Source organism: Salvelinus sp. IW2-2015, linkage group LG1 (genome assembly GCF_002910315.2).
Source record: "Salvelinus sp. IW2-2015 linkage group LG1, ASM291031v2, whole genome shotgun sequence".
NCBI lineage: Eukaryota > Metazoa > Chordata > Actinopteri > Salmoniformes > Salmonidae > Salvelinus > Salvelinus sp. IW2-2015.
In genome coordinates, this window is record NC_036838.1 from 8,675,463 (window position 1) to 8,819,641 (window position 144,179).

General features: G+C 42.1%; 3 protein-coding genes and 1 pseudogene across 5 annotated transcripts; 2 read left to right on the plus strand and 2 right to left on the minus strand.

Moving 5' to 3' along the window:
- Positions 1 to 3,320: 3,320 nt before the first annotated feature.
- On the minus strand, positions 3,321 to 4,444 carry LOC111965194 (microtubule-associated proteins 1A/1B light chain 3C-like). The gene is made up of 4 exons (XM_023989265.2): positions 4,307 to 4,444; positions 4,168 to 4,223; positions 3,972 to 4,078; positions 3,321 to 3,712 (listed from the first exon to the last, which is right to left on the minus strand). Exons 1-4 carry the CDS (start codon positions 4,365 to 4,367, stop codon positions 3,505 to 3,507), a joined length of 432 nt encoding a protein of 143 aa, XP_023845033.1. The 5' UTR covers positions 4,368 to 4,444; the 3' UTR covers positions 3,321 to 3,504.
- Positions 4,445 to 5,195: 751 nt separating this feature from the next.
- Positions 5,196 to 88,657, plus strand: strn (striatin, calmodulin binding protein). Of its 3 annotated transcripts, none has more exons than XM_023982588.2 (18): positions 5,197 to 5,568; positions 41,280 to 41,383; positions 46,984 to 47,072; positions 50,472 to 50,553; positions 69,639 to 69,809; positions 70,267 to 70,402; positions 72,797 to 72,956; positions 75,668 to 75,778; positions 77,512 to 77,655; positions 77,952 to 78,088; positions 81,093 to 81,268; positions 81,727 to 81,774; positions 82,041 to 82,162; positions 82,511 to 82,678; positions 83,774 to 83,914; positions 84,349 to 84,450; positions 84,629 to 84,715; positions 85,019 to 88,657. In XM_023982588.2, the coding sequence occupies exons 1-18, from the start codon at positions 5,356 to 5,358 to the stop codon at positions 85,186 to 85,188; spliced, it is 2,361 nt and encodes a 786-aa protein (XP_023838356.1). In that variant the 5' UTR covers positions 5,197 to 5,355; the 3' UTR covers positions 85,189 to 88,657. The 3 variants fall into 3 exon arrangements, with proteins under 3 accessions (XP_070292961.1, XP_023838356.1, XP_023838363.1); XM_023982595.2 differs by having other exon boundaries at positions 46,984 to 47,060; XM_070436860.1 differs by lacking the exon at positions 75,668 to 75,778 and having other exon boundaries at positions 5,196 to 5,568.
- A 9,952-nt stretch (positions 88,658 to 98,609) lies between these two features.
- LOC111965268 (opsin-5-like) lies at positions 98,610 to 105,556 on the minus strand (annotated as a pseudogene).
- Positions 105,557 to 124,760: 19,204 nt separating this feature from the next.
- Positions 124,761 to 134,399, plus strand: LOC111960558 (catalase). The gene is made up of 11 exons (XM_023982608.2): positions 124,761 to 124,934; positions 126,208 to 126,379; positions 126,929 to 127,039; positions 127,779 to 127,909; positions 128,107 to 128,211; positions 128,523 to 128,648; positions 128,854 to 129,045; positions 129,543 to 129,965; positions 131,372 to 131,479; positions 133,048 to 133,125; positions 133,626 to 134,399. Exons 1-11 carry the CDS (start codon positions 124,869 to 124,871, stop codon positions 133,686 to 133,688), a joined length of 1,575 nt encoding a protein of 524 aa, XP_023838376.1. The 5' UTR covers positions 124,761 to 124,868; the 3' UTR covers positions 133,689 to 134,399.
- Positions 134,400 to 144,179: the final 9,780 nt, after the last annotated feature.

Genomic DNA, 144,179 nt, shown 5'->3' on the forward strand with positions numbered 1-144,179 from the left:
TTGTGATGAACAGTGTGTGCGTGAGTGTTTTCTTWGTCCCCTAATGAACCAATGTAATTTGGTAATGTACAAAAGCACCACTTGAATCAAAAATGACAATTATAATATAGTGTGGTCCTGATTGCAGAGAATCAAGTGGTCCTCTCACTTTCTCTCTCCATGGCCCCCCTCCTGCTCTCCCTCTCTACATCTGTCCACCAGGGTTCTCTCTTTCTCTCTCTCAAACATCCATCCACCAGGGTTCTCTCTCTCTCAAATATCTTACCCCGTTTCCTCTCTCTTCGCCTCCTTCTCAACACGCATTGGAGGAGAAGGTCAGAGGGAAAGAACCCTGGATCCTCTCCTGCAACGCATTTTGAGAGGAAGGCCAGGAGAGAGGACACGAGGAAAGACAATCGTAYTGTCTGTCTCTCCAACTACTGTATATTTTGAATGCTCCTCTTTGAGTTCTTTCAGATTATATTCCACAGAGCTTTGTCTCTATTTTTTAACCACCGTTAACACTTGGTAGCATCCATGGCTGAATGTCACAACGAGATGTTTTAATGTTGCAAAGAAAAGCCATTCAATACAGTCACGGGCATAACTAAGGAAAATGAAAACATCCTGCTCCCCAGTCAGAATGAGATGGTCGATATCGTTGGGACGTAATTGGTTAGTCGCATTACGGTTAATGGACCATAAAACTTTATGCTGCCTATCCAATGTCCTGGACTTCGACAATGCAGCACTGGGAGGAGTGTTCTCCACAAAGTCTTCAAAGGTGAAAGAAATAATGTAATGTAGTCTGATTCACGTGTGAAAGCCAACATGGCTGTACATTTAGAAAAATAAGATGACATTCTTTACACATTTTGGGACTAAATATCAGGTGCGCTGCAGTGCTGACTGATATTGGACTTCTTTAACCGTCACAACAGCTCTATGGATCTTGGGCTCCCCCTTGTGGTCAGTGATATAGTCACTTACAATTCTCCATGCAGAAGCACATCTGTTTCTGCATTGTAGGGCAGCCCTTGAAGTGACTCTTTTCATCAACTGTATGCAAGAATTTCCTCTGTGTTGTCATAGGAATTCAGCATTCTCTGTGTTGACGTCTCCGACCCCCATTGTCCAGAGGTTACATCATGTAGGTCTGATATCGGATTGGAGGTTAACTTTACAGTAATACTATTGGTCAACAACTCCGATTTTGGATCCTAACAACTCAGATGCTTAGAAAAGGGTCTTAGATTCATTGTTCTTTCTCTTTTTTGTTCCTGATCTGCTGTGGTGAGATACTATTTCTTTCTCTGGACACCCAATGGACTTTTGGGGCATAGTTTTTCAGGGTGATTTCTCGCTCTCTCTTTCTGACCATGCTTAGGATAATGCCTTGTAATACTTTGTAACTTAAGCTTTATGCCTTGTACGTGAATCCATTCCCACATACAATGCTTGAAATCAATATTCACTAATATCCAGAAAGTAATACAAATGTACCTGAAATAAGCAGCTGGGGAAAAGAATACCGTTATTCTACAAGGAAAATGAACTTGTTTATGTCACTATGATCCCCCGAGGACCATTTTGGAAATGTGTTTCAAGTGATAGGCCTATACTCTGGGATCAAATGGATGTATTATTTAACCCCCCAAAAATGCAATTCAATACTCTTAGAGCTGCAGGAGTGACTTAGAAATAGGGGCTAGGGGTTGATTTGGAATTCAGAAAGTGATTCACATTTCTCTGGGTTAACCCAGCTCCCTGCCCTGTCAGGGAACATGTCCAGTCCCAAGTTKCAACAATTAGGCTGAGATTACACAGGCAGCCCAACTCTGATCTTTTTCCACAAATTGGTCTTTTGACCAATCATTTCAGCTCTTTTGCCAATAGGACAAAATATCCAAATTTGGATGCTTAAGTAAATGCAGCCTTAAGCACTGCATACAGACTTGTGCTTAGTCTGGAATTCCTCATTTTATTCCACATGATAGAAAGTAGATTGACAATTTTAATATTCTATGCATTCTACACATCTCAATAGGACCTCAGTGCATCATATTAACCACACATTGATTTGGAACTTTGGTGTTTCAGTAGTATTGCTCATACTTGATTGCCATATGGCCCTATTGTCACTGAGTCAGTCTACATTGRGCCCCTTTCCCCTATTTGTAACCCTAAGACTAAAACCACAAAAACTAAATTAGGATGCATGGTCTACTTGTTCTTTGGCTTGATTACATCCAGGAAGTCACGTCAAGGCATTTCATGTTCCTGACAAAAAGTGGTCCCTTAAGCTCAAAAGGACCTCAGTGAGTCAGTGAAGGTGCTACAGGATCCACGCCACAATGAACATTAACACCAAGTCTTCCTGTTTGAAATACATCAGTCCAGTCAAATATGCTAGGTTAAGATACACTACCAAAATTGTTTTCTAGAAGTTGGAATGGTTCTCTTACCAGTATGTCTTGCAGCCTATTAACTCATGAACTTCAGCCTTAAAAGACCCAAAATCAAACCATACAGATTTAAGATTAACAATGCCACTTTCAGGAGGATTGTTCCTAGCTGGGAAGTTCCCCTTTGAATGCAGTCCTGACACTTCAATCTTCAGACCTTGGTTCAAATACTGYGTGTTGTCTAGCCTGCCTGGAGTGGCAGGTAGAATAGCCCCAAAACCACAACCCTCTATTGGTTCATTAAGCCAAGCAAGTTTGGTCAAGCACAGATTTCAAATAGTACTTAGAGGTCTGATCCCCATATGGCAAAAAAGGGACCCATATTGGATTGAATATGAAAAGTTATGCGTTAACACTGGCAACCTAATTCTGATMTTTCTTCTGGTCTTTTGACCAATCAGATATGTACAAGTACTTTGAGGTAGTATAGGAGTCGATTTGCGCAACCTGTCAACAGGTCCTTCCTTTAACTGATGTCTCAGAGTTCCTATTGAAGGCAATGTCCAAGTCTACAATTCAAAAATATAAAAAATGAGCATTTGAGTGACAAGAATATTTGTTGTTGCGGAAATCGCTGCGCAACGTCGTGTTTACTGAAGTGCTAAATTTGCCCAATTTCAGTTTGTGACCAAATAGAGAATTCARTGTACCATCTAACCCGCTGTGAAATCACTTTAAGAACCAAATATTTAACTTCAGCTGTTTGAAGCTGGCTTACATACAAAAAAAAACCTCAGGAATAGCGCACAGAACAGATCTACCGCTTAGACATGCTTTGAACGAGAATGACAAACCTACAACTTTKTCTTTGCGAATTTGATTGGTCACCCAAAGTTACATATTTCCGCTTAAATTAATCCGACCAAAGTCATGTAATTCAGAGCATGATCCTCAATAAAGGTTGAAACATTTATTACCTTAAAAACAATACAAAAACATTTCCATAGTAATATTAAATATCCATATATAAATTGCATTTCATATCTATACACGAAGTTCAGTTATTGGGCCTGCCAAAAGCTGAGGCCTCACATTATCCAATCCTGTAATTTAGATCTTCTCAAACATTTCCAGCAATTGGCACCAACTCTTCATGGATTTCAACACAATTCCCAAACATTTCTTGAGAAGCATATGTCATGTAGAGAAATCCATCGTCATCTTTGTGGTCCTTGTAGACTTGCGCCATGGTAAGAGACATGCTGGCCAGGCCACTATTATTGATGAGCAGGTAGAAMGCTTGACTCTGCATCAGCGACATTCGATTTCTGAAACGAGAACGTGCAGCAAGTATTGACAAGTAWTCAAATGTAGAAATTCTCATGAACAAACGCAAGTCATTATGAGTCATTAAAAAAAGTGACAGTCGCGCGGCACTCGTGGCTGATTCAGATCAGGTGATACCAAGTTTGAAATTACGCACGAGTTCAACCAAAAACTTAACACATGATGATTTAGGTCAATTTCAGTCATGATAATCCACGCTTAACAAGTTAAACATTCACAGCAAAACACATCGAGACAAACCTTATTATGGTGACAAACTGAGTCATGGAAAGTTCTTGGGGGACCAAGAATTTCGTTTTATCAAGAGGCGGCAARTACTTCTCCCGTTGATACCTTTCAATTATAACCTGTGTGTGGTTGGAAAGGTCACTTTTAGAAGGTGCAAATTCAATGGAATTTCAGGGTAGAATAATGTTTTAGAAATAAGYGAACTTACAGGAATTTTAGTTGGAAACTTCGTTCGGATCCCCGCGACCTCCTGTTTTCTCGTGGCTGTTTGGGATGGAAAACGTGGTTGAGATTATAAAAGCAAAGCATAGCCTACCACATGCAAATCATTACATAAAATTAATCACCAAAGCTTTTTCTCTGCTTGAAGGACTTGGGKTGCTGTGGTTTCTCAAATGGCGGCATCATGTGGGCAAGTSACTCCTCTCTTCAATTCCTGCTGTCTGATCTAGGCTATAAGATTTGACCAAGCTGATCAGCCAACAGAAATTAAATAGTGTGGTTGCAGTGACGTATCACATGATTACCATGGGGCTGTGTCAGCACGCATCATATGGCTAATGAATTGACCGTGCATTAATGACTCGGAAGTGTGTAAAACCAATCCAAATGCTTAAGATCTAATAAAATACCTGAATGTAATGTTTCATTTAATATATGCTTGAAAATAACAATACATTTTGAATTAGTAAACATTATATAGAGGTAATTTGGTAATTCAAATATCTTACACACAAATCATACATAGAGGCCTTATAATATTCTCACACTAAAGTACGCCCTATCATGTGTAGGCAATATTTAGTTTAATGTATTTTCTTGGATTTCAGGCCATGAAATTTAGTCAGGGGGTCGTGGATGATAGGCGTGTGAGTGTGCTATGTAAACAACTGGATGAATGGCTCTATGGAATGCATAGATAAATTAATGGAATTTGCTATAATATATGAAATATGGCTACCACAGATACACTTCTGTAGCATACATTATGACATTTCCAATTTCAGATACAAACAACTAAAGAAAAAGACAGTAAAAGAGAACAGGCGCATTTTAGTGTGAAAAATGCAGCTCTATCTTCTTTGAACTTCAAATTCCATCATGCGTAGGATACGGCAGTTGTCAACACCACGCGCATTTATTTCCGATTGGCTTATTCCAGTGTGAATCGTTGAAATCGACCAATGGGTAAAGAAAACTCTGGATGTGGGTGGGAGCTCAGTGTGAACGTCACCAATTGACAGCTGGCTGCTCAGACATGAGTGTGCCTGCCCAGTAGAGAGAGCTGTAGGTAGCTATTTCCTTTCATATCACAGGGGCGGCTAAAGGAAAACCCATTCGTCTGAGCACGTTCGTGCCAGTTTGCGCGAACCGAATCCACACACCTGGCCTGGGCATGGACGAACAGGCAGGGCCCGGCGTATTCTTTAACAACAACAACTCGGGTTTGCCTGGCGCTGGCAAAGGACCGCATCAGCCTGGCGACGGCGACGGAGAGGCGGCCAGGGCTCATTACAACATTCCGGGGATATTGCACTTTCTGCAACACGAATGGGCCCGCTTCGAGGTGGATAGAGCGCAATGGGAGGTGGAGCGAGCCGAATTGCAGGTAAACCACGTCAAAATGTCCCGCTTATTTTTGGTGGGGTTTTACGGTGTTGAGTCCGGTCTAGGAAGATTGACATTTGTGTCAGGAAGCCTACTCGCGCGCTATGGTCTATTGTGGCGTGAACTACTCGAGCTACGTAGCTACTAGAGTAGTCTTGGTCGGATGACATTAGTCACTATAGCACAGGGTTTCCCAAACTCGGCCCTGGRCCCCCCCTGTGTGCACGTTTTGGTTTCTACCACACCACAACACTACACAGCTTATTCAAATAACCAACACATCAAGCTTTGGTTAAATSKAATCAGTTGTATAGTGSTAGGGCAAAACACAAAACGGGGGACCTTGCTATAGCAGAGCACTGCCTSTATTGTACTGTACACAACTTTTAATTTCCAAGTGTAGCCTACTGTGTGCAAATTATTCACTACCATTGTTTTTAAATGATAGAACGCTATCCAAATGTGGTCAGGCAGACCCAAGGACCTGTCTGTCCTCGATGAATACCTACGTCTTGGAATGCAGAGAAACATTGCACGATGCATTCCAAAGATATACATCCCATTCTCAATAATATTGGTTGTGTCGAAATGTCAAGCACAAGTGTATTGAACAAGTAACTCATTAGGCCTACACACACTTCATGTTATTGAAAGCTGAGTTCACCTGTGAAGTGCAATGGCATGTCCAGTTTAAGTCGGTTGAACAATTAACAGTTATTCTTATGAACAGCACAGTTGACTCATGCACTCAGTAGGTAGTGACATAGGTTTTTGTGCCTTATGACTCATCTTAAATCTATCAGAGGTAAGGCTATTAGCATATTGTGTAGGCCTTGAGTGAGTTGTAGCTCCCAAATATATATTTGGGAGTAGATTGAAATAAATTCATTAGGCCCAAATCTATGGATTTCACAAGACCGGGAATACAGATACCTTAAAAACAAAGTAGGGGTGTCAGTATCTGGTGTGTCCACCATTTGCCTCATGCAGTGCGAAAGATCTCCTTGCTTAGAGTTGATCARGCTGTTGATTGTGGCCAGTGGAATGTTGTCCCACTCCTCTTCAGTGGCTGTGYGAAGTTTATGAATATTGGTGGGAACTGGAACACGCTGTTGTACACGTCGATCCAGAGCATCCCAAACATTCTCAAAATGGGTGACATGGTGAGTATGCAGGCTATGGAAGAACTGGGWCATTTTCAGATTCAAGGAATTGTATACAGATCCTTGCGAAATGGGGCCGTGCATTATCATGCTAAAACWCAAGGTGATGGMGGTGGATGAATGGCACAATAATGGGCCTCGTCACACCATTGATAAAATGCAATTGTGTTCGTTGTCTGTAGCTTATGCCTGCCAATACCATAACCCCACCCCACTCTGTTGTGAGACCTGTCGGACGTACTGCCAAATTCTCTTAAACAACATTGGAAGAGAAATGAATGTTCAATTCTCTGGCAACAGCTCTGGTGGACATTCCTGCAGCCACCATGCCAATTGCATACTCCCTCAACTTGAGACATCTGTGGCATTGTGTTGTGACAAAACTGCACATTTTAGACTGGCCTTTCGTTGTCCCCAGCACAAGGTGCACCTTTTTAATGATCATGCTGTTTAATCAGCTTCTTGATATGCCACACTTGTTATCTTGGCAAAGGAGAAATGCTCACTAACAGGGATGTAGTGAGCAACATTTTAGAGAAATAAGCTTTTAGTGCATATGGAACATTTCTGGGATCTTGTTTTTCAGCTCATGAAACAAGGGACCAACACTTCACATGTTGCGTTTTTATATTTTTGTTCAGTGTACATGAGTGCCTCCGAACATTGCTAACAAAGGACAGTGCCAAGTGCTAGCCTAGGCAACCGATAGTGCATGGGTGCTACGTTAGATCTGCACAATCATCAAGGCTTGATGTGCATTCCCGTTAATACAATCGTGTCCCCGTAGACCGGATTGTACATGAAGCATCATCTATTCAGGCCGCAAAGACATCATTTTCCTACTTAACTAGCTTTAATGGTGKGGATAAATGTGGTAKATATGCATACTTTCTTTATGAAACACAATTTTCCACCAACCTTTTTGGATTTTTGGAAAATTTAGGATGTACACTGTTTTCAGCCAAGGGTGTGCAACATCCAGAATTGTCTGAAAATRGTGGCGTAAAATTGTTTCATAAAGAAAGTATGCTTATTTTCCCCCAAATTCTGTCTTCTCGCCATTAAAGCTAGACGACAGTGCATGGGCACTAGATCTGTACAATGGGCTGCCTAGGCTAGCTAAAATAGGCATATTTTTTTCATTTTTAAAGGGCAATGCTTGATCAGATTTGAAATGAATGATGTGTAACTGGACGTGGCATTTGTGCATAATCTACTTTGAAAATGTCCTGCCTCAATCAAAGCAGACTTTCATTTCTTATTATGCCTGGACGAAGGAGATCTAGGCCTAGATGTCGAAGTTACCCTCCTGATTCCGGAGTAGGTTTTGTTTAAGTTTTCTTCCCCATTTACTTCTAGTGCTTATCAGTAGTAGAGGGAGCTCATTGGCAAGTGACAAATGAGTGTCAGAACCGCTCCACTGGCAATGAGCAGAAACCAATTTCATATCTTAATGCATTTGTTCTGCTGCCGTGCTACTATATATTGTAGTAGCGACCCTGCATTCCGTTAAAGTCTTAGCTGAGCAAATGTAAAAATCGAATTGACCGGATATACAGTGCCTTCAGAAAGTATTTACACCCCTTGACCTTTCCCACATGTTGTTGTTACAGCCTGAATTTAAAATGGAATAAATTGAGTTTGTGTGCCACTGATCTACACACAAAACCCCACAATGTCAAAGTGGAATTTTGTTTTCAAAATAATTAATACAAAATTCAAAGCTGAAATGTCTTGAGTCAATAAGTATTATGGCAAGCCTAAATACATTCAGGACAAAACATTTGCTTAACAAGTACCATAAGTTGCATGGACTCACTCTTTGTGCAATAATGTACTGAACAAAATGTACACGCAACATGCAGCAATTTCAAAGATTTTGCTGAGTTACAGTTTAATATAAGGAAATCAGTAATTTGAAATAAATAAATGATTGACTGGTCAGGGGCGCAGCATAGGCCCACCCACTGGGGAGCCAGGCCTAGCCAATCAGAATTWGTTTTCCCCCACAAAAGGGCTTTATTACAGACAGACTCCTCAGCACCAAATGCTCACCAACAGGAATGTAAACAAATTTGTGCACAACATTTGAGAGAAATAAGCTTTTAGTTTGTATGGAACATTTCTGGGATCGTGTTTTTCCGCTCATGAAACATGGGACCAGCACTTTTACATGTTTTTGTTCAGTGTAGTTCTTAACAATTTTTGAATGATTATTCAATCTCTGGTTTTACCCCACACTTGCAATTCTATGTAAGGTCCCTCAATTGAGTACTGCATTTCAAGCACAGATTCAACCACAAAGACCAGGGAGCTTTTCCAATACCTCACAAAGAACACCTATTGGTAGATGGGTAAAAAAAAAAGAAAAAAAAGCAGACACTAAATATCTCTTTCAGCAAGGGGAAGATATGAATTACACTTTGGATGGTGTATCAATACACCCAGTCACTACAAAGATACARGTGTACTTCCTAACTCCGTTGCTGGAGAGGAAGGAAACCGAGTAGGGATTTCACCATGAGGCCAATGGTGACTTTAAAACAGTTAGAGTTTAATGGTTGTGATAGGTGAAAACTGAGAATGGATCAACAACATTGTAGTTACTGCACAGTACTAACCTAAATGACAAAGTAAAAGAAGGAAGTCAGTGCAGAATAAAAAATATTCCACAACATGTGTCCTGTTTGCAATAAAGCACTAAAGTAATACTGCAAGACATTAACTTTATGTTTGGGGCAAACACAACACATCACTGCGTACCACTCGTCATATTTTCAAGCATGGTGTTGGCTGCATCATGTTATGGGTATGCTCATCATCTGAAGGACTAGGGTGTTTTTTTTGGATAAAAATAAACAATCGAGCTAAGCACAAAATCCTAGAGGCAAACCTGTTTGTCTGCTTTCCAACAGACAACGAAAGAGACATTTACCTTTCAGCAGGACAATAACCTAAAACACAATGCCAAATGTACACTGAATGTTCCTGAGTGGCCTAGATACAGTTTTGACTTAAATCAGCTTGAAAATCTATGGCAAGACTTGATCAACAACCAATAATCAGCAACCAACTTGACAGAGCAAGAGTTAAAAAATAATAATGGGAAAATATTGTAAAATCCAGGTGTGCAAAGCTCTTAGAATACTTAAATAAAATACTAATAAATCCTGACTGTTCATTAATCTTTTTAAATGTTCTTTCACATTGACATTACAGTATTTTGTGCAGACTGTTAAAAACAAAAAACAATGAAATTAGTCCCAATTTGTAACACAGCTAAATGTGGGAAAAGTCAAGGGGTGTGACTGTAGGGTTTCACTCTGCAACGAAAKATTTTTCCTTCTGGAATCTACTGGAGAAAGATGTAATTGAGCAGATGGAGATGTTTCTGAACCTTCGTTAAGGCCCTACTCAACAAGCTGACCTGGAAGTGCCTGCGTTAAAACAACATGTTGGTGGGGAATGCCYACCACAGAGCGCTCAACATTGACGGCACAGAGCTTTAAAAATGTTTTTTAACGTTAGTTAGTCACTAGTATGTGAACACCGGTGGTCACCCCACTCCCTGTTTCCATGTCCTTGTGCAGGAGTGTTGTGACACACCAACCTGGTCTCAGAGCATTTCGTATTATTCTGTAAGTAATCTGAGACACTATATTTAGTATGATATGTTACGTTTTGTATGGTTTTGTATTAATTTGTGGATGTCCAGCACCTTTTGTATGAAACACTACATGACCAAAAGAGCATTAGTGAGGTCGGGCACTGATGTTAGGCCATTAGGCCTGACTTGCAGTCGGCGTTCCAATTCATCCAAAAGGAGTTTGATGGGATTGAGGTCAGGGCTCTGTGCAGGCCAGTCAAGTTCTTCTAGACYGATCTCGACAACCCATTTCTGTATGGACCTCACTTTGGGCATGCGGGCATTGTCATACTGAAACAGGAAAATGCCTTCCCCAAACTGTTGCCACAAAGTTGGAAGCACAGAATCGTCTAGAATGTCATTGTATGCTGTAGCACTAAGATTTCCCTTCACTGGAACTGAGGCCTAGCCTGAACCATGAAAAACAGCCCCAGACCATTATTCCTCATCCGCCAAACTTTACAGTCGACACTATGCATTGGGGCAGGTAGCATTCTCCTGGTGTCCACCAAACCTWGATTCATCCGTCRGACTGCCAGATGGTGAAGCGTGATTCATCACTCCAGAGAACGTTTACAYTGCTCCAGAGTCCAATGGCGGCGAGCTTCACACCACTCCAGCCAACGCTTGGCATTGTGCATGGTATTCTCAGGTTTGTGTGTGGCTGCTCGGCCATGGAAACGAAAAGTTATTGTGCTGGCGTTGCTTCCAGAGCCAGTTTGGAACTCTGTAGTGAGTGTTGCACCCGAGAACAGACAATTCTTACGCTCTTCAGCAATCGGCGGTCCCGTTCTGTGAGCTTGTGTGGCCTACCACTTCGCGGCTGAGCCATTGTTGTTCCTAGATGTTTCCACTTCACAATAGCAACACTTACAGGGGCAGCTCTAGCAGGGCAGAAATATGACAGACTTACTTGTTGGAAAGGTGCCATCCTATGACAGTGCCATGTTGAAAGTCACTGAGCTCTTCAGTAAGGCCATTCTACTGCCAATGTTTGTCTATGGAGATTGCATGGCTGTGTGTTCGATTTTATACACCTGTCAGCAATGGGTGTAGCTGAAATAGCCAAAGCTGCTAATTTGAAGGGGTGTCCACATACACTATATATACACAAAAGTATCTCTGGGCTGGGTCATATTCGAAATGGCTGCCTTTGTGACCATTGCTGTCGGAGTTGGACGATAACATTGGACGATCACTGACAGGCACTGGCCTAGCATTTTGACCCCGAASTACTGCTRTTGCACAACACTGGGAATCCATGACATCACATTGAGTGTGTTAAAGAATCACTATGAGCCTCTCTCTGCCTCTGCTCCTCCTTTGCCCCAGAGGATGTCTGGCATCATCACCACTTTTCCTTCCCTCCTTCCCCGCACTATAAATACGTTGCAGAGTAGGCGAAGACGGGAGTGGGTGCAGAAAGAAACAACCAATGGGAGAAAGAACCGACCAATGCTCACCAGCCCCTGTTGGGAGATCTCAGTTTTTTTCTTGCTTTTTTTTTCTGCATAACCCACACTTAATGTAAGTGCTGGGTCTCTGAGGAAACAGTACATGGGCCTGTTCAGCCTATTTCTTTGCCTTGGCTTGCACTAGGGAGCCATCCCCCCCATCTGAGCTGCCTGTCAGTGTTTGGTATTCAACTCCCTCAGACATTTGAATAATAGTCATTTTTATTCCTTGTTCAGAGACATTTGTCGTCGAGAGGGCGGCACAGAGGCGGCCCGCGTCGTTGGGATCTTTCGGATCTCACGGCTTGTCGGCTTCCGCGTGTTCTCCAACGACCCATAACAAACAGTATGAGTTTTGGTTTCAAGTGACTCATGCCACAGAGCTGACACGGCGGATGTCGTGGCTCCCTGCCCCGTCGTTAAAACGGAGCCYGATGTTTTTCACAGGAGCAAGCTCCAGGCTGAATCTCAGGTAGCTACTACCCAGTGCTGGTGAGGTGTGGGAGGGCGCCATGCAGTCAGGCATTTCAAACACACAAGTTCTCGAAATGCTGTCTCCCCAGCATTTTTTTGTGTACATACTCCGCCACACTGACTAGTATACTTGTCGATGTGTTATGCATACTCAAGATACTATTACTTCCTGGCCTTTTCTGGGTCATCACATTTAGTCATTTCCCCACAAGTGTTTATTCCAATGACTCCCTTCGACCGCCCTGGTACAGTATGTCCATTCGAGAATGTGGGAGTGTGAGAAAGTCCTCTCTGAAGGAGAGAGTGTGCGTCTCCAATGGCACTCCGTTCCCTATTTAGTGCACTACTTTTGACCAGATAGCTATGGCACCCTATTCCTTGTAAAGGGAATAGGGTGCCATTTGGAAGGTAKCCAGAGAGCGTTCTCTCAGGCAGTTGGGTTTACAGTAGCCCGGCACCTCCAGTCTATGAGTAACCGTGTCTGGTATTCTAACGAGAGGCCCACCTGCTAGCCCTATGAACACCATCACTGTGTTTTACAGGTGTTTATATCGGAAGGTTCTGTCTGGCACAGTGGACAACACTGCAGTATTCATACTTCGTTTTTCTGTTGTTATTTCTTTGCATTTTCTTCCACAATGCATTGGCCTTTAGATGATTTAGAGATTGCACTTCATGAGTTGTTTCACAACATGAATAACTTTTTACTTCAGTATCACTTCATTTTTGTCTTTGGACATTCAGTTCTATATACTGTACACAACACARTGCCAAAGCCAATGCTGGACCTCCCTCAKTGCGTGGATACTCAATAAGATAGAGATGTTTATTCAGTAAACAAACACCGGYAAGAGGTCACGGGCCAATAGTTAGAAAAGGCGACATCAAACCAACAACTCGGAAATCTCAATTAGAACTCTGCATAATGTAAATGTTTTACTAAATAACACCTTTTTATACTTTAATGATTTGCATACCACCATGCTTTCCGTGTGTGGGCCATCATATCATGACACTTAAATTATGCAAAGTTATGTAAATTGGGATAGGCTATGGGGGGTAATAAGGCTGCAGGCTACTATTTAAAGTATCACTGCTTTGGCGTGTAATTCCAATGCCCTTTATCTTTAAGTATTCTTTTTCAGACTATTTTCATCTCACTAATTAAATGATATCGTCAAGAGACCGATGTGCAATAGCCTTTGCTGTGTGTAGACAGTATGCCTAGGATTATGCGTAACTGACTGCATGTCAAGGCAAAATCTGGACCTTGCTGTCATTGCAGGGCATACGTCAAATTCCAGATTGCTGTTTTTATGGCTTCCCATCATTATCCCATGTAATGAGGTAGTTTATGATAAGACCAGACTATTATCGTTCTGCTGTCTGAGGTGTGTTTTATTTGCTCAGACTTTGCACATTTGCACATCCACCATGTTTTGATGACATGACACAAATCGGTATACTCGCCATATGTTCAGGAGATCAATTGACACCCAGGCAGCAATTTTCCCACTCTGGGGAGAAGGCGTGGAGTCCATCAGACTGGGGATAGTGCATCTATAAGCAGTCTCTCTGACCTCTGGATCGATGGGGGAGATTTGAGACCGAGTGCCCCAGAGCCTGACAGTCTACTCCAGTGGAACTCGTCTAGCAGCTCCAGAAACACTTGGCCCTGCCACAACATTTGTCAGGCATAAATAAATCTCATAAACCAATTTTAGAATTTGGAAATATATATCTTCCWGCAATTTGTATCGTAAAAGTGTTACAGTACGGATGGTACCTCACCTCCAAAGCATGACAGAATATAAATAATCTACATTTAGCTAGGTTTCCATTCATTTGGCGACAGATTTTCCATGTGAATATTCTAAGATCTGCATTTTCCCAGCAGAGGTGGTTTTCCATCAAACTGACTTGTTGTGGATAGAAGGCTGGGAGTTATGTAGTGCACATAAAAAGCTTTTTCTACGCTTAAGTTTTCATGTACCGAATATTATTATTTATTTATTTTACTCTGCCGATGCTTTTGTTACAAGAACGTATTTGATAAATAGCAAACTTTCCCAAGCTGTTTTTGGTGCATGCTCTCTAGACCAATGGTTGTCAACCTGTACTGCAGGTTGGCACACATATGTGTGTATATATWTTTTTTYCAAAAATAATAACAGTTGGGAGTATTAATGGTATTATAAGCAATTTTACATTACTTTTCACAATGCTAATTRTTTATAATAATAATAGTCCTTTAATTTGTTACATTCACTGCTATAATTGACTAAGTTTGACCAGCAAGATATTTTGTTTTAAAATGTAACTCTGCAAATTGTGGTCCTCGAGCTTTTAACAGTGATTTGGTGGTCCCCGGAWCGGTAAAAGRTTGGGGACCACTGCTCTAGACAATAGTTCGCTGGTAAAGTGGACAGGGTATGTTGTATGATGAGACATGGATAAGATCATTTATTTTATTTTATAATAGTCAGCCAAGCACCGATCATCATATCTTCAGCCTACAAATATTACCCTGGATCTATTTGAAATTTGCATTCATTTCATCACTGTGCACGAAACCACCATGTGAAGTTCATCATGACTCCTATTTCGTCTGTGCATAGTAACTTTACCTCTACCTACATGTACATATTACCTCAACTAACCTATGCCCCTGCACATTGACTCTGTTCCGATGCCCCCTGTATATAGCCTCGCTACTGTTATTTTAATGTTGCTCTTTAATTATTTATTTTCCTCTTTTTTTTATTTTTTTAAATTATTTTTTTTACTTCAGTTCATTTTAGTAAATACTTTCTAAACATGTATTTTTCTTATCTTCATTGTTGGTTAAGGGCTGGTAAGTAAGCATTTCACTGTAAGGTCTATTCGGCACATGTGACAAATACAATTTGATTTGATCTGCCTAATAAACTATTCATGCTTTTCCACGTCATGGTGGGAGGACAACACAACTTACCCTCTTGTGGCTCCAAGTTCACTTCGACATGATGGTTATTAAATCAATATTCACTCATAAAACGCTTCCAATGCAATTGTCGCATAATCTATTTCACTGGCCAAAAAAGTATCATGTGACTTGGGATGGTTGACAACCAGGCGGGCTGCAGTGTTCTGGAGTTGATTTATGCGTCAGCTAATTCATCCAAGTTAATATGGTTGGATGGAAACCTGGTTATTGTCWAACATTTATTGGTGGGTAGGTTTCTAGCATGCAGGTGAGCTGGACAGGTGAGCTTTTGAGATGTGTTTTTTTTATATATATATTTTTTTAACCATTAAAATAATCCCTCTTGCTATTCTGGGAGAGTGCTGGTGGCTTGTTTTGAACCCTTTCTTTGAAGATATGCCAACACCAAAAAGTCTTTTCAGAATTGTACAGGAGCGCCTTGGAATTTGTTTAGCTTTTCTTGGTCCACTTGCTGTTCTAATGGAGTATCTGTGGCCGAATGTCTCACATCACCTTCGTGTCTTCGCTGTAGCGGTGACAATGTCAGGTATAATATTACTGCAGCAGTGCGATCACGGAAGAGCCCTGCCAGCAGTTAGTGTCACATTCCCCATAGATAAGTCTCCTGACATTGGAGATGGAGGGAGTGCGGGCTRCCTTACGTGTCTGGACAGGTGAGCKAATGTCGCGGTGAATGCACACTGCTCTTGTCATGTGGAAATCACAGCAGACTCCCACGTGTCATTTCACAATTGCCATTAGCAATACCACCCAGTCTGTGGCAGTAATGCTGCTGACTGGGGTWTTCAGGTTTATACCCCATGATGCATTGTCTAAATAATGTAACTTATATTTTAGAAATTTAGCAGAGTGACTTAAAGTAGTGAGTGCATACTTTTTCGTACTGGTCCCCCGTRGGAATCGAACCCACAACCCCGGCGTTGCAAGCGCCATGCCCTACCATCTGAGCCACACAGGACCACTTGTTGGGGCTAATCTTGGGTGGATGCGTGGGATTGAGACGACGCATGCTTCTTAAGCAATGATGCATCACACGAGCACTCTCTCGCTTATGCAACACAGGCCAAAGCAAAGCCCAGGTTTATACCTCTTCCCTTTGACGTCATTCAGATGCTCCCTTGTAAGGGATGGTATGCACACCTGCTTGTTTTGCCATGTAATGCAAACAGCCGAGCCAAATGCACCACACCCTGGGTCACGCCTAAGCACCATAAGCACATTACTATTATCGTCAACAACAGGAGGTGCCTGGCAGACAACGCTCTGGAGAGTGGCACTGGGGCGTCCATCTTACAATGTGTACCGGGCCCGTGAGTGTGTAAGAGTGACTTTGGGTTTGTGCAAGAGCAGATGTGAGTTCTGGCATCCCTGTGCATTGTCAACCTGATGTATGCCTAATGATGAATCACATATGAATTACAGTCCAACTGATTTACCATGTAAGTATAGTACTGTTTCTGTCCCACAGTTTTTGACCACTATAATCAGTTGATTCTTATAACCTGGATCATGTGATGATGGCAGCAGCGATGACACATTAGTGATGGATGCGATTGGACTGGTGACCTGATTTCAAGATTCAGTTAGATAGCCCTCCGAGAACTAACTGGTTGCTCCACTTAGCCAAGTGCTCCAGCTCAGTAGCCGTGTTGGACACAAAATCATGCATACAGGTCCTGGATCTTTCTGGGGGGCTTGCTGTTGCTTTAAGAAAGGGCTTTGGGAAGAGTGGGTTTTTTTCCTCTGAGAGGAAAACCCTACCACCTCTGCAGTACATAGCAAGGACAACTAACGTGGTAGAAGAAAAGGATGTGGAAGCAAGAGAGAGACTAAAAGAGACTTCACTTCAMGTGGAGGAGTCAGTTCTTACTAGTCGGCACTGTTAACTGCTTTCTGGCCCTTGTGATATTATCCACGGGTTACAACTCATGGCAGTTGTCATCTGTTCCTCAAGCATGTGGACCAGATGACAACAGGCTGAGAGCGAGGCATAGAGAGAGAACATGGGAGGAGGGTGAGAAGTCGTCAGGCTCGCACCACAGAGCGAGATGTAAGAAAGGGCCCTGTGGCGTTCTCCAGACAGAAAGTACTTCCTTCCTACTCCCTTCTTCGTGCCCCTCAGGGGAAACCGAAAACCAAAAGGGGATTATGAATCCTGTAATTTACATTTTGATGTAAACAAGAGGACTAAAAACAAAACACCCGCGGCTTTCTTAGTCTCCCAAAAAATCAGTTTGTCAAAGCCCCTGGTTGGTCCTTCTCCTTTGGAATTGTTTTGATAAATTTTTGTTTCTGATCTTTTAAAGTGTCTACTGGTTTTATAAAGAAAATATTGACATAATTTCTAGAGACTGTCAAGCTATATAAAATGGATGTGGGTGTATTGAATTAACCATACCATTAAACACAAATGTTTCCTTTTGAGTTAAGTAATCACACAGGCGTATGCGTGCTCTATCCTCCAGATGCTCTTCAATGTCGGTTGCCAGATTAAAAGGAATCTGAGCAGACAATGTGTGTGTGTGTGTGTGTGTGCCTCAGGGACACCACCTACTCTTGTGGTCCGCAGTCTCCACACACAGCATTGGTGTTTACACTCTGTGTGTGTGTGTCCTTAGTTCAGACAGAGTGTGTCAGGGGACTGCTCCAGCCGTTTCGGTATTCATCTGAATTAAGGTTCAGCACTGGAGAGAGACCGTGCCGACGTTAATACCGCTTTGGCAAAGCCTGCTGTTAGCTGTCATGTTTCTTGTTTTGTRTTGGGGAAGTCTCAGTGCTCTCTCAACCTTTTCTAGCAGGCTACCTATAGAGGGATTTTCACACTACGGAGTCAAACTGCACAGAGCTGACCTGGTTATGTATCCAGCGTTGTTGCTGTAACCGTGCTTAAGAGAACAATGTGAAAATAAAATACCCGAGCCGGCACGGTTGGCTTTGGATCGTCACAATGGTGTGAAAAGGGCATTACAGCCATCAAGGGACAGGGGATACATAAATTAGTAACGCTGCAACGTTGATGAGCTCTTCATCTTSGCACTCCTTTGTAAATAAAACAACTGCATTGTCATTAAAAGACTGACTATTGTGAGCGCTGCGTGTAACAAATCCGGTATCAGGATAAATAAAAAGCAAGGTCTGCTAACTTTCTTTAATTATGTTTAATTAACGCAAACAATAAATKGCAAATGCAATTTTCGTATATATGGGTTCGCTGTATCACCGCACAGGGTAAAACAGAGAACTGGCAGGAAGTACGTAAACAGCTGTTCTTATACCGTGATGACGTAGTTCCAACGCGTCTGTTGGCCTATCACAGTAGAGGCTGAGCGCGGTTTAAAACTTTGCTCAGCCTATGCTGGCACTCGGACTTGTCCAAGTCCCTTAGTGCTCTCCTCTGTCCGCATCTGGTTGTTGGGTAGATTAAATCCGTCTTGTGTCTCCCCCGATTCTACACTCAAACAGTCCCTTATTTGGTATTGATCAGTGCCCTAACCTCCCTGGTTGGCCTAGAGATATGCACCCCTCCCCTCTCCAGATTGACCACAGCTTTTATGGCCTGTCACTCTGTTGATCAGTCTTTACACACATCTGCATTGTTTGTGTGTGTGTGTGTGTGTGTGTGTAACAAAACAATATTCATCTTCATACAATATGGTAGCAGGCTATAGTGCATAAACATAAATCCTAACACTATTCAAATCCAATGTACCAGTAATCACTTTGGAGATGTTTTGACGGTAACGACAAGCCCTAGATTTACATACAGTAGGAGTTTGGGATCGAGTCTTTGTCTTGCAGACCGACCGATATACAGATCACACGGAGTCGTCATTTAGGATGCCGGGTGATTTGTAGATCAGTCAGGCTGCAGTTGCCAAATGCACTTTAACTACTCCCTGAGAGTGCACTGTTAAGAGCCCGACTCCGCAAGGATCCTTGGCCGTTACTCCTCTCCCAGTTGGCCTTGTCGGCTCCAATTGCTGCCGCGTGGCACAGAAATGGSCCGCAGGATGCTCTTATCCAGGTTATTAAACAAAATGAATTGAGACACTTTTGCGCTGTGGCTTGTCAATGAGCGTCCGCTTCGTTAAGSTGTGCTGAAGGACCGACCAGAGAAGAGAATTCAGGATCGCCTTGTGCCAGGGAGGTGAAATACAGTAATAGTAAAACCTTGTTCAGGTCCGGTATGTATCAAGCATCTCGGAGGTAGGAGTGCTGATTTAGGATCAGTTTTGCCTTATTAGACCACAATGAATAAGGTTGCATGGATGGGGGCAGCTGATYCTAGATCAGCACTCCCATGCTGAGGTGCTTGATACATACGGCCCCTGGTATCTTAAAGCTGTTGGGTTTTGTTTGTTAGTCATCTAAATACAGCCACTCGTGAGTGACCGCTTTGTGTTTGCCTTACRGCACATTTTATCTGTCAAAGCTGTGTGGTTTGTTTGTGTGTGTGTGTGTGTGTACACCACACACTCTCTTCTAATCCCTAACCCCGTTGCTCCCCGCTACTGTATTGTGACATGGAGGGCAATACTGATTTGGCCGTGCCCTCTATGTATATTCTCACACAGGCCCACGTCCTGTCAGTCATATTGTCACATTCAGTATTCCGCAAAGACCTTTAGGTCGTTGAAATGGAGCATTGTTTTGAATTGAGCTATAGCTTGACAACTCCATAGTCATTATGTMGTATTCTAGTACTTCCAGATGAGTTTAGCCTCTTACTAAGCCGTGAAACCAAGTGTTACATTATACTAATGATATATCAGTCAACATAATGGCGGCGTCTTTGCTTGAACTAAGCAGCTCTGAAACCTTTTTTAAGGATGAAATACATTTGGTGGCTCGTGTGCTGGAATCGTGGACGGTGTATGGACCGTGTGCATAAATGTGGCACAATAAGTTAAACGCAACAGTTTCATTGGCCTCTGCTGTGTGACTGACAATAGAGAAGCTTTTTGGACTCTGCAATGCCTCGCCATTGATTGGCTGATGTTTTTGGCGGGATAATCAGACTGCTTCCACAGACACTACCGCTTTGTTTTAGTTCAACACAACCTGTGCAAGACTTCACTGTAGAGCTAACCCCGGCTGGCTGGCTGTGATCAGCTAACCACTCTAACCACAACTTTCATCTTCTCGTTCTTACTCACTTAACCACCTCGTAACGGCCGCCGGGTAGCTCAATGCCCGTGCTGTTGCCCCGTAATCCTTGGGAGTTGACTCCTGTCAGCCGCCGCGAATCAAAGGTACAACGGGCGCTTTGTGCCTATGTGAGCCACTATGTAACGCTGGTTAAGCTCGCACGCATACCGTCRTCCACAGCCACTTCCTGTGTTWGCMWWGCKAGCTMGCWWKGCWATGTTGCGTTCATTCTGTGAGTCCTGGCTGCTCTCTCAGGCAGAAAGACCCGAGAGAGCAGTTTTTGGTGCCTCACTCCATCTGGGTCAGCAGTGTATAATCTCAATTTGGGCCAGGTATAGCCTAGTGTATGAATGCATTATGGAGTCTGTTAGAACCAGAATGTACTAATTGCTCTGATTCTTCTGCCATGAGCTGCTGAGGTTACTGAACATAGAGGAAAATGAAGTCCCACTCAATACACGGCAGTCCTTCAACAGTTAATTTTGGGTGTTGTTGTTCAGTGTAACTGTTGAATAATTGTCTGACAGTTAGTGTGTTGGATTTCCTCCTCCCTACTACTGCACCATATGTTGTAACACCTTACACTCTTTGTAGGAGCCTAAATCATATTTCCTCAAACTCTGTCTGCTCTTTTGTATTGTAGGTAATGAATGTCCTTAACATTGATTTATTTTGGAAATGCCAAAGACACCAATTTGAAGGCATAGCTTTTAAAAGCCTTACAGGATAGGCTATATCAGCTACCTATACTAGTAGTGTGTGTGTGTGTGTGTGTGTGTGTGTTTTCATGCATTTCAGGCATACACTCCACTGAGCTTCTCGAGCATCAAGGAAAAAAACAGAACGTACTGTTTTAACAAGCATTCAGTTCCTTATGTCAGCATAGCAGCTCCTTTTCCCAAGGGCCTTGCTGTTTTCGCCCATCAAAGGGGGAGTATTTGAGTACACGTGTTTACAAGTGCGGCTGGGCCCAATTTAATGCTAATATGGCGGTGCCTGCAGAGCTGGGGGAACTGGCCAGGGAGCGGGGGCTTTAGTCCCGCAAACATCATGGTCCCGCTGAGCCAGACCTTACGTCATGTCTCAGGCATTTATAACCCCCCCCTTTTTCATTCCTCCCCACCTCAAAACCCTTTCCCCTGCAGCTTACTGGAACAGAGAGGATCGGCAATGAAAGACCCTGACTTATATGTGATTGGGGCTACACACAAACCCCCCCCCCCCCCCTCTACCCAAGCCCAACTCCACCCCCCCTGACATTGCCTCCATGCTCCAGCCACAGCTTAGTGGAGCAGCGACTGTGTACAATTTACAGACCTTCCCTGCTGTCTAAATTCTCTAGTTACTGTATACTTGTGCACTTCTCCCCATGCATTTGAAAGCATTGGTTTGGCGTCAGCATGGGCTGAKTTTCCACTGTATTTATTCTACCTTTTTTWAAATCCATGAAGGGAAGTAAGAAAATGCGCACTTGGGCAGAAGTGTAGAGGATTGGGACACAACCGACTTGCATGTAATGGGGTTACACATTTTCTACACTGTCATGATGATTGGTTCCCACTCGTCAGATGGTCCTTCTGTTCYGTGCAATGCTGTACTGCACATCACAGGACTAACTTGCAGGGTTTTTCTCAAGCCTCTCTCGTGTGTGTAAGGCAGAGGGAACAAGCGACGCSTGAGCTAGTCATAGTGTAGTCAGTTCATTCCTTCCTTTCACTTATCTACTTGCCTCCAACTCAGATAGTCCACTCAATAAAACTCTACAGCCAAAGAACGTCAGCAAACGAAAAGCTGCCTGGATTTACTTAGTTTGTTCAGTGAGCGGCTTGTAAGTTGTGCATATTTACATGTAGGCCTAGTCTTTGCTCTATATACTCTTTCCGAACTCAAACACACACAATCTGCAAGGGCTCCCCTCCCCTCTTCTCCCTGCCCCGGGCTCCGAGAGTTTCGCTGTTCTAATTAGATGTTGCCCTCAGAAGTGTTCTCATGTCAGCGCTCACCCCAGGGCTGCTGCGTCACTCCGCTGTTCCTGCCATTCCAGAAGCCTAGCTCTTACTCTCTCTCCGAGCTGAACGCAAAAGGCCTCGTTGAGTTTACTCTCCACTCCTCCCTTCCTCCTATCTATTAGTAGCAGTTACTGTGGAGCTGGGGAATTTGGGTTCATCACAATGCCAGTGCTGTGGGTATCCAACTGAAGGTAGTCCCCTCAGGCACGTGTTTGTGTGAGTGAGTAAGCAAGCAAGTAAGAGAGTGAAAGATTATTTGTTAGAGCCAGGAGATTTTTTTTCTCCCCCCGGAGGGTTTCTCTGTTTCCTTTGACGCGCCAACATTTTAGCATAGAGATTCTTTGCATCACTCCGGTGTAACCACGGCTGGTTTACGGGAATGCAGACCATCCACACTGTCTAGAGCAGAGAGCAGCGATCAGGATCTAGGACAATGGATCTAGTCAGGCAGATCTCGCAAAACACATCTGTGATTACAAAACAAACCTGTAGAGGAAATACTGAAGACGTGCATTCCCTCCCTAGTATGAAAGATTGAAATAGTCGATGTGTTCTTTGTACATTTTGAGTTACCAGAGCTGATAGCTGTTTGGTGTCGGTGTGTTCAGGTTTCCACGGTTACCTAGATTTTGCATTTCTATCAAAGGACTCATAAGTACAAGCATGAAGGTCATAGGAGCATATCGAATTGGGTGTCAAACGAAAGCTAAGAGTCTCAATATTTTTGCGGAAATAAAGCCATTGATACATTTTATCTTAAACAGACATATGTAAAGGATTTGATTTCTGGGTAAACAGATGGAAAAGGGGATCTTATAAAACATCTACCAGGAAAAAGTATCAGAAATACATCGAAACACAATGTTGATGTGAAGACCTCTGCCAACTAATAACAACACTTATTAATTTGTTTTGGAGAAATTGTTTACCTTCTGTAAGTTTAAGAAATATTGCCCAGTGTCTTGTCATTCTGTTACCAAAACCCCACATATCTTTAAGATATTTTCTAATTTCTCTCCCTCATGAGGGAGGATGATGAAAGTTCACAAAAGTGACAAGTAATGGTAGACCTACCAATTAATTATATTGATTTTACTGATATCAATTTTGTTCATGAATTATTAGGTGACTAAATCTCGTAATTCCATTACCAAATTGGTAACAGACTTAACAAAAAATCTGTATCTGAATTACCTCACCTGAGTTSTCGACAATGGGAAATCATAATAGTATTTTTTTTTACTGTTTATGTTCAGTTTGTTTTTACACTCTTGGTTTCACCACTAGAAAAACAATCTGAGTCTGGACAACCCCTCCCCCCTCTCTCTCTGCTTCCCTTTCTCAYTCTCCAGTTACTGTCACCACTCCCGGCTCTCACTGACACCGACCTAAGAGCCCACTCTTTCCATTTACTGTAACAAACATCCTCACCCACTGAGCACCGGCCGACACCGGATGTCCATGGATGTTGAAATTTGATCAGTCCTCCCTGGCCTTGATGTTAACTTCCACAGACTGACTGGACTGGATCAAATCTGAAGCTATCATAGATGTATGTTTCACAAGTTTTGATAGTACAGTACTGAGTATTAGTGATGTGGGGGAAAAATTGATACATTTCACAATCGGGATATTGTGACGATATATCATTTTGAAAATGTGCTAGTTTTCTGTACCTGCACCAAAACGCCAGTATTTCTCCAACATAGACAATTTGTTTTCTCATCGCTCGCTCTTGTCCCTCTGCAGCAGGCTTCTGGTGAACAATATGTTTGGAACGCAATAAAATCACAGTATGGAATCGTTATACATATAGAATCGTGAGAATCACAATACATTTTGGCACCAAAGTATTGTGAGGTCCTTGCCCTACTGAGAACAGAACAGTGAGTAGAGGACAATAGAGTACGGTATATTGTACTGTAGGACTTGGAATTGCCAGGGACCTCACGATACGATCACAATACTTCAGTGCCAATATACAGTTGAAGTCGGAAGTTTACATACACTTAGGTTGGAGTCATTAAAACTCGTTTTTCAACCCCTCCACAAATTTCTTGTTAACAAACTAGTTTTGGCAAGTCGGGTTAGGACATCTAGTTTGTGCATGACACAAGTAATTTTTCCAACAATTGTTTACGGACAGATTTTCACTTATAATTCACTATCACAATTCCAGGGGGTCAGAAGTTTACATACACTAAGTTGACTGTGCCTTTAAACAGCTTGGAAAATTCCAGAAAATTATGTCATGGCTTTAGAAGCTTCTGATAGGCTAATTGACATCATTTGAGTCAATTGGAGGTGTACCTGTGGATGTATTTTAAGGCCTACCTTCAAACTCAGTGCCTCTTTGCTTGACATCATGGGCAAATCAAAGAAATCAGCCAAGACCTCAGAAAATAAATTGTAGACCTCCACAAGTCTGGTTCATCCTTGGGAGCAATTTCCAAATGCCTGAAGGTACCACATTTATCTGTACAAACAATAGTACGCAAGTATAAACACCAGGACCACGCAGCCGTCATACCGCTCAGGAAGGAGATGCATTCTGTCTCCAGAATGAATGTACTTTGGTGCAAAAAGTGCAAATCAATCCCAGAACAACAGCAAAGGACCTTGTGATGATGCTGAGGGAAACAGGTACAAAAGCCCCGTATCCACAGTAAAACAAGTCCTATATTGACATAACCTGAAAGGCCGCTCAGCAAGGAAGAAGCCACTGCTCCAAAACCGCCATAAAAAGCCAGACTACGGTTTGCAACTGCACATGGGACAAAGATCGTACTTTTGGAGAAATGTCCTCTGGTCTATGAACAAAAATGGAACTGTTTGGCCATAATGTCCATGTTATGTTTGGGAGAAAAAGGGGAGGCTTGCAAGCTGAAGAACACCATCCCAACCGTGAAGCACAGGGTGGCAGCATCATGTTGTGGGGGTACTTTGCTGCAGGAGGGACTGGTGCACTTCACAAAATAGATCTCACCATAGGGAGGAAAATTGTGGCTATATTGAAGCAACATCTCAAGACATCATCAGGAAGTTAAAGCTGGTCGCAAATGGGTCTTCCCAAATGGAGAATGACCCCAAGCATACTTCCAAAGTTGTGGCAAAATGGCTTAAGGACAAACAAAGTCAAGTATTGGAGGGTCATCACAAAGCCCTGACATCAATACTATAGAAGATTGTGGGCTGAACTGAAAAAGCGTGTGCAAGCAAGGAGGCCTACAAACCTGACTCAGTTACACCAGCTCTGTCAGGAGTAATGGCCAAAATTCACTCGACTTATTGTGGGAAGCTTAAGTAAGGCTACAAGAAACGTTTGACCCAAGTTAAACATTTAAAGGCAATGCTACCAAATACTAATGAGTGTATGTAAACATCTGACCCAATTGAATGTGATGTTAGAAATACAGAGCTGAAATAAATCATTCTCTCTACTATTATTCTGACATTTCACATTCTTAAAATAATGTGGTGATCCTAACTGACCTAAGACAGGGAACTTTTACTAGGATTAAATGTCAGGAATTGTGAAAAACTGAGTTTAAATGTATTTGGCTAAGGTGTATGTAAACTTCCGACTTCAACTGATACTCACAATTCTTTGTGTATTGTGATTCGATACTGTGATTTTTATTGCGTTCCAAACATATTGCTTACCATTGTCTGCTGCAGAGGGACAAGAGGGAGCCATGAGAATTCGTTTTAATCAGTCATGGAAGTAAGTGCTGAAAAGAAATTGGCTCCCTATTTAAAAAGATGGTTAACAAGCAATAAAGGAAAAAGTGTTAGTGCAGATACATCAAAGTAGCGCAAAAAAAAAGTGTGATGTTGTCAAAAAGATACAATATCATCAAATAATATCCCAATATGTAACTATCCATTTTTTTTATACTATTATACTGAACTCTACCCTACTCTGCTGTGCTGCTCTGTGATGTCCAAACTTGTGAAGCAAGAGAATGACATTCATATACATAATGCATTTCTGTGTAGTACAGTTCAGGGACCCATGATGYMATTTCGTTACCGTGTAAATCCACTTCACTTAATGTAGTTCAATAACCAAAGTTATTATTATTTATTTTTTTTRACTCAAGGTGCCATGTCATTCGGAGCAGATATTTAAGAGTTYTTGGAAAACGTGGTCGCATACAAAACTGAGGGAGATTTTRCCCTAATTCCATTAACAAAGTTTGCGTCTGCACAGTTCTTCCACTAAATTAGTTTTTTTTAATTCTTCAGTTTAAATTGTTAAAAGTAGTCAATTTGTATGGAGTTGTATGATTGGTTAACCTTTTGAAATCAATGGTTTTCGTTTGGCATACATTTTAAAGTGGAAAAAACTGAGTCAAAGCGTATTTCCCTTACCATGGAATGTCCCTAAGGTTACTGGTYCTCAGCTCACTGCCAAATGGTTTAACTAAATTTATAGTTTGGACTGAACACACGTAGGCCTATAGATATGACTTTGTATACAGACTGTACGAATTCAGCCATGGTCATTTTGGCATAAGCTTTTTGCACCTGCTGCAATACTTAAACTGAATGTGATGTCTTTTCCTCAGAGTTAGAGCCGGTGCTCTGAGTAAGCTACTGTTTGTCATGCACCGTTCCCTCTCTTGCTCAGCACATCCTCTAGTTCTCTCTTCTCTTCCCTCCGTCCCCACTCTCTTGATGATTCATCCCTGTGCTGCTCCAGATTTTGACGAGGGGACATTTCCCCCTCAAGGAATCTGTTGCTGCTCACTTTATATCCTGAAAATCCCTGACTTTCTGGGATAGTAATGTGGCAGAGGGGTTACTCATTGCCACCAGTTTGAAGTTTGGTTGCAGAATAATTGAGGTTTGGATGACATATGTGGTATTAGGCAAACTGGATTATTGGGCTGCCTTGTACTGCCTCAGCACCTGATTCAACCTGAAGGGGCTAGTCTTGCACTCCACACACAGGAGGTGGGGCTGACATGTTGGTTATAACAGGTTACGACAGGTGCTCAGCTGGAAATTACCCCGGGGATATTTCGTAACCTATACGACAGCAGAAATGTCATGATTCTCCTGAGATTCACTCTGCATGTCTGGTGATATTCATAAGAGGGTCACTAGTCGGTGCCCATTTACTCTGTGTCCTCCGTCATCAACTATGCATCCAGCGCCAATCCAAGATCTACTATGCTTTGGGCTATTTCCCAATGCATGTAGGTCAGCTTTTAGACACCATACACATGTTCACAAATTTCCTTATGAGGAATAACGCAGAAATWAACGCGTCAAGTAAAAACTGGAACACTGCTCTGTAAAGTCGGAACAGTCTGTCTTTTCATTTAAATGTAATGTTGTCAGAAGGCACAAAGACGCTGTTGGAAGGATATGAATCGGAGACTGTCAGTCAAATGTTTGCTACTTCCGTCCCTTCATGTAGAGCAGCAACTCCTAAAGACAAGACCAAGGGAATTTTTAACAAGTGGGTTACCCAGTTTTCCTGCATGTAGGCGAAGGCACCTCCACATGAAGGCCTGCCAACATACAATTTTTTCTTTTAGGACCAGACATAGCCTGTACAAGTCCCCTGGGGCGAAGAGAGATTTTTCAGGAATACATTTTCCTACTTTTAAGAGCATAGCTATATGCTTTTACTCATGGGTGTGGGGAGTTGTGCCCCTTTCTGTCCAATGTGGTAATTTCTGGACAATATATCTCTCCATTTAGGGGACCCTCTTGGTAGAGCACCCCCAGAGGCAAAAGTTTAATATAACACTTTTTAGGAGCAGTAAACCTAGGTTTCTTAATTTAAGTCTAATGTATTAATCAAGAAGAAGAAGGCCTTAGGATGGATTTTTCTCTAGTCACTTGAAAATAACTAGAATACTAAGGCCTCAACAAATGGGCTTCCTGAATCCATACAGAGCAGGAGCATGTGCCCAAGGATTTAATGTTCTGGGTTACTGTTTTCTAGCAAAGTCGTCTAACTAGATCAGTGACTCAACTATGACATAATGAGATATTTTTGAATCTGTCGCTGTATCGAGTTGTTCCTAGTGCAGGGGTGATGGAGAGACGGTGGCTCATCATTGGAAGACCTGCTCTCTGCCCGTCTGCCTTGTGCCTCTGCCTCGACCAAAAAACCTTGTCAGTTGCCTTGGTAACCTTGCACATTAGACTGCCAGAGAGGCAGGCTTAGCATCATCATGTGGGTGAAGTTAAAATTTGGGCCCTTTTTCTATTAGTGGACGAAGCATCGTACACAGAGAACGTTAGGAACACCTGCTCTTTCCATGACAGACTCTCCAGGTGAAAGCTATGATCCCTTATTGATGTCACTTGTTAAATACACTTCAATCMGTGTAGATGAAGGGAAGGAGACCGGTTAATAAAGGATTTTTAAGCCTTTAGACAATTGAGAGATGGATTGTGTATGTGTGCCATTCAGAGGGTGAATGGGCAAGATAAAAGATGTAAGGGCCTTTGAACGGGGTATGGTAGTTGGTGCCAGGCGCACCGGTTTGAGTGTGTCAAGAACTGCAACACTGATGGGTTTTTCACTCAACAGTTTCCCCGTGTGTATCAAGAATGGTCTACCACCCAAAGGAAATCCAGCCATTTTGACAACTGTGGGAAGCATTGGAATCAACATGGGCCAGCATTCCTGTGGAACGCTTTTGACATCTTGTAGGCTCCGTGCCCTGACGCATTTAGGCTGTTCTGAGGGCAAAAGGGGGTGCAACTCAATATTAGGAAGGTGTTCCTAATGKTTTGTACACTATATAAACATTGTATAAGAACATTTCTATATACTGGGGATGATCAGAATTATTAGCTGTGCTATGTTTCTGAGCAGCTATGGCTACTGGCAAGAAGCTGTAACATCACAAGACTCACTAACTGCATAATGACTATAGGATATTGTTTTATTTCTCACAATAGTTGCTTAATACAATGTTGAAAGAGCTCAGTTTGCCTGAAAGTAATGTGCCAATCATTACTGTTTTTTTCTACATAATTTGGAATTCTCTATTCCTAGATAGTCTTTGGGTGACTAGTACAGTTTGCCCCCCGAAAAATCATTCACTTAGCATTTTTCAGTCGAAGCACGTAATCGTTTGGCAATGCACTTTGACAACAGATCAGTGTGCTCAAAGGCACAGCAGATTCCTTCTAGTTAAACCACTGCTGGATAATCAGGGCCCGAGCTTAGAATTAAGAAAAAGTCTGCGCAAACGCACACATTTGCACTAGCACACACAAACATGTATGCATGCACACACACGCACACGTGCAGGCTTGCTTTCTCTCACTCACATAGTCAAAACACGTCATTTTCCCGTACACAAACAAATTCGAGAAGCCAAGTATAAGAAAAAGGGGGGAAGATTATGACAAAATTAGCCTTAAGATAAGTCCTACTGTGACATCACTCCAGAGGCCTCTGCTGGGGTCAACATCCTATCTAAATGCACTAACCGCTGTGGCCCATGCAGGCGTTCACTGAGCTGTTGGCCCTCGCGTATAGCATCAAACCATGCTGGGGTGAACAAAACGTGAAAGCTCCTGTCTTGAGCGATGATGGTCCGGGAAGAATGATGCACTATTGTTAGAGGCGATGACAGTAACTCCTCCTACTGACTTCAACTGGGTTCCTAACTACATAATAATTCATTAGAATTGATTGGATTTATATAGTGCTTCTCCAGAGCTGAAAGCACTTTACATAGAAAGGGTGGAAACTCCCATCATCCACCACACAGAAAATCAATGAGTTTAGTTGAAACGGTGACTTGAAATGAGAGCGGGTAATGCAGCGAAGTTAGCGGTTACGTGGAGGGGCTAACGCTCTGTCTTGAGGAGTTGTTTAACAAGGGAAATTGACAGTGACTGCTTGGAGAGAGGAAAAGCAGGGCATTGCTGCATTCTTGGCCGTGTCCATGGGGCTAAGGAGGGTGGGTGGTGGGTAGGGGTGGCATTCCCCGCTGCGGTTTGTGTTTGGATGCGAGTGAGCTGGCCGCATCATACCGCTCCATTTGGAAACTGTGGGTGTCTCGCAAACAAAAACTGGCAGCAAGAGAGATGAGCTTAAGGCAATGGAAGATGAGTGTACTCTTAAGCGGAGAGGAAACTGGAGAAGAGAAGCGTAGGAGCAGATATTGGGGAAAGGGAGCAAGGCATATGGGGAAAATGTTGTTTCTACAAAAGCTGAATTGCAATGCCTACGGCAGGTACAGTACGTTTACCCACCGGTACACCTCAGTATGTCATGTTGACACAACATCGTCACTTTTATAATGTGTTATTGGCCCATATGCGCCAACCAATCCAGCCTCTCCTTACTATCTGGTGGCTCAGTTGGTAGAGCATGTTGCTTGCAATGCCAGGATTATGGGTTTGATTCCCGGGGCCACCAATATGTCAATTGTATGCACACATGACTAAGTTGCTTTGGATGAAAGCTTCTGCTAAATGGCATTTTACTACAATGTGTTCACTGGCGCAGAATTGCATCACTTGAGCATTGGCGCTTAAGTCCCTTTTTAGCCGCCATATTAAGATCATTGACGTTTTTTTTCTTCTCCYACAGCTAAGCTAGTATCGTATGTCACATCAGTCAGTGAACACCATTTTGACATGTCACTTTTGAAGTTAAATTGGATCAACAGACTGAGAATTTTAAGACTTCTCTCATTAACGAGTCACGAGTGCGCAGTCAGAGCACGTCCTCGACGAGGGGAGCCAGCCCGGGTTTTAGATATGTGGAATCCCCCCTCCTCCTTTTCCCAGGTGGCTTGTGCTATCTGGGATGCCTAGAATCAGGCCAGAAGTCTTAAAGCAAGAGATGGAGAGGCTGAAAGACTGCAAAAGATCAAGAGAAAGAGATCGAGGGAGAGAGTTGGGGAAAGAGACAGAGGGCTGACATGAGATACGCGGAGATTGGGAGAGACCGAGTGAGCGAGGCGGATAGAGAAAGATAGAAACGGAATGGCTAAAGAGTGAGACAGAGAGGGAAAGCGAGTGGGAGAGGGCGGGATCCAGAGACACACTAGGAGACCGAGAGAGAGCTATTGGGAAAGAGTGGTAGAGACAAAGAGGAAGGCTCAGTCTGGCTTGACACTGACCAGGGCAGACATTTATCACCTAATTAACAAGAGTCTCGTCTGCATTCTCACCACCATGCCAGCAAAGACAGGGGTATGGGGGGACTCAGCCACGCAGGCTAAAAATACACTAGCCTCAGTGCTTTAGAGGCATGACCCTGGCACAAATATAGCCTGGTCCCAAATCAGTTTGTTCCAAGTTGGCTAGACAGCACAAACAAATATCTGGGATCAGGCTAGTGTGAACAGGGCTCTGCTCAGGATATGATTCATGGCATGTTGCATCATAACATTGAGTTCAAGGTAAAATGAAGTTAGATTAAATCAAATAAAAGTTTGTTTGTCACATGCGCCGACTACAACAGGTGTAGTAGACCTTACCGAGAAATGCTTACTTACAAGCCCTTAACTATATTTCTGGAACTGCATTGTTGGTTAAGAAAATATTTAAATAAACTAAAGTTTAAAAAAATAATAATAARAAGAAAAATCGAATAAAGTAACACAAGAAAATTACATAACGAGGCTATGTACAAGGGGTACCGGTACCGAGTCAATGTGCGGGGGTACAGGTTAGTCGAGGTAATTTGTAGCTGTAGGTAGGGATAAAGCGATTATGGATAGATAATAAACAGCGGGAAGCAGCAGTGTCAATGTAAATAGTCCGGGTGGCCGTTTTTGATGAATTGTTCAGCTGTCTTATGGCTTGGGGGTAGAAGCTGTGTCGTGGAAATTCGTTGAGAACTCAATGAGCGGATTTGAGCCGCAGCATTTTATAGCAAATGTTCATGACAAACATATGTATGGAATGGGTCACAAGGTTAGGACTCATATGATAGATACTAATAATTAAAGACTGTAGAAACCAGGATCTGGCCTCCAAAACAAAGTTCCTCTCATAATTATCCATACTGGAGCCATCTCCACCCGGGTACCTCAGTACAGAAACACCAACTCATGCTATGGACTGTGGTCTTGTTAGGTTTATCACCCAAGGCAGTGTAAATCTTCTGTCAGCATTAAGCCCCCAGAGGCCCATTCTCAGTAGAACACACACAGATTAGTGTTCTAAGAACCCCATATTCTATTCCATAGAACAACCATTTGATGCAATTACAGTATTATAACAATCTTGCAATTTTGCTCTCACAGCTGTTAACCTTTCTGGACTACCCATCCAGGATCCGGGATCATTGTCATCAGAAACGCTGACTAGCATAGCCTAGCCTAGCGCCACAGGGATATAATATAATTTCATGAAATCACAAGTCCAATACAGCAAATGAAAGATTAACATCTTGTGAATCCAGCCAACATGTCYGATTTTTAAAATGTTTTACAGCGAAAACACAACATATATTTATGTTAGCTCACCACAATATCCAAAAACACACCGCCATTTTTTCACAGAAACGATAGCTTTCACAAAACCCACAAATAGAGATAAAATGAATCACTAACCTTTGAACAACTTCATCAGATGACAGTCTTATGACATCATGTTATACAATACATTTATGTTTTGTTCGAAAATGTGCATATTTATAGCTACAAATCGTGGTTTTACATTGCCGCCATGGTCACAAATGGCACCAAAATGCAACCGCTGTGTTAGATTAAAAAAAATAACTTTAGTAAAAAGCACAGCATGCAATAATCTGAGACRGCGCTCAGCCATTCTCCGCCATGTTGGAGTCAACAGAAATACGAAATTACATCATAAATATTCCCTTTGATGATCTTTCATCAGAATGCAGTGCCAGGAATCCTAGTTCCACAATAAATCGTTTTTTTGTTTTATAATGTCCATTACTTCTGTCGAATTAGCAACTTTGGCTAGCATGTGTAGTTCACGTGTCCATAGAACTTTACGCTAATGAACGAAAACTTCAAAAAGTGATATTACAAATCGAATAAACTGGTCAAACTCAGTTGAGAATCAATCTTCAGGATGTTTTTCTCATATATATCCAATAACGTCCCAGACGGAGCATTTCTTCATATCTATATAACCGATAGCAAGGAAGGACATCACRTGCGTAGTGTGCGTGGCCAAGAACTGGCAATATGCCTGACCTGTCACTCCAAAGGCTCTCATTCGGTCCCACATCAGGCTAGACGCTTCATTCCACGTTCTACTGCCTGTTGACATCTAGTGGAAGGCATATGAAGTGCATACAGATCCATAAATATAAGGCAATTGAATAGGCGATGTCTTTCACAGCGACCCATTTCAGAATTTTCACTTCCTGTTTGGAAGTTTGCCTGCCATATGAGTTCTGTTTTACTCACAGATATAATTCAAACAGTTTTAGAAACTTCAGAATGTTTTCTATCCAATAGTAATAATAATATGCATATCATATGATCTAGGACAGAGTACGAGGCTGTTTAATTTGGGCACCAATTCATCCCAAAGTGAAAATGTCGCCCCCTATCCCTAAGAAGTTTTAAGGAGCGTTTTGGACCTAGACTTGGTGCTCCGGTACCGCTTGCCGTGCAGTAGCAGAAAGAACAGTCTGTGACTTGGGTGACTGGAGTCTTTGACAATTTTTTGGGGCCTTCCTCTGACACCGCCTAGTATATACAGTGGGGCAAAAAAGTATTTAGTCAGCCACCAATTGTGCAAGTTCTCCCACTTAAAAAGATGAGAGAGGCCTGTAATTCCTCATAGGTACACTTCAACTATGACAGACAAAATGAGAAAAAAAAATCCAGAAAATCACATTGTAGGATTTTTAATGAATTTATTTGCAAATTATGGTGGAAAATAAGTATGTTCTGCAAATGTGAATGTTCTGAGTCCTGCGGCCTTGTGAATGTTGAATGTTTAAAGGTCCTGCTCACATTGGCTACGGAGAGCGTGATCACACAGTCGTCCGGAACATTTTGTGCTCTCATGCATGCTTCAGTGTTACTTGCATTTAACTCGTCTTGTAGGCTAGTGTGACTGGGCAGCTCGTGGCTGGGTTTCCCTTAGTAGTACGCAATAGTTTGCAAGCCCTGCCATATCCGATGAGCATCAGAGCCAATATAGTAGGATTCAATCTTAGTCCTCTATTGACGGTTTGATGGTTCATCTGTGGGCATAGGGGGATGTCTTATAAACGTCCGGATTAGTGTCCCGSACATTGAAAGCGGCAGCATTAGCCTTTAACTCGGTGCGGATGTTGCCTGTAATCCATAGCTTCTGGTTGGTATGGTCACTGTGTGGACGACGTTGGCTATGCACTTATCGATGAAGCCGTTGACTGAGGTAGTATACTCCTCAATGCCATTGGATGAATCTCGGAACATATTCCAGTYTGTGCTAGAAAAATWGTCGTGTAGTATAGAATCCGCGTCATCTGACCTCTTCTGTATTGAGTGAGGCACTGGTATTTAGGTCTTGATTACTAAACATCGGTTTGTTGTGTGCACACCCACACACCGGCTATATTTGCCCTGTTAACTGAAAGTGTACCCGGCCACCCGAGCCTCGACCAACTAGAAGGCGGAGACAGTACTGGTGCATAAAAGCTGGGACTGAGAAACAGCTTCTATCTCCAGGCCATCAGACTATTAAACACTCACCACTAGCCGACCTCCGCCCAGTACTCTGCCCCGAACCTTAGTCATTGTTTCTAGCCGGCTACCGCCCGGTTACTCTACCCTGCACCTTAGAGACTGCTACCCTATGTACATAGTCATTGAAGACTGGTCACTTGCATAATGTTTACATACTGTTTTACCCACAGTGCATTCGAAAAGTATTCAGACCCCTGGACTTTTTCCACAGCCGTATTCTAAAATGTATAAAACAATATATATCCTCATCAATCTACACACAATACCCCGTAATGACGAAGCAAAAATAGGTTTTTGCAAAATTTTTACAAATAAACATACCTTATTTACATAAGTATTCAGACCCTTTGCTATGAGACTCGAAATTGAGCTCCGGTGCATCCTGTGTCTWTTGATCATCTTTGATGTTTCTACAACTTGATTGGAGTCCACCAATGGTAAATTCAATTGATTGGACATGATTTGGAAAGGCACACACCTGTCTATATAAGGTCCCACAGTTGACGGTGCATGTCAGACAAAAGAACCAAGCCATGAGGTTGAAGGAATTGTTCGTAGAGCTCCRAGACAGGATTATGTCGAGGCACAGAGCTGGGTACGGGTTTGAAGGTTCAGCATTGAAGGTAACGAAGAACACAGTGGGTTCCATCATTCTTAAATGGAATACGTTTGGAACCACCAAGACTTCCTAGAGCTGGCTGCCCGGGCCAAACTGAGAAATCTGGGGAGAAGGGCCTTGGTCAAGGAGGTGACCAATCACCCGATGGTCACTCTGACAGAGCTCCAGAGTTCCTCTGTGGAGATGGGAGAACCTTCCAGAAGGACAACCATCTCTGCAGCACTCCACCAATCAGGCCTTCATGGTAGAGTCGCCAGGCGGAAGCAACTCCYCGGTAAAAGGCAGATGACTGCCTGCTTGGAGTTTGCCAAAAGGCACCTAAAGACTCTCAGACCGTGAGAAACAAGATTCTCTGGTCTGATGAAACTAAGATTGAACTCTTTGGCCTGAATGCAAAGCGTCAAGTCTGGAGGAAACCTGGCACCATCCCTACGGTGTAGCATGGGGGTGGCAGCATCATGGTGTGGGGATGTTTTTCAGGGACTGGGAGACTAGTCAGGATYGAGGAAAAGATGAATGAAGCAAAGTGCAGAGATCCTTCATGAACACCTGCAGAGTGCTCAGGACCTCAGACTGGGGCGAAGGTTCACTTTCCAACAGGACAACAACCCTAAGCACACAGCCAAGATAATGCAGGAGTGGCTTTGGGCCAAGTCTCTGAATGTCCTCGAGTGGCCCAGCAAGAGCCCGGAATTGAACTCGATCGAACATTTCTGGAGAGACCTGAAAATAGCTGTGCAGCGTCGCTCCCCATCCAACCTGACAGAACTTGAAATGATCTGCAGAGAAGAATGGGAGAACTCCCCAAATACAGGTATGCCAAGCTTGTAGCGTCATACCCAAGAAGACTCAAGGCTGTAATCGCTGCCAAAGGTGCTTCAACAAAGTACTGAGTGAAGGGTCTGAGTACTTATGTAAATGTGATATTTCAGTGTTTTTATTTGTAATAAATTTGCAAAAATTTCAAGAAACCTGTTTTTGCTTTGTCTTCATGGGGTATTGTGTGTAGATTGATGGGGGGAAAACGATTTAATCCATTTTAGAATAAGGGTGTAACGTTAAAAAAAAAGTAAACTTTCCGAATGCACAGTATATACTGTATTCTAGTCATGACTCATCCTGTATAACTGCTGCTGTACACACCTTGTTCTATTCATGTTCTTACACACCATTACATGTACAGCATATACAGTACCAGTCAAACATTTGGACACACCTAGTCATTCCACGGTTTTTCTTTATTTTTACTATTTTCTACATTGTAGAATAATAGTGGACACATTAAAACTATGAAATAACACATATGGAATCACATAGTAACCAAAAAAGTGTTAAACAAATCAAAATACATTTCTTCAAAGATTCTTCAAAGTTCTTCAGAGATTCTTCAAAGTTGCCACCCTTTACCTTGATGATAGCGTTGCACACTCTTGGCATTCCCTCTGCCAGCTTCAGGAGGTAGTCACCTGGAATGCATTTAAATTAACAGGTGTGCCTTGTTAAAAGTACATTTGTGGAATTTCTTTCCTTAATGCGTTTGAGCCAATCAGTTGTGTTGTGACAAGGTAGGGGTGGTATACAGAAGATGATCTTTTACCGAATAGGGCTAAGTCTATGTTATGGCAAGAACAGCTCAAATAAACAGARAAATGACAGTCCATCATTACTTTAAGACATGAATGTCAGTCAATCCGGAAATATTTCAAGAACTTTGAAAGTTTCTCCCAGTGCAGTCGCGAAAACTATCTAGCGCTATGATAAAACTGGCTCTCATGAGGACCACCACAAGACCCAGAGTTAACTTTGCTGCAGAGGATAAGTTCATCAGAGTTAACAGAAATTGCAGCCCAAATAAGTGCTTCACAGAGTTCAAGTGACAGACACATCTCAACATCAACTGTTCAGAGGAGACTACGTGAATCAGGCATTCATGGTCGAATTGCAGCAAAGAAACTACTACTAAAGGACACCAATAAGAAGAGACTTGCTTGGGCCAAGAAACACGAGCAATGGACATTAGACCGGTCTGTTGAGTCCAAATTTTAGATTTTTGGTTCCAACCTCCGTGTCTTTGAAACGCAGAGGTGGTGAACGGATGGTCTCCGCATGTGTGGTTCCCACCGTGAAGTATGGAGGAGGTGTGATGGTGTGCTTTGCTGGTGATACTCAGTGATTTATTTGGAATTCAAGGCACACCTAACTAGCATGGCTACCACAGCATTCTGCAGAGATACGCCATCCCATCTGGGGTGTGCTTAGTTGGACTATGATTTATTTTTCAGCAGGACAATGACTCAACACACCTGTGTAAGGGCTATTTGACGAAGGAGAGTGATGGAGTGCTGCATCAGATGACCTGGCCTCCACAATCAGCTGACCTCAACCCAATTGGGATGAGTTGCACTGCAGAGTGAAGCAGCCAACAAGTGCTCAGCATATGTGGGAACTCCTTGAAGACTGTTGGAAAAGCATTCCAGGTGAAGCTGGTTGAGAGAATGCCAAGAGTGTGCAAAGCTGTCATCAAAGCAAAGGGTGGTTACTTTGAAAAATCTCAAATATATTTGAGATGTTTAACACTTTTTTGGTTTCTACATGATTCTATATGTGTTATTTCATYGTTTTGATGTCTTCACTATTATTCTACAGTGTAGAAAATAGTAAAAATAAAGGAAAACCCTTGAATGAGCAGCTGTCCTAAAACTTTTGACCGGTATTGTATGTTTTGGAAAATCTCTTTATAAAATAGGTTAAAGTTATGTATAGTAACCCTAGGTAGTAAAATAGTTTTTTWWAAATGGCTACTTCTCAGAAAGTGTTAAACTGTCAAGAGGAGTAAAACAAGTGTCCAAACTTTTGACTGGTACTATACATAAACAAAACTGATAATACCCAATCCCTAAAAATAAAGAAATTAAGAAATATATCAGAATGAGCAATGTCAGATGGGACAATAAACAAACAAATGTCACGCTCGTCGTAACGTGGAAGAGAGGAGGACCAAGGCACAGCGTGAAATGAATACATACTTGATTTATTTAACGAAGACGAAAATGAAGAACACTTGACAAACTATACAAAACAATAAACGACGAACGTGAAGCTAATGAAAACTAGTGCTGACACAAACACTACACATAGACAATAACCCACACCCACAATACAAAACAGGCTACCTAAATATGGTTCCCAATCAGAGACAACGCAAAACACCTGCCTCTGATTGAGAACCATATCAGGCCAAACACAGAAATAGACAAACCAGACAAACAACATAGAATGCCCACATAGATCACACCCTGACCAACCAAAACATAAAACATACAAAGCAAACTCTGGTCAGGRCGTGACAACAAATCTGTGTTTTCGACCAATAAACGTCTGATTTGAATGTACAGCGTAACATATTTGAGTTAGGCGAACTCATATTAGTTAAGCTAAAATCAGATTAGTTCATTGATCTGAGCATATGTTTTAGTACACAAGTTTGCTAAATTTGTTCCATTAGCTGAATGTGATTCTTGGTACTGATTTGTGGCATGTTAACTCATGTTGAGTAAGTTTAAATCAAATCAGGCCATTGATGGCCTTTACTGGGTACACAAGTTTGGTAGGCTTATATTTAGACTTCGCTAGTTAAYGTTTGTAGCTAGTGTTCAGAGAATTTACTCCTAGTAGTCCAGCCTGAGAACAAAGTTGCAAAACTCAAGACCATTCAACCCCACAAAGGCCTAATTTTAAAGTTTAGTTTAAATGTTTTTGTTACACAAAATACATAAATTATGAGCTCTACATGGCTTAGAAGAACGCATGGTCCTGACCTGGTTTGAGTTTTTGGACCAAAGGCGGCTTGTTTTGGCTGAAGTGCTTGGTATGTCAGTGCATTCCGGTGTTCATGGGTTACGTGGGGCTTGAAAGCCCTGCGGTTCTCTACAAACCAACAGGAATGTGTGGGGAGTCAAGTAGATGGCAATTTCGGAGATGAATAGCACAGATACCATGGTCAACCCTTGCCATCAGCAACTGGGTAACTGGAATTCACTGTAAATGTTGGGGAGTGGAAAGGTCATTCTGATTTTGGTTTGGAGTGAGGGTTTTACGAGACAGGGTTTGATCAGTGTGTGTAGTATACTGTGTGTGTGTAGTATACTGTGTGTGTGTGGTATACTGTGTGTTTAGTATACTGTGTATGTCCGTGTAGTATACTATGCATGTAGTGTACTGTGTGTGTGTAGTATACTGTGTGTAGTATACTGTGTGTGTGTGTAGTAGTACACTGTGTTTTGTAGCCTATTATATACAGTCTGACTTCAACTGAAGTGTTAAATAGGCCTATTATTCTAATTAGACTAATTTTCTACTAATTCAAAATTACTACTAATTAATTACCTTAAGTATTTAAAGCAACTTTCATTTTGTTGTACAATATACAGAGAAGAAAATAGGCTGTTTTGGGGGGGTGTGCGAGCGTGGGTGGAGGTATCTTATTTTACTGGTTTAGCAAAATGGCTCAGTATCGCGATACGGCCCGATGCTAGTCCTAGAAATCCGTGTGTCTGTATGCGACTCACGTGTGTGTGTGTGTGTGTGTGTGTGTGTGTGTGTGTGTGTGTGTGTGTGTGTGTGTGTGTTATTGGGGAGGAAACGATTCCTTTTTGTGTTTATCCTTAATCGGATTAGTTGCAAATTAGAGTGCTGTCCCTGTGTGGCCTGGCACAATTAGCCCATTCACCCCAGTGACAGATCCGGGATCAGTTCTGCCTATCTTAACCTTAACTATTACGAGGTGATAAACAAGATTGGTCCGGATCTGTCCTTTTTAAATGCAACTTTCACAAACACCCACTCAGTGAGTACATCAGTCAACCATAGCGTTATGTCACGAATCAGCGACCAGCTACGATGCCTGGAAGCAGTTAAAATAATCCAGATCAAAACAAACAACAGGAAATGTATCGCAGTTGAGTAGCCTATGACTTGTGTTCGTCCCAAATGGCACCCTATTCCGTATATAGTGCACTTAAGCCCTATGGGGCTTTTGGTCAAAAGTAGTACACTATAAGGAATAGGGTGCCATTTGTGTCAGACTGTTGAGATTGTGGACATTGTCAGCTTTAAAGCCACAATCAGCACAACTAAATGAGCACCTAGCTAAATATTGTGCAGGTATTTCTCTTCTTTTGCTGGCCTTTGTTTCACCCTGCTCCTATGGACCTTTGTTAGATGTGTGTCCTCTTTATTTGTACTGATGGCTTACGTACCTTCTTCTTTTGTCTCTCCTGGTCTAATGTTCACCTTGAGTTAAACACCTACAGTCACTGCTGCTACTGCTGCTGCACCACTACTGGTACTACTGTATTACAACTACTCCTCTACTACTGCTGTACTACTCCTCTACTACTGTACTACTCCTCTACTACTGTACTACTCCTCTACTACTGTACTACTAACATTACCATTGCAATCACTACTACTTGCACTGCCATAAGATAGCTCAGCTGAAGGAAACACACATTTTTCTTCAGGAAATTGACCTTTTCGCTCTTCTTTCCTCCAGGCCCAGATAGCCTTCCTGCAGGGCGAGAGAAAGGGCCAGGAGAACCTGAAGAAGGACCTGGTCAGGAGGATCAAGATGCTGGAGTAYGCCCTCAAACAGGAGAGGTGAGGACCACATTACACTAAACTACAACACACCTTCAGTCTTTACGCTAGGGATGGGCAACTCGGGGGGGCTTTGGTCCTAGGGGGGGCTGAGTMAGTGTCTGCTGGTTGATTTTTGTCTTTTGCCCACACTTGTACCCTTTTCACACTATCATGCCGAACCGTACTATGCTGGCTTGAGTATTTCCCTTACACATTGTCCTGTGCAGTACTGTTCCAGAACTGMGGTGGATGYGTAACCAGGCCAGCGCAGTACAGGTCAACTTGGCTCAATTCAGCTCAGTAGTGCCAGTTTCCCAGGTCTAAATCAGATGAAAACCAGCAGACACTCAGAAGGCCTCCAGAACTGGAGTCACCCATGCTGTCCCGAATATGTCAACATAGCTATACGTCACACACTGCATGCCAAACAAAACTGTAGGTGCTTTGTCATTTTCTAAGCATGTAGCAGCGGTACGCTAGCTATGATCCAATAAATTTTTATAGACCTAAAAGCTGAAGGGGGACTCAACTCTCACTCAATATTTTTCTCCACAACAGCAGGCTGTTATACTGTAAATTGATGTCTTACTGGAGGGAAATCCAACACGGTGGTTTCTCAGGACCAGGATAGAAAAACACTGCCCCAGTAGCGCGCACACACACACACACACACACACACACACACACTGTGGAAATATTAGCATTGAGACATTACTATTTTATCCCATCACATACTGTGTCTTCAGAAAGTATTCAAACCCCTTGACTTTTTCAACATGTTGTGTTAAAATTGATTAAATTGAGACTGGGAACAATGAATAGAGCCAAATACAGGGAAACCATTGAACCTGCTTCAGAGTGCAAATGACCTTAGACTGAGGTGAAGATTTACTTTCCAACCCGACAATGACCCCAAACATACAGCCAAAGCAACGCTGGAATGGCTTCAGAACCAAGAATGTGAAAGTCCTTGAGTGGACCAGCCGTTGCCCTGACTTGAATCCCATTTTAAAAACTGTGGAAAGACTTGAAGATTGCTGTTCACCACTGCTCCCCATCTAATCTAACAGATCTTGACAAAATCTGCAAGGAAGAATRGGAGAAAATCCCCAAATCCAGATTAGCTTTGCACATACAGACTCAAGACGACTCAAAGTTGCTGCCAAAGGTGTTTCTACAAAGTATTGACTCGGGTGTGAATACTTATTTAAATGAGATATTTCTATATTTTATTTTCAATACATTTCTAAAAGCATGTTTTCAYTTGTCACTTTGGGCTATTGTGTTGTAGCTGGGGGAGAGAAATTATGTTTAATCAATTTTGAATTCAGGCTGTAACTAACTCAACAAAATGTGGAATAAGTCAAGGGGTATGAATACTTTATGAAGGCACTGTATGTACACACACACACAAACACACACTCACGCCCTGTGGTGCCATATCGTAACCTCTTGTCCCCTACACAGGATTATGTCCCATGTTAAAGACGCACACATACATTGTGGGGAAACGCAGCACCGAGGCGGCGCCGTGTCCCCTATAAGAACATTCCCACAGTCATGTGCTGCTCACACCTTATCATGGGTAATGCAGCATGGCGTCACACCCCTATTCCACCATATAATTGCATGTAGCACATCTAGAATAATTTAATAGGATCTTTCTCTGCTACACACTAATAGGCGACCTGTGGATTAGACTAGACTGACTACATGGGAGACTCTGACTGGTCATGTGGTTTGGATGGCTAAAACCTAGCCTGGAATCCAAACTCTCGTATGCTCCGTTTCATTTTGAATTCCAGGCTAGGATGGAATCACTGGTGAAACAGTATGCCAGTTTGGAGTCCAGTCTTTACAATGTGAAACGGAGCATACAAGTTTGGATTCCAAGCTTTAGCCATCCCAACCATGTGTCCAGTCTCCTATTATCAGTTTGGATTCCAGGCTAGCTAGAGCCTCACTCTGAGTCTTAAACCTACAGAGTCTGGTAGGGTGGATGAAGGAATGAAGAGAACCTGAACGACATGGTCTTTCTGAGAACCTCCGCCACTCGCCGCCATGTGATTATAGCCTCGGAACAAAATGTTCCCGGCAACTCCACGTCACTCAGCCACCGTTTTCTTTCTCACGTTCACGGTCTTATTCTCTCTTGCACTCTTATTCTCTCTTGGTCTCCTTTGCCCTCTTGTTCTCATTCTGTTTCTCTTTGTCGTCACTCTTTCTGTCCTTATCTCACTCTCTCTCTCCTTGTCCATCCTTTCCCCTCTCTGACCCTGCCCGTCTCCCATCTGTTTCACTTTCTCTGCCCTCTTTTCCTCGCCTTTCTGTTCTCCATCTCTTCCCTTTTGCACACTTTCCTTTTCTCTCCCTCGCTCCCACTCTCTCTCTTTCTCTCCCTCACTCCCACTCTCTCTCCCTCTTTTTCTCTCGCTCGCTCCCACTCAATTGAGCATGAGTCATTCTGCATCGTTCTGCGTTCCTACTGGTATTATATGTTTCTGTTTTTGCGTTTCCATGTAGGAGAAACCTTGAGCATCCAACCTACAGTTTATTTCAAATCAAACGGTCTGTCCGTTGATATTGGAACGCTAACATTTCATTGTGCATCTGTATCAGTTTGCACCTACTGTGCGTAGGAAAGCTAACATTGCTTTGTGTATCTTTAATCAGTTTGCCCCTACTGTGCGTAGTTGGCATTTATTGATTTATGCCGAAGTACTTCTTCAGTTGTGTCATTTCCTTCATCTGCATTCTACACTAAAATGAAAGAACTAGAGTTAAAAAATGATGACTAGTTTGAGAGAAGCATCCACAATATTACGTTCACCCGTGTAGAAATCAGTGCAGATGAAGGAGAGGAGATGAGTCGAGGAAACTACATTAGACTACTATTTTTGCAGTCTTGCCAACTCCTATGGTCACTGTCATGTCAAATGATGGGAGTTGGCAAGACTGCACAAACAGATCTGGGACAGGGCTATAACTCCTGGACTGTGGCAAAGTCAAGGACTGCGTCCCAAATGGCACCCTATTCCCTACATTGTGCATTACTTTTGACCAGAATCCTAAGGGCCCTGGTCAAAAGTAGTACACTAGGGATTAGGGGGCCTTTTAGGATGCAGGCAAGGTCACCCCCATGGTTAGCAAGAAGGGTTTATTTTTAGTTGTCCCCCACAATGAAATCGGGGAGGGGACTGTGGATGTGTGTCCGTCTGTTAGTCACATGCGATATCTCAGACAGCACTAACCCGATTTTGATGAAACGGGTAATGATCCATCACCCCRTTTGACCTAAAGTCATGCAATTCAGTACATTGGTCCCTCCTCACAAGGAACAAATTTGCCTCAGGGAACCATAAGGTCCGCCATGACGGATGTTCCGCCATTTTGAATTTTGTGAAAAACACTTAACGCTACTCTTCTGGCACCGAATGACCGATCTGTAGGAAACTTGATATGTGGCATCTATGGACAAAGGCTTCTCAATGCATAGAATATATTTTTTGTAYAGCTTAGGTTGTTATGAGTGTACTGATAAGTAGACAACTGTGAGGGAAAAAACTTGATCGGCRTTGTGCCTGTTGTTCACACGCGTATCTGCCCTGTCATTGGCTAGAATGGTCCCACCTGATCTTGCCTCTTCCCGACTGCCTTCTATTCTGAGTACCAGTCTCTTTAGCTAACATTCCACTTCATGCCACTCCTTGTCATTGCCAAAGAGACTGCCCTTTCGGTGATCTCTATGTTCAATATGCGCTKGATTTAAAGCGGAGTTGCTCGTTGGTTGGTGTTCACGCCACATGTTTCCATGACAACATGTGGAGCCTCAAATAGTCAAAAAGAAACATTTAGCTGTTAGCTGGGCAAGTTGTTRTATAAGACGTTTTCTGGTTTGAATTGCAGTCTTTGGCACATGACATGAGGTACAGAGAGTGGATTAGCTTATGAGACTGGTACACCGGCTAACTGCCTTCCATTTTTTTTTAAAGACATTTATTTTYATTGTTAGAGTGACCACTTACGTATCTGGTCAATATAATGGATAATCTGTGGTCACACAAGATAACTGTAAAAAAACAGAGACGCAACATCGCGAGAGCTCTGGGAAGGCTTGCGAACCAGACTAGGTAGACCAGGTCGGGGTTTGAGAAGTCAATGACTTTGAAATCTAAAGGCACAACCTAGATTTGAGCCAATGTCTTAACTATTTGAACATGTTATTATACTAACTTCGTGAAAGTGACAAACTGACAAGTTTTTTTTTATTTGAGTCAAAAACGACTATATGGAAGGAGTGCGTTTTATTTGACGGCCTGCACATGCGCAGTTCGGCGCGAGATGACCGTTAGACCCGATGACGTGTTTCTGCGGCTGAGCTTAGCTAGCCAACGTCGCCATGACATCGTCTGCAAGTGTGATCGGGGATTTCTATACTGTATTTGACTACTTTTTGGGGAGTGCTCTTGTTTTGGATGACCTCTGGTGCTCTCCGGGGTGAAGTTTCTCCTAGGTAAAGATCTAGGCTAATCTTCCCCTCCCCAATCCTTACCTTAACCATTAGTGGGGGAAGTGCAAATGTGACCCAAGATCAGCATCTTGTTTTGAATGACCTCCTGGTAATACTGTTACTGACAAACAGTGACCTTTAGTTTTTGGGGTTGACAATTAGTGTTGATGATATTGATGATGATAATGAGGAATAAGAATCACTGGAAATGAGCATAAGCTAGGGTGTGATGCACTTGACTGTTTTACATTCGATGCGTCAATGTTTTAATTAGAAATCCCTATGTAAACGATTTGAAAAACAAATGAGTTAAATTACGATGATGATGATATTGATGAGGACAATGATGGTGGTGAAGTGATCCATCATCCCCTCAGTGTCTTATCCTCTTATAGAATTACAAGCACTCCACTCACCTAATCCTCTCTCCTCGTGGCCTTTGTTTGTAGTGATTTAGACGTTTGAGTGACGTCAAGTCGCAGTCTAGTAGCTAAGCAAGTTTTTAAGTTTACATTTAAGCGCATCTTCCTTCACAAGAGTACCCATCCAGGGCCTGAATTCATGAAGCCTATCATAGTAGGAGTGCTGATCTGGGATCAGTTTTGTGTTTTATATTATAAGGAATGGACAGGGCGAGGACCTGATCCTAGATCAGCACTCGTACTCTGAGACGCTTTATGAGTAAAGACCAAGATATCACACACTCCTCTGGCCGACCTAAAACATATGTAATATATAATTTGTGTGCTATTTGGGTTGTGGAAGCAATCTTGTGCAAAAACCCCACAAATGGCTTAATATCCACCATTAAGTTTAGATTAATATCAACCCAGTGAATTAACAAATTAATTTCTAACCCCAGCCCTTGCGTAGCATCCCTCCCACCTGTTCTTAATATAATATATGCCATTTACAAGATACTTATTCAAATGAATGTGTGAAGACAGATAATTTACTGATACAGTGAGATGGTTATCTTCTGTTAGATCATTAATGAGCTGTTAAATCACTGTGGCTACCTTGTCATTAAAGCTTTTTATTTATCTCTTTCTCCTCTCTCTCTCTCTCTCTTTATCCCTCTCTTTTTCTCTTTTCCTTTCCCCCTCAGGTCAAAATACCACAAGCTCAAATATGGAACAGAATTGAACCAAGGAGACATGAAACCTCCCAGCTATGATGATTCTGGTAAATCTAAATGTATGGATTATGTGAAGGAAATGCTATAACCACTCCACAGCCACATCTAGCTAAGTGGATGGGTCACTGTTGTCTAGACATGTACACATATTCATGAAATACAATAGATGGCCGTAATCACCCCCAGACACACCTGGCTGACTTGATGGGTCATGTAATCATCTGGCGAAGTGGAGTCTATTGTTTAGACATGTAGGTAGCTAGCTAAACAATGAACCGGAATAATCTCAACACCTACTACTACCAATACAAACATTGTCATAGCTGTAGTATGAATCTGCAGGTCGTTAAAGAGCTAACCAACTAGGTTCAATGTTAGCTAGCTAACATTAGGCTATAACTAGCAATGCAAATGGATTTCTGATTCGAATAATAATACTACACAGATCATGCAATGAAAACGACTTTCTGACAAAATTAGAAACATATAATATCTGAAAATGTAGTTAGAATCTTACCTGTATACATGGATGAACGCTTCACGGCAGACTGGAACCATTTAACTCTGTTTTGTTTGTAGCTACATTTTGTTTGGCCAGTGTTGTCAAGTCACTCTGGTTCATGCCACACTGACCGTGGCATGTGCAGAAAGTAGCCTATCATTTTTTCCAATGTTGTTGTTGAGAAAAGTATCAACACTTTTGTAGTTCTCAATGGCTAACGTTATATCTTTCAAAAATGGCACAGTAGAAATGACTATCAACACATGCTGAGCAGTTCATGTAATAGACAGAAGCAAGCTACATGGCAGACCAATCCAAACTCATCTCCCGGCATGTCCAGCACATGCATAATCTCAGCCAATCATGGCTAGCGGGAAGGTTACTGTCATTTTCCGTGGCTAAACCAACTAGGCTCGTAATTTAACATTTTAAATTTTTAGGGCCCTATGAAATCAGTTTTATTTTTTCCCAAATTCATTTTTTTCCGTTTTAATGTTTCTGAATTCTGTGATTTACACAGAATTTACGCTAATTTTATCATCAGAAAGAGTGTCTAATAATTTGAAATGAATAAAACGTTAACAATTTAATAAGATAAAACAGTACATTTGTAATGATGCAACACAACATTGCACTGTTTTTTTTATCAAGGCAAGTGCTTCAATACAGAGTTCTACTAAGTGTTTCATTATAAATGAATAAAAGTAATGCAAGAATCTAGGCAACAATGCAACAAGCAGTAGGCAAAACCTAGAGTTATACTTATGTAAAAACAAATATAAGAAAATGTTGCATTCATCTTTTTTTGTAAAATAAAGTGCTTCACAAGTGTTTCATTATAAATAAATAAAATATTCACGCAAGAATCTAGGCAATAATGCAGCAATAGGCAAAACCTATGGAACTACCTTATGAGCTCCTATGTCTGTCCATTTGTAAGTTTTCCGTCTATCACGGACATCTCCATTGAAGTACATGATTGTCAGCCTCTTTGTGTTGAGCTCGGTGAGTGCCTCGCGCTTGTTTGTGAGCAGAGTCTTGCATTTGCTGAAACTCCTCTCACTGTCGACTGAGCTGACTGGGAAGTAGATGTAGGGCACTGCCACTTCTGCAACTCTTTGGAATCTCTCTCACTCAGGCCCCTCCAGTAACCAGCAAGCTCCAAAGCAGGTGAGGGCTCACTGGACACACAGTGCTGATAGGCAATCCATTATTCACTGAGCTCTGTTGATGGTCTTGCCATGGGTTTCAGTTGTGTAGGCTTCAATCTTCTTTTCCATGGCTGGAGCCTGCCTCGGATCGAACACCCTAGCCAGCCTGTAGACCTCTCTGGCTGGATGTGTGTCCCAGTGCTTTGAGAACTTTGTGAAGGCCAAGTGGATGCATCATGGAGTTGGTCAAGCACCTCCCTCCTCTCTCCAATCCCCATCTTTCTCAATAGCTCGTCTGTCTTGGCACCATACCCACATGTTTTTGCCGTTCCATTCACTCGGTAAGATCCTACAATATTCCAATTGTATGCAGACACTGCTGTGGGACGGTGAGTTCCTTCCAGGATTGACAGAGCTGTCATCAGTTTGGAGCAGCCCTCAGAGATGAAGGTTAGCTTAACAGTGAAGGCCTGCACAATATAGATACAGCGATAGTTAGCTAGATGGAGAGGCAGACAGCTATTGACATTATGCATCGTTATATTTCACCACGGTAGCTCATCGTTTGGAAAATGACAATTTGCATGCGGACAATTCATATTGCAGAATGTAAATGTAGGCTATTGCAACGGTATATTAATAGGCTGTTAAATTAACTCACCAATGATAAATGCTGCAATCCCTTGCATCTATTGTCTCGTCAACAACCACAGCAAATTTCTTCCCACGGATCTTCTGTAGAACGGCAGGGGCAGGTGAGTTTGACAGAGGCTGCTCTCATTTTCAGGCAACGCTCCTCCCTTATTTGCAATTCTTTACTAAAAAGTCCTGGATAAATTCTCGTCTTGAATCTGCTGATGCGCTTGCACTAGTAATGGTCGTTTGAAGAGGCATCCTCTGGCTAACACGGTGCTTTTCCTTGTTCTTCACATGGGCTTTAGACTTTAAGTGGTGATCACATGTATTTTTACAGGTCCAATCAATAGTGTGTTGACAGAATTTGCAAAACAGCTTATCGCCTGACTCATAATAGTCCTTTGGGTATTGCTCAGCTCTGAATTTAGGGGTTAGCATCACATTTTAGTTTTTTTGAGGACTTGGCCGTCTTCGACGGCCTCTTCGACATGTTTCTCAAAATGACAGCCAAGTTTTGAGGTAAGGGTCCCACGGAATTATTTCCCTAAGCCTACTCGTCTGTAATTTTACAATTATGAAATCATTTAGGTTACTACAATAATTGGGCCTACTTTAGATTTTTTAAAGCAATTTCAGCCAAATTATGGAAAATTCTGCAATATTCCATATTTACAGTTGATTCCATTTTTATTACCAAATCCTGTGATTCCGTCTGTTTTCCACATCGCGGAAAACATAGGGCCCTATATTTGTATTTACGGATGGAATAGAAGTTTGTTATTAAAGCACATGAAGGCCTTTTTGCCAAAAAATCCCACATTTTCATAAAAAAATAAATGTTTATGTTCAAATGGCTCTTCTGTGAAGTAGTGACGTGCGACATGTCTTGTTTCCTGAAACGAGTCACATTTGTGCATGTCAAATGTCACAATACTGACATGTTTTGTTCAGATGTACTTTATGCATTCTGATAGGTCAGGACACATGGTGCAATCCAGGTTAGACTATGTTTCAATTGGAATTTTGGAATGAAATTGAATGCAGCACAAATACTGTATGTCAGTCCATGCTTCAAGACTGTGAGTGGAGCCTTTATAACACGGTGCATCTCTCTCTCTGTGTCTGACTGTCTCTGTCTGTGTGTCTCATTCTTGTTTCCCCTCCATCAGATGAAGGGAATGAAAACGAGGTCCCGAGCGCCCCCAACAGTAGTCAGCTGGGTTGGAAACAGGGACGGCAGCTACTCAGACAGTGAGTGCAACACACACACCTTTTTTGTCTTAATTGTGCCCAATGGCTGTACACTTTTAAGGGCTTTGAGACCTGGTGACCTTCTGATCAGCAGGTTTGCATGGGCAGGAGTTTCAGCTTTCCACGGTGACATCACCATGTGGAATATTGGCTAATAGACCAATAATAAAGAGCGTTCCAAACCTCTGCCAATAAAGGCCAGTTTTCAGTTTTCCCCTCCCCACTCAGACCACTCCCAGACAGTCCTAGCAAAGTTGTTGCTGGAGAAATTGTTTTTTGTCGAAAAGCTATTTTTGCCAATTTGAATGGAAATCCACTACAATAGGTACTTACACTGGGCAGGAGGGCAGGAGTTTCAGCTTTCCACGGTGACATCACCATGTGGAATATTGGCTAATAGACCAATAATAAAGAGCGTTCCAAACCTCTGCCAATAAAGGCCAGTTTTCAGTTTTCCCCTCCCCACTCAGACCACTCCCAGACAGTCCTAGCAAAGTTGTTGCTGGAGAAATTGTTTTTTGTCGAAAAGCTATTTTTGCCAATTTGAATGGAAATCCACTACAATAGGTACTTACACTGAACAAAAATATAAACGCAACATGTAAAGTTTTGGTCCCATGTTTCATGAGATGAAATATAAGATCACCTACATTTTCCATACACAGAAAAAGCGTACAAATGTATTTACATCCCTGTTAGTGAACATTTCTCCTTTGCCAAGATAATCCATCCACCTGACCGGTGTGGCATATCAAGAAGCTGATTAAACCGCATGATCATTACACAGGTGCACCTTGAGCTGGAGACAATAAAAAAGGCTACTTTAAATCATCACAATGCCACAGATGTCTCAAGTTTTGAGGGAGCGTGCAATTGTCATGCTGACTGCAGGACTGTCCACCAGAGCTGTTGCCAGATGATTGAATGTTAATTTCTCTCCGTTGTTTTAAAGAATATGGCAGTATGTCCAACCAGCCTCACAACTGCAGACCACGTGTATGGCATCGTGTGGATGAGCGGTTTGCTTATGTCAGTGTTGTGAACAGAGTGCCCCATGGTGGCGGTGGGGTTATGTATGGGTAGGCATAAGCTACGGACAACCAACACAATTGCATTTTATCATTGGCAATTTGAATGCACAGAGATACCGTGACGAGATCCTGAGTCCTATTGTCATGCCATTCATCTGCCGCCATCACCTTATGTTTCAGCATGATAATGTCGCAAGGATCTGTACACAATTTCTAGAAGCTGAAAATGTCCCAGTTCTTCCATGGTCTGCATATTCACCAGACATGTCACCCGTTGAGCATGTTTGGGATGCTCTGGATCRACGTGTTTGACAGCGTGTTCCAGTTCCAGCCAATATCCAGCAACGTCGCACAGCCATTGAAGAAGAGTGGGACAACATTCCACAGGCCACAATCAACAGCCTGATCAACTCTATGCGAAGGAGATGTCACACTGCATGAGGCAAATGGTGGTCACGTTGTTGCATGGTGTGTTTGTTTTTGTTCAGTATAATTGTTACCCAGAAACAATTTGATATTGATATAGAAATGTTTGCATTGGGCCTTTTTAAATGCAATCCTTTATAATCTATTTAGTTGTCTCATTTCTAGCTGGGAGATGTGTGGCGAAGTGTACAATCGATATTATCCTGCATCTGGGTTGTCACAACAACCACTGACTCAATAGGGAAGGCCTCTGGGAGTGGTTTACTGTATGCCACTGGACTGTCTGTGTGTGCTTGTGTTTCTATTGACCATCTGTGTGTGTGTGTGGCTGTAGTCATAGGGCACCACCATCAGCTGCAAGTGTCTGTCTTAAGACAAAAAGCCATCAAAGGGAGGAAAATCTTCTGAATGGAGATTAAGAGCTTTGGTATGAATAGAGTAAGGGAGTAATCCCCCTGAGACTGGTGTGGATTGTCAGACACGCATGCACACACACAGAGACATATAGAGTAACACACACAGAATAAAATACGCGCGCACACTTAGACACATGCTCACACCCACAGTCTGAGACACATACATACACAAAGACTGACTGACACACACACATGCAGACACACACACACTCACATACTGTGTGTTACTCCTATCATGTGAATGTAAAGGGGTGTGAAAGCTGTTAAAGGTTTGTGCTTTGGTGCCCTCTGGGTGTCAAAAGTAGGCAGGACATAAAATGAGCGGAAGGGGGATACAGAGAAAGAGTGTGCAAGCTTGTGTGTGTGTGTGTGCGTGCGGGCTTTTGTCTGCGTGCGGGCGTGCGTGCGGGCTTGTGTCTGTGCGTGCGTGCGTGCGTGCGCGCGGCTTGTCTGTCTGTGTGTGCGTGTGTCTATGCGTGCTTCCGTGCGAGTGTGTGGGCGTTGTCGTGGAAATGTAGTACTGAGAGAAATTTGGTCATTTCTTCAAACAATCATCTTTATTTAATATTGATTAATTATTGCAATAATGAGGCTGGTCGACCACTCTCCCCCCCCCCCCCCCCCCCCCCCCCCCCCCCTCTAAGTGTTGGACCGAGTAACCTAACCTTTACACAAATGCAGAGTTCTATATATAACTGACACTAACAATGCTCAGTCATGGTTGGTTCAAACCCCCTCATGCAGATTGGTGCATCATATGCCACTCTGGGTTCATCCTGTCGTTATCCGCACGTGGGTTGTTGTTTTATCCCCACTCTGGCTTAGTTTCCCAGATGCAAGGATGATTTTGAGACAATGAGGGATTGTTCTACTCCTAAACTATCTCTAGTAAAACACATTCTTGTCTATGTAATGCAGTCTTTAACTCATTTGTCAGCTCAAGCCATCTCCAGTGACCATACACCCAGATTATCTGCAGGGAACTAGTGGAAACCATCTCTTTACAGAAACACAGGATTAAACAGAACAGAAATGTCCTATTTAAGTATTAATATCAAACAAACCAGGTAAATATGTAATGTTTCTATCACATTCCCCCATTTTGAGAATTCTCTCATCTTAACTTTAACTTTTTAAAGGTTTAAAAATACATTTATTCCGTTTAGTGCCAAATGAACATGACCCAGGACAAGCATTTTCAATAGGATTGAGGTCAGGGCTTTGCGATGGCCACTCCAATACCTTGACTTTGTTGTTCTTAAGCCATTTTGCCACAACTTTGGAAGTATGCTTGGGGTCATTGTCCATTTGGAAGACCCATTTGCGACCAAGCTTTAACTTCCTGACTGATGTCTTGAGATGTTGCTTCAATATAGCCACAATTTTCCTCCCTCATGGTGAGATCTATTTTGTGAAGTGCCCCAGTCCCTCCTGCAGCAAAGTACCCCCACAACATGATGCTGCCACCCCTGTGCTTCACGGTTGGGATGGTGTTCTTCGGCTTGCAAGCCTCCCCCTTTTTCCTCCAAACATAACAATGGACATTATCGCCAAACAGTTCCATTTTTGTTTCATCAAAAAAAAAAATCCAAATTTTTCTCCAAAAAGTACGATCTTTGTCCCCATGTGCCGTTGCAAACCGTAGTCTGGCTTTTTACATTGCGGCTTTGGAGCAGTGGCTTCTTTGCTGAGCGGCCTTTCAGGTTATGTCGATATAGGACTTGTTTTACTATGGATATAGATCCTTTTGTACCTGTTTCCTCCAGCATCTTCACAAGGTCCTTTGCTGCTGTTCTGGGATTGATTTGCACTTTTCGCATCAAAGTATGTTCATCCCTAGGAGACGACTGCGTCTCCTTCCTGAGCGGTATGATGGCTGAGTGGTCCCAGGGTGTTTATACTTGCGTACTATTGTTTGTACAGATGAACGTGGTACCTTCGGGTGTTTGGAAATTACTCCCAAGGATTAACCAGGCTTGTGGAGATCTACAATATTTTTTGAGGTCTTGGCTGATTCCTTTTGATTTTCCCATGATGTCAAGAAAAGAGGCACTGAGTATGAAAGTAGGCCTTGAAATACACCCACAGGTACACCTCCAATTGACTCAAATTAGGTCAATTAGCCTATCAGAAGCTTCTAAAGCCACGACATAATTTTCTGGAWTTTTCCAAGCTGTTTAAAGGCACAGTCTGCTTAGTGTATGTAAACTTCTGACCCACTGGGATTGTGATACAGTGAATTATAAGTGAAATCTATCTGTAAACAATTGTTGGGAAAATTACTTGTCAAGCACAAAGTAGATGTCCTAACCAGCTTTCCAAAACTATAGTTTGTTAATCTCTCTTGGGTACGTGAGACGTTAGTGTCCCACCTCTTCAACAGCCCGTGAAACTGCTGGGCGCCGAATTCAAATACAGAAATACTCATTATAAAAATTCAGAAAACAAAACATATTTTACATAGGTTTAAAGATTAACTTTTGTCAGATTTAAAAAATGCTTTACGGCGAAAGCATACCTTATGATTATTTGAGAACATAGCCCAGCAGACAAATCATTACAAACAGTAACCAGCCAAGTAGAAGAGTTACACAAGTCAGAAATAGAGATAAAATGAATCCCTTACCTTTGACGATCTTCATATGGTTGCACTCAGCAGACATTCATTTACTCAATAAATGTTCCTTTTGTTCGATAAAGTCTCTATATCCAAAAACCTCCGTTTTGGTCGCGCGTTTTCTTCAGTAATCCACAGGCTCAAACGCAGTCAAGACAGGCAGACAAAAAATCCAAATTGTATCTGTAAAGTTCATAGAAACATGTCAAACAATGTTTATATTCAATCCTGGTTGTCTTTAGCCTAAATAATCTATAATATTTCAACCGGACAATAACGTTGTCAATATAAAAGGTAAACAAGAAAGGCACTCTCTCGGTCGTGCGCATGAAAAAGCTCTGTGACACTTTAGGGTCCACTCATTCAGACTGCTCTTACTTCCTCATTTTTTAGAATACAAGCCTGAAACAATTTCTAAAGACTGTTGACATCTAGTGAAAAGCATAGGAACTGCAATTTGAGTCCTAAGTCAATGGATACTGTAATGGCATTGAATAGAAAACTACAAAATCAAAAAGAAAACTACTTCCCGAATGGATTTTTCTCAGGTTTTCGCCTGCCAAATCAGTTCTGTTATACTCACAGACACTATTTTAACAGTTTTGGAAACTTTAGAGTGTTTTCTATCCAAATCTACCAGTTATATGCATGTCATATCTTCTGGGCCCGAGAAGCAGGCAGTTTAATTTGGGCATGCTTTTCATCCAAAATTCAGAATGCTGCCCCCTACCCTAGAGAAGTTAACAACAAGAAATTTGTGGAGTGGTTGAAAAACGTTTTTTTAATGACTCCAACCTAAGTGTATGTAATCTTCCGACTTCAACTGTAGTTCAGTTCATTTCTGATTCAGGAAAGAAATCCAAACAAATTATCTACCGTATGACAAATTATTACTACTACCAATATTCTTAATCCAATGTTTAAAACACATGTAAAATTTAAAAAAAAATAACATCACAAAAAATAACATCACTTTCTGTTGAAACAATTTTCCCATATTGGTTTATACTCCCCTTATCACAATGTCAACCTCATTGCAGAGTCATAGGACCAGTCACAGGGTCAGGAAGTTATCCTGATCATCCAGCAGACCCAATCTGGTGAGATTTTCAAAACAGAACAAACAACGCAACAATACACTCATTCATATATCACTCGATGCATCCTTACATATCACTCAAGGTGTGTACATTTCAATCCAAAACTCCTCAAAATGACTGGTAATTCCCCCATTTTGACACATGACTCACCATAGTGACTGTGTAAAAACAACAACACTGCAAATCCAAATTGGAATTACTACCCTTAACCTCTCTAGGGAAACCACACACCCTGAGGCTGCATTCATCGTAGCTGGGGATTTTAACAAGGATAATCTGAAAACAAAACTCCCTTAATTCTATCAGCATATCGATTGTGCTACCAGGGCTGGTAAAACCCTGGATCATTGTTATTCTAACTTCCGCGACGCATATAAGGCCCTCCCCGCCCTCCTTTCGGAAAAGMTGACCACGACTCCATTTTGTTGCTTCCAGCCTACAAACAGAAACTAAAACAAGAAGCTCCCGCGCTCAGGTCTGTTCAATGCTGGTCCGACCAATCTGATTCCACGCTTCAAGACTGCTTCGATCACGTGGATTGGGCTATGTTCCGCATTGCGTCCAACAACAACATTGACGAATACGCTGATTCGGTGAGCGAGTTCATTAGAAAGTACATCGGCGACATTATACCCACAGCAACGATTAAAACATTCCCAAACCAGAAACCGTGGATTGATACATTACTCATCTCATATGTATATGTATATACTGTACTCTATATCATCTACTGCATCTTGCCATCTTTATGTAATACATGTATCACTAGCCACTTTAAACTATGCCACTTTATGTTTATATACCCTACATTACTCATCTCATATGTATATACTGTACTCTATACCATCTACTGCATCTTGCCTATGTCGTTCTGTACCATCACTCATTCCTATATCTTTATGTACATATCCCTTTACACTTGTGTGTGTATAAGGTAGTAGTGGAATTGTTAGGTTAGATTACTCGTTGGTTATTACTGCATTGTCGGAACTAGAAGCACAAGCATTTCGCTACACTCGCATTAACATCTGCTAACCATGTGTATGTGACAAATAACATTTTATTTTATTTGTGTGGGACATTAGCGTCCCACCTCGTCAACAGCCAGTGAAACTGCAGGGCGCCAAATTCAAAACAACAGAAATCCCATAATTTAAATTCCTCAAGTATTTTACACCATTTTAAAGCTACACTTGTTGTAAATCCAACCACAGTGTCCGATTTCAAAAAGGTTTTACGACGAAAGCACACCAAACGATTATGTTAGGTATGAGCCAAGTCACAGAAAAAGACAGCCATTTTTCCAGCTAAAGAGAGCAGTAACAAAAAGCAGAAATAGAGATAAAATGTATCACTAACCTTTGATAATCTTCATCAGATGACACTCATAGGACTTCATGTTACACAATACATGTATTTTTTGTTCGGTAAAGTTCATATTTATATCCAAAAATCTACGTTTAGGCAAGACGCTACTGTATCACTTGGCAAAAAGCCTGAGAAAATGAAGGGCGCCAAATTAAAATGAATTACTATAAAATCAAACTTTCATTAAATCACACATGAAAGATACCAAATTAAAGCTACACTGGTTGTGAATCCAGCCAACATGTCAGAATTCAAATAGGCTTTTCAGCGAAAGCATACGATGCTATAATCTGAGCATAGCACCATAGTAAACAAAAGAGAGAAAACATTTCAACCCTGCAGGCGCGACACAAAACGCAGAAATAAAAATATAATTCATGCCTTTGACGAGCTTCTGTTGTTGGCACTCCACTATGTCCCATAAACATCACAAATGGTCCTTTTGTTCGATTAATTCCGTCGATATATATCCAAAATGTCCATTTTATTTGGCGCGTTTGAGCCAGAAAAACACCGGTTCCAACTTGCTCAAACGTGACGACAAATTATTTTTTAATGTTAATAATCAATAAAATTGAAGACGGGATGATATGTGTTCAATACAGGATTAAAACGATATGTAGCATGCCTTCTGTTTGATTGAAGCGCATGTCCAGGACACCTGGTGTGCCTCGACTTCAAGATGGCCGTATTTCTTCCTTACACAAAGGAATAACATCAACCTATTTCTCACGACTGTTGACATCTAGTGGAAGCCGTAGGAACTGCAAGCAATTCGCTTAGAAATCTGGTTTCCCAATGAAAATTCATTGAAAAGACAGTGACCTAAAAAAATTAAAAATCTGAATGGTTTGTCCTCGGGGTTTCGCCTGCTAAATACGTTCCGTTATACTCACAGACATGATTCAAACAGTTTTAGAAACTTCAGAGTGTTTTCTATCCAAATCTACTAATAATATGCATATCTTATCTCCTGGGGATGAGTAACTGGCAGTTGAATTTGGGTATGCTATTCATCCAAACGTGAAAATGCTGCCCCCTACCCTAGAGAAGTTAATAACAAAAAAAAACATTTGTACCCATAACTTTATAGTAAAAATAGACTAGAGACAGGTCTATCCTTCTCGTGGTCCTATTAGTTACAAAACTTCTCCGTATTTATCAGTATTCAAATCGGTATTAAATATGACCTTTAAATCATCATCCAATCATCTCTCGGCTTTCCAGTGAGGGCGATCAAACCACACTAGAAAGTCAGGACAGAGGTCAGAGGTTATTCAAACCCTTCAAAGAAGTGTTTCTGTCTATATTAGATTAATTATGTAAAAACAGTCAACATTTCATACATTTCTATTTCCAGGTTCACAGTAAGTTTCTTCAAAACATTTTATCAGAATAATTCACATGTTCAATTAAAACTCAAAAAATACAAACTTCAGAAAATTCTGTGTGTGTGCATGTCCCTTTAAGATAAAATAGAACACTCACAATAAATCAGACATAGTAGTTTTTAAATTACAAATAAATATTCATAGCAAGTGTGTGGGTGCCTGCAAACCCTATGGTAAAAACAAACAGAAATTGCCTTATTTAATTTGGTAACTCCTCTTTAACACCGAATCCGGATACCTTTTATACCTATAAAACTGCTGAATATCACTAACCCGTCTCCCAAGACCATAGCCTCAGGAGACATTTTAAAGTGAGAGAGAAATGGTTACACCATTCTCCTGGAAGAGAAAGTGTCAATTTCTTTAGCATTCACTATACTAATATCATAATTAGCAACCCAAATGTTTTAACTACAAACAAAACATAACGATAAGTCCATTGTACTCCCTCAAATCATTAATCATTTGTTTTAATGTACCCCAACGTTTATGTGCTCTTAATTTAGCGTGCAACGTATCTCGCCACCGAGTCTGACAATTCACTCCCATATCGTATTATTTGACTGGTCTCTCCATTCATAACCACGTAAACTTATCCTGTTATCATTACTAGACCAACATCCAACAGCTCTTTCGCCATAGATTGTTCCTGTTGCCACTCTAAATGTAATACTGTTTTCTGTCGCAAATGTAGTGTGGTGGTTAATTTCTTTACTATCAAATGAGGAGACAAACTTCTCACACAAGTCAGAGTTCTACTTAAACTAAATCTTTATTCACTCATTAATAAGGGAGCAGGTCAATACAACGCACACATATAAAGTGAATCGATTGAGTGCTCTACGATAATGATGGCTGGTCATGGCTGGTCGACGATTCACGCTCAGATTCGTTGAGAGCCCCGAGACAAATGTACAAAGGTATTTTATAGCCAAGATACACCCCTTTAAACCTACATAACAAACAACCGATATACAGAATGTCACAAGGTTAAGATCTGTATGAAAGATACCTATAATACATAGCAGACAGTATCTGCTGTGTCAACAGTTTTCATTGTGTAGAGACCAGTGTCTGGCCCTCCAACTCCAAACTAGGACCATCTCTCCCTGGTACGGTATAGAACAGAAACATTAACTCATGCTCTGGAATGCTCTTTAGGTTTTATCACCCAAAAGACATCTTAAATCTCCTGTCAGTGTTATCTCCCAGAGGGCCATCCTCAGTAGAACACACACACAGTATATAGAACACACTATTATGTTGCATAAAACAACCATTTCATGCAATAAAAGTATTATAACATAATCTTGCAATTTTTCCACCATAGTAGACAATTTCTCAGCTTAATAAGGAATCAGTGATATTTGATCACAGGCATCTAATAAAAAGTTGTTTGAGACATGGTCTCCACGTCTCCCTTAATTAACAAACACACGGTATTGGACTTCCATCAGTCCTGGAAGCAAGAATCCTATTCAAGACACATCAGATAATACCGTGTTCCATTAAGTGGAATCGACCCCGTCTAAAATAAACAATCCCTGTACAACCTGTAATTAAAAACAATTTTTGGGGGGGTTGTATCATTTGATTTACACAACATGCCTACCACTTTGAAGATGCAAAATATTTTTGATTGTGAAACAAACAAGAAATAAGACCAAAAAAATGAACTTGAGCGTGCATAACTATTCACCCCCCCCCCCAAAGTCAATACTTTGTAGAGCCACCATTTGCAGCAATTACAGCTGTAAGTCTCTTGGGGTATGTCTCTATAATCTTGGCACATCTAGCCACTGGGATTTGAAGGCAAAATTGCCCCAGCTCCTTCAAGTTGGATGGGTTCCGCTGGTGTACAGCAATCTTTAATTCATACCACAGATTCTCAATTGGATTGAGGTCTGGGCTTTGACTAGGCCATTCCAAGACATTTAAATGGTTCCCCTTAAACCACTCGAGTGTTGCTTTAGCAGTATGCTTAGGGTCATTGTCATGCTGGAAGGTGAACCTCCTTCCCAGTCTCAAATCTCTGGAACCTTCAATAATTTCCCTGTATTTCGCGCCATACATCATTCATCATTCCTTTCATTTCTTCAATTCCTTCAAACCAGTTTCCCAGTCCCTGCCAATGAAAAACATCCCCACAGCATGATGCTGCCATCACCATACTTCGCTGTGGGGATGGTGTTCTCGGGGTGATGGGAGGTGTTGGGTTTGCGCCAGACATAGCGTTTTCCTTGATGGCCAAAAAGCTCAATTTTAGTCTCATCTGACCAGAGTACCTTCTTCCATATGTTTGGGGAGTCTCCCACATGCCTTTTGGCGAACACCAAATGTGTTTGCTTATTTTTTTCTTAAAGCAATGGCATTTTTCTGGCCACTCTTCCGCAAAGCCCAGCTCTGTGGAGTGTACGACTTAGTGGTCCTATGGACAGATACTCCAATCTCCGCTGTGGAGCTTTGCAGCTCCTTCAGGGTTATCTTTGGTCTCTTTGTTGTCTCTCTGGTTAATGTCCTCCTTGCGTGGTCCTTGAGTTTTGGTGGGTGGCCATCTCTTGGCAGGTTTGTTGTGGTGCCATATTCTTTAAATTTTTTAATAATGGATTTAATGGTGCTGYGTGGGATGTTCAAAGTTTCAGTTATTTTTTATAACCCAACCCTGATCTGTACTTCTCCACAGCTTTGTCGCTGACCTGTTTGGGGAGCTTCTTGGTCTTCATAGTGCCGCTTGCTTGGGGGTGCCCCTTGCTTAGTGGTGTTGCAGACTCTGGGGCCTTTCAGAACAGGTGTATATATACTGAGATCATGTGACCGATTATGTGATACTTAGATTGCACACAGGTGGACTTTATTTAACTAATTATGTGACTTCTGAAGGTAATTGGTTGCACCAGATCTTATTTAGGGGCTTCATAGCAAAGGGGGTGAATACATATGCACGCACCACTTTTCTGTTTATTTTTTTTTTATATATAAAATTACTAGTTATTTTTTTCCATTTCACTTCACCAATTTGGACTATTTTGTCTATGTCATTACATGAAATCCAAATAAAAATAATTTTAAATAACAGGTTGTAATGAAACAAAATAGGAAAAGCACCAAGGGGGTGAATACTTTTGCAAGGCACTGTATTACCATTCACATACTGTCAACACTTATTAAGTTTACATCAACCCTCCTTATCAATATTACCCCCAAAAAATGTATACCAACCTCTGCTTCACACTCATTAAACATCTGTTATTTTAAGATTAACTTGTAATGCCCAAATGTACAACATACATTGTGGGAATAATGCTCCACACGTATCCTCAACGGTTCCTAGACTTCCAGAAATTATAGACTTGCAGCTATTTTCTAAAATAACATCTAGCACTTAATAATACCACCCCTTGATATTCTATGATGGGCAGTGTTGAACGGACCCCAAGATAACGCTACATATCTTATTATCCAAATGTAAGATTAACCTCTTTCAGCTAGGGGGCAGAATTTTTATGTTTGGAAAAATAACGTTCCCAAGGTAAACGGACTATTTCTCAGGTCCAGATGCTAGAATATGCATATAATTGACAGATTAGGATAGAAAAAACCCTAAAGTTTCCAAAACTGTCAAAATATTGTCTGTGAGTATAACAGAACTGATTTTGCAGGTGAAAACCTGAGGAAATCCAAGTGCCTTTTATTTGGAAAAATCCCTGTTCCATTGCCCGCCCCTCCTCCATTTAAAGGGGTATCAACCAGATTCCAATGGCTTCCTCAGGCTGTGACCAGGCTTTAGACATAGTTTCAAGCTTTTATTTTGAAAAATGAGTGAGATTTTTCAAAACGCATCAGGTGTCCTTTGATTAGTTCCTGCACACGAGAGATGTAGCTCAACATTTTCTTTCTCTGTAGTATTGAATAGGTTACCGTCCGGTTGAAATATTTTCGATTATGTATGTTAAAAAAAACCTGAGGATTGATTATAAAAAACGTTTGACATGTTTCTACGAACGTTACGGATACTTTTTGGAATTTTCGTCTGCCTTTCAGGACCGGAACGAGCCTGTGGTTTTCTGAACATAACGCGCAAACCAAATGGCGGTTTTTGGTTATAAAACTAATCTTTATCGAACAAAAATAACATTTATTGTGTAACTGGGAGTCTCGTGAGTGCAAACATCCGCAGATTATCAAAGGTAAGCGGTTAATTTTATTGCTTTTCTGACTTTCGTGACCAAGCTAATTTGCGGCTAGCTGTTCTTACTGTTTTGTCTAGTGATTGATAAACTCACAAACACTTGGATTGCTTTCGCTGTAAATATTTTCAAAATCTGACACAATAGGTGGATTAACAACAAGCTAAACTGTGTTTTGGTATATTTCACTTGTGATTTCATGATTATAAATATTTGTAGTATTTTTTTTTTAATTTGGCGCTCTGCAATTCAGCGGTTGTTTACGAAAATTATCCCGCTAAAGGGATCCGTGCGTCAAGAAGTTAACACTTATTTCTGCCCTCACACACTCTAATTCGCATTCACACAGTACTGTTCCCCAAACATACTTCCCTCACAGACTCTCGTATCACATTCACAGAAAACACAAACAAAAAAACAGAGGGGAATGAGACAGACGAGGAAAACCGGTTAGGGCTGTTTTTAGATTTCAATACCCTGTCTATATAAACAGGGAAACCCATACCATTATCAAAATATTGCCTAATTAGTGGTCCCACAACGGCTGTTGTATCCACACTGGGATATCGCCTACTGCGATTACGATGGTATAGAGTATCTTCCATCTATCCAAATGTGCAAAACTACCTACAGCATGCCCATGTCTGCTATCTAACTTTGTAACACAGTCCCAAAAATCCTATCTTACCTCGTGTTTTCTAAGTATCAGGAATATCAAAACACGGACAATAACACCTAAAAATAGTAACCTGGGCCATACCTGTTAACACACTAAAAAACACATAACTAACACAACACGTTATAATTAGACTTCGCCAGGGCCAGTGTCCTTTCAGGTGTCACCGGGTGCAAATCCCCTCGTCTAATAGTACTTCGCCAGCACTAGTGCCCCCGCAGGGTGTCACCAGGCTCTGGTTCCTTGTTCCCACAAACCTCACCAGTCCTACTGTGATCAATTCAGTACTACGGGCTGGACTTTTGGTTACCCTCAACTGGCTAATTAACAACCATTCCCAAGGACACCTCACTTAAGAACACTCTTATCAACTCAGTCCTGCTAGTTACCTCAGCTGTGGCCCTCTTAAGGAAGAACTTGCTCTGAGCGTACCTTCAAAAAAAATTTTTTATCTTCGTAATGTCATACACTTATTGATACATTGTCCAAGCCTACCTCTCTCCGAACTCTGGTATCCACCCATGCCCACTACCTTTCAGATCATAGGAGGGTCCAGCTGCTCAATAATGAGTGTGGTTTTTCCCTGAGATCCCAATTTCTGATCCCCTGTGCACAGTTTACCCAGATCGTCAGGAGCAGGTTGAAGTTGCAGAGATCCCATCCTCATCGCTAAAAATGGCGTGGAAATTCAGTACTGAGAGAGACTTGGTCATTTCTTCAAACAATCATCTCTATTTAATATCGATTAATTATTGCAATAATGAAGTCGACAACCCCCACTCTTAAGTGTTGGACCGAGTAACCTAACCTTTACACAAATGCAGAGTTCTATATATAGCTGACACTAACAATGCTCAGTTAGGGTTGGTTCAACCCCCTCATGCAGACCAAGGAGCATCATAAGCCACTCTGCATTCATCCTGTCGTTATCAACACAGGGTTGTTGTCTTATCCCCACTCTGGCTTAGTTTCCCAGATGCAAGGATGATTTTGAGACAATGAGGGATTGTTCTACTCCTAAGCTATCTCTAGTAAAACACATTATTGTCTCTGTAATGCAGTCTAACTCATTTGTCAGCTCAAGCCATCTCCAGTGACCATACGCCCAGATGAGCTGCAGGAAACTAGTGGAAACCATCTCTTTACAGAAACACAGGATTAAACAGAACAGAAATGTCCTATTTGTTAAGTATTAATTGCTAACTATTAATATCAAACAAACCAGGTAAATATGTAATGTTTCTGTCAGTGCGGGTGCATGCGTGTGTGTGCGTGCGTGTGTGTGTGTGTGCATGCATAGGAGTGAGACATATAGAGAAAAAGGAATGAACAGAGAATACTGTGATGGAGCAATGAGATAAGTGTGTGTGTCTTTGCTCATCCATTGCAGAATCATCCACTTGTATTATCCCAGCCATCCACACACAGTACAATCTATGGAAGTACAGACTAGGGTTAGCACCGCAATTCCTAACACAGAGTGACTACACACACACACACACACACACACAATCCTCTCTCTCGCTCTCTCTGCTATGCCTTCTCATGATTCACACAACTCGTAGAGCACACCAACAGCAGCAGCACACATGGCGTGGCCACATCTCGGCTCCACAGAGTGGTCATTGATTTCACATGTCGGAGCACTGTTACACACAGACACACAGCACAGCAGATAGTCCACGCAGCCCCAACCCTAATCTCATCTCGCCAGCCCACACTATGTAACAGGGTTTTTCTTGTCGATATTACTCCGGTCTCACTTACATGGGCTGCAGAACGTACAGTGTACAGTCGTGGCCAAAAGTTTTGAGAATGACACAAATATTAATTTCCACAAAGTTTGCTGCTTCAGTGTCTTTAGATATTTTTGTCAGATGTTACTATGGAATACTGAAGTATAATTACAAGCATTTCATAAGTGTCAAAGGCTTTTATTGACAATTACATGAAGTTGATGCAAAGAGTCAATATTTGCAGTGTTGACCCTTCTTTTTCAAGACCTCTACAATCCGCCCTGGCATGCTGTCAATTAACTTCTGGGCCACATCCTGACTGATGGCAGCCCATTCTTGTATAATCAATGCTTGGAGTTTGTCAGAATTTGTGGGTTTTTGTTTGTCCACCCGCCTCTTGAGGATTGACCACAAGTTCTCAATGGGATTAAGGTCTGGGGAGTTTCCTGGCCATGGACCCAAAATATCATGTTTTGTTCCCCGAGCCACTTAGTTATTACTTTTGCCTTATGGCAAGGTGCTCCATCATGCTGGAAAAGGCATTGTTTGTCACCAAGTTCATCAGTTCATTTGCAAAGAGGTAGTTTGTAATTAATTGCAATTCATCTGATCACTCTTCATAACATTCTGGAGTATATGCAAATTGCCATCATACAAACTGAGGCAGCAGACTTTGTGAAAATTAATATTTGTGTCATTCTCAACTTTTGGCCATGACTGTGTATATATACAGTGGGGAGAACAAGTATTTGATACACTGCCGATTTTGCAGGTTTTCCTACTTACAAAGCATGTAGAGGTCTAATTTTTATCTTAGGTACACTTCAACTATGAGAGACGGAATCTAAAACAAAAATCCAGAAAATCACATGTATGATTTTTAAGTAATTAATTTGCATTTTATTGCATGACATAAGTATTTGATACATCAGAAAAGCAGAACTTAATATTTGGTACAGAAACCTTTGTTTGCAATTACAGAGATCATAACGTTTCCTGTAGTTCTTGACTAGGTTTGCACACACTGCAGCAGGGATTTTGGCCCACTCCTCCCTACAGATCTTCTCCAGATCCTTCAGGTTCCGGGGCTGTCGCTGGGCAATACGGACATTCAGCTCCCTCCAAAGATTTTCTATTGGGTTCAGGTCTGGAGACTGGCTAGGCCACTCCAGGACCTTGAGATGCTTCTTACGGAGCCACTCCTTAGTTGCCATGGCTGTGTGCTTCGTGTCGTTGTCATGCTGGAAGACCCAGCCACGACCCATCTTCAATGCTCTTACTGAGGGAAGGAGGTTGTTGGCCAAGATCTCGCGATACATGGCCCCATCCATCTCCCCTCAATACGGTGCAGTCGTCCTGTCCCCTTTGCAGAAAAGCACCCCCAAAGAATGATGTTTCCACCTCCATGCTTCACGGTTGGGATGGTGTTCTTGGGGTTGTACTCATACTTCTTCTTCCTCCAAACACGGCGAGTGGAGTTAGACCAAAAAGCTCTATTTTTGTCTCATCAGACCACATGACCTTCTCCCATTCCTCCTCTGGATCATCCAGATGGTCATTGGCAAACTTCAGACAGGCCTGGACATGCACTGGCTTAAGCAGGGGGACCTTGCGTGCGCTGCAGGATTTTAATCCATGACGGCGTAGTGTGTTACTAATGGTTTTCTTTGAGACTGTGGTCCCAGCTCTCTTCAGGTCATTGACCAGGTCCTGCCGTGTAGTTCTGGGCTGATCCCTCACCTTCCTCATGATCATTGATGCCCCACGAGGTGAAATCTTGCATGGAGCCCCAGACCGAGGGTGATTGACCGTCATCTTGAACTTCTTCCATTTTCTAATAATTGCGCCAACAGTTGTTTCCTTCTCACCAAGCTGCTTGCCTATTGTCCTGTAAGCCATCCCAGCCTTGTGCAGGTCTACAATTTTATCCCTGATGTCCTTACACAGCTCTCTGGTCTTGGCCATTGTGGAGAGGTTGGAATCTGTTTGATTGTGTGTGGACAGGTGTCTTTTATACAGGTAACGAGTTCAAACAGGTGCAGTTAATACAGGTAATGAGTGGAGAACAGGAGGGCTTCTTAAAGAAAAACTAACAGGTCTGTGAGAGCCGGAATTCTTACTGGTTGGTAGGTGTTCAAATACTTATGTCATGCAATATAATGCAAATTAATTATTTAAAAATCATACAATGTGATTTTCTGGATTTTTGTTTTAGATTCCATCTCTCACAGTTGAAGTGTACCTATGATAAAAATTACAGACCTCTACATGCTATGTAAGTAGGAAAACCTGCAAATTCGGCAGTGTATCAAATACTTGTTCTCCCCACTGTATATCTGAGTGTGTGTGTGTGTCAGCGTGTTTAAAATAAAGTCCATGTGTGAGAGTGTGTATGTGTGTTTCAAAATGGCAACCAAGCCCTCAAATGGGATAAGAGAGAGGGTGTGTGTGTATGTTGTATCTGTCTGCGTGTGTGTGTCGCAAACAGTGACATGAGCGGCAGCTACAGGCAGGCACTGAACCACTCAAGGGACAGGGTCCCTCACTCCCCCCATCAGAACCATGAACTCACTGAACCGGACCTGACAGAGAGAAGAGAGAAAGAATAGGGGGGAAAATAGTGAAGAGTGATAGGAAGAGGGCAGAGCAGAGAATCATGGAGTGCAGCTAGTCTGAAGACAGTTAAAAGAAGAAAATAGACAAAGTAAAGTTCAACAGACACTTGATCAGAGTCCAACATTCATTGTTACACCTATTGACTTCTGGCTCTAAAATATTTGAAATTTTCTCAACAATTGAACTAAAATTGTTTTAATAATAAATACTAGGTTTTGGCTAATTTATGTTCCTCTGTGCATGTTATGAGCAGTTTTACCCATTGGGAAGTTGTACATAGCTCCAATACCTACAGCATACAAGGCCTTATGTTAGCAAGAATATGTGCTTATTGCCAAAATAGATCAAGCAATAAATCTGGGCACTAAATTGTATTATCCTTGGATGACGTCCTTGGATGGATGAAGGAATGTGAATGCAGCGTCTCATTGAGAGGAAATGTGTGTGTTGTGTGTGTATTGTCTCTGGTGTGTGTCTGTGTAACGAAGCACAGTGTCCGAGACCGAGATGGTGTTAGCCCATGAATGGAGGATTGTGTCGGGGCATTCAGGGCTCCTGCAACTGGAGAGGCTGGTACAGCAAGAGACGGAGAGGAACTTTTTTTTCTCCTCTCCCCCTTCCCTCGTTCTGTTAAAGCTTGCACAAGACGCTGTTTTATCAAAACCGCCGACCTTGGAGCATCAGCATCAGAACTTAAGCGCGTCTTGAAGGAATCAGGATAGAAGGGTGTCATCTTGATTTTGGTTTTACCTACCAAGTGAGGTATGTTGTGGTTTTGGAGAGCTTTCATGAAATTTTGCATTTGATCTTATTAAGTTGGCTTAAGATTCGATTCATGTGTCGTTTTAATTGGTTCCATTATGCAGTACTGTTTCATTCCCTTGTTGTGCAGTGACTGAAAACTGTTTTTTTTCTTCTGCTCGGAGGGAAATAGTTTTTCAGTCAATTGCTTTCTTTGGACACTATGGTATATAAAGGAACATATTTGTTTTCTTCAGAAACTGTATCCTATAAAGTAGGCCATATTGATGAGTTATGGCTTGTTTGCCTTTAACAAACCTTTTTTTTCTCCAGGATTTTGTCTTTGTTGTCTAATCCAGTACATCTTGCTCCTGAAATGGTCAATGTCCTGCTCTATCCTGTCTGACTAACACACCAGGAACTCCACTTTAAATACAGTTAACTCCAAATAACTCTACTTAAATATGAATGAAAATAGTTTTAGAAACACTTTCAAGTGTAATTTTATCCCTTTAATCTTGACTCTAATAGTCTGTTTTGAAACCTAATTTACAGTGATTAGCGTGACACACCAAATATCATAATCAGTCGTAAAAATATGACTAATATAGTCATGTCGCTTCTGCAATGTTATGTGAAAACTAGAGTAGATGGAAGTTGCACCTAGGATTTAGAGCTGGTCCTAGATCAGTGCTTAAAGACACTTCTCACTCTACGTATAAAATCTTGAATTTATTAGGCGATCTATCCCGTAACATTCAATCGGGCCTTACTTTCCAGGTACCTTCAGGAGGTGGGCTACACGGACACCATCTTGGATGTGAAGTCCCAGAGGGTCAGGGCGCTGCTGGGCCTGGCTGGAGACTCTGGAGAGAGGCCGTCGGTCAGGAAACCGGAACCCATGGTCAACGGCACCGAGCCATCTTTTCAGAAGGACAGCGGCATGATCAGGTGAGCTACCGCTAACTGCTAAGAACTATTGCTGCTGTTATGGTTATTGCTGTGCTAAATGCTGTTGTTGTGGTTGGCGCTAAAGCTATTGCTATGGTTAAGGCTAAATCCTATTGTTATTGCTATCATTAATGCTGTTGCTAATGCTGCTGTTGTAGCTAATGCTGCTGCTGTAGCTAATGCTATTGTTGTAGCTAATGCTATTGTTGTATCTAATGCTATTGTTGTAGCTAATGCTATTGTTGTAGCTATTGCTGTAGCTATTGCTAATGCTATTGAATATTGCCATCGCTAATGCTATTGTCGTAGCCATTGCTAATGCTATCACTAATGGATAACTAGCATTCGTCAAGGAAGTCCAGTGACAAACAGTGTAGGGTTGCATGTGTAGGAGCCCTGCATTGTTTTTGTGTTGTCACTAACATCTGTCTCGTTTTCGCTCTCTTCTGTCCGTCAGTAAACCTGACATGTCTGACTCGGCCACTGTCCTTGAGGCCTTCAAGTTCATAGAAAGCGCCGCCGCCGAGTTTAGCGACGAGGAGGACGACGAAGACAGCGAAGGGAGGGACAAGACTATTATGAACTTGGCCACTGTAAGCAAGGACACACACACACACACACACACACACACACACACACACACATTCATGATGTGACTTTGGCTTCTTCATGGGGCAATTCTAATTAGCCATTAGCAATATCATTAGCAATGGCTACAACAATAGAGTAACAGCCCGAACCCTATTGAATTAGCGACAGGCAGCAATAACAGTCAAAGAGAACCAGTAGCAGTCACAAGCCATGTTGGCTCATTCCTCGTACTTCATTCTAGGGTGGTGATAAAATTAAGTGATACAATTTCACTTATGTTACAAAATACATTTTACCAAGACAAATATGAACATTCATGTTCTGAATCAGTGGGGTCTTTCTCTAACATATTAACATTATATTCAAAAAGTTAGAATTCGTATCTGAATACATCCGATAATAAGCACCAATCAGTGTTGACATAGTGGTGCAGGTTTCTCTTAACTTTTGAGGATTTTACATTTTGTGGTCGTCGTCTCCCAAGTTGTTTCTGTGTGTCACAAAAAGCGAAGTTAGCATGACACAAGCTGAATTAAATGTAAAAGTATTTTAAAATTAAAAGCTTGGTATAAGCTCCATTGACATTTCAGAGAAGCTTGTTTTTGTGAGAAATCATGAATTTCAAATTAATACGAAAGCGTATACTACAATATGAAAATACTACATGTCATGTCTCAAAATGGATATACATCTTACTTACAGTTGAAGTCGGAAGTTTACATACACTTAGGTTGGAGTCATTAAAACTCGTTTTTCAACCACTCCACAAATTTCTTGTAAACAAAATATAGTTTTGGTAAGTCGGTTAGGACATCTACTAGTAATTTTTCATGGCTTTAGAAGCTTCTGATAGGCTAATTGACATCATTTGAGTCAACTGGAAGTGTACCTGTGGATGTATTTCAAGGCCTACCTTCAAACTCAGTGCATCTTTGCTTGACATCATGAGAAAATCAAAAGAAATCAGCCAAGACCTCTGGGGAAAAAATTGTAGACCTCCACAAGTCTGGTTCATCCTTGGGAGAAATTTCCAAACGCCTGAAGGTACCATGTTCATCTGCACAAACAATAGTATGCAAGTATAAACACCATGGGACCATGCAGCCGCCATACCGCTCAGGAAGGAGATGCGTTCTGTCTCCTGGACATGAACGTACTTTGGTGCGAAAAGGGCAAATCAATCCCAGAACAACAGCAAAGGACCTTGTGAAAATGTTGGAGGAAACGGGTACAAAAGTATCTATATCCACAGTAAAACGACTCCTAAATCGTCATAACCGGAAAGCCCGCTCAGCAAGGAAGAAGCCACTGCTCCAAAACGGTTTGCAACTGCACATGGGGACATCATACTTTTGGAGAAATGTCCTCTGGTCTGATGAAACAAAAATAGARCTGTTTGGCCATAATGACCATCGTGATGTTTGGAGGAAAAAGGGGGAGGCTTGCAAGCTGAAGAACACCATCCCAACCGTGAAGCATGGGGGTGGCAGCATCATGTTGTGGGGGAGCTTTGCTGCAGGAGGGACTGGTGCACTTCACAAAATAGATGGCATCATGAGGGTGGAATAATTGTGGATATATTGAAGCAAAATCTCAAGACATCAGTCAGGAAGTTAAAGCTTGGTCGCAAATGGGTCTTCTAAATGGACAAGCATACTTCCAAAGCTGTTGCAAAATGGTTTAAGGACAACAAAGTCAAGGTATTGGAGTGGCCATCACAAAGCCCTGACCTCAATCCTATAGAAAATTTGTGGGAAGATCTGAAAAAGCGTGCCCAAGCAAGGAGGCCTACAAACCTGACTCAGTTACACCAGCTCTGTCAGGAGGAGTGGGCCAAAATTCACCCAACTTATTGTGGGAAGTTTGTGAAAGGCTACCCAAAACATTTCACCCAAGTTAAACCATTTAAAGGCAATGCTACCAAATACTAATTGAGTGTATGTAAACTTCTGACTCACTGGGAATGTGATGAAAGAAATAAAAGCTGAAATAAATCATTCTCTACTATTATTCTGACATTTCACGTTCTTAAAATAAAGTGGTGATCCTAACTGACCTAAGACAGGGAATTTTTACTAGGATTAAATGTCAGGAATTGTGAAACTGAGTTTAAATGTATTTGGCTAAGGTGTATGTAAACTTCCGACTTCAACTGTATATATTGTTTTTTGTCCTGCGGATTGAAGATGAAAGATGACAAGTTCAACGGGAAAGTGAGCATGTCAGGTAGCCTGTAGCCTTAATTCTTGCACAGAATCCAGCCTAGTTTACGCAATGCAACTTTCCCTGTTTTTGACCCCGTTTTTGATTGGACACCCTACTCATTCAGACCTACACTTTCACTCAAGTCATTCAGTCACTCAGACCCCCTCTCCGTCTCTTCAACCCTTCCACAGATGGTGAGGAAGAAGACTTCTTCGTCCCCCTCCTCATCCTCGGACATGAGTGACGACCAGGACACGGAGGAGGCCCTGAAGGGCTTTGACTTCCTGGCCAGCCCAGATGAGATGGACGGCTCGCCCGATGTCCGGAGTGCCGAAGACAGAGGAGACTGGGGTGAGGGGGGCTTGGTTGGTTGGTTGAACACTCAAACTAGAATGGTAAAGTTTACATGTGGGCCAAAGTAACTTATTGGGGGCAGTGGGTCTACTAGTAGGCCCAGTCAACAGTGAAGGGGAAATGTTGACCGCGGATCATAATTGGAACAGTGGACTATAGTGGCCATAGTAGGACTATAGTGGCAAGTAAGTGGGGACAGGCATGTATTCTCAGGACACTAGAGCATAAAAGGGACAGGAGGGCCATAGAAAGAGGACAGTAGACCAAAGGGAGGACGAGTGGGCCATAGCAGGGACAGTTGGGTCAAGAGAACATTGAGCGTAACTAGGTTTCCTGCTCTAGCTCCACAGAACAGTCCCCACTGAGGGGACCTACCCTTCCCTCAATCGCCCACTCACACAGAACCCTGTATTCTCTGACCTAGTCTTTCACACAGACACAGCTGGCCACCTGGCTACTGTGGCTCCTTTATCCCCTTCAGCTAACAGAGAACCCCCTTCACTCCCGTCACCTAGCAATGCCTTGTGTTTATCTCCACTCAGTGACAAAGGTCATTCCCACGCAATCAGTGAGTCAGCGTGTCACAGGTCAGGCAGCAGTCAGTTGAGTTGCACTGCCAAAGAGGAGCAGATGATGTGGCGTCGCTGGTTGTGTGACAGAGGAAGCCAGAGGGATCCAGTTGAAGGCATAGTATGCATATTGGAAGATCGCCTATGTTCATAGTAAATACTAAGTAATATGCTAGTGTAGACATTAGAACACAGCCACAACAAATGACCAATTGTCTATGATGCATTGACCCACTGACTAGATGTTGACAATCCAGTTAATTTTATAAATATTATAATTCAATAGTAGTTCATATAAATAATGGTGACAATTTAAAAAAGACTATTCTTGTGTTATTGGGATAATTAGGTCAGCTTGCATGCAAAACTGAGTTGTTTGCATTTCTCTATGTTAACCATAATTGAAGAAGCCATGAGCTGAACACACAGCAAAGGACGGCTAGATGGATGGATGGTATTAAAGGTCCAGCGGCAGCGAGGCGCTTCGCTGATCAGTTATGAAACAGAGTTGTCATCAGCAGCTCTGTGCTCTCAAGTGTTCATCTCCTCCGCTTGATCCCACACACTGCCACTACAGACCAAGGATATCTTTATTTTATTTTTTTTCACCTTTATTTAACCAGGTAGGCCAGTTGAGAACAAGTTCTCATTTACAACTGCGACCTGGCCAAGATAAAGCCAAGCAGTGCGACAAAAACAACAACACCGAGTTGCACATAAACAAACGGACAGTCAATAACACATCAGAAAAGAAAATTAGGAAGATCTATGTACAGTGGGTGCAAATGTAGAGGAGTAGGGAGGAAGGCAATAAATAGGCCATAGAGGTGAAAATAATTACAGTTTAGCATTAATACTGGAGTGATAGATATGAAGATGTGTAAGTAGAGATACTGGGGAGCAAAAGAACACGAGGGTATGTCCTAATGGCACCCTATTCCCTATATGGTGCACTATTTTTGATCTGAGCCCTATGGACCATGTATGATTATGCCTGCATTTGAACTTAGGAATAGTGATATGCTTATAGGTATAGATAAAGATAACTCCCCCACATAATTAGAATTTTTTTGTTGAAATACATTATTTGTTGTGTTTTTAGTTCTTTAGCCAGCTCTATAAAACCTATATGGTTGCTACTTTTGACATATAGAACATTTCAAAACATGATGGACTACTGTTGAATGGCATTGCATTTTTTTTGGGGGGGGGGGTGTTGAATGTTATTTGCATTGTCTTAACATTAGCATGTTATGCTGTTATTGATGTTGCGGCACAAAGGACAAAGCCTTGCAGAGACTTAGTGAGGCATGGCATGACGGCTGTTCACCATATGCTTTGTTGTCACTTTATTTGGCTGGACACAGCTTTCTTTGACATGAATATTTTTGAATACATTAACGCAAAAAATGTCAGGATTGCTGCCGGCCATCAAATTCAACATTTGATGTCAGCTGTATTTTTTTTGTCGGAAGCCAATCTGGCTTTTTACAACCCTCCCCCCCCCCCCCCAAATCCTTTGTTTAATGGCAGTTTTGTGTTTTGTGTTTCCATATCGAGTGGCGCAGAGACGGTAACCCTCAGGCATGATTCTATTCTCCTGTTCCATCCCTGTTTGTTGTCATATGAGGAGAATTTTACCGATTCTCTTCCTGACTGACCCCAATGTGTTGACATCACCACCCCCCCACCCCCCCCCTATATTTGCTTTGAGAGAGGCCCGAAGGCCTGTAGAAAACATAAACTTGGGGCTCTCGGTGGTGGGGGGGGRAGTATTACAGGAAGAATTTCCATCACACACTTTTTTACATACTGCAGCAAATGGCAATAATGCAACATACTATACATTGCCGTTCTCAAACCCAGATCTTCCTGCCCGTAGGCAAACTCGCTAACCACTGCTCCAATAGGGGTAATACACATGGGGGGGGGGGGGTTGTAGGCAAGTGTCTCTGCAATACATTTTACAGGTTATATATATATATTAGGATTAAAGAGGCCATCTTCACTTGAACCACCTTTTAATTTCATAACACTTTGGATTTGAGTTTTGTTTGGTCTGGTTCAATAGAAAGTTCTGGACACTGACCGGCTTCTCGGTTTCTGCCCCCTTCCCCCAACCCCTTCCTTCGGGTGTAGAGAAGGAAGAGCAGTGCCCCATGCCCGAGGCCTGGGACGTGGACCAGGGCCTCATAGCCCAACTCAAGGAGCAGTACAGGAAGGAGCGCAAGGGCAAAAAGGGGGTGAAGAGTAAGTCTGTCAGGCCTCCCCTTCTTTCTTTCTCACCATTGCTTTCTATCTCTTTCTTTCTCCTTGTCCTGGCGATAAGAGCTTCTCTCTCTCTTCTCTCTCTCTCTCTTTCTCTCTCGGGTTGAGGTCAACTATATCATGCAAAAATTATATTTAACAGACACGTTAAGCATGTTAGAGACACTATTCCTCCCATTGCTTCGTTTTGGCGCTCCTTTTCGGCCATCTGGCACCACCTTCTCCATGTTTGTCTGCTTCTGTGTGTGGCTCCGCGCGTACATGTTAATGGGATTGCAATACACTGCCTCTCCTCACAGTGCTCAGACCCGCGCAGGACAATTTGATCACTCTTGTAAGTGATCGATCACTATAACCACATTCACTATAAGAAAAGTGCACTGTGCTGCATTCCTAACCCTCTCGCTGTATCAACATTACTCATTGCTGTTTTAAGTTGCACCCATAGAAATATAGTTACTAAAAAGGGCATAGCCCGTCAGACCACAGCAATTTGACTGCACCCTCGCGGGTACACTCAGTATGAGTGAAATGGCTTACCCATTATGGCCTCATTGTCTTGAATGGGCGTGCCCCTTCTAGTAATTCTATGTCTATGGTTGCACCATCCTACACTTGAGACATTCCATCCCGCTTCGTCGTGTTTGTACCTGTCTTTATTATGCCATAGGTTATCAGCTGCACCTGTGTCTTTGTATGTGTGCTGGTTCCTTTTTTCTGTCTCAGTATTTTTCAACCATTCCAACTTCTTATTTTCCCTGAAAGTATGCCGGTGTCAGTGACTTAACGCTCTCCTTTCCTCCCAAACTTAAGTTGCTTTCGTTGTTCTATGAGTGCCAAGCATCAGCCATGGACCCGCTCTTCAATCTGCTTATTTGTGTCTTCAGTCTTATAAAGTTTCTGAGTATTTAAATAAAAAWAAATAAAAAAAGTCCCTTTATTTAACTAGGCAAGTCAGTTAAGAACAAATTGTTATTTTCAATGACGGCCTAGGAACAGTAGATTAACTGCCTTGTTCAGGGGCAGAACAACAGATTTTTACCTTGTCAGCTCAGGGATTCGATCTAGCAACATTTCAGTTACTGGCCCAACGCTCTAACCACTAGGCTATCTGCCGCCCCTGAGTAGCAGTGCTGAGCTAGGATCAGGTTCCCCCTGTCCATAAAATCATATCAATTATTATCTAAAAGGCTGAACTGATCCTTAATCAGCACTGCTACTTTGTGATGCGTTATGAATACGGGCCCTGTTATCTTGTCCATTCTCTGCATCACTTTTTGATTGTGTTCAATCAGCCTTCCAGCAGGGGTCTCCAACTCCCAGCTACTTGGAGTGCAGTCTTTTGTTCCAGACCAGCACTAATGCACCTGATTCAACTAATGGTTCAGACTGAAAAATGTGGATTATTTGAAACTGATTAGTAGTGCTGGGCTGGTACAAAACTCTACGCACCCAGTAACTCCAAAGAGCCGGTGACCCCTGCCCTACGGTATTTAAGATGAGGATTGCGTGCCCTTCTACTCTAAGATGATGACCTTCCATTCTCCTCTCCTCGTCTTCCTTATCCCTCTCCTTTCTTTCTTTGACTCTTCTCCTTCCTGATCCTCTCTGTATACTGCTACTTCTCCTCTTCCTCCTTCTTCCTCCCTCTCCTTTCCTTCTTTGTCTCCTCCTTCTCCTCCATGATCCTCTTCTCATCTTCCTCCTCCTCCCAGGGCCTAACCGGTCCAAACTGCAGGATATGCTGGCCAACCTGCGAGATGCCGAGGACCTCCCCTCCATGCAGCCCCCCGTGACACCGCCCTCCCGGCCCAGCGTCCCCAGGCTCAACGAGCACGAAGTAGGCCACCCCGAGGAAGGTAAGACGAGAGCTTAATTGTCCCCAAAGGGTTTGAATTTACAGAGTGCACAATTTCCAAATATACACAAATGACTGTAAATAATTTAATTTACAAATTGACAATTTTACACAACACCATCTAATAGGCCCAAATACCAGTAGCTGTCATTTAGTGTTTTGACTTATTTTTGTCCGTCTGTTAATTTTTACCTACTTTTCTGGTATCTGCCTGTCTAATTTGTTTGTCTGGGTCTGTCCATCTGCCTATTTTGTCTGGTCTGTCCATCTATCTCACTGTCCGTCCATCCATCCCAGTGGAGGCCATGACGTTTCCGCCCACGTCAGGGAAGTCGTTCATCATGGGGCCGGACGAGGCGGCGGAGAGCGAGCTGGGCCTGGGYGAGCTGGCGGGCCTCACTGTGGCCAATGAGGCAGACAGCCTGGCCTACGACGTGAGTACCTACATCTGCAGGGAAGGGAGGATCTGACCAGGCTGTCGGCCGGGAGGGCGGTGTCACGGGGGGCTGCATGGAGGGGAGGTCCTCGGCATCTCGCAGGTTGGCCAGCATATCCTGCAGTTTGGACCGGTTAGGCCCTGGGAGGAGGAGGAAGATGAGAAGAGGATCATGGAGGAGAAGGAGGAGACAAAGAAGGAAAGGAGAGGGAGGAAGAAGGAGGAAGAGGAGAAGTAGCAGTATACAGAGAGGATCAGGAAGGGGGAGTAAGGGGGGCGTGTTTGTCGTGAGGGTGAGGGGGAGTAAGGGGGGCGTGGCCAACAAAGCCGACAGCCTGGTCTACAATTTGAGTGGCGTCAGTCCTTCCTTACACTGGGCACCAACCACTGCCAGATGCAATGGCAAGGCAGCTAGCAGTGAATGAATAAATTAATGAAAACCTTTATTATGACATAAACAACACACTTTATTGCCCCAAAGGGAATTTTATTTACATATCAAATTTTATTTGTCACATGCGCCAAGTACAACAGGTAGACCTTACAGTGAAATGCTTACTTACAAGCCAACAATGCAGTTAAGAAAATACCTAAAAATTAACAAATAAATAAAGAGCAGCAGTAAAATATCAATAGCGAGGCTATATACAGGGGGTACTGGTACAGAGTCAATGTACAGGGGCACTGGTTAGTCGAGATAATTCAGGTAATATGTACATGTAGGTAGAGTTATTAAAGTGACTATGCATAGATAATAAACAGAGTAGCAGCAGAGTAAAAGTGGGGTTGGGGCGGGCAATGCAAATAGTCTGGGTAGCCATTTGATTAGATGTTCAGGAGTCTTATGGCTTGGGGGTAGAAGCTGTTTAGAAGCCTCTTGAGCCTTGAACCTTTTGAGCATCTGAGGACCCATGCCAAATATTTTCAGTCTCTTGTGGGGGAATAGGTTTTGTCGTTCCCTCTTCACGACTGTCTTGGTGTGTCTGGACCATGTTTGTTTGTTGGTGATGTCGACACCAAGGAACTTGAAGCTCTCAATCTGCTCCACTACAGCCCCGTTGATGAGAATGGTGGTGTGCTCGGTCCTCCTTTTCCTGTAGTTCACAATCATCCCCTTTATCTTGATCACGTTGAGGGAGAGGTTGTCATGACCACAGAAATCATAAACAATTAAGGAAAACAGGCGACACGGACATGGCAATCTTTTGACAGACAGGACAACGTTCAGCTAATCAGATCAAAGGGCACCACCACCTAACAGCGGGCAGCAACATTCACAAATTACATTTTCTGCTGTATATATAAATATGGTGTGTTCGCACCCAGGTAAATTAGCTATTTATCTACATGACCTAAAGCCTGTGGAGCCCCATGGACAACTCTTTCAGCACTTAGGTCCCTCGGGGCAGCAAATATCTACTGCTTTACATTTCCATGTAGAAAAAGATCAATTGATTGGCTAGATTTAGAGACTTTGAGCTTCTAAACTAGAACACTAAGTCGAAAGGCATATACAGTGCCTTCGAAAAGTATTCAGACTCTAAAATGGATTAAATAAAATAAAAAATAAAAATCTACACACAATACCCCATAATGACAAAGCGAAAACAGGTTTTTAGACGTTTTTGCATCATGCAGCAGGGACTGGGAGACTAGTCAACATCGAGGGAAAGTACAGAGAGATCCTTGATAACCTATTCCAGAGCGCTCAGGTTCACCTTCCAACAGGACACCGAGCCTAAGCACGCAGCCAAGACAACACAGGAGTGGCTTCGAGACGAGTCTCAATGTCCTTGAGTGGCCAAGCCAGAGCCCGGACTTGAACCTGATCGAACATCTCTGGAGAGACCTGAAAATAGCTGTGCAGCGACGCTCCCCATCCAACCTGACAGAGCTTGAGAGGATCTGCAGAAAATACAGATGTGCCAAGCTTGTAGCGTCGTACCCAAGAAGACTCGAGGATGTAATCGCTGCCAAAGATGCTGTAACAAAGTACTGAGTAAAGGGTCTGAATACTTATGTGAATGTGATATTTCATATATTTTTGTGGAAAAAGTTATGGGGTCTGAATACTTTCTGAATGCACTGTATATATCTAAAGGTCCAACCTATTTTTCAAAGCTTTCAAAATGTCAATATTTAAACAGGCTAGTCTGATTAGCATGGGCTTTGACTTTCGCTTTTATTGACACACACACACACACACAGAGGCACTCGCACACACAGAGACACAGGCACATACGTGCACATACACACTCCAGATCAATTGAATGTGAAGTGAACTGCGGTTGTATTGCTGTGGAGAGCTAGCATGCAAATTGAGGTTGTGGTAGTGTCATATTGCTCAGTTGGACCCAGTGTGGGAGGACACCTTAGTGTTAGAATTATATTTATATGATGGACACTCATCTCAAAATAGGAATGGATTTGTGTGCGTTAGATAACATTAACATTTGTGTGGTAACTTTCATACAAAGATGTTGCAGCTCTAACAAGCAGGAAATTAAAAAGGATATGCAGTGACTGGGGTCTACCGGGGTCAAGCCCAAGAGGCACATTGCAGACATATTTAGCAGACTCGGTGAAGAGCATAGCGCCACTGAACTTGCATTGCAAACAGGAACAACCCTTTTTTTTTTTTTAAGTCTGGCATGACCACGTAAGTTAGTTTTTGTAAATTGAAATRAGTCAAAACTAGTGACTCCTAGCTTGCTATACCTTCTGAAACATTATTGTACAGCACTTAGGCTTGAATCCTAATAATAAGTGCTTGCTTGAGAAAGCTAAACAAAAACAAGCAAATAACAGCTGTAAGACAGTAGGTCTGGACTGCGATTTTCAGCTGGAGTTGGAGCCTCAAACAGATGGAGAGACAATCAAGAGGGAACCACATGGCTTGAGCAAAGGGAGGAGGTGGTCAGAAGGGGGACATCTGTGGGCATAACTTGCATTTTGTTGCATATCTCCAATTGACATCAAAACTCTTTGTCATTTTAACTCAGGTGACCAACAGTCAGGATGCGCTGCGGAAGACATGGAGCCCCAAGTTCACGCTGCGGAGCCACTTTGACTCCATCCGGGGCCTGGCCTTCCACCCCGTGGAGCCCGTCCTGGTCACTGCCTCCGAGGACCACACCCTCAAACTGTGGAACCTCCAGAAGACCGCCCCCGCCAAGAAGTAAGAGCTCACATAGGCCTACCCTGTTGTCAGTCAAACACCTGGGTTGTATTTACTAGACCCAAAACAATTCAAATGTTTGCCTTTATTTAACCAGGTAAGTAATCGAGAACACATTCTCTTTAACAATAACGACCTGACCAAGATAAGAGCGATACACAGTAGTAAAGAAACTCTCGGTGTGCACTAATGAATACGACCCAGCTGTCAGTCAAAGAGAATGATGCTTTTAAGCAGGTACCTAAGTAGTGAAAGTGGGTAACTTGGTCACTTTCAATGGGGTAAGAGTCATTTGGAATTGTTAAGAGCACTATTGCGAAAAGACAATCGATAGCTAAAGCATGCCTTTTTCTGCTTATGCATTTCTGATGGCTGTAATGGGCCATTTTGTTCTACTTAGCGTATGTTCGTTGAATATGTACATCAAAGGTAGTTATATCCCCTGTCTGTCTTCCTAGGTGTGCTGCCCTAGATGTGGAGCCCATCTATACATTCAGGGCCCATCGGTGAGTAACCTTCCTTATCCACTAATAACCCAACCTTTTTATAAATGGACAGCTGGACCGATACTCTTGTATACATGAATCATTTGTTCAAGAAAATTAACTTTGTATCTTTGCATAAGTTTTTTTTAAATGTGTAAAGAATTTGTAAAAAAAAAAGGTTTTTATAATGACAGGTATTGCCACTTTCTCCTGTAGCGGTGTTGTGTTTTGTCTTCCCCAAAACAAGTTGAAGTTAATAATGAGATGAGTTTTCCTGTCTTCTGTAGGGGTGCGGTGTTGTGTGTGACCATGAGCTCTACAGGGGAGCAGTGCTTCAGTGGGGGGGTGGATGGAACCATTCAGAGTTGGAACACCCCCAACCCCAATATCGACCCCTATGACTCATATGGTACGCCCCCAAGATGCCTTAGCTACACCTCTGATTATTAGCACATTTCTCTTGTTTCATATTCTCTTCATCTCTTTACTGATCTCTTGACTCTTTCTTTCTCTCTCTACCTCTGTTTTCCCTTTCCCTACATCGCTCTCTAACTTTCCACCTGACACTCCTTTCATCCTCCTCTTTCACTCTTCTCTTTTTTCCCCCCCTGTCTCCACATGATCTTTCGTTCTCTATCATTCCCTCTCTCCTTTTCCCCTCCCTCCTTGTAACTCTCCCCAACTATTAATTCTGTATCTTTCCCTCATCTCTCTTTCCCTCTCCCTCCTAACTCTCCCTCTCTCTTTCCTGCCATAGAGCCCTCAGTGCTGCGGGGGGCGCTGCTTGGTCACACTGACTCAGTGTGGGGAGTGGTCTACAGCTCGGCCCACCAGCGCCTGCTCTCCTGCTCCGGGGACGGCACTGTGCGCCTGTGGAACGCTGCCAACACCTCCCCCGCACTCGCCGTCTTCAACGAGAAAGGAGGTGAATTGCTGAACTCAGATCGACGAAATGATCCCCCCAATAGACTTACTTTGTCTGCCCCATACAAACACTGCCCTAGGATCAGTTCATAAAACAGATGCCTCACACATTTTCACCTAATGTTCCACAACGCCTGCTCTAGAATCAGCTTACAAAGCACCTAATTGACCCTCTTACACAGACTTCTCCACATAACCACTGCTCTGGGATCAGCTTATAAAATATTCGTAATTTCACACTATACAATGACCTAGAATCCGCTCCATAAAGAGTTACTCCGGGGTTTCCCAAACTAGGGGTCGCAACACCATGTAGGGTCGCCTGATGGGGGGGGGGGGAATGGGGTCGGGAGAGAAAATTGACGCTTGGTTCATAGAAGGTAGCCGATAGATGCGGTTGTAAGAATCAGAGGGGTTTCTGTTTTCTTCCTACAAATGTGTCCATCTTTTGAATGGTTTATGCTACTATGCCCACAAGCCATTAGAACAGAATTGACAAGACCAGGCACTAAATCAGACTGGGGGGGAAAATAACATCATCAATGATGATGTTCTTTTCTACACAGAAAGCCATACAATATTATTGCCTGCTGATCTTCTGAACTTCCCAATGCCTTTCTGGTGCATTTCAGTCACTTCAAACCATACTGTCTTCAGATTGAAAAACTGTCAAAAATACTATGACTGATTTGTAATAGACTGTCATAGTCCCAATTTTWAAAAAGTAAACATTGGCCGTTGATTACACAACTTTTTTTACATGGTGGGGTCGCGGGTCAAAAAAGTTTGGGAACGTCTGAGTCAATTCAGAACACTACGTGCTCCAAAAAGAGGTCTGACCTAGGACCAGCCAGGTCCCCACAGCCAAAGCCTAACCTCTGTCTGATTCAGAGCGAAACTGATCTAGAATTAGCTCAATTTGGGACACTATCAGCCCCATAAAAAAAGGCCTGACCTAGGACCAGGTCACCACCATAGAAATAGATGTATAGAATGGCATTCTATTTCTATGGTCACCACACTCAAATCCTGCCCCTTTCAACAGAACTCCTGCTCTAAGATTAGCTCATAATCTTTCCAACTCTGTCGGTTTCAGAGCTGGGCRTCCCCACGTCAGTGGACCTGGTGTGCAGTGAGCCGGCCCACATGGTGACGTCGTTCAGCACGGGGGAGATCGGACTCTTCAACATGGAGACRCGGCAGCTGATCCTCAAGCTGGACCAGACCGGAGAGCCCGGTAAGCTCCGCTGCCATTTCTACACAGTGACTGTATAGATTTGTAACTCAAAAGAGAGTAATTGAGTGCACTATGCGCTCACTGCCTATTCTTGCGCTCTCCCTGTCAACGCCCTTTTACCCCTCTTGTCACAACATAAATGTTTGATTGTGCATTAAAAGTCATACTTTTATTTTGTTGGTGTACTCTCTTCAGAAAGTTTCCCTAGCTTATTTCTTTGTTTTATTAGCAATAGGGTATAGCAGCTGGTATATTAGTACAGTCTGCAATATAACCCTAGTGCCCACCAATTATGTTATAGCTCTGTGGCTTTTCCTTTCAACTCCCTACTTTTGAATCATTTTGTCTCGAGTTATAACTCCCATTTATCCTGTTGTTCTGACAAATGACTAAAGGGCAATGTTCAATTGAGTTCCATGTCTTGTCACACACAGAAGCCCCGTGCAAGATCAACAAGGTGCTGAGTCACCCCACTCTGCCCATCACCATCACGGCCCAGGAGGACCGACACATCCAGTTCTTCGACAACAACACGGGTGAGCTAGACAGCGGTCATTTTGAACCGACATTCCAGCTGGAATTAAAATGTAAATAAAATGGATACATAGTAAGACAAACACATTTTGTCACACTATAACGTGTACTTATAACAGTTGGTATAAATACAACATTGAGGACAGTGATTTTTGTACTCATCCCGGGTTCATATTACAGGGAAATGTATTCACTCCATGGTAGCCCACCTGGACGCAGTCACCAGTTTAGCTGTGGATCCCAACGGCTTGTACCTGATGTCTGGCAGTAAGTATTTATCTGGAAACAGGGAAGTACTAGTGTTTATGTTGGTTAGCGTTTCATGTAATTACAGCAGTATTGTTCCTTGCATAACTGGAGATACAAACTGACAGTGTGGCAAATATCTGAGCACAGAAACGGAAGCCCCCTTCGATCTTTCTTGTGGTAACTTTTACTAAAAGGCAGTTTTAGAATTGTAACGTCTCCCTCTAGCTCTCTTTCTTCCTCTCTCACTCTACCTCCCTATTTCTTTATATTTTTGTTCCTGTTTCTTTATATTTTTGTTCTCACCATCCTCCGCCCTGTTAGGCCACGACTGCTCCATCCGCCTGTGGAACATGGAGAGCAAGACGTGCATCCAGGAATTCACAGCGCACCGCAAGAAGTCGGACGAGGCCATCCACGACGTGGCGTTCCACCCCACCAAGTGCTACATCGGCAGCGCCGGGGCCGACGCGCTCGCCAAGGTCTTCGTATGACCGCAAATCCCAATGGCTAACAGCTGCGTCCGGCTCGAAGGACCATCAAAAAGGGGACGAGTTGTGTTGTAACTGAAGGGAGAGATGGGAGTTGGAGCCCAACTCAAAGGCAGTGTGGAAGGAAATGTAGTGAGGTGAATGGCTAACTAGCCACTGGTGTCTGAGTCTCAACTAGTGGCAGTCGAGAGTGATGGTTAGACACCTGATGGTTTGAAGGCTGAAAGGGGTGAACGTGAGAGAGTTTTGAGAGAAGGCGGCTACTATCCTTCCACCGTATACTTCCTGTCCTACACACACACTCCCCAGCTAACCCGGGCGGGCCTGGGTGCTACAGCCAAACCAGAAGGAGATGTGGTCAAACATCACAAAGACCAAGCGGATATCCAGGAAATTCTCAAGACCTGTACTCTCATTTAGAAACATTGCATTTGTTTCCTAACTAACAGAAACACAAGAATCATATTCTGCACACCCCCACCCCAGCCACCCCTAAGACTGCCTGTGTCTTCAATGTCGTCATTTTCAAAGATTTCATGAAAATGTGCCTTTTTCGTCAGTCTTGCAAACAACGTTATTTTACAGTTTGTGTGCAAAGTAGGAGTGGGCAGGGTGTTCAACAACAAGTTATAATTTATTGTCCAACATAGTACTGGACATTGTCTATTCCATTTGATCCATAAAACTGAGTTTGAAAATAATTATATTTGCATCATATATATGGCTAGTGGTCAATAGTCACAGTACTGTTTAAATTATTGAACGAGTGAGTTGAGATCCAYAATGCCCTCCAATCCACTGAAATATACAGTAGCGTGCAGAACTCGAGTGCCCCTGAATAAGAAAAATGGTAAATAAGTTTAAAGAAACCTGAAAGTCAGTTTGAAGTTGAAGTAAAGGCCATGAGCCTGCATTTCCTTGATGTGTGATTTATTATAGCCTTTTGTATATGTCAATATGGTTTTGTATGTGATCACAAAGAATTGGACATGACTCCATTAATTCATCTCTAAAACAAGTAAAAATGTAGCTTTTTAAGTGGTGCCTATTGTCCATACTCTTGCTTTGTATCTTCTTGAAAAGCCAACCCCATGAAAATAATTGAATTGTGTGATGAAACTTTTCTAACTAAATTCCTACATATTAGCCCATATGAATCTGTCACCTAAGTGAGCAAGCCATCCTTGTATTCCAGCTTGCTTTGCTTCGGTGTTGAATCAGTGTTCAAATCCAAATTGCCTGTACACAGCCAAAACACTGACTTACCCAGGCCACATCCTTTCTTCAACTTCATTTAGTTTCCAATTAAATTGTAAATGCTTTTATGCTCCAGCTTCAGCTCGCCTAGGTACAAGGAGTGCCTCTTTTGTTGTTTGGATGTTCCATTCTTCACATAAATAGGACAACAACATTGTAATATACTGTACCAACATAAGTAGAAGGGTTAACTCTTAACAAGATCTGTCCTGTGACACTTTGCTAGCGGTAGATTAATTACTCAAACTTYGTTTCACAATTTAACGGAATTGATTGATCAATGTTGTGGTTTGACCTAATTTGAATACATGCTGCTTTATCGTGTATTTATAGTTCAGCAACCAGACAAACTGCACTGAAAAATGGTTTGCAGTGAAACAATTTATTCATTTGATTTGTTTTTTTATTTGAGCTGTGTATTTATTTATGCCTCCGTGTCATTTAAGCCAAAAGAATCAACCAAGTATTGTCTTACAACGACAAGATGCTTCACAGAGAGCCTGCACATGTAAAGTTTCCTGCGACCGTTAAGTTGGCTCTTTCAGCTTATAATGCTAAGTTAGCTATTTTGCTAATGCTAAGTTAGCTATGGCTGCTAAGATAGTTTCTTCATAGATATCCTGCTTGCCCCTGTGCTGAGTTAGCCCCTTGGCTCCCATTTTTGACAGCAGAACTGACGTCTCTCAGTACTCAACTGCACACAAGCTACGCTCCTGTGTTTAGGCGATATGACCAGCTCTGGTCAGAAAGCAGGGTAAATGCTTTAGGTAATAACTGTTTGAAAATAGAATTTTGTCAAATTATTTTGAGCAATTACTAGTTTTTTATTTACTATACATGGTTGGTGAAAAAGGTAAATCCTTGTTAAATACAGGTAAATATTTTTTTAAAGAATATTTTCTGTTTTACTTGAACATTTAGGAGTTATTCCTTGGGRTTTGTGTACTTTGTTTCTTTTGTAGTGGAATGGTTGGAGATTTGCCGGTCTTATCACAAGTTGTATGCCTTTGGTTGTGAGCACTACAGAACAAGACAGATTTTTGTCATTTATTCTCAAAGTTGTCTCATCTGCAGTTGAAAAACTGAGATTAGGATTTCGCTATCTACCAAATGCTTTGGTCTCTAAAATAAGGACTGTTGAATGACGAGGATGGATCAAAATCTGTGGGGAATTCGGTGTGCTTGCGTTGTACAAAGATATTTTTTCCTTTTAATTTTTCTTTGGTGTCAGGTAATTTTAGACAATGTAAGGGAGCGAACAAAAAACGTGTACAGTTTTAAAGTATATAAAAAAAAAAAAGATATTTATTAACACAGTATATTGAGTGGCTAAACATGGTGATGTGAAATGGAGTCCGTATGTATGGTGCGCTTGTCGTGGTAAACGTACAGTAGTCTCATCACAACACTGAGTAGTTGAACAAAAGAGGAGTAGGTATATGGCCCCCTGCTGCTCACAATGTGGAAGAACCATATTTCACCAGGTTGGCTCACATTTCATGTCTTTTAATGGGCTGTATGTCCATTTGAATGACAGAATAGTGAGGGCTGACCATAAACTAGTGTTTTTGTTGTGTGTTTTTGGTCGTGGAGAACCACTTTAAATACTAGTTTTCTCCAAACCAGTTTGATTGAGCTGTCGTTTTTGAGACCTGTTAGTTCGCTGTGTGTCCATCAAGACTGCATACGGTCCTCAATTGGAATAATAATAACCAAGCAAACAGTGGTCCTCCAGAACCAGGAGTCGGACAAGAACTAGGCTTTGAACAAATAATTATCGTGTTGTTATAGGCAGTGTAAAAGCAGAATGCTCTAGTCTAAGTGACTCATAGTGACTCATAGATATGCGTCTAAAATTCACTTGTCCGTTCTGAGCAGCAGGGGGTGTTGCTTAAAAGCACTACAAAGTGTATGAAAAGAGATCACACAAAACAAAGAACATATTAATAACCAATGGGAAAACAAACACAAAGCATTGGGCGAAGCCAAGTTTGCCTGTTGTACATCAAAAGTAATTCCCCTTTTAACCTCCAGTTGTATAGAGAATTCTTTTAAGATGTGAATTTGATAAATATGCTAATTTGACTGTACATACAGTACATATAATTATTGTCATTTATAGTTTATTCTTTTTTCATGATGTATTGTATTTTTTCTCAGATGGGAGATTGACAGATTTATCAATAACAACAATAAAGGAATATGTTGTATATCATACTGGTAATGTAGTATTTGTTTCCCACCTTCAGAATAATGCCTTTCATTGCTTCAACATTCACACATTTTCCATTCAAGTATATACTATAGTGTACCTATAGGAACAAATATTTGTATTTGATTAATACTTTAAGTACCCCATATTACATATTAATTGTAATCCAATAGCAATGTTTATACCATGCAAAAGTCCTAACAATAAGACTTTTCAAAACGTGTTTTATGTTAACATGTATATTATTTAAATACATATAGAGCTGGTATGTATGTAAGTACCATTTGTTGACGTTGTAGTACTTCTCCCAGTGTGTAAGAGAACACACACACCAGAACGATGGTCAGCCGAGCGAAGTAGTAGGCCGTTCCATCAATTACTTCCGCCGTGGGGTCATAGGGAGCAGTGCCTGTTTTCTTTGCCAATTTAACATGTAGAATCGTTGGAAAATGACCAGAAAATGCTACCTGATATTCTGGTCAGAGGCACTCTGTTGTACTCTCAGCTGACTGTCGTTTTGGTGTGTTCTACTTAAGGGTTCAGTTTTGGGGCTGTGAGTTGAACTCTTGACAGATGTTGTGTACGATAGTGGGCACCAGCTTATGGAGGTCATCAAAGTCCTCCATGAAGAACGAGTGCTCCTTGACTGGCTCACTGGCTATGTCTTCTAGCTGCTCCTGGGAAGTCCAAGCAAGACCAATGGAGTAGGCAATTATACCTGTTTACACACACACACACACACCATATATCAGTTTCTTGCTCCATTCAAATACTTACATTCAAATGAACCCTTTCTACATCAAGGTAGTCTCTGATGTGATTAAATGGATGAAAGCAATAATGTGGAAAGTGAAACCTTGCTTTCATTCACTCAAGTCACCCAAATGGTACTTTAAAAATGAAGGAGAGGTGTATTTTCAGTCTTCAAATGTGGCYTCTGCCCTGCTACAATTMTTTTCCACCCCCCATTGTTCCCTCTTAGCCAATCAGCTCTTGAAACCTCCCTCCCCACCTTACTTACCTAAYTGTTGAGTGGCCAGAGCAGGGAACCTGACGTCGTCATATGAACTACTATGACCTTCTGCTTACTCCTGTTCGGTTGGCTGGAAACTTCCCGGGTGGTGAACGCAATGGCCACCCCTGTGCTAGTCCCCCCGCTCCAGTAGCTTATCCCCAAAATGGCGTCCAACAGCTCCTCCTTTCCACCATATTCCCCAAGGSATATSTCCAACCTCTGCTCATATGTGTACTGCACTAGCGCCACGTGTCCATGGTGGAGATGTCGAACGTCGACGTAACATTGGCGACAAACTTGAGTAGGGTGGCGAAGTGGACGGTGCCCATACTGCAGGAGCCATCCAATAGGAAGATGAGGTCATGGGCATTTGAGGCAGGTGGCGCTACACACCAGGCGGGGCATGGAACACGCGTTCCATCAGGGGCCGTACGGGGGAGAGTAAGGAGAACCAACTGGCAAAGGGCAGGGAGAAGAAGACGCCGGCCCCACACACCACCTGAGGAAGGGAGAAGAGATGAAGGAGAAGACGAAGGAGGTTGTCAATGTGTTTAACTGATGTTTCAAATCATGAACTTAAAGATTCTTCATCAAAAAGATTGGAAAATTGTCCAATACACAATGACGACACAACAGTGGTAGGCCTGATCACCGACAACGATGAGACAGCCTATAGAGACGAGGTCAGAGACCTGGCCGTGTGGTTCCAGGACAACAACCTCTCCGTCAACATGATCAAGACAAAGGAGATGATTGTGGACTACAGGAAAAGGAGGGCAGAGCACGCCCCGGTTCACATCGASGGGGCTGTAGTGGAGCAGGTCGAGAGTTTCAAGTTCCTTGGTGTCCACATCACCAACAAACTATCATGGTTCAAACACACCAAGAAAGTTGTGAAGAGGGYACGACAACACCTTTTCCCCCTCTGGAGACTGAAAAGATTTGGCATGGGTCCCCAGATCCTCAAAGTTCTACAGCTGCACCATTGAGAGCATCCTGATCGGTTGCATCACGGCCTGGTATGGCAACTGCTCGGCATCCGACCGTAAGGCGCTACAGAGGGTAGTACGTACAGCCCAGTACATCTCTGGGCCAAGCTTCCTGCCATCCAGGACTTATATACTAGGCGTGTCAGAGGAAGGCCCAAACAATTGTCAAAGACYCCAGTCACCTTAGTCATAGACTGTTCTCTCTGTTACCGCACGGCAAGCACTACCAGAGCCAAGTCTTTTCCCTCCCATTTCTCTGTTTAATGCGGCTGCATATCCTGGAGAGGCAACAAAAAAAATTAAACACAGTACTGTGAAGTGATGAGCTTGAAGACAATTCAACTCTCCCGACTTGGTGTCACTCATGGATTTTAATGAGTATATGTGAATTATATGAATTTTAAGTAGATCTACAATACAATTTTATGTACATTTATTTTGATTGTCGTTTTTCAATGTGTTTTTAAGCGATTTCGATGGAGATTCTCATGTGTTTTTTTTTTTTTTTTAAATAGATGCAGATGAAGGAAGTCTCTTTGTTTAGGCTGCTATTTAATCAAAGGTTTCTCGGGGAAGTCAACCATCTTTGTTTCACAAAGTAAACAAAGTTTCGAGGATTACACAAATCTTGAAAGGCATTCTTGCAAAGAGACTTATTGTGTCTAATCCCTGGAAACCCATCCCACCCAAACCATACTATTCATGTTCTTTTTCTAAATTGCAATGAGTGTCAACCTTGCCTGCCTGCCATCCTGTTGCACACAAACTTGATAAAGCCTTGAGGCTTATTTCCATTATCTTTTTACATGTGTATTGTTCCTCTGGCTGGAGCAGCTTTATATTGTCAAATAAGTCATTTAAATTCATGTGTGGCAACTCACCCACATTGGAATGACCCCCTTTTTGGATGATACGCTCTACACAGATCCTTATATTTCTATCTATTTAACTAGGCAAGTCTGTTAAGAACAAATTCTTATTTACATTGACGGCCTACACTGGCCAAACCCGGACGACGCTGGGCCAATTGTGCGCCGCCCTATGGGACTCCAAATCACGGCCGGTTGTGATGCAGCCTGGATTCGAACCAGGGTGTCCGTAGTGACGCCTCAAACACTGAAATGCAGTGTCTGGCAAAAGTGTCCCACTCGGGAGCCAGATTTTAAGAACCCTGGGGTTGAGATTGGCCTTCAGTCCAAACTATCACTGGGAAAAACACACCTGTACTGTATTTGAACCGAGTTAATAATGTCTACCTATAGTAATGAGTCAATTCAAATATGAGGTCTTACATTGCAAGGTGGCTGAGTGTGTTAGACCATGGTGCTGGCAACACCAGGGTATTATTGAAGAAATGGGTCACTGTCAGTGTTGATAGATATATTAACATTTCATTCATTTAGCACACGCCCTTATCCAGAGCGACTGGATGTRTGTACATTTTTCATAATGGTCCCCCGTGGGACTCAAACCSACAACCCTGGCATTGCAAGCGCCATGCTCTACCAACTGARCTACACGGGACCACAGTTCTGTGAGTTGCTTTGTTTGCATGCACGCATGTCCTCATGACCATATCAAATATCTTGTTCGGACATTTCTCTTGTTCTCTTCTAGTTGAGGGGGAAAAGGGATGCAGCGTAGTTACGTCTGACAACATGTATTATCTCTCCTCCCCCTCTCTCCATCATTATCCATCACTCAATCTGTCAAAAATGTCTCTCTCAGGATGTTCATTAAGCATGATGGTGAAGGAGGAGGCCCRGWGTGTGTTCCAAATGGCACACTATTCCCTATGTAGTGCTCTACTATTGACCAGGGCCCATAGGGCTCTGTTTTAAGTCTGTTTGACAGCCCTAAGGGGGGCAGTGCTGTACAGATGACGAGTGGTTTGTAAACTACATGGCAGCATCTCACCTTAGTCCATTTTCAGTTAGCTTTTTTACATTTATTTTTATTTCACCTTTATTTAACCAGGTAGGCTAGTTGAGAACAAGTTCTCATTTACAATTGCGACCTGGCCAAGATAAAGCAAAGCCGTTCAACACGTACAACAACACAGAGTTACAGCTTTGACATGTTGACACCCAATCTAAGCCTAGGAGATGGATGAGTGGCCTAGTGTGCTTCCCAAAAAACACCCTATTCACTACATAGTGCACTTACTTTTGACCAGAGCACATGGTCAAAAGCAGTGCACTAAGGTTATGTAAGGAATAGGGTGCCATTTGGGATGCGTCAGTAGTGCCCATGTGCCAACTAGCACTACCTCTTTCGATCTTTCTTCTGCCCCATCTTACTCTGTTCTTTTCCTGTCCTCCTTTCTCCAACCGCTATAGCAATCGCCCRTTCTGTCCTCTATCCCAGTATTTTGTTTACCTTTCTGCCCATCAGACTCCACTGCTCTTTCTTATACCTCATAAAGGTAATATGTTTATACTGTACTTATAACAGTGGCTAGTTAGATATATCCATTTAGAGTGCAAAATACTGCTTGTAATCAGCACAGTGGGTGGGGGAACAAAGAATATTTTGAGATAGTTAACATTTCTCTCTCTATTTTCCTCTATAGATGCCACTATGACTTATACCTGCAGCCTAATACTGTAGTAATTATGGTGATTGCAGCACTGTAATCGAGTTCAGTTGTGCGAAGCTGGGTATTTCAGTTACCCGTACTGAACGACTCCCATTATGGCTCCGGGCACGCCCACATTGATAACCCGTAACACCGTTTTCTCAACGAGATCATTGCACCCAAGATTGAGCTACAACTGGCTAGGCAGTTGGGCTGCTTTTTAAATTATATGAGCAAAAAAATATTACWTTTTATTTGGAACGGCAAGCCAGACAAAATTAAACGGGCCAATTAAAATAAWGAATGTGAATTTGGAGGGCTGAAATTATTAAATATTAAAGCATTATACCGCTCACTAAAGGCGTCAGTCATACAAAAGTTATACTTAAATCCAAACTTGTTGTCTAGCAGATTAGTAAGAATGTCTCACCCTATGTTCAAGAATGGCTTTTTCCATTTTTTCAGATTTACAACCTCTCACTTTCGGTTCTTTGAAAATGAAATAATTACCAAAATATTTTTAAAACAAGCCATAGAAAGTTGGTTGCAATTTCAGTTTAATCCACCAWTGTCAATGGAATATTTGTGAGTAAACTTGCGTTATACACTTGGAGGTTTTAGGGCCATAATGAACATGTACAATGACTATTTACATGTGTTGKAAATAAATCAAATGTACACATTACTGCTGTTGTCATTGAGTTTTAMGGCGAATTCCACTATAATCATATGCTGTGTGTGAAATATGTTGATTTATAGCCAAGGTAGCAGCGGCGCTTCACCTACAATGCTAAGTATTGTCCCGTGTGGCTCAGTTGGTAGAGCATGGTGCTTGCAACGCGCTTGCAACGCCAGGGTTGTGGGTTCATTCCCCACGGGGGGACCAGGATGAATATGTATGAACTTTCCAATTTGTAAGTCGCTCTGGATAAGAGCGTCTGCTAAATGACTTAAATGTAAAATGTAAGTAACAGCTGGTTACTGTACAACCCTTCAATATCAGCCCAATTTTTCTTCTCTCCAATAGAAGTTAAACAGGTTGATCCCCTGCCTCAAATCCCACTGAACCCCCAACAGATCAGGCTAAATTCAATTCAACCGGCCGCATTCGGTTCAAAGCTCTCTGTGTGTGTGCTCCTGTAATCTGTAATGAATGGTGATGGTAGAGATTAAAAGGGTAATGTGATTTCTTGAAGGACACCTACAGACACAAACAGAGCTGAGGACTGTCCTGTACATCACCACTGCAGAGTTGAAAGCGGTTTGGAACCTCTTCAGTTGAACCTACATGTGGGCACAGTTGGAGAAAGAACACGTCACGACGACTCACGACGCCAGTGATGTAATATCCCCAAAGAAACAATCTTCATTTAACCGTCTAGACTAGTAAACTGTTTGTTGTAGACACTACAGCATGCTCTAATATCAGGCTAAAGAATCCCCGAAGACCTGAGGAGGACTGAAGTCTGCTTTCATTCTATTGAATTGTGGCATAAAGTCTATGCAGGTTTACGTACATTGTGTGTGTACACGATTGGAAGGTTTTGAAGAATTGCAGTAATGACCACTCTTATTTACCAATCACAGAAAGCAGGAACAGTCTCGTGGGTCAACAGGGTGGGCTGTTTTGACAGGGTTCAAATTACAGAGGTGGCCAGTTGTGTGGCCACACCCATAAGCATTGATATGAATATGGGCACCTCATGATCGTTACAAAATAATATACAGTATATCACAAAAGTGAGTACACCCCTCACATTTGTATAAATATATGAGTATATCTTTTCATGTGACAACACTGAAGAAATGACACTTTGCTACAATGTAAATAGTGAGTGTACAGCTTGTATAACAGTGTAAATTTGCTGTCCCCTCAAAATGACTCAACACACAGCCACAGCCATTGGCTCTAAACCGCTGGCAACAAAAGTGAGTACACCCCTAAGTGAAAATGTCCACGTTGTGATCAAGGCACTGTTGGGAATGAGACCCTGGCCTCAATGGGTTTTCCCTGAATAAATAAAGAAGAATAACAACAAAAATAGGCGTACCACATYATTCCTTTGTCAAAGTAAAGACGTATGAGTTCATGTTTTTCTGTCTGTCAAGACATGTAGACCTGTATCTTTTTCATAAGAAGAGCTATTCAAGCAGATCACGCTGGAAATCCCCATGTTGAGTTCACCAGATTCAAAAGCACACTGGAATGTTTACTTTATCCAATGAGTTAACACAGGCCTAACAGCAGCCTTATTATATGGGGGTGTTCCTTTAAAAAGGAAAAACAGGAAAAGCACTAACAGTCGGCTATGCTTTCACAGGGCAGCTCAAGTCCACACTTGTCTTACGAGACCTTGATCGTGACTCTCAGTTCCATTTCATTACACATAAGAGTCATTGGACGAAGGCGTCTCCTGTACGGGGGAGTTTTGCTTGCGGTAAAGTTTTGGAAGCTTAAGGACCTTAATCTTTCATATCTGCGAGAAATAATCAAAAGAATGATACATTGACACCCACCTTTATAGGGTTAGAGTTAGTGTTCCCACACGGCCATACTGAATATACTGTACATGTTACAGCGCGTGATTACGGAAGACAGGCGGAATTAGCTATCTAGCATGCACCAAACACCTGCGTAACGCAAAGAGGCCGCCAGAAACGTTTTGTCACTGAAAAATACTATCGGCTGCAACTGTGATAAAGCCAGGTTAAAACAGTGTACAGTTGCTGTTTATTTTGCATTTATATGTGATATGAAAGTAAAGGGTTTTATGTTTCTAGAACCGTACCTCAATTTAAAACCGATTCACGTTTAGATGGAGTATTTGGCTGTTTTGGCTGCCAGAACCTACCTCTGAAGATATCATACACTGAACAAAAATATAAACGCAACATGTAAAGTGTTGGTTCCATGAGTTGAATAAAATATCCTAATATCCTAGTATCCTAATGTTGAGCACAAATTTGTTTGCATCCCTGTTACTGAGCATTTCTCCCTTGCCAAGATAATTCACCTGACAGGTGTGGCATATAAATAAGATTATTAAACAGCATGATAATTACACAGGTGCGCCTTGGGCTGGGGACAATAAAAGGCCGCTCTAAAAAGTTTTGTCACACATCACAATGCCACAGATGTCTCAAGTTTTGAGGGTGCGTGCAATTGGCATGCTGACTGCAGGAATATCCACCAGAGCTATTGCAAGAGAATTGAATGCCTCAAACATTGTTTTAGAGAAATTGGCAGTCTGTCCAACCAGCCTCACAACTGCAAACCACGTGTATAGCATCGTGTGGGCGAGCGGTTTGCTGATGTCAACATTGTGAACAGAGTGCCCCATGGTAGCGATGGGGTTATGGTATGGGCAGGCATAAGCTACGGACAACAAACACAATCGCATTTTATTTTTATTTTTTATTATTTTTTTAATTTTACCCCCTTTTCTCCCCAATTTTCGTGGTGTCCAATCGCTAGTAATTACTATCTTGTCTCATCGCTACAACTCCCGTACGGGCTCTGGAGAGACGAAGGTCGAAAGCCATGCGTCCTCCGAAGCACAACCCAACCAAGCCGCACTGCTTCTTAACACAGCGCGCCTCCAACCAGGAAGCCAGCCGCACCAATGTGTCGGAGGAAACACCGTGCACCTGGCCCCCTTGGTTAGCGCGCACTGCGCCCGGCCCGCCACAGGAGTCGCTGGAGCGCGATGAGACAAGGATATCCCTACCGGCCAAACCCTCCCCAACCCGGACGACGCTAGGCCAATTGTGCGTCGCCCCACTGACCTCCCGGTCGCGGCCGGCTGCGACAGAGCCTGGGTGCGAACCCAGAGACTCTGGTGGCGCAGCTAGCGCTGCGATGCAGTGCCCTAGACCACTGCGCCACCCGGGAGGCACAATCGCATTTTATTGATGAAAATTTGAATGCACAGAGATACCGGGATGAGATCTTGAGGTCCATTGTCGTGCCATTCATCTGCCGCCATCACCACATGCTTCAGTGTACACGGCCCCATGTTGCGAGGATCTGTACACAATTCCTGGAAGCTGAACATTTCCCAGTTCCAGACATGTCACCCATTGAGCATGTTTGGGATGCTCTGGATCGACGTGTACGACAGTGTGTTCCAGTTCCCGCCAATATCCAGCAACGTCGCACAGCCATTGAAGAGGTGTGGGACAACATTCAACAGGCCACAATCAACAGCCTGATCAACTCTATGCGAAGGAGATGTGTCGCATGAGGCAAATGGTGGTCACACCAGATACTGACTGGTTTTCTGATCCACACCCCTACCTTTTTTTAACGTATCTGTGACCAACAGATGCGAATGTGTATTCCCAGTCATGAGAAATCGATAGATTAGGGCCTAATGAATTTATTTCAATTGACTGATTTCCTTATGTGAACTGTAACTCAGTAAAATCGTAGAAATGTGTTGTATGTAGCATTCATATTCTAGTTCAGTGTACTAGGTCCTTGGACCTTAAGGAGTAACGGTAGGCTCCTTAAAGGAAAATACAGAAATCATCCCGTATGACGCATCATGAAATAAGCTGAGGGAAGCATGAAGATAAAGAAGACATAAATCAAATCTGCCAGCCTGTTGTCCTGTGGGTCATCGAAGACCCTTTCAACGTATTTTTTTTCTTTCTCCCTCTTTCCAACGTCCGAGTTGATTTAGACTACTTATTAAAGCAGCCTACAACTTCACCATCGGCACAATCAACCTTGCAGTCAGTCGCCTTTGATAGTAGATTGTGCATGTGGAATGGATTGTTTCGTGCCAAACCCACAGGTGGCCAACATGTGAGCATATTGCAGGGTCTTGAGAAGTATCTGCTTTTTGTTTTGTATTAATACAGCTCTCTTGCGTATTGTAGGTTATACTTGTAGCCTATCAAGGATGAATGCACTTTCATTCGCTTCAACTGTTCCTTATGGTACATGTCCGACCTGAGGTAAAGTTGGTTTGTGTGGAGTTCCTTGGGGAACAGATGAATCATTTTTTCACTGGACGAAAACAAGTCTACCCATGAAGACACGCCTGCCTCACTCAAGTAAAGTTATCATTAGAACTGGTATGTCGCCTATGTGTGAGCTGAGCATCTCAGAGCATTTTCATAAGAGACACACTTACACTTCTGTAATGTCTTCTTCTATATTTGCTAATGGGGTTGAGTTATTATGTTGGACAGGAATTTATTTTAAAAGAGTGACAATATGAGTATTGATATTGCAAGCATCTTTCAACTTGTTCCCTTTGAATAGAAACAGTTTAATTCACAAGTATAAACACAATTCATTAAGAAAATAACAAACTGTATCAACAGGTATACATACTTACACAAATCAAATACAAAATAGCTATCCTTAACATTATCCCCTAAAATTCAAGGAGCCACCTTTCAAGTAAATGCCCATGTGTTTTTTAAATAAAAAGGTAACACCAAAAAAAACGGATTGTTCTTAGAGTCTGTCACATTCCCACTCTGGCCCATCAGACAGATGGGGCACCTCGATAAGGGGCACCTCGATAAAGTACATCTCCTTGTTGGCGGGGGGAGTACAGGGGGAGCTCCCCACTCCCGAATCTGGGCTTGGGGCAGCCTTAGTCGCCGTGAGCGGATACGGATTTCCAGGGGCATACTTCATCTCCTTCATCTCCTTCTGGTGATGAGGAGGTGCTTTGAGTCCATTGCCTCTTCCGGGGCCCTGGTGAGCCTCGCCTTTCGGCTTAAAACGCTTGAGCTTGACCGTGTCCTTGCCATCGCCGGTGCAAGGCAGCAAGGTGGCGACGTCCTTGCGGAACTTGGAGCTGAGGCCGAAGTAGATGAGCGGGTTGTAGAAGCTGGCCGACTTGGCGAAGAGGCGGGTGAAGATGCTGGTGAGGCTGGGTACGTGGAAGCCACAGGCCGACCACATGGAGACCACGGCGTACGGCGACCACGCCAGGATGAATGCTGTGCAGATGACAATGGATACCTGGGAGAATGACCTACGTTAGGTTGCCCGTTAAATCATAGCCCTTCCTTTAAAGCTTGGTCTATATGTAGTATTATTTGTACATGTGTTGTTTTCTGGATTCTGACACAAGCTCACTCTAATATATCTACTCTGGATTGTTTATTGGACTCTGTCATTTCTTGATTTCTTTTTGTATTCTATTTGCAAGACATTCTACTGCACTATTGGAGCTAGTAAACGTAAGCATTTCGTTGCACCTGCTGCAATTCCTGCAAATCTGTGTATGTGACCAATATACGTTGATTTGATTTGAATCCTACTCACAATGGTGACGTCCCTTTCAATCTTCCTCTGCCTGTCCGTCAGGTCTCCCTCAGCGGCCATGGCGTTGCCTCTCTTCACTGTGTTGATGATGGACACGTAGGTGAAGAGCATGACCAGCACGGGGACCAAGAAGCAGAAGATGAGGATGGAGATGATGTAGGACTTGTAGACGGTGGAGTAGTTGGCTTTGGCCCAGTCGATTTCACACGTTCCATAACCACGATCTAAAAGAAGGAGGAGTTTGAGATAGACCATTGTTTTTCACCTTCATGTGTTTGTGTGTTGGCATTTAAAAAATATTTGTTCAGGTGAAGATAGTTTAAAATGTAAGAATTTCCTCTATTTTGGCACTTCGAAAAGTCAGGGTAAGTGTGAAAAAAGGTCCATATATGTCAAAATGTGGTCAGTTCTCGTTTAAAGATTGTCTTCTGCTAATATTTTAGATAGCAACTTGCTTTAGTGGTATTATTTTTTTGTCGTCATTGTGCACATACAAATCTTGAAAATGTTGGCCGCAACCAGAATGTTACAAGAACCTAACACAAGTAAGTGCCCCTGTATCAAATAGTATGTCACATGATTACTAGCCATGTTTATCTCACCTGTGTAACTCCCCAGCCCAGAAGGGGCGCTGCTGACCAGAACACAGCCCCAGACCAGATGAATATTGCACATGCCTATGGTTGTGTTGGTTATGCAGTGAGCTAGGTAAAGGAAAAAAGTTGATAGTTAAAGAAAGTTTCCCACAACATTATGTCTGACCAGAACATCTAGCCTATAGGGGGCATTTTTCTGGAATTATTGAGATGAAGATTAAAGGTTAAGGTTGTGTCACAGTGCCTTACCTTGACTCGGATGGCATCCCTTGATGTATCTTGTGACACTGATGACAGTCAAAGTATTGATGCTGCTGAGGCCAAAGACCAAGGTGAAGAAGCCGTCCACCTGGGAAAGACCAACAATACTGTTAGTGATGCTTAGAGGGAAGAAACGTGCAGGGAAGAAAATCTCAAAAGCAAATACAGTAGAAAAAAAACGACATCCACTGTTCTTGCAGAAGTTGAAGGACTCCAATCACTCAGAAGATCAAGTTGAAAAACAAGTATCCTGCTGCTGAATACTTGTTTGGGTTCACGTACTTAACAAATCCATCATTAACCAATTACTGATTTTGTGTGAATAGGGCTCCTCTCTACTTTTGCCAACTCCTTTTCTTGGTTGTTCAGTTTTCAGTTCACCCTGATGGACATTTATACAGCCCGAACACAGAAGAGCTGATCTAGCTACATTGAATGGAGTTAAAGATCGGTCCATCACAGCTATGGTCAGCAGTGGTGAGTATGTCTGATCAAGATCGACAGCTTCTACCGAATGAACTTCTCTTCCTAGTAGAGACAGAACCAAATGTACTTTGACTGATCGGATTACTTAATCTAATCTAATATATTTACATCCAAGCCCCTTCACTTTGGCTTACGGTCAGATACACTTTGGAGGACAATGCAAAGTCTATTGGAGGAAAAACCTTGGACCATGATGTAAAAAACACCTGGTGGGGTGCTTCGAGCAACATAGTATTTTCTGCAAATGGGGTTTCTCCGTAATTGGAAACAGACCAGGGTTCAAATGCTATTTCAAATATCTCAATTCCTTTTACATATATTCAATGTAAGTATTCAGATATCGTTTATTTGAAAAGGCAAGTAGTTGAATATTTTAATGTATTTGGAAATACACTTGTAAAGTACTTGAAAATACTCTCAATTAAAATTAATTTGGTAGATTTGGTTTTTACAAAGAACTGTTCAAATACTTAAATAAAAGTACTTGTTTTGGGCTGTGTATCTAAAAAAAACTAAAATACACAGAAAAAAGTATTTTAAATACCAGATACTCAAATACACATGTATTTGAACCCAGGTCTGGTTGGAAAGTAGTTACATGTCAGAGTTCATGTCCCATCATGCATTTTACTTGCTGCTTGTAAGCGTACCCATTAAGCCCACTTCCATCTTTGGACAAAAAATAAATAAATACATTTCCTGCTGTTTAATGTTTCAACCAATTCATCTGATTGTCTTAGAATAAAACATGTTATGGAAATAACAATCAGATGTTTTATTATTAAGTTATTGACAGTTATGTGTAAGTTCCTACTAGTGGTCCATTTCAAAGCTTCAAAAAAACTTTGGTGTGGAGGWGACTCAGATAATCACTTTTTTTAAACATTTTCTGTACCTTTTCAGATAAGTGATCACACTTCATGTAAAATTAAGAGATGAATGTGTTGATATATGCACAAGATAGTATACTAAAAATAGGTATTAATGCCTATTTCTTGCCAATTGAAAAGATGGGTTTTTCATACTAGCGGTCGTACCACGTGTCAGTCAATACAGTAGCAACATAACTTGGCGAACCACAACAATATAATAGATCTTAAGCAATCACAGCTCACATTTTATTATGCATTGTGTCTTATTTTACTGTTAAATTAACCTTGCATTGTTATACATGGATGCCTTTTTTTGTCAATTTGACATTTATCTCAGGTGGGCTTAAAGGGTACAGTAGCACAAAAAACACTCGCTCTATACAGAATGTAAATGAAAATAATATTGTTCAATATGATCAATACTAACATCACATAATATTGTAGTCTATAGTGTATATTTATACCCCAAACCATTGGTTTCCAAATATTTTATGTTTGAACTTTGCTATTCTGTCTTCTTTTTTTTTACCCATAAATCCCTGTTGTTCCAATTAAGTCCAGTAGCCCGGTTTGCATTGAAACACATGGAGATTGTGTGATGATATCACTAAAATTCAAAGAACCTGAGCATAAATGTTTTTTCTTCACATTTATTTTCATTAAAATACTCAAATTACATTTATGCTTCTATCCATTGTGTGTTTACCAACATTAAAAACAATTAAGAACATGTAAAAGCCTGTACTCTCATCAAGACGTTTGGAGTGGACAGGTAGTCATTGATGCAGAGAGAGAAGAATAAGATCAGGGTTCAAGGATATCAGGGATGGAAGACCTACAAGTAGTGGACAAAAATGGAAACAAATGAGGGACAAGAAGATGACTATTGGATGACTACTTGTGCAGTTAGAGCCAGGCGCATTAGTCATATTTATCACACCAGCCTTCGCTTTGGCTCTCCCTCCTCTCCAGCTCAGGCGTTCGGCGTCGSCGGCCTTCTAGCTGCTGCCGAACCTGCTGCTGGCAAACGCTCTTCACTCATCAACCCCAGACTTGTCTCTTCATCATTACACACACCTGGTTCCAATCCCCACTCTGTCACTGTATATATACTCCCTCTGTCATATGTCTGTCGGTCATTGTATATGTTGCTTGTTTTCGTGAGAGGAATCTACTATTTCCTGAGTACTTTATTATTTTGGGGTTTCGTCCCGCTTTTATCTATGGTGCTTTAATAAATTCAGTAGTTCTAAACCTGTGACTGCCTCCTGCCTACTCCTCTCCACACTTGTGACAATGTTGTTGTCCCTCATTCATCCAGGTGTTTCTATTCCGGGGTTCACCACATGAACCTTTGTAATACAACAGTAGAGAGGGAGATTTTAAACTGAACTAACGAAGAAGAATAAGACTACACCAAATGTGAACCAGCTTTCAGATAATTCATTACTAGTTGTTTGTGTTATGTGCTTTGTGCATGGCGTCTTATCCATAGAGGGACAGTGAAGGTGCATGTTTTTGTTCTAACCAAGCAGTAACACTGATTCAACTTATCAAGTCTTGGTTGAAGTCTATGACTAGTTGATTAGTCAAATCAGGTATGTACTGGTTGGCATGAACAAAAGCCTGGGCCCGCATTGTTCTCTGCGGATACGATTGGACACCCACTTTAATGAGTGCTACTTCCATGATGAATAGTAATATCAGTTGATTTTAAGAACTTTAGGGGTGATTACTATAATTTAAGTTTACATAAGATATGTCAGTTTGTACGTTTTCAGCATTAGGAAATGTATTTAAATTGATTATTTAAGAGGTGGGCTTTTTGGGACACCCATGGGCTTAAAAGGTAGATTCRGTACCCAACCTCTTTCAATTTTYGCCTAAAATGACATACCCAAATCTAACTGCCTGTAGCTCAGGACCTGAAGCAAGGATATGCATATTCTTGATACCATTTGAAAGGAAACACTTTGAAGTTTATGGAAATGTGAAATTAATGTAGGAGAATATAACACATTAGATCTGGTAAAAGATAAGACAAAGAAAAAACAACCGTTTTTCTGTATTKTTTTGTACCATCTTTGAAATGCAAGAGAAAGGCCATAATGTATTATTCCAGCCCACGCGCAATTTAGATCAGCCCACGCGCATCTCTCAGTGACATCACCTTCCAGGAGACCTGAACTACTAAAGTCGTGTCCAATCATGTYATGTTTTATGGGATAGCGGTAATGTCTGTGTCTTGTGAGTATTGCTGTGACTGAGTGTATAGTATCAGATCCTGCAGTAGGATGACACATGCAACACATTACCATTCACATACAAGACAAATTTGAAGCCTCTCAATTCTCAAAACAACTTTTCTCCCTCCAACCAGATATCCTCATTGCCTACCTGGCATGTCCAGATGGAGTTAACCAGATATCCGCTGTCCCGGAACACATTGAAGATCTCCAGGATCCCCCGGGAGTAGCCGAAGACGGAAATACTGGCGTCGGAGATGGCCAGGTTAAAGGTCAGATAGTCCGTGGGCTGCAGTGACACACGCTGCTTGTACAGGACGAAGATCACGATACTGTTGCCGAACCACGACATCCAACCTGACGAGGAAAAAACCCATTGACATACTAACTGATTGGCTTTATATAGCTCTTTTCCAGACGCTAAAAGCGCTACATAGATGGAAACTCACCCCATCTATCACCAGTGTGTCCCACACTACCTATTGAGCAAAGGCCTTGTCAGTTTTGTGAAATGTCATGGAATTGTAGTCACACCATACAAAATGCGGGTCATAAAGCAGCATGAAGCATTGAGGTGACAAAGTGCCTCATCTGTGATTTTAACCTACTGACCTTCTCTTCAGACACTACATATTYAAATACCAAAATGAGCATAAACCTTCCTTCATTCAATTTCCTTTAGAGCTAATAGTAGGTGCACTGAGTAGCCTACCTATACTGTAAATAAAATTACAGTCGCCCTATTGGTTTCAAAAGTCAGGATCAATTTAAATGAATTTGCACCAAATAACAGGTAATTACAAGTCTTTCTGCCCTCTCTTAAAGAAGGTCAGACTGGCTGGCTGCCATCCTTTCTTGATTGACGATTTCCACGGCTTAGACAGGATCTGAATGRCTGCARGATCCACCCCTCTTTACCAGGAGAAGATTTGTCCTGGTCTACTTATAGCACCAAATCCACTAACCGTTGCCCGTACACTACACTGACAGTAGCAGTAGTATAACAACTGCAATACCAAAGGTGTCTGGTATTGGTGATTTGTATTCTGCAGTGCAATCSAACTCTTCATCCAATTGTTGWATMTTGCGATGCCAAAATATGGTCGAGTAAAAATGAACAAGCTAAATGTAGGCTACACTCTGAATATTTTATTTTGACAATTGGTAAAAAGTACTGTCATTCATCTTACCTTAAGGTTTAGGTAATACAATATAAATTATGAAGTGGTAAGCAAGCCATTAGTGACATATTTCCAGATTGTTTTGCCATGAAAGCTAAACTAAAGCAAGTCTTTGCATCATAAAAGCAAAGCTGCCTTTTAAAAACGAAATGACATTCCAACTACATGAGCAAGTTCTCCCACCTAGCACCAGCAGGTATATTCCTATAATGGTCTCCCCTTGATCCGAGAAAGGTGGGTCTTTATTCGACATGGTAAAATTGTTATTCCTCCATGGAATGTTAGCCACTTGAAAAGCATTATTGACTGACATTTTGTTGTCCGAACGTTCCAGCTGCCGAGACATACACGGAGCTGCGCAGCTCTCCGCTTGCAAAGACACAAAGGTGCGTCCTCTGAGAAAACACTTGACCGGCTCCTCTTTCTCTAAATCCAGTCTAATATTATTAGTCGGCGCACAGTGTGTTGTCTGAGAGGGATGACGTGTACTTCGCTAATCCCMATTATGCTCTGAGGTTGATACCCTGCGGGGGGGGGGAATCAGTTGAGGATTCTGATTTGAGCTATGTTGTTTTGTCCACGAGGAAATTGATTTGCAACTAAGGAAGCGTCAGTGTGTTATTGTATTTGGGTGAAGTTGTAGGCTAAGCACAAGTTGTCGTGGGTTTTATTTACTACGTGACCAACTCAATTTAATATAACCCACTGTATAATGAAAAATATTAGAACAGTTGCCAGCCTACACGTTTTACAGGGACGCGCTGCTGTCAAATTGAGAGCAAGTCAGCGACTACAGACAAGGATTTCCATGTAGCCTAAAATCGCTGTCCAAGGTGCTGAAAAGGAGAGCGCTTGCAATTAATTATGCTTTTACTTGTCTTTATAGTCGAAATACGTTGTTGCAGTGACTGAGGCAAATAAATTATATCAGGTCAATTAAACTTACATTTCTTCATATTAACCTACTTTTTGACACTTGTATATATTATTAAATGTAATTATGGCATTGGGCGAAAATKATTAGAATTCCTTAACAAAAATAATTTTAGGCATCATAAATACATAACTGTTTTGTACTAAAATAGTCCGTCTAATTTAGCTTTTTGCCTTTAGAAAATGTATTTAAAAGTGAATGCTTAAATATAAAAAAAGGATTAATAATCTTTTTGAGATTAAGTTTTCTATCTATAGGAGATGATAGAATGATAGATAGGCTATAGATAGGCTAGAGATGATAGATAGGCTATTATACTGCCTTATAATGCACAGATAGTGCTACACAAATTTCGTCGTTGCTAGATGTTGTGTTAACTGTGTTAGTTTAGTGCTCTTAAAGGTTTAATTTTMAACTTTGTGTGCTAACTTTCCAATTTCCCGTACTGCATGTATGCATTTTGTTGCATGTGTGAATTTTTATGCTGAATTTCCATGTAAATGGACAATAAATTAGACTGAACAAAAATATAAAACGCAACATACAACAATTTCAAGGACTTTACTGAGTTACAGTTCATATACGTCAGTCAATTGAAATACATTAATTCGGCCCTTATCTATGGATTTCACATGACTGGGCATGGGTGCAGCCTTGAGTGGGCCATGGAGGGCATAGACCCATCCACTTGGCAGCCAGGCCCACCCACTGGGAAGCTAGGYCTAGCCAATCAGAATTAGTTTTTCCCCACAAAATCGATTTATTACAGACAGAAATAGTCCTCAGCACCCCCCTTGGATGATCCCGCAGGTGAAGAAGCCGGATGTGGAGGTCCTGGGGTGGTGTGGTTACACATGGTCTGCGGTTGTGAGGCCGGTTGGACATGTTGACAAATTCTCTAAAACAACGTTGGAACCAGCTTATGGTAGAGAAATTAACGTTCAATTCTCTGGCAACAGCTCTGGTGGACATTCCTGCAGTCAGCATGCCAATTGCACACTCCAACAAAACTTGAGACATCTATGGCATTGTGTTGTGTGACAAAACTGCACATTTTAAAGTGGCCTTTTATTGTCCCCAGCACAAGGTGCACCTGTGTRATGATCATGCTGTTTAATCAGCTTCATGATATGCCACACCTGTCAGTCAGGTGGATGGATTATCTTGGCAAAKGAGAAGTGCTCACTAACAGGGATGTAAACAAATTTGTGCACAAAACTTGAGAGAAATACGTTTTTTGTATGTATGGAAAATGTCTGGGAATTTTTATTTCTGCTCATGAAACAWSGGAACAACATTTTACATRTTGCGTTTATATTTYCGCTTAGTATATATTGTATCCTCAAAAGCTAAATGGAACATGGTAGACATAAAGCAGGGCTATTCAACTGGCGGCCCGCTGGCCAGATCCGGACCGTTTATTMATTTAGACTGGGCCTTTGATCAATATTGAACATTAATAAAAGATATGCAAAAAAATACCTGCCAAAATCTGAAGTTCTGTTCCAAAATTACAAGCACTATTGTGGTTGTCTATGGTGTGGTTTCTAGTGGTTTCTAGCGCCTATGTGGCATGTTGATAATTCTTTCTTCATATGAATTTGGCTCTAGTGTTTAAACGGTTTCAGCTTAAAAATAGTATGACCCCATTCCTGAGAGCTATGACTCTCAGGAACATGCTTTCTAGTTTCCTCTCTGATGCTCACAAGGACTCGTTAAAAGGGAGTGTGAGGGAAATTACTGAGGGAAATGAATTCAAAGCATACTTCCTTCAGCCTGGAATTATATATTACCTGATTTGAGATACTTAGCTTTCAGATGATTTTAAAATGACTTACTTTTTTAAAACCTGATTTACTTTTAATTAAGAAGCTTTTAATAGTTATTCAAATAAAATAAAAATGGTGAGCGAGCGTTGAGCATTTTCCTTTTCAATGATTATCAAACGTTTCGGTTGCACCTCGACTCTCGTTGGTTGAGCACTCTCCACTTCTTTCCTAATTACTTTAGCTACATTTAATTAGAAGAAAAGTGCTTTATTGGTGTGTGTGCGTTGCTTTTTCATACAGTTCTTCCGAAGAATAATCACACGTGGAAAATGTCCGTACCCCTGCAATTAACCTTCTTTATTTTTATTTTTATTTTTTACATCTGGCCCCTGTAAGATGTAAAATCTAAAACAATCTACATACTTTTTGTTTAGTTTGACCTTTCTTTGGTAACCTCAGTGCAATAACAAAACCATCATGAATAGCGTGTGTTGATTGTGAATTGTGTGAATATAAGATGCCAACTGTATTTAAGGCCCGGTTTGTGGATTGATACATGCGGTAGCTGGTAGACATTTGTATAGTGGGAGACGCTCCAAATTCTTTGCCTTGAACTGTAAAGGGAGACGTCAAACTGTGTACAAAGGTCATCCCTTCACTGTCATGGCTGCTCTCCTAGGGTCAGGCCCATTAGGAGCTTACTGAGCTAATGTGACCTCAGAGACATGTTACTGTAGTGTAATGTTTAACGTTCAACTTTGGCACAGTGAACAGATCCCAGATCTGTGCCTTGGGGCTACGTACATTTTACCTGGAGTAGAGAGTTGTGCAATCGCAGAACAAGTGTACACTAGTAAAATTTAAGGTGTGATGTGGAAATGGACCTCATGAGCTGAACACACACCAGCTGTGTCTTGATACCCATTGTTAATACACACACACCAGCCAGCTCGATAGCCACTGTCTCTGCATGTAACATCTGTAGCTTTCAGACTCATAGCAGCTGGGTTCATTCATAAAATGAATTATATTAAGTAATTCTATCAAACGTTAACCAGTCCATAACCAGGAAGCCCAGTCCTCCCTTTCACCTAAGCCAGTCTAAGTGCACTCCTAGACTACCTAATTGCACGTAACACCTAGATGAGCGCACCAAGCTTACGCACAGGGGTCAAATTATGGTGTCGGCTTCAAAGCCTTTTATTACGCTAATGATCCAGACAGAGGGCCCTTAATTTAGTGAGTCATGGTTAATGAGTAATGTTCTGATGGAAGTTTTCAATGAGGACTCTTACATGCGTCAGCACACAACCCATGCCTTGACCGCTGATTGTCTTTCTCTCTCTTTCTGTCTCTCCATCTCTCTCTCTTGGATTCATGGGTCTTTTTCTTTCTCTCTTCCTTTCTCTCTCGGAGCCACATGTTTTTATTTAATAGTGTATCATATGTCGAAATGTCATGCTGAAAGGAAATTCACAAAATAATGCACTGTAGACCATAAATACTGTACATAAAGAGTTTTCAGTTTTCTTGTACAGAGCATTTCCTACTGTACAAAGCCTCAGTTTAGGCTGCCAATTTAGGAAGCTTCCTCCAAAGCTTAATTTTACCATGGCAACTCAAAGGAAATTGCTTGTGAACCAATTATATTGAAGACATTTTTACATAAGAAAAGTAACACCATTAGTTGTCAGAGTAGGTGTTATATCCAACTCCAAGCACGTTGAATTTGCACATCTGTCTCTCTTCTCACTCTCTTTCTACAGTATCACCTATACTGTATCACTACAGGATTTCTGTTCTTCTCTCCTCTAATGTGGTCATATACRAATTCCCCTCTCTCTCCATCTGACGGGGGTGCAAATGGAAGCCTTTTGGCCTTAGCGATGGGTGTTAATGACTCCCCTCCTGTGGCGTGTATGGGGAGGAAGCGTAGGATTGAGGGTGTCGGGAGGCGGACAGGGATCCATGTCAATTTAACGGCGCAAATAGTATTAAGTGATCAGAGCTTAAAGTGGAACTGACAGCATTTTAGCAAGATGTAATAGTATTCAAATCTGTTCATACACACCCACAGGAACAATATGACACTTGTTGAAAACATTTTCTGACAAGTGAGCACTTACAGTTGAAGTCGGAAATTTACATACACCTTATAGCCAAATATATTTAAACTCAGTTTTTCAGAATTCCTGACATTTAATCCTAGTAAAAATTCCCTGTTTTAGGTCAGTTAGGATCACCACTTTTTTTTAAGAATGTGAAATGTCAGAATAATAGTAGAGAGAATGATTTAATTTCAGCTTTTATTTCTTTCGTCACATTCCCAGTGGGTAAGAAGTTTACATACACTCAATTAGTATTTGGTAGCATTGCCTTTAAAATGTTTAACTTGGGTCAAACGTTTCGGGTAGCCTTCCACAAGCTTCCCACAATAAGTTGGGTGAATTTTGGCCCATTCCTCCTGACAGAGCTGGTGTAACTGAGTCAGGCTTGTGGGCCTCCTTGCTCGCACACCCTTTTTCAGTTCTGCCCACAAATGTTCTATATGATGGAGGTCAGGGCTTTGTTGTCCTTAAGCAATTTGCCACAACTTTGGAAGTATGCTTGCTGTCATTGTCCATTTGGAAGACCCATTTGCGACCAAGCATTAACTTCCTGACTGATGTCTTGAGATGTTACTTCCACATAATTTTCCTGCCTCATGATGCCATCTATTTGGTGAAGTGCACCAGTCCCTCCTGCAGCAAAGCACCCCCACAACATGGTGCTGCCACCCCCGTGCTTCACGGTTGGGATGGTGTTCTACGGCTTGCAAGCCTTCCACTTTTTCCTTCAAACATAAAGATGGTCATTATGGCCAAACAGTTCTATTTTTGTTTCATCAGACCAGACGACATTTCTCCAAAAAGTACAATCTTTGTCCCCATGTGCAGTTGCAAACCGTAGTCTGGCTTTTTTATGGCGGTTTTGGAGCAGTGGCTTCTTCCTTGCTGAGCGGCCTTTCAGGTTATTGACGATATAGGTCTCGTTTTACTGTGGATATAGATACTTTTGTACCCATTTCCTCCAGCATCTTCACAAAGTCCTTTGCTGTTGTTCTGGGACTTATTTGCCCTTTTCCCACYAAAGTACGTTCATCTCTAGGAGACAGAACGCGTCTCTTTCCTGAGTGGTATGACGGCTGCGTGGTGCCATGGTGTTTATACTTGCGTACTATTGTTTGTACAGATGAACGTGGTACCTTCAGGCGTTTGGAAATTGCTCCCAAGGATGAACCAGACTTGTGGAGGACTACAATTATTTTTCTGAGGTCTTGGCTGATTTCTTTTGATTTTCCTATGATGTCAAGCAAAGAGGTACTGAGTTTGAAGGTAGGCCTTGAAATACATAAACAGGTACACCTCCAATTGAGTCAAATGATGTCAATTAGCCTATCAGAAGCTTCTAAAGCCACAACATATTATTTTTTGAATTTTCCAAGCTGTTTAAAGGCACAGTCAACTTAGTGTATGTAAACTTCCGACCCACTGGAATTGTGATACAGTGAATTGTAGATATGGTCATTTTCACATTTTCATAAAATCATAGAACATTTGGGAAAGACATATACTAAAGCATTTGTAAAAATTCTAAGCAATATAGAGTGGGAAATCGACCGCGTGTTTGGACAATTAATAGACACTGCGGTAAATAAAACCTAATAAAAACATGTCTTGTCCAGGACCAGTGTCTACGCAGACGAGTGCGCCATAGACAATCAGAGCTACAGCAGGCCTATATGCAAATAAGCCATTTGCTGCACGGGCCTGCCATCATTCACTTTGAAGTGGACTTTGTGTTTACATACAGTAGCAWMAGCGAGACTTTAGATCATTAGAACGCATTCGCCAAAAGGCACCTGAATGGATTTCTGCAAATATGTAAATACCACGTGAGTCCTCTTACATTTGGGAACTTCAGTCCTATTGATCAAACAACCATGAAAAGGTAGGCTCTCCATCAGTTGCCTATGCACATCAACAACAACGAGATCAACAAGTAATGCTAGCCAGAGAGAGATGAGCTCAACTCTGATGAGGGAACACTAGATAAACCCTCTCAAACTTTTTCAGATAGTTGGCCGTCAAAATTACACTGAGAAACGATGGGGAATAGTAGCCTGCTTGTCCTTCTGCAGCTTGCCTGCCAATGCATGCTTATCCCAACCTACGTCTTGACAACTGAATGGGAACTTGCCTGCCTGCCAAATACATTTRATTGACAACTAAGATATATGCTAACAATGGATAACAGTCGTTCAAGTTCAGCATAGCCGAGTTAAATAAAGGTTAAATAAAAAGCTAGCTAGCAAAGCGATTCACATTTCTTGCTAGCTAACTAAATGACACCTGCATCTCTAGCTTTAGCCACTGAAAAACAATGAGGGTGAAAAGTCGGTCATTCACCCACTCCTCCAATAACATGACATCCTCCCAGCAGCTAACTAGCTAGTTAATATTAGACTCTGTGTTTTTAGCTTGCTAAATAAATAACTAGCAACATAAATAGATATGCTAGATCAGGGGTGTTAAACTCAATCAGTGCATAGGCCGTATTGAAGAAACATAACAAATTCACTGGCCAGTCATAGCCTTTTTGTTTTTAAACATACAACTGCGACCCAATCTTGCCATTGTTTTATTAGAAAAAAATATGTCCCTTTATAATGTACAAAGTATGCTGCATGTAGCATTTTAACATATTAAAACAAGAGTCAAAGAATATTTGTACAGACTTTGCTGCTATGCTTGCAGATGTGCATGATATGCTGCGACCCTAATCAAAAAGTATCAAATATCTCCAAATAACAACAAAAAAACGTAGCTATAGGTTGTTCAAACATTTAAACTTAAAACATGTTTTTCCTTTCTTTGAACTGCATGGTTCACCAGTGTGGTTGAATGCAGCATTGCAGTATGGTGCGCTCAAATTGTCTTGTAGTTGAGTAGCCAGCCTAGGCTACTGCTCAAATGTTGCTGTAAAGGCCTACATGTTTCACCTTTGCATGGTGTTTTGTTGCAGGTTTAGTTTTTTGGTAATTCATTGTCAAGCTTTAAAAACTGAAGCCAGACTGCAACATTTTAGTAGACTAGCCAGGACTGTGGCATGTGTCTACACACTTTCCCTCCGCTGCACGCTGTAAACGGGACAAACAAAAGCAGCCCAATTGAAGTCTAATTCACCTATGCAGGAACATCAGGCTGTACTTTTATAAAGTAGATGACTCAACTGTTAACTCGCTTGTGTCCTATTCGGCCTTGACACGTACGTACATGGGCCCATTAGCCACGTTATGATTCACATTGCTAGTTTGATGGTATTGACATTCCCAGCCATAGTTATAGTCGTCCTTTTTTGTTCAAAATAGTGAGTCATTGAAACTGAAACAATGCATCACGAATGGCAGCAATGTACCAGGCCAGCTGTGATTTACAACGTGATAGCAATATTATTTCTACTACCAAGAAATGTATTGGTGAATTATATGAATAATGCATTGAACTGCATCCATCTATTCAGCCAATAATGCCTTAGTGTAAATCATGGATTTTTAAAATCAAATAGAACCTATTTAAAAAACCTCTTATGAAGTTGGTTTTGTAGCATAAACTAGGAATTGTATATTTTTAACTATTATGATTGTCTGTTTGTTTCAGAACAGTAAAGTAGTTTAAAATGCTGTCAGTTCCACTTTAACCACTGCATCCGATGAGCAGAATGCCTGTTAATGAGTGACAGAAAACACTGGGCCTCTGCAGGGAAACCTTGATACACTGCCCACTCCGAGAGACTGTCAGCCTGAGGGGGGAGTTTAATAATCAAGTGTTTCGAGGTTATTTCATGTTAGTATAAATTTGTAACGTGATCGCGATATACAGGTATCAAAGCAGTTAGCACAAAAACACACAGCTTAAAACGATACATACTCTGTGCTCCACTTGACCGTGGTCAACAAGGGCCTATTTGTTTAGCCTACCATCTCTATGCTAATGTCAGGAAGTGTTCGTGAATGGATGACTTGTAGCTCTGTGATTTTAAACATGACATTTTATTTCCCTCTCAAATGAATATTCAATGAAGTTTAGAGTGAGGAGAAACTCATCAATTTTCTCTCTCACGCCCTGACCATAGAGAGCTTGTTATTCTCTATGTTGGTTAGGTCGGGGTGTGACTAGGGTGTGTCATCTAGGGGTTTATATGTCTATGTTGGCCTGTTATGGTTCCCAATCAGAGGCAGCTGTTTATCGTTGTCTCTGATTGGGGATCATATTTAGTGTTTCGTGGGATCTTGTCTATGTATAGTTGCCTGTGACCATTATTTATAGCTTAATGTTTCGTTTGTTTTGTTGTTTTGGTCTTTGAAGGTTTCATTTCCTAAATTAAAGGATGGAAACATACCACGCTGCATCTTGGTCCACTCCTTGTAATGATCGTGACACTCTCCCTCTTTGTCAACACTCACTGCCTTTTTTGCAGTGGAGAGGATTACTCTCAATGGCAAGTTTTTKGGGGGGGATTTTTATATCATTACAACAGTCAAACCATTGTCTGTCATGGAATAAAAACAGCAGTTTTGAGAACATACTCCAACCAATGTGCAGCCAGATTAATTTTGTTTTTTACTTTAATACAGCACCTGTAGCTGCATGCCGTTTCTTAAAAACGTGGTTCACAACTCTGATGAAAGTATTTGGGGTTATACGGTGCCGTTTGTTGATCCTGGCTGTCTCGTATTTAACTCCAATTAAATAGCCTCTAATCCCAGTCTGTCCTTGGAACTGTCCCATTATGTAGATTAGGGTTGGGTGGAGACTGGAATGACATGTCGTCCCATCGACCTGTCCCAACATCGCTGGTATACGATTGTATATCAACGATGTAAACAATGTGTAATGCAGCCTGTGTCATGCACAAACCACCGATTTAAAAAAATCTAATCATTCAACTACAATGTGGAAATCACCTTACCAATATTGTATTTTCTTGTGTGCAAATAAATAAATAAATATAAACCAATCATATGGTGGTATGTGGTACCGTTCCGTCTGAACGTGTTTTCAGTAGGCCTACAGCAGGTAATATTGTTACCCCACTCCGCAGTCTATTAAAGCCAGAAAAGGTCAACATGCTTGTGTTCCTTGGCAGAAACCTTTAGGTAGTCCCTGTGCCCAAGAAAGCGAAGGTAACCTGCCTAAATGACTACTGACCCGTAGCACTCACATCTGTAGCCATGAAGTGCTTTGAAAGGCTGGTCATGGCTCACATCAACACCTTTATCCCAGAAACCCTAGACCCACTCCAATTTGCATACCACCCCAACAGATCCACAGATGATGCAATCTCTATTGTACTCCACACTGCCCTTTCCCACCTGGACATAAGGAACATCTATGTGGGAATGCTATTCATTGACTACAGCTCAGCGTTCAACACCATAGTGCCCTCAAAGTTCATCAATAAGCTAAGGACTCTGGGACTTAACACTTCCCTCTGCAACTGGATCCTGGACTTCCTGACGGGCTGCCACCAGGTGGTAAGGATCGGTAACAACACATCCGCCACGCTGATCCTCAACACGGGGTCCCTCAGGGGTGCGTGCTCAGTCCCCTCCTGTACTCCATGTTCACTCATGACTGCACGGCCAGGCACGACTCCAACACCATCATTAAGTTTGCCGATGACACAACAGTGGTAGGCCTGATCACGACAACGACGAGACAGCCTATTGGGAGGATGTCAGAGACCTGGCCGTGTGGTGCCAGGACAACAACCTCTCCCTCAACGTGATCAAGACAAAGGAGATGATTGTGGACGAAAGGAAAAAGAGGACCGAGCATGCCCCCATTCTCATCTAAGGGGCTGCRGTGGAGCAAGTTGAGAGCTTCAAGTTCCTTGGTGTCCACATCACAAACAAACTAACGTGGTCCATGCACACCAAGACAGTCGTGAAGAGGGCACGACAAAACCTACTCGGGAGAATGAAAAGATTTGGCATGGGTCCTCAGATCCTAAAAAGGTTCTACAGCTGCACCGTCAAGCGCATYCTGACTGGTTGCATCACTGCCTGGTATGGCAACTGCTCTGTCTCACACCGCAAGGCACTACAGAGGGTAGTGCGAACGGCCCAGGACATCACTGGGGCCAAGCTTTCTGCCATCCAGGACCTCTATACCAGGCAGTGTCAGAGGAAGGCCCTAAAAATTGTCAAAGACTCCAGCCACCTTAGTCATAGATTGTTCTATCTGCTACCACATGGCAAGCGGTACCAGAACGCCAAGTCTAGGTCCAAGAGGCTTCTAAACAGCTTCTACCCCAAAGCCATAAGACTCCTGAACATCTAATCAAATGGCTACCCAGACTCTACCTACATGTATATAATAACTCTACCTACATGTATATATTACGTCAACTAACCGGTGCCCCCGCATATTTACTCTGTACCGGTACCCCCCTGTATATAGTCTCGCTATTGTTATTTTACTGCTGCTCTTTAATTACTTGTTACTTTTATTTCTTATTCTTATAGGTATTTTTTTMACTGCATTGTTGGTTAGGGGCTCGTAAGTAAGCATTTCACTGTAAGGTCTACACCGGTTGTATTTGGCGCATGTGACTAATACAATTTGATTTGATTGGAGTCCACCTGTGGTAAATTCAATTGATTGGGCATGATTTGGGAAGGCACACACCTCTCTATATAAGGTCCCACAGTTGACAATGCATGTCAGAGCAAAAACCAAGCCATGAGGTTGAAGGAATTGTCCGTGGAGCTCCAAGACAGGATTGTGTCGAGGCACAGATCTGGTGAAGCGTACCAAAAAATGTCTGCAGTATTGATGGTCCCCAAGAACACAGTGGCCTCATCATCATTCTTGAATGGAAGAAGTTTGTAACCACTAAGACTCTTCCTAGAGCTGACCGCCTGGCCAAACTGAGGAATTGGGGGAGAAAGGCCTTGGTCAGGGAGGTGACGAATAGCCCGATGGTCACTCTGACAAAGCTCCAGAGTTCCAATGTGGAGATGGGAGAACATTCCAGAAGGACAACCATCTCTGCAGCACTCCACCAATCAGGCCTTTATGGAGAGTGGCCAGACGGAAGCCACTCCTCAGTAAAAGGCACATGACAGCCTGCTTGGAGTTTGCCAAAAGGCACCTAAAGGACTCTCAGACAATGAGAAACAAGATTGTCTGGTGTAATGGAAATAAGATTGGCCTGAATGCCAAGCGTCACGTCTGGAGGAAACCTGGCACCATTCCTTCGGTGAAGCATTGTGGTGGCAGCATCATGCTGTGGGGATGTTTTTCAGCGGCAGGGACTAGGAGACTCGAGGGAAGGATGAATGGAGCAAAGTACAGAGAGATCCTTGATGAAAACCTGCTCTAGAGCGCTCAGGATATAAAGACACAAGGCGAGACCCAGATGCAGACATAGGAGGCAGATGATTTTAGCTCTGATGTTTATTATAGTCTAAGGGGTATACAAAAGGCAGGTCGGGGACAGGCAAGAGTTCATAACCAGGTAGGAGTCCAAAATGGTACAGGGCGGCAGGCAGGCTCGAGGTCCGGGGCAGGCATTATGGTCAGGCAGGCGGGCAGGCTCAGAGTCAGGACAGGCAAGGGTCAGAACCAGGAGGGCGAGAAAAAACAGAGACTGGGTAAAACGGGAGCTAGGAGAAAAACGCTGGTTGACTTGGCAAAGAAGACGAACTGGCACAGACGGACAGAAAACACAGGAATAAATACACAGGGAATAAATGGGGAAGATGGGTGACACCTGGAGGGAGAGACGAGCACAAGGACAGGTAAAACAGACCAGGGTGTGACACAGGACCTCAGACTAGGGCGAAGGTTCACCCTCCAACAGTACAACGACCCTAAGAACATAGCCAAGACAACGCAGGAGTTGCTTGAGGACAAGTCTCTGAATGTCCTTGAATGGCCCAGCCAAAGCCCAGACTTGAACCCGATCGAACATCTCTGGGGAGACCTGAAAATAGCTGTGCAGCGACGCTCCCGATCCAAGCTGACAGAGCTTGAGAGGACCTGCAGAGAAGAATGGGAGAAACTCCCCAAATACAGGTGTGCCAAGCTTGTAGCGTCATACCCATGAAGACTCAAGGYTGTAATCGCTGCCAAAGGGGCTTAAACAAAGTACTGAGTAAAGGGTCTGAGTACTTATTTGTAATAAATGTGCAATAATTTCTAATAACCTGTTTTTAATACATGTGTGCTCCCTCTGCTGTCTCCTGAAGTCCATGATCAGCTCCTTTGTTTTGTTGACGTTGTGGTTATTTTCCTGGCACCACTCCACCAGGGCCCACATGGTTGGAAATCAGGCCTACCACTTTTGTGTTATCTGCAAACTTAATGATTGAGTTGGAGACGTGCGTGGCGGCCACACAGTCGTGGGTGAACAGGGAATACAGGAGGGGGTAACGTGCTGATGACATACTGCATGTTCAATTTTGATCTGGATAAGCCACTTCCCTTGGCCTTACACTTGAAAGTTGAAACCCATTGTATCACATTTCAAGTGTATTTATTATCATGATCTCACACCTGACTCTCCTCTCCTTGTGGTTCCTATTGTCGCTCTCTCTCCCTGCAGGCTATGTCCAGGGGATGAGTGACCTCTCGGCTCCTCTCCTGTTCATCACCCAGACCGAGGTGGAGTCCTTCTGGTGTCTGACAGGCTTTATGGAGATGGTGGTAAGCACCTTACTCTCTTGTCATATAATCATATATTACCACATACTGTAAGATTGTTAAAACCATAACATTCTAATGTTCTCTCTCTCTGTCCCTCAGAGCCTTCAGCACCAGAACTTTGAGGAGTTTCAGGAGGCCATGAAGTAGCAGCTTCTCCAGCTCAGCCTGCTGCTGGCTGTGGACCCTGAGCTCCTTGACTACCTGGGTAAACAATGACTATCATTCAGTCTAGGTTTGGGCGATGTCAACCTTTATCCTATCGTGATTATGTACCCATAAAACATTGTGCTATACGATGCTATCGCCCCTCTTGATTTGCCTCATAAAATAATAGAAAAATAAATAATATTGTTTTGCTCAGTCTCTGTGATTGAGAATTGTTTAGGCTATATACTTGCATTCTTGTTCTTTTTGAAAACCACAACTTTAGGACAACATTTTCTTAAAATAGATTATTTGGGAAATAAACTCCTGTTCATAACTTTAACTTGTCTTAAAGMTTTTATGATAGGCCAGTAGGAGGATAGTGTAAGGAATGACGCTGGAGAATAGAAGCAGGTACGGGGAGTTGACATTTAATTAGGAACGGACATGCAACAGGACAGGAACAGCGTCAGAACTGGGAAACACAAAGACGGACGACAAACAATGCAGCAGCGGTGAACAGAGCTGGGGAACTGACAAATATAGGGGAGGTAAAAAAACAGGCGATTGAGTGAGTCCAATATCGCTGATGCGCGTGACGAGGGAAGGCAGGTGTGCGTAATGCAGGGCAGCCTGGCACCCGGGGAAGACCGGAGCAGGCGTGACAGAGGTTATTGGCCATTTGATTTTCAACCTCGCATTTAATAAGCTTAAACTTGTCATTCGATTTCTCTAAAGACTATTGATATTGTTTGTTCTCCCTCATTAGTCCTCTGGCTACGTTTTTAGGCTATTCAAAAACGTGAAATTCTGTTACATTCGTTGTTTGATCATCAGAAAGCCATGCTCAAAATGAAGACGCGTAGCTGTCTTTTTACAGATCAACTGCACCCCCGACGTGTCTCACTCTACTGTGTGGGAGTCGTTAAAAGCATAACTAAGGGGCCAAATTATTTCATACACAGTGTGTGACAACAAACAGCGCACCAAATGCTTATTGGAGTTATCTCAACTCATTCTAGATGTGGACAACAGATATGCCTCTCTTCTGACTGCTGAACTCTACAAAGAGAGACTGCTACACCAATTGGAATTTGACAATATTTCCACCAAACAAACGACGCAGCTTCTGTTTAAGTTGAGGAAAATATTCTATGAACACGGAGAGAAAGCTGGCAAGTTGTTATCTCATCAGCTTGGACAATCCCCTGCTAGCAGCACCATACCTGAAATCTGTGTTGCAGCTGATGTAACTTCTACCAATCCCAAAGAAATCAACCATCAATTTAAGCAATTCGATTCTGCTCTTTACTCGTCAGAGGCTCTTCCTGACACATCTCGTATGCATGCATTTCTAGACTATCTGGACATCCCCTGTCTCAATTCAGATGAACAAACCAACATGGATGCCTCAATAAGTGATGATGAAACTACTCTGGTAATCCAGTCCATGCAGAGTGGTAAAGCCACTGGGCCTGATGGCTTCCATATTGAATTTTATAAAGAATTTTCCTCTAAATTATCCCCTATCCTCAGCTCAATGTACAATGAAATCCTTTCTAGTCAGAAACTGCCCCAGACACTTACCCAGGCAACTATTTTGGTTTTGCTTAAAAAAGACAAGAATCCCCTAGACTGTGGCTCATACCGCCCTATAAGCCTTTGTGCTGCGATTTTATAAAATTCTCACTAAGGTCCTCTCGCGCCGTTTAGAGACAGTGATGCCTAATATAATTAACTCTGACCAAACTGGATTTATCTCATGTATGAAATTTTTCTATAACATGTGCCGGCTATTTAATGTTCTTTATTCTGCCCACTCAACTCCACACCCAGAAGTTGTCATCTCTCTTGATGCTGAAAAGGCTTTCGACCGGATATAGTGGGAAAATCTATTTACAGTACTAGAGAGATGTGGGTTTGGCCCGTCATTCCTTTCCTGGATTAAGATTTTGTACTCGTCCCCAGTGGCTTCTGTTCGCACCAACAATGTTACCTCCAGCTACTTCCCTCTCCACAGGGGGGCCAGGCAGGGTTGCTGTTTATCCCCTTTCCTATTTGATATGGCTATCGCCCTGCAGGCGGAGGAGAGGATTAAGGGAATATTAAGAGCAGCATAACTCATAAGGTGTCCTTATATACAGACAATCTTCTTTTATACATCTCTAACCCCGTAGTCTATATCCTATCTCTTGGACATGCTACAAGGTTTTGGGACATTCTCTGGTTATAAGTTCAACCTAACAAAAAGCATGCTCCTCCCCATTTAAAACCACTTAGTGATCCCTTCCCGCTCAGATCCCGGTAACGGGATTGATTTGACAACATTGCAGCGCGCCAAATTCAAAACCAGAAATACTCATAATAAAAATTCACAACATACATGTATAATACATCAAAATAACGCTTAAGTTCTTGCTAACCAAGCCGCAGTGTCAGATTTCAAAAAGGCTTTACGGCGAAAGCAGACCATGCGATTATCTGAGGACAGCACCCTGCATACAAACACATGAAAATCAGATTTCAACCAGCCAGGTGCGACAAACTCAGAAATAACGATATAATTCATGCCTTACCTTTGAAGATCTTTTTCTGTTGGCACTCCAAAAATGTCCCAGAAACATCACAAATGGTCCTTTTGTTCGATAATGTCCTTCTTTATATACCCAAAATGTCAATTTATTTGGCGCGTTTGATTCAGAAAATACACCGGTTCCAACTCGCCCAACATGACTACAAAGTATCTAATAAGTTACCTGTAAACTTGGTCCAAACATTTCAAACAACGTTCCTAATCCAAACTTAGGTATCCTAAAACGTAAATAATCGATAAAATTTAAGACGGGATAAACTGTGTTCAATACCGGACGAAAACAAAGTGAAGCACGTTCCAGGTCGCGCGCACCAAAAGACTAGAGTCCACCTGGAGTGACACATGGAAAGAACAGGGCTACATTCTTCACTTCTCAAAAGAAAAACATCAACCAATTTCTAAAGACTGCTGACATCTAGCGGAAGCCATAGGAACTGCAAGCATATTTCTATTAAAAAGGGTTTACCATAGAAAATGAATTGAAAACAGAAAACAGCTCAAAATATTTTTTCCCTGGATGGATTGTGCTCAGGGTTTCGCCTGCCAAATAAGTTCTGTTATACTCACAGACATCATTCAAACAGTTTTAGAAACTTCAGAGTGTTTTCTAACCAAATCTACTAATAATATGCATATCCTAGCTTCTGGGCAGTTTACTTTGGGCACACTTGTCATCAGGACGTGAAAATACTGCCCCCTATCCCTAAGAAGTTTTAAWCAGTTAGCAGAAAGAATTGGGTATGCCAATTTCCCATTTAAGGTGGAGCATCAGCTCTTTACTTATTCGGGGATAAATGCTCATTTAAGGCTCTGTTTAAACATAACTTCAAAACAATCCTGGAGCGCACTAAGCAGGATTTCATAAGGTGGTTGTCTCTTCCCATTTCATTAACAGGTCGCATTAATTCTATTAAGATGACACTACTATCTAGGTTTTTGTACTCCTTCCAAATGATTCCCATTTTTCTGCCAAAGTCGAGGTTCAAACAACTGGACAGCTACATTTCCAACTTCATTTGGAATAAGTCAAATCCACGAATGAGAAAGGTATATCTAGAGATACCTAAGCCCACAGGCGGGCAGGGCCTTCCCAATGTTTTAAACTACTACTAGTCAGCAAATATATATCTAAATGTGTTTATTGGGTTTCTACATTTGAAAACAAGGATGGCCCAACTTGTGCCATCATGGAGTCAAAGTCAAGCCTTCCAACTTCTCCGGTCTCGCTCCTGTGCTCCCCAATGCCCATGAACCTTGTTAACCTTGTTACCCATGTTTTGAACCCCAYTAAGAACTTCCTTAAAATCTGGTCCCAATTCAGAAGTCACTTTAGCTGTGACTAGCTGTGACTTCTCTCCATTAACATCTAATCATCTCTTCCTAGCGTCACAGATTGACACGGCATTCCAGTTCTGGCATAGGAACGGCCTGGTGTTTTTTTTGTGACCTATTTGTTGATAACACAATTGTCTCATTCGATACTCCGAGGGTTGACCATAATATTCACAATATCCACTTTTTTAGATACCTGCAAACTCTTAGCTTTGCCAAGAAACATTTCCCTTCATTTCCACTCGAGCCTACTAATTGTCCAGTTGAGGTGCTTAGATCTTAACCCTTATCTGAAGAGCACAATCTCCAGATTATACGTCATAATACAGAACATTAATCTGCCTTCCTTTGCAAATACAAAATCTACTTGGGAGCAAGACATAGGTGGCGAGCTACCCGATGATATATGGCAACAAAGTATTGAGCGTATCCACACAACATTTTGTATAAGGCATGGGCTTATTCAGTTTAAGGTTTTGCTCATTACTCAAATGACAGATTGGCAAAAATATACCCAAATGTTGACTCCAAGTGTTTGAGATGCCACCAGAGTCCAGCGACTGTGGGACACGTTTTGGTAATGCCAACCTTTGTTGCCTCTGGGACCCCATTTTTGAGGCATTCTCACATTCTCACTCCGCTATGGGGACAGGCGAAGAACCCTTTTGGAACCTTTTTTTCTAAGAGTGCATGGAACAGTTATAAGGGATTTGCGTAGATTCAATCTGGTATCAGGACAAAATGTGATTCAGAGTCACCGAATATACTTTAAGTATTTTTATTAAACTCAAGCGATAAATGGTAAATGCAATTTTCGTATATACGGGYTCWCTGYAYCACCYCGCAGGGYAGAACAGRGAACTGSCAGGATGTAAGTAAACAGCTGTTCTTATACTGTGACAGACTAGTTCCAACCCGTCTGTTGGCCTATCACAGTAGAGGCTGAGCGTGGTTTAAACTCTGCTCAGCCTATCGCTGGCGCTCAGGCTAGTCCCAGCCTCTTTGCACTCTTTGGTGTCCCGGCGCTGTTGCTGTGTAGATTACGCTCCCTCACCCCAGAGACTGAGGTCAGACAGCTCTGCAACATTGTCTGCGCTATTTGCACCTGTATACAAAAGCACACTGTTCTCGCTCAAGGCTAACCACAGCTTCCCAGCACACTTATCTGAGGCTAACTGTTACTTCCAGCACACACACACAGACACCCAGGCGCCCAGGCCAACAGTTGCTAATATTCAATCACATGTGATATAGCATTGGGTTATAGTGCAATAAACACAAATACTAACACAGTGGATTCTTACAATAACATAGAAGTATACTGTATGTGTCCCACTTTCCACAGAATTAAGCTAATACATTCAATCTACTGACTATTTTATGTTCTTTGGATGTGAATATTGAGTTAAAATAAAAAGGTCCATGATTCTTCCCTTGAAGCCACCTATATCCAGCCAGTCAACCCTTTCTGCCTTTCACAACCTATACTCCAAATTGAAATGGCTAAATAGCCTTGTGTCCACTCAATTTAACAAATCTCAAAAAGCAGTAAAACAGTCATTTTTGTATTTTCTATAAATTTACTGACTACACAATATTAATAAAAGGGAATAAAGCTATTTCTCTGTCTGTGTGCGTATGTTTCCGTGACAACACAACATGAGTGCACACAGCAGCTATATAGTAACTGCACTTGTGATACATTTAGTAATGGGGTCAGCATAATCTGATAAATATGAAATTAATCCATGCCAAACTGGCCAACTAGCAATGTACATATTCCACATGTTTAAATACGTTTAGTCTGTTGCTTCACGTGAGGCTTGAGTTGGATCGCAGGCTTGTAGTTCGACTAGACAACGTGAACCAATAACTGACTACCCGTAGAAATAACCCGCCCACCTTTGGGTCTTGGGTCGGGTTACATGTTTAACACCGCCCAGTTCTGCAGCACCACCTTGTAATGGGGTGATTGGTGGCTAATCGGGTGGCAGMAAGGGGTACATTTTTTTTTAACCTTTGGCCCGAAAGTAGCTGGTGATCCAGCATCCAATAGGAGTCGGGTAACAAGCAGGAGGACCCTAATCGTACAAAGTACAGTGGCTAAATAACGTTAGCACTCAGAAATATACATTTTTCCACGCAGTTGGGGTTTAAACTTCTGCCTTCAAGATGGACGAGGATAGAGGGAAAGCATCAGACCAAATGAAGCTATGGAAAGAGGACCGAAGCGCTCAGGTTTGTCTATTTCTATGCTTAGTTTGTGTTGTGCAATTCTGTTTAGAAATGGTGAGCGATCATCCAGGGTCGCATTTTTCCTCCTGGACAACTTAACTATAATGCTAACGTTAGATAGCTAGTTAGCTACACATTTACAGAACCATGGTACTGTTCAATTCCACAACCCAAAGAATGCACATTTGTATTTGAATTGTGTCCGTTTTTGATCATGCAGGAATTGTTAGCTGGCTGCTGCCTACAACTAACGTTAGCCTATTACTGTTTATTAGCTAGTTACATTGCACTTGCAGCTGCTCGTTATTAGCTGCTATACCCACAATCAGTCAATAACCCCAGCCCATTTGTACTATTTTTCTTAACTAGTGGAAACCCTTGCAGCTCAGGCTTTCTTGATATTTGTTGAATGGAATTCCAAGTTTAACTAGGGTTTACTCCCATACTCTTGTGACAAATACAAGCATTTCGCTACACTCGTAWTAACATCTGCTGAAAATGTGTATGTGACCAATAAAATGTGATTTTAATTTGATGTAATGTATTGAAATAACACAACTGCAGAGTAGCTATTTGTTTTTGATTTAAATGCCAAGAAATTGATTGCTTGTGTGTATTTTGCTGGTTTAACTTGAAAACATTGCAAGTTGAGAATAGAATAATGTGTGATTCTTTGCAATAAATGGAAGATTATGGACCTTGATTTGTTGGGATAGCAAATGTAGCTTGGTCATTGTCTTGCTATAATTTAGCCTGGACTTTAGCCATGTCAACTCGTGGTTATCTAATCATTGGTGCAGGAAGGGTATGCTTAAAGGGTAAACATTAAGCAAGATTGTAAGTAAACAAGGCCAAATGAGAGATGTGAACTGTTTTAAGTGGCTTTTAGACTATTTTGTAATGCACACTTGAATTTGGAGCAATTGCGTAATGCAGCTGATGTTTGATCATTCAAAGTACAAAACACTAGACCTGTATAATGTCAGAATTGCACCTATATCACACATACCTAATGGGACCATTGAGTCTTGCGCCCAGGCTATTAAGTGTCAGGTGCACAAAGTATACCTGTACATTCCTAGTCTTAATGTGTGTGTAGGTATGTCTCCTGAGAGCAAGTAAATGAATAAACTGTAAGTGCAGCTGATGTGRAATCAGGGAAAGGACCTACTCTGTTACCAAAGGAAAAGTGAGAGACTAGGCCTAATGACTGTGTAAATAAAAAATGTGTAGTGCAGTGTCTTATGTATGATGTCTGTCATTTCTTCCCCTCCAGAGGCCAGACAACCTGACCACTGGGGCTGGTCACCCGATAGGGGACAAGTTGAATATAATGACAGCGGGTCCCYGGGGGCCCCTCCTAGTGCAGGACACCCCGTTCATAGACGAGATGGCCCACTTTGACCGCGAGCGCATCCCAGAGAGGGTGGTGCATGCCAAGGGAGGCGGTGGGTGTCCAGCACTACCAATACATTTACTCAAAACTGATGGGCATTTATGCAATCTACAGTGAGCTCCAAAAGTATTGCATCCAACAAGTTTGTATAGTCACAAGCTTGATGCAATCATTGTGTGCTAGGAATATGGGACCAAATACTAAACTTTTGACTACTTTAATATACATATAAGTGAATTTGTTCCCTGAAATGGGGGGACCATGTACGCCACTAGATTTGTTCTTAAAAGTGGACCCTCACAAAATAATGGTATAGGGAAAACACTTCACTAGACAGGCCTATCACATTTGAAATAAACATTTGAAAGTGTTGGGCAACTTTTCGGTCTAGACCAAAATACTGTAAACTGCTCTTTAGTCTACTCGGGGCAGAATATTATAGGACCCATGCTTGGTCATGTGACGGTCTGTGTTGTTGGCCCACTCTACAGAAGGGTAAAGTGCACCATGTGTATGGCTTTATAAGTAAGTGTTTACTCACTAACCTAACTAGCTAGATTTATACACAGAAACTGACCATGTCCTGCCTCTTCCACCACAGGAGCGTTTGGGTACTTTGAGGTGACACATGACATCTCTCGCTACTGCAAGGCCAAGGTGTTTGAGCATGTGGGCAAGACCACACCTATCGCCATTCGCTTCTCCACCGTGGGTAAGACTAACCTACATTACATTTTTGTCTTTTTTTCCCCCCTGGTATTTACTCAACTTACATGATAAAATAGTATTTTGAGGCTGCTCACTCCGGCTTTTCTATAAAACTGCTACAAACACATTTACAGTTACTTTTGTTTCCTTAGGGTTTCTTTTTGCATGTCCTTATCAGATTTGCTAGCTACCAATTAGACTACTGTTACTGTATATGGAATGACTAAGCATGCTTGTCTGCAAAAGCAATGTTTGCCGATATCAGAAGAATTCTGGACAGTCAGGTAGCCTAGAGGTTAAGAGCATTGGGCCAATAGCCCAAAGGTTTGCTGGTTCAAATCCCGAGCCGACTAGGTGAAAAAGCTGTCGACATGCCCTTGAGCAAGGTACTTAACCATAATTGCTCCTGTAAGTATAAAATGCAATATATACACTAGATGACTGACAGAGGGGTGCTTTCTGAAGCCAAYGCGCCTCCATCTTGGTACTAATTGTATTCGTATAAAGTAATAATTTCCCCCAATGTTTAGGARCATACAATATAGCTCAGTATTTGAATGTATTATGTATACAGTCATTTTCTATTGTTTTATCAAGGGTATCAATCATTTCAGACCCCACTATACATCATTGAATAAATAGCAGAAAATACACGTCTTTTTTTTTATTCTACAAATGTGTGTTTATACTGSTTGTCCATGTGTGAGATTTTTATCAACCTATTTTGTCTCAAACTCATGTAGCTGGGGAATCGGGTTCAGCTGACACAGTGCGAGACCCACGTGGCTTTGCAGTTAAGTTCTACACTGACGAGGGCAACTGGGACCTTACTGGCAACAACACCCCCATCTTCTTTATCAGGGACGCCATGCTGGTGAGTTCAGACACGTGAGTCAAGATTGCGCCTGGGTGTGCCTTGCCAAGATTCCGTCTTTGGCACATGACATGGAGTACAAGGAGTGGAACGTTAGCTAAACAGACTGGCAACCAGGCTAATAGATTAGTTCATCTCCCTTTATAATATTAAATGCCATTACCACTTCTCTCTGATTTTCCCTTTGTTTTGTGCAGTTCCCATCCTTTGTCCACTCTCAGAAGCGCAACCCCCAGACTCACCTGAAGGACCCAGACATGGTGTGGGACTTCTGGAGCCTGCGGCCTGAGTGTATGCATCAGGTACTGTACCTGCTCCTCTCTACCCTCCACCAAACCTTTACACGTGCACGCACAATAGTTAGTTAGAATCCGAAAATTCATTGTAGTTTCAGATTTCACTCCATTAGCAGCTTTAAAGCTATTCCACTATATCTAGAAATGGCGGTTGCTGCATTAGTTTAAATAGTTTTAAATCCGTTTTCTGATCAGATTATTATATCATGCTTCTACTTACATATGTTTTTTTTAATTATATGTGATTTACATATCACATTGGCTAAATTGACTGAATATGTGCCTTTGTTCATAATTTTGTCTTAATCTCTGTGAAGGTGTCCTTCCTGTTCAGTGACCGTGGTCTGCCCGACGGCTTCCGCCACATGAATGGCTACGGATCCCACACCTTCAAGCTGGTCAACGCCGAGCGTCAGCCCGTCTACTGCAAGTTCCACTACAAGGTCAGAGCACAACAAAAAATTATGTTGTGAATGGATAGTACAGGACTAGTGAAATGTACTACACTTAAATGGATATAGGAGTCGACAATACTTAATTGACTGAAGGATGCAAGAGMGTAATGGTGGTAAAAGAAGGAAAMGTWGTTAGAAAAATTGGKAYRGGTCCATAGTAACCCATAGCATCCTTCCTCTGCTCTCCTCTCAGACCAACCAGGGTATCAAGAATTTGAAGCCTGAGGACGCCGAGCGCCTGGCCTCCACCGACCCGGACTACGCCATCCGAGACCTTTACACCTCCATCGCCAACGGGAAATTCCCCTCCTGGTCATTCTACATCCAGGTCATGACCTTTGACCAGGCCGAGAAGTTCCAGTGGAACCCCTTTGACCTGACCAAGGTACCGTAGAGATACAGTTTTAATACTCAATCTTCTATTCAATTATGTGGGGACCCTAACGCTTATAGTAGGTGCATAACTTTTTATCAATACTTTGCATAGTTTTTTTAAAGAATGTGACAGAAATGCCTTAAATGTCTTAGTATTGTACTTTGTTAGCCGTTTAAACAAGATGTCCCCAAAAATATTGTCAATTTGCAGTACTCTGACTTTTCCACCAGAGGGGGGGACATACTCCACATAACCACTGAAAGATCTGAAAGTGGTCTGAGATCTGCTATGGAGTCGTAGCATTTGTCAATGGTACAATAATGGGCAACTGACTCAATAGCTGCAGTCAGGATAATTATTACGTGAAAATAGTACAGTATAGGGGTCATGCATGCTTACATTTTCTATTAAAAAAATCTTTGTCCTCCAAGAATGGCTAGAAATCTCTTGCACATCCATGTACCTTGGTTGGCCTGAGAAGTAGCAGCACTTCTCATTTTCCTTAGGTGTGGTCTCACAAGGAGTACCCCCTCATTCCCGTGGGGAGGTTGGTGCTCAACAGAAACCCTGCCAACTACTTTGCTGAGATCGAGCAGCTGGCCTTTGACCCCAGCAATATGCCCCCTGGCATCGAGCCCAGCCCCGACAAGATGCTGCAGGGGCGTCTGTTCTCCTACCCAGACACACACCGACACCGGCTGGGAACCAACTACCTGCAGCTGCCCGTCAACTGCCCCTTCAGGACCCGTGTGTCCAACTACCAGCGAGACGGGCCCATGTGCATGTTCGACAACCAGGCTGGCGCTCCCAACTACTTCCCCAACAGCTTCAGTGCCCCAGAGACCCAACGACAGCATGTGGAAACCAGGTTTAAGGTGTCCCCAGATGTGGGCCGCTACAACAGCGCTGACGATGATAATGTCACACAGGTAATGTATCTATGTAGAGCGCAGTGGGTTAGTTCACTGAGATGGGCGTGAATCAGACAGGTGTCTTGTGTTCCATTTTTTTCTTTTTTAAAGATGTGGGTGTGTATATATTTATTTTATTTGCTACTGCTTGACAAAACAAAATCTTGGTCGACCAAACAATCGACTAGTCGACTAATTGGGGTCAGCTCTAGTTACATTAAAGTAAACCACAGTTTTGGAAATACACTGAACAAAATAATAAATGCAACACGTAAAGTGTTGGTCCCATGTTTGATGAGCTGAAATAAAAGATCCCAGAAATGTTAAATTTTCTCAAAAAGCTTTCCTTTCATCCCTGTTAGTGATCATTTGTCATTTGCCATGATAATCCATCCACCTGACAGGTGTGGCATATCAAGAAGCTGATTTAAACAGTGTGATCATTACACAGATGAACCTTGTGCTGGGGACGATAAAAGGCCACTCTAAAATGTGCAGTTTTGTCACAACACAATGCCACAGCTGTCTCAAGTCCTGAGTGTGCAATTGGCATGCTGACTGCAGGAATGTCCACCAGAGCTCTTGCCCAAGAATTTAATGTTAATTTATCTACCATAAGCCGCCTCCAACGTCGTTTTTAGAGAACTTAGCAGTACGTCCAACAGGCCTCAACTTTTGGCCACGTGTATGGTGTTTTTTTGGCGAGTAGTTTGCTGATGTCAACGTTTTGAACAGAGTCCTCCATGGTGGGGTTATGGTATGGGCAGGCATAAGCTACGGACAACTAACACAATTGCATTTTATTAATGGCAATTTGAATGCACAGAGATACCGTGACGAGATCCTGAGGCCCATTGTCGTGCCATTCATCTGCCGCCTGACCTCATGTTTCAGTATGATAATGCATCGCTCCATGTCGCAAGGATCTGTACACAATTCCTGGAAGCTGAAAATATCCCAGTTCTTCCATGGCCTGCATACTAACCAGACATGTCACCTATTGAGCATGGTTTGGGATGCTCTGGATTGACGTGTACGATGGCGTGTTCCAGTTCCCGCCAATATCCAGCAACTTTGCACAGTCATTGAAGAGGAGTGGGACAACATTCCACAGGCCACAATCAACAGCCTGATTAACTATGCAAAGGAGATATGTCGCGCAGCATGAGGCAAATGGTGGTCACTTTAAAAAATAAAAAAATAAAAAATTACGGTATCTGTGACTAACAGATGCATATCTGTATTCCCAGTCATGTGAAATCCATAGATTAGGGCCTAATGAATGTATTTCAATTGAATGATTCCTTTATACAGTATGAACTGTAATGATTACATATAATGAAATGCTTATTTATTGATACATTAATAAATCTGTTGGTTTGTGTGTGACCAGTGATCTGACCTTGTGTGCGCGTGTATTGCAGGTGCGTACCTTCTTCACCGAGGTGCTGAATGAGGCGGAGCGCCAGAGGCTCTGTCAGAACATGGCTGGTGCCCTGAAGGGAGCCCAAGTCTTCATCCAGAAACGCTGGGTGAGGTCTCCTCCTCCTCATTTTGATTGTCTAAGTCACCATTTTTCATCATCATCATCATTGTGATCAGCAATCATGTTATTTCTATCTTCATGTTTTTTTTTATCAACATCATCATTACTAGTCAAATCAAAATCTCCTCTACCACACTGTCATYAGAGAGTATTCACACCCCTTGACTTTTTCCACATTTTGGTACGAAGTGGGATTAAAATGAATTTAATTGTAACGATCTACACAAAATAGTCTGTGMAAGAAAAGTTCAAATATTTGTAAATGTATATAATATGAAAAATAAACCCCCTGAGTCAATACATGTTAGAATCACCTTTGGCAGCGATTACAGCTGGGAGTCTTTCTGGGTATATCTCTGTAAGAGCTTTCAAGACCTGGATTGTGCAATATTTGCCMATTTTTCTTTTCAAAATTCTTCAAGCTCTGTCAAATCGGTTGTTTGGCATGGCTAGGCAACCATTTTCAGGTCTTGCCATAGATTTTCAAGCAGTTTTAAGTCAAAACTGTGACTCGACCACCCAGGAACATTCACTGTCTTATTGGTACTGTAAACAACTGCAGTGTTGATTTGGCATTGTTTTAGGTTATTATCCTGCTGAAAGGTGAATTAATCTCCCAGTGTCTGGTGGAAAGCAGACTGAACCAGGTTTTCCTCTAGGATTTTTATTCTTTACAGGCTTCTGTTTCACTCTGTCAATAAGATTAGTATTGTGGAGTAACTACAATGTGGTTGATCCATACTCGGTTTTCTGCTATCACAGCCATTAAACTCTGTAACTGTTTTAAAGTCACCATTGGCCTCATGGTGAAATCCGGGAGCGATTTCCTTCCTCTCCGTCAACTGAGTTAGGAAGGATGCCTGTATCTTTGTAATAACTGGGTGTATTCACCAGCCAAGTGTAATTAATGACTTTACCATGCTCAAAGGGATATTCAATGTCAGTTTTTTTTTTTTTTTTATCTCCCAATAGGTACCTTTCTTTGCCAGGCATTGAACAACCTCCCTGGTTTTTGTGGTTGAATCTGTGTTTGAAATTCACTGCTCGACTGAGGGATCGTACAGATAGTTTTATGTGTATTGTACAGAGATGAGGTAGTCATTAAACTCATCTTAAACAATATTATTGCACAGTGAGTCCTTGCAACTTATTATGTGACTTGTTAAACACATTTTTACTCCTGAGCTTATTTAGGCTGGTCATAACAAACAGGTTGAATACTTTGTTGACTCAAAACATTTCATCTTTTCGTTTTTAATTGATTTATAAATATTTAGGAAAACGTTATTAAATGTTGACATTATGGGGTATTGTGTGTAGGCCAGAAGAAAATAAATAMATCTCTATTTAAATTCAGGCTGTATAACACAACAAGATGTGGAAAAAGTCAAGTGGTGTGAATACTTTCTGAAGGCACTGAATTTTTTYGTCATCTGCCTCACTACCATGAAGGTCATCTTTGCAATGCAATGTTGTATAATGCATCTATTTTTACTGCCATCGCTATCAACACTTCTGACMGTCTCTCCCTGCTCTTGCGCCCTGTTTTTCCAGGTTCAGAATCTGATGGCTGTGCATGCAGACTATGGGAACGGGGTTCAGACCCTACTCAACAACACTGAGCCCACGAAGGTAAGTCCATTCATTCTTGTCAACGGACACTAAAGCTTATGTCAATTAAAAGGGTATTTGCCTATTTCATTCAAAGTATAGTTTAAATGGGAAAAGCATTTGCATATCTGAGACGGCTCGTTGCAGATGCTTGGGAATAATTGGATGGAAATATTTTTTTTGGGGGGGAAAGAGCTCCAAGTATAGTCAAATCATTTACATGAGCAGTTTTAGGTATATTGCAGATCCTTCATGAAAATCAAAAGTTGCACACATGAACTACCTAAAGTGTTTTATTTTTTTTAACATGTAAAAGTTGTTTTTGTACTTGTTATTCCTTTACATTTAGTATGTATTTGTGTTGTAACTGTTTCTCTCAGKACGCCACGTAAACAAGATTGTGTTTTACTTGTTTATATCCACAAATCTATTCAAATGAAATGAATAAAAGTTTAGCRTTGAGCTCTAACTTCTTTTTCTCTTTCTCTCCCTTTGTCTCCTTCCCTCCTCCTCTCTCCCAGGACACTGTGAGAGTGTACACCCGTGGAGGTGCCTCTACCATCGCTGCCTCCTCCAAGATGTGATGCCTTAACTTCCACCTGGGGGCAGTTCCACCTGTTGCACTTACCATCCGCTATAGAATATCTTACTATCGACCGTCCGTAAATGCTATAGCTAATTAAATTGCAAGCTATCATGATTGTTTTTGTAATTCCTCAGGCTACTTACTGCACAGATGACTCAAGAGACAGCATTGCTGTCAGTTCTAACATGTAGTTTCTTGTCCATTTTGCCTAAGTTCACACAGAAATGAATATAGTCAGACTGCAGCCCTATGGGAGAAGATCTGTCCCCACAGTCAAATACACAGACGCAATCTGAAAAGCTGTGCAGTTATTCAGTTGTTTTATAGTATAATTTTCATTCCATTGTCAGTATAGTGATATCTCTTTCCCAATTACTTATTGTTTGTGTATCCATGCCTCATGTATGCCCTGATAGTTAGCTTAATAAACAGGTATGTGTTAGCTAGCCTATATGCAAAATATGACATTTATTCTAGTTAGACAAACCACCAATGTTTTCAAATAAGGTTCATAATTATTGCTTAGGCCATCACCATATTTCTTGGTTATATTAGAAATGGTTTCAAGCCAACGATCGGTGTGATTCAGTCATGAAGTCGTCCTCGCAGCCAAAACTACAAAGCAGTGCCTTTTTGGGTTAGACACAAATACCTAACACCATGGCAGGATCAGGGCTTTGCCTAGACTTTTAATCACTATATAAAAATGGTCATGTAGTAAATGTTTTCTGTATATTAGTGTTGATTTGTGTAGATACTCTGTACCCAAATTAATCACTGAAGAGTTGTGGTTTGGTTGAGTTAGGGCTGGGGAATTAAGAGGCACCACTGTTTCCTGTAAATGAAACTTAGTCCTTATCTCTTCTCACAAGCCTCCAGACTCGATTGCTATGTTGCATCCTCATCACTGTTAGTGTTTCTGTGTAAGGTAGCATTCCCGCTCATATCGCCCGTGAAGTGATTTGTTATATTAACAAGAAATTGTGAACATCTTTGAACCACAAAATGAGATGCTAATAAATCAAAAGGTAATGCTATATGTGTGGTTGGTGTGTCAGGTCTTCTTTACACCAATCGTACCTCCAGGGTATGCCGGCTGTTGTTATAACCCAGGACTAAACCTGAATCTACATATCATGCCCTTGATTAGTTGACAGAGTGTTACTGGGCTGGAATAAAAGCCATGTCACCCTGTTGGTCTCCAGGATCAGTTGTGAAGAACAGGCAGAGCGTACTTTAAGCGTTCCTAACTGTAGCGATCCTGTGTTCAAACACAATATCAACCATTCCACTTCAGCATGCTTTTGTGGCACAGTCGATGTCACGAAGGGCTACGGGCCGGTGTTGAGAGTTCGCCATCCATTACGGGCAAAACTTGTGAGTCCTTGCTTTTCTTATTAATTGGCTGCAGACAATGATCAGCTAAGGGGAAATACGATTTTTATCATTTTATGCTATATTTGTAATTGTATAAAATATATGCAATGAATTTACCACCAACAGGTTTCTGTGCCAATGAGCCACACCACAAATAAGCAAAGCATAACGACATACTGATGCGGCAGGTAGCGTTGGGCCAGTAATCGAAAGGTTGCTGGATTGAATCCCTAAACTGACAAAGTTAACATCTGTCATTCTGCCCCTGAAAAAAGCATTTAACCCACTGTTCCTTGGTAGGCTGTCATGGTAAATAAGAATTTGCTCTTAACTGACCTGCCTAGTTAGTTAACATTTTTTTTTTTTTTGTTATCAAATAGAGTATGTCAATCTCGACAAACAGGAAATGCATCACTCCCTACCCAGTTTCAAAGGCTTGTCTTGACAATCTCTGAATGTCATTCAACGTTTTGGTGTTTTGTAACAGATGTCTCTTTCCATTCATCAAATGGCCAGTGCAGTGTGGATGCTGAAATTATATTCGAGTGGGGTGGACAAACGTGTGTGCTGGTAGCATACAGGAGACTTTTTAAGTAGCCTAATCAGATGAAAACATTGTGACTAATTGTGTTTGACACACAAATGTTTCCCAAATATTTATGCTATATTGAAACGTTATGTTTCTATGTGCAGAAAGAATAGCCGCTCGGATCGGAGACGAGGCAGCGCGTGCTTTAAGCTTTCCTGAATGACTGGGCCTGCTGGGAGCATAGACCTATGTTGCAACGTTAATATAAAACGATTTGGGAGAATGATGATCCGCAACAGACAGCGCATCTCAGTATCAGAACTAAAAGAAATACAGCCAGACTGACCTGATACGGTGCCTTTTTAGRCCTTATAAACTCTCGAGTACCAAAAACGGATCAAAATGGAATGAAACATWAAAAAAAAGATATATAAAAACTATTCATTGCATGGTGGTGTTGTAGGCTAGTCTAGGTAGGACCATGTTATTGTCCCTAGACAAGTTCAATAGGGGAGCTTGTTGAGCTAGATGTCTCATGTCTTCATTGTTCTTTCATGCGCAATGACGCGCGTGGCTTCTCCGCTGCCTACCAGATATTCACCTGTTCTAGCGGATTTATATATAAAATTGGTTCAGCTTTGAATTCTTTTTTTGTGTGGGAGCAAGAAAACACGGGAAGACTGCACGCTGCTTTAATGTTGTGACGCTGACCATGGTAATCCTCGGGCTGCTCTTCCTCTTCATCACCTATGGTTTCTTTATCAACCAAATCTCACACTTGTAGTGTAGTTCCAGTCTTTACTTTTGTAAAAAAAAAAAAAGTGTATTTTCAGATGTTGTTACACACCTCTCTAGGATTGTGTCCTGATGCATTTCTCTTACACACACACCTCTCTAGACACACACACACACACACACACACACGCCACAGAAGTTCCTTCAGCACTATGTAACAGATGTTATTCGCACTTCTTTCATTTTGTGTTTTAGAGATGCAAGGTGATTCTTTTGAAGTTACATTCAAATGTTATTTTCATCAATAAATATATATTTTTCTAGTATGCATTCCATTTGAGTTTTTATAGCTATTAATGGTTGTTAACGTTTCTGTTTCACTCATCCCATAGTCACTCACTTAATGTAATGGGGTGAGTGACTGGTTGCCGGGAAGTCAGGCGCAGGAGAGCAGAGATGGGTGATAAACAGGATAACTTTAATATRCACCCTGGCCCAAAGGCACAGGCGAGGCAGCACAAAGCACAACCACAGTAACATGAACCGGATTAAACAAAACAAACAAACCTAGGTTTGAAATAAACCTAGTGCAAGCCAGCCAGCAGCGTAACTCCCTACACAAAGAACAATTCCACACACAGACATGGGGGAAACAGAGGGTAATATACATTAGTCTGATGAGGGAATGTGAACCAGGTATGCGGGAAAACAAGACAAAACAAATAGAAAATGTAAGGTGGAGCGGCGATGGCTAGAAGACCGGTGACGTCGACCGCCGAATGACGCCCGAACAAGGAGAGGGACCGACTTCGGCGGAAGTAAAGACACTTAATGAGACATGGCTTCTCTTTCTACTTTGTTGTCGCTCTCTAACAATGTTTAAGTCACAATCCGTTCTATTTCTGGTTGCTAAAATTACTTGTCCTTGTGTGATATAAACAAGTAGGAATTAGAGTATGTTGAACAACTTTATCAACCCCAAAAGCAAACGGTATTAGGTATTTTTGACTTATTACTCTGATACAGATGTTGATGTAAAAGTGGAATTTCCAGCATTGTAAAAAGTCCAGGCCTAGTTTCCAGAGACAAGCTWTGTCACCCGGAATTGCTGGCTGGCTGTGTCACAGTAGTCTTAAATAGCTTCTGAGTTGGGTGACCGTTCAAAACACATTTTTCACAGTCGGAGCTCGTTTTTGTTCAAGTTCCCAGGTGTCTTGAAGGCACTGAAGTCTAAAGTCRTAGATTTCCAAGTTCCGAGTTCAGCTTCCAAGTTCCCAGTTGGTTTGAACTGCGGCATCATACCTTTTATTTTATTTTATTCCAAGTACAAGTGACAAACATCAGGCACAAATATTAATTATACAAATGATCAGCAATCAACAATTTAAATGTGTCTACCGTGTCCAGTGTGTCCAGATTCCCTTTTCCCGCACTATATTCAAACGACAGTATGCATTCTACAAATGGTGGAATAGGCTAAATATGATAACACAACAACTGATGGCAGTAGCTAACTACTGTAGCTAACTAGCCAGCTAACATCTGTAGCTAGCCGGCAAGCAACGCTAAAGGGATTGTATACGGGTTGGCATAACTCTAGCCAAACATATCTATTTTTTAGCTAGTTGGCTAGCATTTATGAGGCTAGCAAACACGTTCCTCACACACTAGGACGTATTTCCTCCACCGTTATAATGAAAAGGTGCCTCTTGGTCGCGAAACACAAGTTTTCTGGAGACTTGTGTGAGGGGTGCTGATGACACTGCCCACTGTATGCGCTTTTGGAAACTTGATTTCATCCAGACTGATGAGAAATCTGTACACAATGAATTCCTGACCACCTCCTGAAGTGGCCAGCCAGATCTGAACACAATCAGACCACAAATCCACTTTTGTGCATCCAGACCCGTGTTTTCAATGCAATCTTCGTATTCTGATAGCAGAATTCGCATGTAAGTATCAAGTGTAGACATGACCGGAGACACAGGTGACAGGACTTGTGGCCCCGTTACTATGGTAACCAGGGGCAGCTGAACATTTTGTCTCTGATATTTCACTCATGTCACAAAAATGGAAATGAAATTGACCAACATTTATTGTTTTATAAACATTACAAAGCATGGTCATCTGTTTTTTGTGTGTTTTTTATGTATGTATGTCACAAAAAAAATGTGGCTGGTAAAAAATCTGAGTTGCTGGCAGATTTTTTTCATCTACCTGCCACAGTGGCTGGTGGAACAAAAAGWAAAWWTTTTCCCCCTGGTCTCAAGATTATAGATTATATACTCATTCATCAAACAAACTTAATTTAAAAAGCACATTTCTTACAGTGAGTGCATTGAACAGCTTCCTATCATCTCTTTTCCGTCTGGAGCAATACGCTGAGAAGGTTTGATGGGTAGAAAAAACACTATTCAACTCATGTTAAAATACTTAAATGTATCATTCCTTCTGTCCTTTCACCTGCCTGATCTGACAAAGTTGGATTGGTAGCTGGAGACTTTATCTATTTATACACACTGATTACTTACTTCAAGATGTGAAGGAAGCAGAAGCACTTGTAACAAGGCTGCATTTTAAAGGGATTTCCTCTTGTCAGTATAGTTTGTAATGAAAGCAGATGAGTAGCGTGAGATGATCCAGATCGGGGCTAATAGGAGGAAGAGACTATGGGTGAATTTCCTAACCTCATTAGGTCTGCTGCATAATGTTTTCGACAAGAAGTAGATTTGTATCAGAAAATGCCACATTAGACAACTGTGTTCCGTTTGCAGTTTGCTAAAATGCATGAAGCTCAAAAGGCAAATTATTCTTCTGAGTTTCAAGCAGGGCATGAAGTGAACACCCGCCACCTGCGAGTAGATTAAGGTATTGCCGGGTAAAAATGTATATTTCACCAGCCACGTTGTCGGGTGGTCAATTGTAATGCTCTACTGTGCAAGCATTACATTCGTGAACAAAAAGTCAAAAGTTAAGTATGAGCACGTGCGAGTTAGGGTAAGAAAATTGCTGCAGTAGCTGTTTTCAAAGTATTTCTGCTCTTTTGTTTCATAGCTGCTAATGGCACAAATAAATAGGAATCCTATGTCCCACATCGCAGTAACACAGCCTGGCAGGGGGGCTATGAACACCGAGTGAGGTGCTGATAGATTYATTTTTGGAGGCGCCGCGCACAGGCAAAAGTCTACAAAAAAGCTAAGCTCAGCAAAAAAAAGAAACGTCCTCTTACTGTCAACTGCGTTTATTTTCAGCAAACTTAACATGTGTAAATATTTGTATGAAATAACAAGATTCAACAACTGAGACATAAACTGAACAAGTTCCACAGACATGTGACTAACATAAATGGAATAATCCCTGAACAAAGGGGGGGTCAAAATCAAAAGTAACAGTCAGTATCTGGTGTGGCCACAAGCTGCATTAAGTAATGCAGTGCATCTCCTCCTCATGGACTGCACCAGATTTGCCAGTTCTTGCTGTGAGATTTTACCCCACTCTTCCACCAAGGCACCTGTAAGTTCCCGGACATTTCTGGGGGGAATGGCCCTTGCCCTCACCCTCCGATCCAACAGGTCCCAGATGTACTCAATGGGATTGAGATCCGGCTCTTCCCTGGCCATGGCAGAACACTGACATTCCTGTYTTGCAGGAAATCACACAYAGAACGAGCAGTATGGCTGGTGACATTTTCATGCTGGAGGGTCATGTCAGGATGAGTCTGCAGGAAGGGTACCACATGAGGGAGGAGGATGTCTTCCCTGAAACGCACATTGTTGAGATTGCCTGCAATGACAACAAGCTCAGTCCGATAATGCTGACCATGACGGACCTTCCACCTCCAAATTGATCCCACTCAAGAGTACAGGCCTCGGTGTAACGCTCATTCCTTCGACGATCAACGAAAATCCCACCGGTGAGACAAAACCGCGACTCGTCAGTGAAGAGCACTTTTTGCCGRTCCTGTCTGGCCCACCGATGGTGGGTTTGTGCCCATAGGCGACATTGTTGCTGGTGATGTCTGGTGAGGACCTGCCTTTCAACAGGCCAACAAAGCCCTCAGTCCAGCCTCTCTCAGCCTATTGCGGACAGTCTGAGCACTGATGGAGGGATTGTGTGTTCCTGGTGTAACTCGGGCAGTTGTTGTTGCCATCCTGTACCTGTCCTGCAGGTGTGATGTTCGGATGTACCGATCCTATGCAGGTGTTGTTACACGTGGTCTGCCACTGCGAGGACGATCAACTGTCTGTCCTGTCTCCCTGTAGCACTGTCTTAGGTGTCTCACAGTATGGAAATTGCAATTTATTGCCCTGGCCACATCTGCAGTCCTCATGCCTCCTTGCAGCATGCCTAAGGCACGTTCACGCAGATGAGCAGGGACCCTGGGCATCTTTCTTTTGGTGTTTTTCAGAGTCAGTAGAAAGGCTTCTTTAGTGTCCTAAGTTTTCATAACTGTGATCTTAATTGCCTACTGTCTGTAAGCTGTTAGTGTCTTAACGACCGTTCCACAGGTGCATGTTCATTCATTGTTTATGGTTCATTGAACAARCATGGGAAATAGTGTTTAAACCCTTTACAATGAAGATCTGTGAAGTTATTTGGAATTCTATGAATTATCTTTGAAAGACAGAGTCCTGAAAAGGGACGTTTCTTTTTTACTGAGTTTATGATCCCTTATTGATGTCACCTGTTAAATCCACTTCAATCGGTGTAGATGAAGGGGAGGAGACAGGTTAAAGAAGGATTTTTATTGCTTGAGACCATTGAGACATGGATTGTATATGTGAGCCATTCTAAGTTTGAATGGACAAGACAAAAGATGTGTCTTTGAACGAGGTATGGTAGTTGGTGCCAGGCACACCGGTTTCAAATCAAAATTGTATTTGTCACATGCGCCGAATACAACAGGTGTAAACCTCACAGTGAAATGCTTACTTACAAGCCTTTATTAACCAACAATGCAGTTTTAAGAAAATCACTAAAAGAGTAAGAGATAACAATAGCGGGGCTATGTATAGGGGGTACCGGTACAGAGTCAATGTGTCAATGTTGCAGGGGGCACCGGTGTCGAGGTAATTGGAGGTAATTGGACCATGCTAGTTTGTTGGTGATGTGGACGCATGAGTCAGCCGGTTGCTATCAACACCTAGCTTACAGTTACATTAAAATAAACCAACGCTTTGGAAATACATAACGCCATCTAACCAGTTATCAGATAATGTTACCGGTATATAAGGCTTTCGACTCTGTCAATCACAACATTCTTATTGGCAGACTCAGCCTTGGTTTCTCAAATCATTGCCTCGCCTGGTTCACCAACTACTTCTCCGATAGAGTTCAGTATGTCAAATCGGAGGGCCTGTTGTCCGGACCTCTGGCAGTCTCTATGGGGGTGCCACAGGGTTCAATTGTCAGGCCGACTCTCTTCTCTGTATACATCAATGATGTCGCTCTCGCTGCTGGTGATTCTTTGATCCACCTCTATGCAGACGACATCATTCTGTAACCTCTGGCCCTTCTTTGGACACTGTGTTAACAAACCTCCAGATGACTTCAATGCCATACAACTCTCCTTCCGTGGCCTCCAACTGCTCTTAAATGCAAGTAAAACTAAATGCATGCTCTTCAACGTTCGCTGCCTGCACCTGCCCGCCCCGTCAGCATCACTACTCTGGACGGTTCTGACTTAGAATATGTGGACAACTACAAATACTAGATGTCTGGTTAGACTGTAAACTCTCCTTCTAGACATTAAACATCTCCAATCCAAAATTAAATCTAGAATCGGCTTCCTATTTCGGCAACAAAGCATCCTTCACTCATGCTGCCAAACATACCCTCGTAAAACTGACCATCCTACCGATCCTCGACGATGTCATTTACAAAATAGCCTCCAACACTCTACTCAACAAATTGGATGCAGTCTATCACAGTGCCATCCGTTTTGTCTCCAAAGCCCCATTACTACCCACCACTGCGACCTGTATGCTCTCGTTGGCTGGCCCTCGGTTCATACTCGTCCAACCCACTGGCTCCAGGTTCATCTACAAGTCTCTGTTAGGTAAAGCCCCGACTTATCTCAGCTCACTGGTCACCATAGCAGACCCACCCGTAGCAGCGCTCCAGCAGGTATATCTCACTGGTCACCCCAAAGCCAATTCTTCCTTGGCCGCCTCTCCTTCTAATTCTCTGCTGCCAATGACTGGAAACGAACTGCAAAAATCACTAACCTGGAGACTTTAACCTCCCTCACTAGCTTAAGCAACCAGCTGTCAGAGCAGCTCACAGATCACTGCACCTGTACATAGCTCATCTGTAAATAGCCCATCCAATCTACCTCATCCCCATACTGTAGTATTATATCTTCTCCTTTGCACCCCAGTATCTCTACTTGCATATTCATCTTCTGCACACCCTACCATTCCAGTGTTTAATTGCTATATTGTAATTACTTCGCCACCATGGCCTATTTATTGCCTTACCTCTCTTATCCTACCTCATTTGCACATGTTGTTTATAGATTGTTCTACTGTATTATTGATTGTATGTTTGTTTATTCCATGTGTAACTCTGTGTTGTTGTATGTGTCAAACTGCTTTGCTTTATCTTGGCCAGGTCGCAGTTGCAAATGAGAACTTGTTCTCAACTAGCCTACCTGGTTAAATAAAGGTGAATTAAAAAAATAATAAATATGCAGCTACTGTATCTTAGACAGCAAGACAGCCAGCTAAAGTTAGTTATTTTAGCCTGCTAGCTAGCCTAGCCATCTAACTAGCCTAGCTAACCAACCACCATGGTCAACATAGCTAAGTAGTAAGCCACAGAACACCACCAACTAGTCTAGCACAGGCAGGAACCCACAGAACACAAAAAAAGCCAGCAGATATAAAATAGAGAGAGCGGATGATTACCGAGTGATGGCTGAGTTAGCTACCAAAGAAGGCTTGATTTTACACTTTCCTTTTGAGCCAGAGGAAATCCTGCCAGTAGTTTAGTAGTCAGAGCTGCCTGGWCTGGAGCAGCTGAGCAGGATCATGGGTCCCCCACCTGTGGGGAATCTGATTGGTTGTTTACATCACACCTCGTAATGATTGGTGGATTGTAGCTAACTACTGCCAACACTCGGTCTGCATGGCTAGTGGCTGACGTTAGCCAGCTCGAGCTAGCTAACACGGAGTAAATTCTCCAATGACGTTAAGAAATAGGGCATTGTGGGTAGTTTAGACGATAACTGGAAAGAAGTGAATATGTAAAAGCCCCAAACATAACTATGTTTGTAGTTATAGGTAACCAGATTGTGACTACAACTATGTTAGTCTTTGACCACACTGTGTTGTTACTTTATTGAGTACCCATTAACAGGTCAGACCGGTGCATACTACAAAATTAAGTGAGCCATTTAAAGGAAAAGTAGTAGTTCAGATGAAGAGTGCGGCAGCACTATCTGATGGTGAGTCAACTTCCGCTATGCCCGGAGACCAGAGTCCTTGGAGGCTGGAGACTTAAACATGTGTGCTCATCCATGGTGGTGCAAGGCAGAACAGGGTCAGAACAGACACAGCAAGATGGTGCCAAAAGAGATGATAGCCTCGCTGTTTTCATATGTATTATTTCTTACATTGTTTTTTCCACAAGCATTTAGCTATACTTACATTAACATCTGCTAACCATGTGTATGTGACCAATAACATTTGATTTGATTTGAGGGACCAATGTCGAATTCTGGCAAAGAATGTTAGCTTTTGCCATTGAGGACTAAGATCTTGACAGCATCGGAGGTACTGAGATTCTGACTGGCTCAAACAGATGCAAGCCAATGATCCGCAATTGTTAGCTCAGCCTCRAGGGAGA